The sequence below is a fragment of the Monodon monoceros genome, unplaced genomic scaffold, assembly GCF_005190385.1.
Source record: "Monodon monoceros isolate NGI ecotype Baffin Bay Population unplaced genomic scaffold, NGI_Narwhal_1 Super_Scaffold_5, whole genome shotgun sequence".
Lineage (NCBI taxonomy): Eukaryota > Metazoa > Chordata > Mammalia > Artiodactyla > Monodontidae > Monodon > Monodon monoceros.
The window spans coordinates 81534990-81679168 of record NW_021703782.1 but is presented as its reverse complement, the minus strand read 5'-3'; the positions used below and the strand labels follow the sequence as shown (position 1 = coordinate 81679168).

At 37.3% G+C, this 144179-nt stretch overlaps 2 protein-coding genes and 1 pseudogene across 5 annotated transcripts in view; 2 read left to right on the top strand and 1 right to left on the bottom strand.

The window, feature by feature from the left end:
- Window positions 1-37283, top strand: part of ERP44 (endoplasmic reticulum protein 44) — a 91405-nt gene extending 54122 nt beyond the window's left edge. Inside the window, exons 5-12 of the mRNA XM_029201846.1 lie at window positions 5247-5431; window positions 6170-6285; window positions 9232-9289; window positions 11666-11782; window positions 15470-15581; window positions 16623-16764; window positions 31973-32075; window positions 33991-37283. Of these exons, the coding sequence (XP_029057679.1) occupies window positions 5247-5431; window positions 6170-6285; window positions 9232-9289; window positions 11666-11782; window positions 15470-15581; window positions 16623-16764; window positions 31973-32075; window positions 33991-34092 (935 nt within the window). The 3' untranslated portion in view covers window positions 34093-37283. The remainder of the gene's footprint in view (window positions 1-5246; window positions 5432-6169; window positions 6286-9231; window positions 9290-11665; window positions 11783-15469; window positions 15582-16622; window positions 16765-31972; window positions 32076-33990) is intronic.
- A 4729-nt stretch (window positions 37284-42012) lies between these two features.
- On the bottom strand, window positions 42013-137655 carry STX17 (syntaxin 17). Of its 4 annotated transcripts, none has more exons than XM_029202672.1 (8): window positions 137627-137655; window positions 128622-128807; window positions 116343-116408; window positions 73241-73466; window positions 65958-66073; window positions 65829-65879; window positions 48961-49047; window positions 42013-48219 (listed from the first exon to the last, which is right to left on the bottom strand). In XM_029202672.1, the coding sequence occupies exons 2-8, from the start codon at window positions 128778-128780 to the stop codon at window positions 47980-47982; spliced, it is 945 nt and encodes a 314-aa protein (XP_029058505.1). In that variant the 5' UTR covers window positions 128781-128807; window positions 137627-137655; the 3' UTR covers window positions 42013-47979. The 4 variants fall into 4 exon arrangements, with proteins under 4 accessions (XP_029058505.1, XP_029058508.1, XP_029058509.1 ...); XM_029202675.1 differs by lacking the exon at window positions 137627-137655 and adding an exon at window positions 137516-137587; XM_029202676.1 differs by lacking the exon at window positions 137627-137655 and adding an exon at window positions 137333-137414.
- LOC114884088 lies at window positions 85245-85801 on the top strand (annotated as a pseudogene).
- Window positions 137656-144179: the final 6524 nt, after the last annotated feature.

The window sequence follows — 144179 nt, the reverse complement described above, 5'->3', positions numbered from 1 at the left end:
CTACTATATCCTGCTTGGAAGTGGAAATCTTTTCGTAGATCCTCTTTTGGGTTTTCTGTGAACGCAGTAAGATTGTCTGCAAATAATGACATTTTAATTCTTTACCAGTGTGTGTGTGTGTATTTATTTCTTTTTCTTATTACACTAAGAACTCCAGTACAGTGTTATGTAGAAGTGATGGCAAGCATTTTTATTTCTTTCTTGATATCGGCAGGATAGCTTTTAGTGTTTTACTGTCAAGTTGTTTGGTATTTGTTTATTTAGATACCCTTTATTAAATTAAGGAAGTTCCCTTCTATTCCTAGTTTGACAAAATTTTTAAGTGTGAGTAGATTTTACCAAATGTTTTTCTGTTTCTTTTGAGAAGTAGTAGAACCTTTCTCTTTCATTCTGTTAATGTCATGAATTACATTGATTGATTTTCAAGCATTAAACTGAAGTGCTAGGCTAAATCCAGCTTGATGTATTATCTTTTGTACACAGTGCTAAATTCACTTTAATACTTTCTTTTCAAGTTTTGCATCTTATGTTCTTGATTGAGATTAACATGTATTTTTCTTTTCTCATCATTTCCTTGTCAGATTTGGTAGAAAGATTATGTTGACCTCATATTTGGGAAATGTCCCCTCTTTTTGTTTTCTCTGAATGGTTGTATAAATAGCATTATTGGTTCCTTAAATTTTGGTAGAATTTGCTGGTAAAGTTTTCTAGGAATGGAGTTTTCCTTGTGAGAAGGCTTTGGATTATGGGTTCAGTTTCCTTAATTTTAGGACCAGTTATATTTCTAGTGTTGGTTTGGTGAGTTGTGGTTTTGTGAGAATTTTTGCATTTTATCAAAATCTCCATACCATCATTAAGTTATTGATAATATTCTCTTATTATCTGAGTTGCAGACTCCCGCTATATTCCTGAAATTGTGTTTTTTCTCTTTTTTTTTTTCTGGGTTAGTCTCTCCAGGGCTTTATTGATTTTATTATATTAGTCTTTGCAAAGAACCAGATTTTAGCTTTTTTGGTTTTTTGTATTGTATATTTATTTTCCACTTCATTAATTTCCACTTTTATCTTTTTCATTCACTCCTTTCTTCTTTGTTTTTGTTGTTCTTTTATGATTTTTTTTTTAGATTAATACTTTTTTGTTTTTTAGCCTTTTCCCCCTAACATATACATTTTAATGTTATAAATTTCATTCTAAGCATTGCTTTGGCTGTACGCTGCAAGTTCTGATATGTATTTTTCATTATCATTCAGTTCAAAATATTTTCCAGTTTCCCTTTGTAATTTCATCTTTGATCCATGGCATGTAGAAGTTACTTTATTCTCATTATGAGTTAAATCGTTTGAAAGTTGTTGAGACTTTTTTTGTGATTCATCATGTTTGTTTTTTATATGATATATATACCTGCAAAAAATATGTATGTTGCAGCTTTGGGATAGTGAATAATATATCTGTCAAATAATTCTGGTTTCTTAGTTGTGTTATTCAAATTCTCTATATTTTATTGATTTTATTTGTTATATCAGTTGCTATAAGAGATGTGATAATGATCTCCCACCATGATTATAGATATTCCTTGTAGTTCTGTCATTTTTTACTTTATGTATTTTTAGGTTTTTATTTGACACATAGAAATTCAAAATTGTTACATCTGCCTGGGGAATTGAACTTTTTATTAGTATGAAGGGACCTTCTTGATCTGTAGTAATGCTTTTTGCCTTAATATGTACATATTTACTATTAATATAGCTATATGAGATTTTGTTTGATTAGTTTTATATAGAATATTTTTTCCCATCCTTTTAATTTTAAAGTTTGTTATTTAATTTTAAAGTTTGTTATCCTTATGTTTAGATGTATATTTTATAAGTAGTGTATAGTTAGATTTTACTTTTGCACCTTTGTCAAAAATCACTTCTGCATATATATATGGGTCTGTTTCTGGACTCTCTTCCATTGATCTATTTGTCTATCGTCTGTCTTTATGCCATTATCACACTGTCTAGATTCCTGTAGGTTTACAGTAAGTGTTGAAGTCCACTAGTGTAGGTCCTCTAATTTTGTGTTTTGGGTATATTGGTCTGTAATTTTTTTATAATGTCTTTGTCTGGTTTTTGTATAAGGATAATGCTGGCCTCACAGAATGAGTTGGGAAGTAATTCCTTCTCTTCAATTTTCAAGAAAAATTTGTGTGGAAATGGAATTATTTCTTCCTTAAATATTTGGTAGAATTAGCCAATGAAGCTCTCAGTGGAAAGAGCTTAGAAATATGTATTTTTGAAAGAGAAAAACAGATCATGAATTTTTGCTAGTAGTTTCAATTCAAACTAAATATTACAGGGTTTTAACTTAATTCCCTCAATTTTATATTTGTATCTTTTTTCCTTATGCTGAAATCTTGATTCTTAATAGCATTAGCGTGATTACTCATGTGCTTTATCTATAATTTGTGCGTGTTTAGTTCAAAATAACAATTACAGTATTAAAATTTTTTAATCTAATTTTGTTTTACTATTAAACATTTCCTTGGTCCCAAGTCAAAACTGTAAAACCAAGGTATAGTCAGGGAGATATGAATTCCATTCCTGACTTCTCCTTCCATTCTCTTCCATTGATGTTGTTTTTTGGAGGAGGTAGCATCATAAAGATATATATATATATATATATATATATACACACACACACACACACACACGTATATATACATATATATATTCCTACTTATTTTCCAAGTTTCTTCTCCATATTTCTTTCACCTTCTCTGCACCTGGCTTTTTTCACTTAACACAGTGTATCTTGGAGATTGCTCCTTAGCAGCACAAAGAGATCTTTTTCATTCCTTTATATAACAGCCTAGTACTTCATTGTATGGGTGTACCGTACTTCATTTAACCAGTCTCCTACTGATGGATGTTTGGGGGAAATAGGAACTTCTAAAAAGACATTTTCCACATTCCAGACCACAGCATTGTAGCATTGGCTAGTATTATAGAACTATTTAACCTAATTTTAACAACATTTTTATTAAAACCTTTTTCATTTATATATCACTGCAAAAATTCATTTTACAGTATGCTAGGTTTCATTGTGTAGTGTTCTGGTGACTGAATGAGTTTTTTAGTTAGGAAGGTAAAGTTCCGTACTTCTTACTATTTCTTTGGGCTGATTTTCTACTAAGTAGTTTAAGCCTAAGCCTTTGTGGCCTTTGCCTTATAAGAGGTGCCTCTGTTTATCTTAAAAGACTTCTACTTGCTGATACAACCACTCTTACCCCTGAATTTCTGGTACCAGTTTAATCTAATTAATTCCTTGATCAGGTAATAGAACGACCATTTTTACAACAACTCAAAGACACGTTTTCTCATTAATTTATCAGGTTGAAAAAGGGCTTATGGCTGATATATCCACTAGTGTTCTGCTCCAAAAAGTATTAACTCCTAAACCAAACAGATTAATGTCTATTTAAATACTTGTATATTAAGGTATCTTAATATTATTTCAGATTTCTGTGATTTGGTGAATAAAATATTCTCCTCGATCTCATGTATGACCAGTGGTTCTGTCTCTTTGCTCATATCTGTCTTCTGTTTAAAGAATTTTAATAGTCAAGTATATTTCCCCTTTATAAATCCTCCATGGAGTTCAACAAAGTGTTATGTGATCTTAATTACATAGTCTTTTCTCCAAACCCCCTTCTGAGAGCCCATATTCCATCCTTAACTTCTAATACACCGTTTTAGTATTCTTTGATTTCTTATCTTAGGAAAAGATGCAACCTTGACTTATCGAAATAGTATAAGTATTTTTAGCTCTTCCTAGGCAGTGTGAAGACCTTAGAATACTTAGAATCATTAACCTTCTGCTTACATCCCCTCCCCCAGTTTATATGTTGTTGTTATTATGTATTTTAATTTGTGTCAAACTCCATAAGGCATAATTATTGTTGTTTTGTATAGTCAGTATTCATTTAGATTTTTTAAAATCTTTTTTGAGGTATAGCTAACCTAGAATTAACTGTAAAATGTACAAATTAAGTTTGACCTATGTATACACCTGTGAAGCTGTCAGCACACATATATATATATATATATATACCCTCTGGTACAGTTGTTTCTACCATCTAATCTCCTAGAAAATTAAGATGGTTAACAGTTTATTGCAGTTCTGTTTGTTTTGTTTTTGTTTTGTAACTACTAGGAATGGACGTAGGGCTAGAGAATTTTCATGTGTGTTTTTTTTTTTTTTTGCCACCGTTTTAGAATTCTGCCCTCATTTTAAAACTCAGTTTAAAAAATTCTTTTTTTCATCTGTTTTAAGCTACTTGTGCTCTCTCAGGTCCCCTTCACTCTAAAAATGTAGTGTATCTTTTATTCTCATACATGTGACTAGCATGACATATGAGCTTTACCAATGTCTAGAAACCATTGATTTCTCCTATTTGCTACCTCTTGGAAATAACAGAAAAATTTAAAGGCTTTTCCATTCTGATTGACTCAGTATCTTAATAATTGTGATTCCTAAAAGTGAGATCAGCATACATTTTTACTAAAGTTTCTTATTTTGAGGCTATAAATCCTAATTTTAATGATTTGTTTGAGCGTATACCCATAGGTCATAATAAAGGGATTTTTTTTTTTAGTGTATACTGCTGAGTTTTGCTCTTAATTGTATTAGCTTACACAAAATTTGCATATGTGGGATTATAAATTCTTCTACTAGCAAAGAATCTAATATTAGATTTTAGCCTTTAAGAGTGATTTTAATTTACATTTAATTCCCTTTTATTAAATACTGTAAGAGATCCTCACAACATAAAGTGATTTGAATGACTGTTTTCAAAATTGGAATTTTGTACATTCCAATTTTTTTCTAGACTGTATCTATAATAATACTGACATTTATTTAGAGTTTACTCTGTCATTCATTTGTATTGTCTCATTTAGTCCTTAAAACAACTCTATGTAGTAGAAATTATTATCCCTACAGATGAGAAACTAAGGCATGGAGAGTTGATGCACCTTACAAGTTCACACATACAGTAAATAGCTTTGGGATTTAAACCAGGTAATATATGTCTGGAGCCTGGCCTCTTAACCAGTATAAACTCTTTTTTTCTCTAATACTGGAAAAGAATTATATGAACCAAAATGTTCTCCCTAAATAACTATAAGATTTTTGACTGTTGGGCTAATGGGCCCACTCAGACTAAGTTTGAGAGTGACGTTACTTTTTTTTTTTCATTATTTTAGCTGATATAGCCCAGAGATATAGGATAAGCAAATACCCAACCCTCAAATTGTTTCGTAATGGGATGATGATGAAGAGAGAATACAGGGGTCAGCGATCAGTGAAAGCACTTGCAGATTACATCAGGCAACAAAAAAGTGACCCCATTCAAGAACTTCATGACTTAGCAGAAGTCACCACTCTTGACGTAAGTCATTAACTTTTGCTGGATCAAATGAAGTCTGCCTGATTAATGTAAACAAATTCTTATGCAATCAAAGAATCTGGCATTTTCTTATAGTTCATTGTAGTGGATTTATATATATATATATATATATATATATATATATACACACACACACACATACTTAACAAGTTGAATTTTTCTTGAATTAATTCTCAAGGGAAATGCTAATATTTTACTGAACCTTTGGATAAAATGTATATAGCAATACAGTAAAGTTGTACTAATTTGAATTAATTGAGGGTAAAGGGTAGCCTGAATTATGAAGAAATAGAAGTTAATGTCAGGCATACACAAACAAAGTTTCCATAGTTTGCTTAGTGGAGACCCTTATGTAGAAGCGTGAGAGACCCACGGTGGAGTCTCTACCAACAGTCACACGTTACGAATTGATGTATTATTTTAACACATCTTAGAATCAGTCATCTTATTTAGGAAGGACTGTCACTGATTAAACAGTTATGTATTTCTTGAAATTTTAAAATAAAATATTGGAAGGAAATTATTATATTAGATGATAGTTAAGACTGTTTTCAACCTAATGTAATCTTTAATAGTTTTGGACTAGGTGTTAAAAGCCAATTATGCATTTATAGTCATACTTCATTTGGAGATAATTGAACAGCAGCTGGGTAAATGCAATAACATTATTCTTAAAGAACTATATATGTTTATAAAGTAATTACATACTTTATTTTACAGCGCAGCAAAAGAAATATCATTGGATATTTTGAGCAGAAGGATTCAGAAAACTATAGAGTTTTTGAAAGAGTAGCAAATATTTTGCATGATGATTGTGCCTTTCTAGCTGCATTTGGGTAAGTAGCCTGAGAGTGTGTTAGTGGGTCGGGTCAGCTCAGCTGTCGTGTTAAATTCTTGTTGTGTGTGGTCGTTTTCTGAAGATGACCTCTCCAAAGATTATCTCAGTCCTCTTAAAGTCACCAACAAATTTTTACACCTATCTCTGACCTCTTTCTAAGAGTTTAAGTCTGTTAATTATTCTTTCTGTACTATATTCTATTTCAAAATGTGGGTAAGAGGAAAAGGTTGGACAGGTTAACTCTCATACTTTTGTTCAGCTCATTTACTAACACTATCCTGTGTCACAAAAAATGCTTATTAACCTGTGGGGTTTCCAAACTGAAACAACACAGTGTTTCTCATTAATGACCGTGAACTTCATCATCTTTACTCATCTCTGGCTCTCCACCACCTTTTCTTCTGCCTTCCCTGTCTCAGAGGAACAATGCTCCTTTCCACGGCTAACCTCTTTACTTGTTTCCTTGTAATTGTCCCTTCAGAATCCTCTGGGGCTTTGATCCATCAGTTGTCCTTGCTTTCTCATGCTTTCAACCTGACCCTTTTCATGAACTCCTTTCCTTTTCCAAAAACATGATTCTCTTTCCTGATCTGTCCCTTCTACCTCTTGAGCTATAATCTTATCTCTTTCTTTTCATTCTCAATTTTTTTTCAGAGATTAGTTTTGCTTGGCTACCTTGAATTTCTCATATTTTAACCAGTTAAAATACCTTAACCTCCTGGAAGCTAACTTTTACCTCCATTACCCTAAAGAAACTTCTGTCTACACAGTCACGAAGTGACTTCTTAATGAACAAATCCAGTGGCCTTTTTTCAATCTTAATCCTCTTCAATATCTCTGAAGGATGTGACCCTCAACTACCCTGTCCTTTTTCTTTTTTTTTTTGCGGCACGCGGGCCTCTCACTGTTGTGGCCTCTCCTGCCGCAGAGCACAGGCTCCAGACGCGCAGGCTGAGCGGCCATGGCTCACGGACCCAGTTGCTCCGTGGCATGTGGGATCCTCCCGGACCGGGGCACGAACCCGCGTCCCCTGCACCGGCAGGCAGATTCAACCACTGTGCCACCAGGGAAGCCCCTGCCCTGTCCTTTTTCTGCTGTGTCTACACTTTATGTTGAACTCCCTGGTTTGATCCTTACCTTTCTGACTTCTCTGGCTTTATCTTGTTTTTTTTTTTTTTTTTCTTTCTCTTTCAAAATGGAATCATTCTTATGGTTCTGTGTTTGACTCTTTCTTCTCATTGGAGGTTATCTTCCCCCATCCTTTGATATTATACAATATTATTTTTCTCTTTTCTTTGGCCTATAACTGGTAGACTCTATTGTGGTACCTATCTTGAGTAGAGCCCAGATTTCTGGCATAGTATGTCCTCTTCATTTTGTGACCTTTTTCCTTGTTTTAAATGCTTCTATAGGTTTTTTATGTGTGTTTTATTGTAAACATTATCAGTGTTTTTTGAAGATTGTTGTAGAGAGTAAATAACGAATGAACTTCTCCCCCATGCTTTTTGTAATACTGTTTCCAGCCATGCAGGCCCCCCTTGCTATTCCTCAAACACTGCAAGCCCACTTCCGCAGCAGAGCCTTTGCCCTTACTGTCTCTATCCAGAGTGCTTTGTCCAGATATCATCTCATCAGAAAGATCTTTCCTGATAGCTGTATATAAAATAGCACTATCATCATCCAGCTTGTCATTCTTTATCCACTTATTTTTCTTCATAGCACCTTTTTATGTTTGTTTTTAACCACCCAAGATAAAAATATCTAGTTGTTTGTTTTTCCCCACAAAAATGGAAGCTCCATGAGAGGAGGATGTCAGTTTTGTTCACTGCTGTGTACCAAGTGCCAAGAACATAGCTGGTACAAAGGAAGCACATAGCAAATAGTGAATGAATGAATGGAGCATGTTCTTCCTTTCTGTTCCAGTGTCATCAATCTAGCTTAGTACTGCTTGCCCCTGTCTCCTGACTACTGTAGTCAGAACCTGGAGATAAATCAGGGTTCAATTAATCCAAATATAATTTAGAGAGAGGAAAAAGTTACCCATTTTGACTTAGAATTTGTTGTAGAATTCACTCACCAAATATTTATTCACCCGTTATGTGCCTGTACCAGGCATGGGAAATAGTAAACAAATAAACAAAAAATTAGTTATTTATGGAACTGTATTCTAATGATGTATAGGTTATTTCATTTCATCTATTTTTTTTTAGAAGTTTTGGTTTTAAAAATAAAGAGAATTCATGGTTGAGTCTGACTTAACAAGCAGATAATATGTTTGTGTGACTGGTTTATGTGACTACATCAATGACCTTGATCCTCAGTTAATGGGGTCAAAAACAGCTATTTAGTGCCAAAACTGCCAATCCACAGATAAAATACTGAGTCACAAAAACAGCTAACTAAAATTTCCCTTTAAAAAAATCTGCCTCATATTAAATTTTTCCTTTAAATGTATGCTTTTGTTGGTATTGCATAATCTTTATTTATTTATTTATTTATTTATTTATTTATGGCTGTGTTGGGTCTTCGTTGTGGTGCGCGGGCTTCTCATTGAGGTGGCTTCTCTTGTGGAGCACAGGCTCTAGGCGTGCGGGCTTCAGTAGTTGTGGGGCGTGGGCTCAGTAGTTGTGGCTCGTGGGCTCTAGAGCACAGGCTCAGTAGTTGTGGTGTGCAGGCTTAGTTGCTCCGTGGCATGTGGGATCTTCCTGGACCAGGGCTTGAACCCGTGTCTCCTGCATTGTCCAGTGGATTCTTAATCATTGCGCCACCAAGGAAGCCCGGTATTGCATAATCTTATAAGTAGAAAAGAAGATGGACGAGTATATATTTCAAGTTGTTACAGTTCATATGTTGCAAAACAGCTTCATATGTTGCTATACAGCAGGTATATTGCTGCTATTAGTTTTCTCAAAAAATATTATTACTGCTTCTCTCTTTCCATTAGAGCTGTTTCAAAACCAGAAAGATACAGTGGAGACAACATAATCTACAAACCACCAGGGGTAAGTTGCTATTTCTTAATGTATAATTTTTAATATAATTTAAATACATATATAGTATAATCTGTAGTTTTGTACATGTTAATGTTCACAGAATCATAAAGTTTTAATATACAAAGGAACCTTAAGGCATCATTTTGTGCTAATCTAAACCTTTCAAAGTAAAGATGAGGACACAAGCCTAAAGTCACTCGGGCATTTAGTGGCAGAGCTGGGACTAGAGATCCCCTGATCCCCAGGCCTTTTTCACCTCTCTGTTTTGCCTTTGGCCTAGGACTCAAAAAAAAGGCTTCAGTGGTCTGTGATCATCACTCCAACTTGAGTGAGACTAGCCAAGCTCGCAAATCTCCTGGGGTATAAGTTCACCTGGTACTTGCCAGATACTAAGGAGTGCTAAGTTGTTTTTAACCCTTGGCTAAGAAGTTAGGTGTGTCTAAACTTAGAAGTAGCTGTTTAGGCCCAGGTGATGGTAGCCACAAAAAAGACAGAAATCACAGTATTGTCACCCCAAATTGACGTAACTGTCTGTCATTGCAATTTTCACACACACACACAAATAGAAATCTATGGATTTTTTTTTAATTCATAGTTTTCACTTTAATTTTTTTTTGTGGTGTTTTGACACACTGAAGTTGTTAACTTTTCTATAGTCGTATGAATGAACTTTTTGCTTAGAAAGCTCATTTCCTATTTTGAATTCATATAGGTATTTGCCTGTATTCTCTGCAATTGTATTTCTTTAATAATAGCTTACATAGTGTGACCATCTCTGGATTATCAGAATCTATGTGTCTCTCAGTGTAGCTTTCTTGTTAAGAGCACAGGCTCTGGAATGAGACTGTTTTAATGTCAAATCTGCCACCTTCCTTACCACCTCACACTGGTCAGAATAGCCATCATTAAAAAGTCTGCAAGTAACAAATGCTGGAGAGGGTGTGGAGAAAAGAGAACCCTCCTACACTGTTGGTGGGAATGTAAATTGGTGCAGCCACTATGGAAAACAATACGGAGGTTCCTTAAAAAACAAAAACTAGAGTTGCCGTATGATCCAGCACTCCCACTCCTGGGCATCTACCCAGACAAAACCATAATTCAAGAAGATACACACAGCCCTGTGTTCATAGCAGCACTATTTACAATAGCCAAGATATGGAAACAACCTAAATGTCCATCAACAGATGAATGGATAAAGATGTGGTACATATATACAATGGAATATTACTCAGCCATAAAAAAGAATAAAATAATGGCATTTGTAGCAACATGGATGGACCTAGAGATTATCATACTAAGGGAAGTTAAGTCAGAAAGAGAAGGACAAATATCATATCACTTATATGTGGAATCTAACATACAGTACAAATCAACATATCTACAAACAGACTCACAGACATAGAGAACAGACTTGTGGTTGCCAAGGGGGAGAGTGGGTAGGGGAGGGAAGGAATGGGAGTTTTGGATTAGCAGAGGCAAACTATTACTGTATATAGGATGGATAAACAAGGTCCTACTGTATAGCACAGGGAACTATATTCAATATCCATAATGGAAAAGAATATGAAAAAGAATATATATACATTCTTATACATATATATGTATAACTGAGTCGCTTTGCTCTATAGAAAAAATTAACACAACATTGTAAATCAATTATATTTCAATAAAATAAAAAAAAGAATCTGCTACCTTCCTAGGTGTATAACTCTGGGAAAGTTTATTAGCTTCTCTGCGCTTTAGTTTGTTCATTAGTAAAAACAGCCATGATAATACTGGTACCTGCTTTATGGGGATGTTTTGAGGATTAATTGAGTCAACACATACAAGGTGTTTACAGTGGTAAAACAGTGCTTGGTCACAGTAAGTTGGCTTAGGTAATGTTAGCTATTTACCATCATTTTAGGCACTTCATAGATACAATTTTGAGTGAATGTGGAAACAGATACTGCAGTTAATTAATTTTAGAGATAGCCATGCCTTAGATTTATATAGTATCATGTATTTTTCAAGGCTTTTTCACTGGAAGTCTCCAAATTTTCTTCTAACATTTTTGAAGGGAGAGATAGCTAAATTAAATCATTAGGATAATTCTTCTTTTCACAATGTCTGCCTGCTATTGATGAAGATACTGGTAAACATTTAATTGACGCAAATCCAAGGGAAAGCAGAAGGCTTACACATCACAGGTTGGATAATCAGGTCCCTGATAATCACAGAGTTATCAGCTTATTACCATCTATAGCCCTCTTTCTCAGAAGTTCCATGTTTTTTGTTTCTTTTGTATCCTGTATAGATTTTCTGGGTTCATAGATGGCTTTAATAATGCATTTTTGCTAGCGCAGGTTAGATTTGTTTACTTTTTTTTCTCTGTTTTTATAACAGCATTCTGCTCCAGATATGGTGTACTTGGGATCTATGACAAATTTTGATGGGACTTACAATTGGATTCAAGATAAATGTGTTCCTCTTGTCCGAGAAATAACATTTGAAAATGGAGAGGTACGGACTTTCTAATGTGTGTTGTTAGTTTTAATTAAGATTTCCGAAAGAGTAAGCTTCCTCCACCCATCTTACTATTTTACCACAGAACTTATCAGTTATAAAAATCATACAGTGAACATAAGTACATATAGCTATTTCCATAATACAGGCCAATGGTTCTCCACCTCTGCTATCCCAGAACCCCACTGTTATATATTTCCTGCAATAGCAGTGGTTCATGACAGCCTTGAAAATGAGTTTGAAAGTGCCTCTCAGGTGATTCTGATCCCACCCTTGGTTGAAGATCCTTGTTTAAGGGGATTGCTTTAGAAGCAATGCTCTGCAGATTTTAGTTACAATTAATTACATACAGTGAATAATCATTTGGTATAAAAAGGTTTTTCTGATTCCTGTCTATCCTAAAAGAATGAAACTGTGTTCTTTTTCCATCGTAAATAATGAAGGCAATTATCAGTTGTCATGTAACTGTCCTCAGTGATCCCATGCAGCTGAAAAAAGGCCCATCCCAAACTCTGAACAACTCCCACAAAAACAAAACACAAAAACCTAAGAAGTTGGAGGAGCAAGTACAGAGAAATGTGTCTGTGAGGTGCATCTCTCTGTTCTTTACTGTATTTGAAACATATCTTTCATTTCATTTTGTTCCTTCATTTCCAAAACCCTCAGTCTAAGAATGTAATTTTTAAAAAGCATTAAAAAAAAGTTTAAAAAAAACCTTTCTTTATGCATACTTACTTCAAAGAATTATAAGTGCATAGCTCAGGTATGGAATACACAACTCAAGAAATTATCACAGAGTAAACACACCCATATAAGCCCCACCAAGTCAGAGGTTGGCAATTCTGTAAAAAGTCAGACAGTAAATATTTTAGGCTTTGCAGTTCATATAGTCTCTGTTGCAACTACTCAACTTGGCAGTTGTGGCACAAAAGCAGCCCTAGATAGTACATAAATAAGTATGGTTGTGTTCCAGTAAAGCTTGCTTGCACGCTTATTGTCTTAGTTTCTATCAAATGAACATCCCTTCTACTTTTCTCAGTTCTCAGGGTTTCAGGTATGTTTAGCTGAATTAACTTACATTTTTATTGTATCATTTAGTCCTTAGAGGCTTGGAAAGATCTAGTAACCTGTCACGATTATTCACCTGCTTTGACAGTTCTTACAGGGATACTTTCAAAACAGAATTGAAAGTTATGGATCTGGAAAATCTTAAACAATTAAACAGGGTCTGTCCGTCCTCCCCCAGCCCTACCTCCCGCGCTACGGTAGTTGGCACCTTTATATAATCTTTAGATTTATTACATGTTGTAACCAACTACCCATAAATCCTTTAAACTATGGGGAAAGATTTGTTAACCTCTGAATCTGGTTGTCTTGCTCTCCCTCTCCTGAATCCTTTAATACCTGCTGGGTAAAGAATATGTTGGTATCGATGTGGACATGGGTACACTTGGAAGCTCTAGCAGCATAAACTACCAGCTACTATGTTAATGTATGTACTGATAAATTAGTTTAGCAAACTGATTCACATAGTTTCGAATTATTAATCTATTACTTGCCTCTTAACAGCTGTTATTTCATCCATATTTGTGTTTTTTGTTTAAACAAAAAATTTTTTGTTTACTTACAAAATTAGTAATTTTGTTTATTACTAATAAAGTAATATATTTGTTTCTACTTTTAACTTCTTAGCTCTTAAATTTTCTAAAAGGTAACTGCTGAGTCTTCTTTCCCAATTAGTATTTATTCAGCAACATTTGTGTCTTCATTTATTCAGTCATAGGTTGATTCCATATTGTGTACAAAAATCTGTGAGCAAAGGAGAAGTGAAATAAGATTCTCTGTCTTTAAGGGGTTTTCAGTCCAGTAGTTCACATGTACAGACAATATAAAGACATGCCCCATGCCCCATGAGGGGCACTGAGAAAATGTTCTGAGAGTTCAGAGGAGAGAGCTCAGTTCTACCTTTGGCAGAAATGGGATAGAATCAGGAATGGCTTTCTAAAAGAGGCATTTCAGTCCTGAAAAGGGATAAAAGAGAAAGAGAAGTACTAATGGAAATAGGGAATTAAGAGGAGGGGACAGTGCATTTATGTTGAGCATTGAAGGTACTGGAACTGGACTTGGAGATAAGGGACCAATTTGAGTTGGTGACTGAGATTGTTGACCTAGTTGAAGTTGCCAGGCTAGAGCAGAGAAGTCCAAAGACAGAACCACGGAAGAGTAGTTGCAATTAATGTGTTGGGAAAGAAAAAATGTGAGCACAAGAGATAAAAAGTGAGGAAGAAGAAATTCTAAATCAGTTTGCTAAAACATCATTGTGATGCCAGGAGCTGGGGGTAAGAGAGATGGGAAGTGACTGCTAATGACTCTGGATTTCTTTTAGGAGTGATGAAATGTTCTGGAATTAGATAGTGTTGACGCTTGCAACCTTGTGAATATAATAAAACCCACCAAATTGTACACTTCAAAATGCTGCATTTTATGGTATTTGAATTACAGTCATCTCTTGCTTTCTGCCGGGAATTGATTCCCAGACCACCACGGATATCAAAATCCTCGGATGCTCAAGTCCCTTACAGTTGGCCCTCCAGTATTTTTGGGTTCCACATCTATGGATTCAACCAAGTCGTGGATCCTGTGGATATGGAAGGCCGACTATATATCTCAATTAACAAAAAAAGGTGAACTTGATGAAAAGCTTAATCATTTATGCTATGTGTGAGTGGAACAGTCTTAAACATGGAGACAGGAACCAGAAGAAAACTCTTATCCTATAAAATAGGTTCCAGTTTCAGTTTTTTTAGGGTAAGGACATGTGTGCTTTCTCCTGAGGCAGTTCCTGAGTTATAGAGAAATAAGCAAAAGAATTGTTAATGGAAATGATTTTATTATGGGGCCCTTTCTGGACTTTTTTTATGAGTCAGAACTTAGCATTTGTCAGAGAGAATAAATGATCAAAATATGCTGTCTACTTATCACATTTCTCTTGTATTTTCCAATAACAATAATAAAAGTTTTTTAAGTAACAAAAATTTCAAGATGTTTTTGTGTATGTATACATACAAGGTATATAAGCATACACATATATAGTGGCAAGTATTTGTTAATGTTGATAAATTGTGTATTGGTTGAAAACTGGCTATGTTATGGGGTTTTTGTCTTTTGTTCTGAATCACACTTTTCAGCTTTTGGTAGGTCTCATGTAAGTGGAGTGGGTTTTGCAATAAACCTTAGAATAAGCATAAGTTTGCAAATCAGTTAGATTTATTTATTGCTGGTACACTCAGTTTTTCAGTGTTATCCGTGAAGACTGTTTATCCCCTCGTAAAATCAACATCTTGAAAAAGAATCAGCATAGTTCCTCCTTTGGTCAACTCATGTTTTAAATGTCATGGCTTCATCCAGTACTAGCTAACAGGTCAGCCCAGTGGTTACTTTAAGGCAGGTCAGCATCTACAGTACAGCAGGACATGTGAGTCCTCTGAGTGCTTGGATACTTAAGGTGGAGGGCATGCGTTCCTTCTTCCATTAAGGCATTTATTTACACCATTGGATCTCTTTCCTGGGATGTTGCAGCTGTTGCATGTTATGTGGGCTGGGTTTAAAATTGTTCCTACCTAGAAAATAGCTAGAGCTGAATGGAGAGGCCTGATAATTCTCACTGAATACTTCTCTATACAGGAATTGACAGAAGAAGGACTGCCTTTTCTCATACTCTTCCACATGAAAGAAGATACAGAGAGTTTAGAAATATTCCAGAATGAAGTAGCCCGACAATTAATAAGTGAAAAAGGTAGACAGATTAAGGTGTTTGTTTATATCCTTCCTTCCTCTATTTTTGTACCTTCTCCCTTTTCCATTACGTTAATACTCACATAAACATATTTGGGTTAAAAACTTAACAAATAATTTTAACTCTACTCAACTCCTGAATTTACGTTGAAAACATGGGGATGGGAGGTGTCAGTAGAGATAATATGAAGCAATAGCTTTAAAAAAAAAAAAAAAAAACCCTGACTCTTTTAGCTCTCTAAAATCAAACAGCATGAAAAGTGGGGTCATGGGTGGACAGTGTTAGTTTTAGGCACTTCCTTCCAGCACCTTGATACTTCTCTGGTCCTTTTCTAATAGTCCCAGAAATACTGCAGAGAGAACTTACACAGTCAGATTAACATTTACTATATTTCCAAGTGAAAGAAAGTTGAGTAGTTCTCTGCAGACTTCTCCAAAGCATCAAAAAGGAATTTGAGGTATCACCAGCTTTCCCTCTGTAGTTAGAGAAGAAAGTCAAACAAAATAAACTGAAGGCTTTGTATAGAGCCATGCCCATATTAGTCACTGTAAATATTTTTGGGGTTGAATTGGATTAAAAATCAACCAGTAGGGACTGGAAGGGCATCCTTGATGAAATGAAGATGATCCTATGAGAACAGATCATATGTCAGTTTCTGGAACTTGTTCCCCAGACCTGGGTAATCTGCAGAGCAAATGATTACCCACTTAAAGAAAATTTAAAAATTCACTATAGCATTTGAATTTGGGTTGAGTTCCTATAATTTTTAAGGAAATTATACTCTCTGCCCTAAAAATTAAGATCCTACCTTTTTAAAGTGTTGTAATATTTAGGCTTTAGTTTTTGTGGTCTACATTACTCTAAAGCATGTTGGGTTTTTTTAGTATGTCACTTTTTATGAACTTGCAAACTTATGAGAATACGCTGTGTGGGCGCTGTTATGCTAGACAGAAATGTCTTAGCTGATTGCATGTCCTCTTCCTCTTTTGATCCTCAAAAGAATATTCTAATCTACCTCTCCAAATTCTATTTCTTTTAAAGGTACCATAAACTTTTTACATGCTGACTGTGACAAATTTAGACATCCTCTTCTGCATATACAGAAGACTCCAGCAGATTGCCCTGTAATAGCTATTGACAGCTTTAGGCATATGTATGTGTTTGGAGACTTCAGGGATGTATTGTAAGTATTCATTTTGGTTTTTTAAAATTACTGATATATGTCTCAAAAATGAACTTAAAATAATTGTCTGAATATTTTAAATAACCCTATGTTGAAATACTTTGTTATTCAAAAGGAAGAGTTTTTTTTTCACTCCAGGTTATAGTATAATTGACTGTGGGGAATTCCCTGATGGTCCAGCAGTTAGGACTTGGCGCTTTCACTGGTCGGGGAACTAAGATCCTGCAAGCTGAGCAGTGTGGTTAAAAAAAAAAAAAAGAAAAGAAAATGTTAACTGACTATGAGAATTATGATATATCCCTATAGAAATGCCAGCATTAGATGATCCTAAATGCTTGGGAATTCATCTCTGAAAGAAAATTTTTGACCTATGAGAAATTCGTTTTGAATTGAGTTTGGTCTTTGTCAGCACATCGAGGAAAGTGGGTTAATCCTAGGTAGGTTAAAGGAAATGGGTAATATTGCTGCTTATTTGTGACTGTGTCTACCGAGAACATTAGTGGTGTTTAAGACCCAGAAGATGGCTGTGACAAGGCATTTGTAAGGGCATACAGCTAGGGACCTTTCCAAGAACGGATATGCTTCCTGACTCTATTCTCACCTTTCCACAGTATTAATAAACATATAAACATTGTAACTACCACAGATATTAAATTTTTATCAGCTTTCTGAGATGTTAAATACAGTGATTAAAAATGGAAATGTTTCTTCATATATGAAAAATTTAAGCAATACAGGTATTAATTCAAACTAGACCTTTTCTTTTCAAAATTCATTTAAATAACCTCTTTTTTAATGTCCAAAGATTAAATTTCACAGTTAGAGGGTGATTTGAAGTCCTATTGCAGGATGAATTACCTCACTCATTTCTAAATATTTTAATAGAGATGTGGTTGTTTGATAGAAGATTCTCAGTCCTCATATAGAGGAGGCCTACATTTGAGTCCTACCTCGGTCAAATCACTTAACTTCTCTGTTCTTGTTTCTTTACACTTAAAATATGGTTGGTGGTCCAGCCTCCCTAATGGGATTGTTACAGAAATTAACAAGATGATGGCTGTGTTATGAACCTTAAAGTACTTACAGATACTGTTTTTATTTTACCTGTACTCAAAAGAATACCACTTAGCATATTAACTCATTGAAAATTTATCCGGGTCTTCTATACGACAGTTGTATAACATAAACCAAGTCATATAAAAACTAATGGTTTAGGGCTTCCCTGGTGGTGCAGTGGTTGGGAGTCCGCCTGCCGATGCAGGGGACACGGGTTCGTGCCCCGGTCCGGGAGGATCCCGCATGCCGCGAAGCGGCTGGGCCCGTGAGCCATGGCCGCTGAGCCTGCACGTCCAGAGCCTGTGCTCTGCGGCGGGAGGGGCCGCGACAGTGAGAGGCCCGCGTACTGCAAAAAAAACCCAAAAAACAAAAAAACCCCAACGGTTTAAAGTTTACTAAGACTGGATCCCTGCCCTCAAAGAACTCACAACCAGGTAGAAAAAGAAGACAAGCTGGGTAACAGGCAGTTGTTTTATAATGTGATAAGTGCTCTGACAGAGTTCAGCAGAAGGGGCACCTGATTCAAGATTTCTGGAGATGTTAATGCCTAAGGTAGGACCTAAAGTTCTCTAGAAGTTTTTCATGGAAGTGAGAAGGAGACAGGGCTTGGAGAAAGGTGATGTTGGTAGAAACAAGTACAGAGTCTCTTGGCTGAATATGAGTGAACAGCAGGGGTGTCGCTGAGGGATGCGGTCAAGAGAAGTAAATAGGAGCTTGTTCATGAAAGCCCCTACATGCTGTGTTAAGGAAGTTTGATCCTGAAAACTGTGAAGAGCCAATGAAGGATTTTAATCAGGGGATTGTTTTTTTAAAGATCACTCTGAATGCAAACTGGAGAATAGATTAGAGGGAGTCAAAATAGGATCTAGGAGGCTGTTCAGTAATCCAGGCAAGAGTTGATGATAGATACTTAAATGAATGAATTTCCAAAATTCTGGCAGTAGCACTAAGTAAAGCTAGAGAGAAGCAGGATTCTTGAGACTTTTTTTTAGGTGGAATAGGAGGACTTGTGGGGGAGGGGCGAGGCTAGCCCTGATGGCCAGGACTCTGATTTGGACAACTAACTGGGTTGTGATGCCACTAACTGAGCTGGGAACTTAATGGAGGAGCAGCCTTGTGGTAAAGATGACGAGTTCCCTTTCTTGGCATATTGAATTTGAGGTGCTTGTGGGCTACAAAGGAGAAGAGTGTCCAGAATGGAGTTTATGGGCTCTGGGATTCAACGGTGAGATAAGGGCTGGGTCTTGAACACGTGGGGATGTAGTTGAAGTTACTGAAACAGATGAGATGACCTAGAACAGGGTTGAAAATGGAACCCTGATGAATACCAACATTTAAGGAGAGGATAGAAGAAGGAACATGTGCAGAAGACCGAAGAGGGGGAGGAATCAAAGAAGTGAAAGAAAAAACAGAAAAGAGTAATATGGTAATTGCGGGAGGAGCACTTCTTGCAGGAAGGAATGCTCAACCAGAAGATAAGGATGGAGCATCTGTTAGATTTGACCCTCAAAAGGCTGTATTGCAATGAATTGAAGAGTGTTTGGTAAGGAAATGAAGATTTGACATGAAGATTCTTGCAAGAAGCTAGCCTCTAAAGGGAAAGAAAAACAGGGAGATAGCTCCAGAGAGACACAGGGTGAAGTAAAGTTTTAGCTTTTCTTCCCCCCACCCCCCTTAGGGTAACAAGAAACTAAATATGATTAAATGCTTGTGGGACAGAATCAAATGGATTTATTGAAGAGATAGGGAAAAAAGGGGCTCACTGATAAAGCAGTCGTAAGGAGCACAGAGGGAATGAGGGGCAAAGGAAAGGAAATAACCTACCCTCCCTAGTGAGAAAGAGAAGGAAGGGTGCAGCATTTCTTTGGGTTTTTTGGGGATTATGGTGTTAGTGACAGCAGCAGAAAACTGCTGAGGATCCTGTCTGATTCTTGTCTTTAACTATGGCTAAGGAAGCAAGATCATTTGCTGAGTGAGGAGCTGGGGGATAGTTTGAGAGGGCAGGACTGTGCTGGATTTAAAAAGGAAGAGTAGTTGTTCCCAGAAATCCACCATAAAGATCCAGATCTCCCTAAAATCCGGCATTTATTTGGATAAAAATTGGAACTCATACAGTCCGCTTAGCAACTGTGTGAGCGTTGACTGTTGTGCTAGACAGAAATGTCTTAGCTGATTGCATGTTCTTTTCCTCTTACTTCATTGGCTTGCCTCCAGAGGCTGCAAGCTCAAGATAAAAGAACAAACTTTTTAGGAGAGGGGGCAGCTGTTCTAGTAGTTGAGTTCGCTGCAGGAGCTTCCAGGCAGTGACTGTGCTTGGCATTAAAATGCTGCCCTATTCATGGGTCATTTGCATGAAGTCTTATCAGGCCATTTCCCTGCCTTTGGTAGTGGATAAATCTTGGGTTGATTATTTACTTCTTCCTTTCACTGGAACTTTACAGCCCTAATTATGAAGTCTCAAATTAGCGGAAGTCAATAGGATGTTGACTCAGGTTAGGTTTACCAATCGGCAACCAAACTATGCCCAACTTTGGCTTTTATTCCTAGGAATGTTGTTACACGTGAAGGGAAACCTGTGACGAATTCCATCTTGGCTGTCTTAAGTTTTTTCCTCCAGTTCTGAAGTCGGGTTTAAAACACTCTAGCACTTCAATCCCATCTTGGTGTCTGTTTCTTAGACTATCCAAACTAAGATATTCTTTATCACATGACCCAGTCCCCCTATCCTCCAACCATAGTTCACTGGACCAAGAGATGGGCACTTGACCAAGAAAAGCTAATTTATCAGCTGGCAGCATTCTGCTTGTGCCCTGGTGCCAAAAGACACTGAGTCAATAAGATTCCCCAAAGAAATATGGAAATGAGAAATGATCCTCTCCCATCCTGCAAGTGGTTAGTCCTGTGAGCAGGGACGGAGATAAGAGAAGTGACTGTATTTGAAGCTCTGAAACAAATTACTTCTTTAATTTCTCCCTTAGGTGCCTGATTTCCCCTCCTAGGCACTATTTCCTCTAATATTTTTTTAATTGTAAAGAGGCACATGCTGTGTGAGCTACAGACTGAGCCTATGTGAACAGATAAGTGTTAAAAATCAAAACATGCAGCAAAGTGAATCAGACACATTTAATGGCTTGTGTAATTGTCATTGTGCTGCATGGTAATTAAGGCTTAGATCAACAGTTTCCATAAATTAGTGTAATTATTACTTCTGCTTAGTAGCATGGCATTTCTGGGGTTAAGTGGGGGACGTATGGTTGTGGTAAGGAGAGACAAAGCAGATTTATGCTGCAGTTTCCTCCCAAGCTAGAGGCAGGCACTGTAGCATGGTGGGGGCAGGGCGAGGTGCTAACCAGTGTTGTATTCATCTCTTCTTGCAGAGAAAATGAGGGTTAGGGAGGTAAGGTAACCAGCAAGGCCACACAACTAATTAGTGGCAGGGCTAGGAATCATGTCAGAGTATACTGAACCCCCAAATCCCAAGCTCATAACACTTGATACCAAAGCAGTTACATTTTCAGTATATATAAAAGCAGTGTAAGTGTGAATGTGAAAGATGTTTGAAGAGACAGTATTGCTAGTACCGGAAACTAAATCACAGATCTCTAAATCCTTAGTTTTTTTCTATAGATTGACCAGATTGGTTTCTTGCCAAATGTAAAGGAAAAACTTTTATATGGAGATGGGAATGGGGGGAAGTTTTGAAGCCCAAGAACACATGAGGGTAGGTCTAGGAAATGTTCTCCAGTCCCGAGAGAAGAGAATAAATGATGGGGTCTGGTATAAGACTGTGGAAGGGCTTTCTAGAGAATCTTATCTTCTAAAAAACTGTGGCCTGCAAATACCCTACCATCTGTTCCTTTGCTTAAGGGTTCTTATGTAAGCTGCCACTGGAGCCCCAGTGATGGGAAAAAGCAGCAGGACAGACTTCAGGTCACTCCTAGGAAAATTAACAGGCTACTCTAATGCTAATGAGTTCCCCAACTCTGGGCTCTAGGTCATTTCTTCCAAATCACTAAATCACTGAGAATTATGATCGTAATTCCTTGAAGTACTCAGGTGAGGGTGGTTGTGGTGAGCTGAGACGAGACTGAAACTACAGGGGTGGGCTATCTCCCTAATTCAGCAATTTGCTTGTCTGCCACGATGAACTCTAGCCTGTCTCATTGAACTTAGAGGGAACCAACCAGGAACTGAATGAAATGGTAAAGAACTTGGAGGGACAGGTAAGAGAAATGTTTAAAATCAGGTCACCATTAAGTTCCCCTTTAACCCTGAGAATCTGGTTTTGTTCTTCATTGTCTAGGGGGTTCTTTTTTTTTTACCCAAATCAGGCTTTTCTTGATTGAAAAAAAAATGGTGCCGAGAAATCTTTTTTTTTATTATGTTCTTTTTTTAAATTTTATTTTTTATACAGCAGGTCCTTATTAGTCATCAGTTTTATACACATCAGTGTACACATGTCAATCCCAATCGCCCAATTCATCACACCACCACCACCACCCCCGCCGCTTTCCCCCCTTGGTGTCCATACGTTTGTTCTCTACATCTGTGTCTCAACTTCTGCCCTGCAAACGAGTTCATGAGAAATCTTTTTAAAAGGCAAACCTTATTTAGCTTTTATTATCTCTTGCTATACTAACTGCTTTGTAATGGCATTAGTAGATGTTCATCCAGTGCTTTGCTTTTAGTTTCATCTGCTTATTACAAGATTAAGAGTTTGACTACTTTGAATGTATATATCTGGAATATATCCTAATATTTATCAACTACCCATCTGCCCTCCCTATTCCCCACCTCTCCTATTTATCTGTATACTTTTGATTCTCTGAATGTGTCTCTCCTCTCAACCACTGGGCAATATACACAGTGGTCCAGGTCCCTAAACACCATTTTTATTTTCATATACCGTACTTATCATACAACTGATATTGATACGTAGTATTTATAAGTACTTTTTATTTTACAAATCATTCTAGTATATTTTACCTTATTTGGTCCTGCCAGCAAAATAGACATCAAACACTGACAGAGCCAGGCACTGTACCAGCCTTACTTTATACTTTTGTATGTGTTTTCAGTTAATCTGTAACAAGCTTAGAAGATAGGTATTATTTCCACTTTTACAATAAAGAAGTTAAGCTCTGAGAGATTTATAAACTTTACTGAAGTGGAGTCACTATAGAGGCGATATAGCATAGTGGTTAGGTGCACAAGACTCTAGATCCAGACTGCTTAGATTTAAATCCCAGTCTGTTACCTATTAGTTATATCATCCTGGGCAATTTCTTACCACCTCTATGCCTCTGTTTCCTCATCGGTAAAATAGGAATAATAATAGCATCTACTTAATAGGGTTGTTGTGAGCATTAAATGAATGTATATATCTATGGCTCTTAGAACAGTGATACATGGTCACTGCTATTAGAAGGCTAGCTATGATTATTATAGGCAATAATATATTTGGATTCAAATCCAAGTCTGTTAGACTATAAAAACAATAGTTAAATAAAGCAGTTATTCTCGTTTTACATATCAGAAAGCTGAAGCTCAAAGACGTTAAGTAACTTAAATGGCAAGATACAGTGTTTTTACACTGTAATACATTGAATGAGTTCAAACTACATTATTGTATGAGTCAAAAAGTAGAAATCAATATTAGGAAATTGAATCCAGCAGTGTATGAAAGAATAATATATCACAACCAAGTGGGCTTTATCCCAAGTGTGCAGGGCTTATTCAGCCTTCAAAAATCAATGAGAGTTATTCAGCAATACTGATTACATCAACATATGCAAGAAGCATTTGACAAAACTCAATATCCGTCATGACAAAGGTGCTTAACAAACTAGGAATATGTGGAAACTTCCTCAATCTGATAAAGGACATTTACAAAGAACCTACTGCTAATATCATATTTAATGGTGAAAGACTGAATGCTTTCCCCTTAAGATCAGGAACCAGGCAAAGATGTCTACTCTCTTTGTATGTGTGTGTTAAGTATATCATTTGTTCCTTATTTCTGATTATAAAAATTTTATCTTCTTTGTGGCTAATTCTTAAAGTTGATAAAATGCCAAAGAATAAATTAAAAATCACCCATAAATCCACAAGAGATCTATACATGTGTTATAAAATTAGAGCTATGCTATTTTATGAATTTTCTTTTTCTCCACATAAACATCTTCCCATGTCATTAATATTTTTCTGTTATTTCTGATGGTCAGATAGCTTGCCTTTGAATGGATTGTTTCATGATTTGTCTAAATAACCCCTGTTGTTTGAAATCCAGGTTTTTCCCATGAAAAAATAAATAACACTGCTAGTAATGGGACTTTACCTGATTCATCCTCATTAACACTCTTATAGTTTTGGGTGCTGTGGAACACTTTGAGTTCTGTGACACCATCATGATTTTCCCTTGTTTTCCCGTTGTTTGGTGCGTTCATTGTCTTTTACTGATTGTGCTTGTCTTTCACCCTTTGTTATAATGATCATAGTGCTGTGCTGTCTAATATGATAGTTACTAGCCCTATATGAATACTTAAGTTTACATTAATTAAAATGATATAAATTAAAAGTCAGTTTCTCAGGCACTCTAAACCCAATTTGAGGTGCTCAGTGGCGACATGCGGGTAGTGGTTCCTGTATTTGACAGCATAGATATACAATATTTTTCCATCTTCACACAAGTGCTCCATCCTTCTCTCAGGATAGCAGCTTCTTCTGCTGCTGTGCTATAACTTCTGCATGGATGTGTTTGTTTGTTTTTTTTTTTTAATTTATTTATTTAGTTTTGGCTGCATTGGGTCTTCGTTGCTGTGCGTGGCCTTTCTTTTTAGTTGCAGTGAGCGGGAGCTACTTTTCATTGCTGTGCACGGGCCTCATTGCAGTGGCCTCTCTCGTCTTGGAGCACTGGCTCTAGGCGCGCGGGCTCTAGAGCGCAGGCTCAGTAGTTGTGGTGCATGGGCCTAGTTGCTCTGCAGCATGTGGGATCTTCCTGGACCAGGGCTCGAACCCATGTCCCCTGCATTGGCAGGCGGATTCCTAACCACTGTGCCACCAGGGAGGCCCCATGGCTGTGGTTCTGATTTATCATGACAGGACTTAGCATGAACTCTATATGATTTTATAACTCTTTGACTTTGTAACTCTATATGACTTTGTAACTCTAATCAAATCATCTGTGTTCCTTGTATCTCTTAGTTCACATCCTCCAGGATCTGATTGGCTCAACACACATAGATTGGTTCCCTCTCCACTCCAAATTATATGTCCCCCCACTTTTTTTTCCGGCTTTATTGAGGTATAACTGACAAAATTGCATATATTTAAGATATATTTTGATATATGTATACATTGTGAAATAATTACCACAGTCAAGTTCATTAACCTATCACCTCCCGTAGTTACGTTTTTGTTTTTTTTTTTTGGTGAAAACAATTAAGGTCTATTCTCTTAGCACATTTCAAATATACAATGCAATATTAGTACTGTAGTCACCATGCTGTACATTAGATCTCCAGAACTTACTCATCTTGCATAACTGAAACTTTGTATCCTTTGACCAACACTTTTCCATGTCTCCCACCCACTCAGTCCTTGGTGCCCACCAGTCTGTCCTCTGCTCCTGTGAGTTGTTTTTTCATATTTCACTTAGCATAATGTCATTCAGGTTCATCCATGTTGTCGAAAATGACAGGATTTCCTTCTTTGTTAAAGCTGAATAACATTGCATTGTGTGTGTGTGTGTGTATATAAACCTTACCCATATTTTCCTTATCCATTCATTGATTGATGGTCACTAGGTTATTTCTCTATCTTGGATGTTGTGAATAATGTTGAACTGAACATGAGAGTGCAGATATCTCAAGATACTGATTTCATTTCCTTTGCGTATACACACAGAAGTGGGATTGTTGGGTCATATGGTAGTTATATTTTTATTTTTTGAGGAACCTCCATACTGTTTGCCATAATGGCCTTACCAGTTTACATTACCATGAACAGCATACAACGGCTCTCTCTTCTCCATATTCTTGCCAACACTTACTATCTTTTGTCTTTTTGATAATAACCATTCTAACAGGTGTGAGTTTTGTAAAATCATTGTGCATTTTGCAAATCATTGTGGTTTTTGATTTGCATTTCCCTGATGCCTAGTGATTTTGAATACCTTTTCACGTACCTATTAGCCCTTCATATATTGTCTTTTGAGAAATGTCTCTTCATGTCCTCTGCCCATTTTTAAATTAGGCTTTTGTTTTCTTGCTATTGAGTTGTGTTAGTTCCTTATGTTTTTGGATATTAAACCCTTACCATGTGTATGATTTGCATATATTTTCTCTCATTCTGTAGGTTGTCTTTTCACTCTGTTGTTTCCTTTGCTGTGCAGAAGCTTTTTTGTTTGATACAATTGCATTGTCTTTGCTTTTTTTTTTTTTTTTTTTTTTTTGGGTTCACGGGGCTCTCCCTGTTTTTGCCTCTTTCGTTTCGGGGCGCAGGCTCAGCGGCCATGGCTCACAGGCCCAGCTGTTCCACGGCATGTGGGATCTTCCCGGACTGGGGCACGAACCTGTGTCCTCTGCATCGGCAGGCGGACTCTCAACCACTGCGCCACCAGGGAAGCCCTATCTTTGCTTTTATTGCCTGTGCTTTTTGGGGTCATATCCAAAAAGTCATTGCCCAGACCAATGTCAAGAAACTTTATGCCTATGTTTTCTTCTAGGAGTTTTACAGTTTCAGGTCTCACATTTAAGTCCTTAATCCATTTTGAATTGATTTTGTATATGGTGTGAGAGAGATACACAAAATAAAATTGGGTAGGGGTCCAGTTTTATTCCTCTTCATGTGATTCCCAGCACCATTTATTTAAAAAACTACTCTTTCTTGGGCTTCCCTGGTGGCACGGTGGTTAAGAATCCACCTGCCAGGCTTCCCTGGTGGCGTAGTGGTTGAGAGTCCGCCTGCCGATGCAGGGGACACGGGTTCATGCCCTGGTCTGGGAGGATCCCACGTGCCGCGGAGCGGCTGGGCCCATGGGCCATGGCCGCTGGGCCTGTGTGTACGGAGCCTGTGCTCCGCAACGGGAGAGGCCACAGCAGTGAGAGGCCCGCGTACCGCAAAAAAAAAAAAAAAAAAAAAAGAATCCACCTGCCAATGCAGGGGACACGGGTTCAAGCCCTGGTCCGGGAAGATCCCACATGCCTTGGAGCAACTAAGCCCTTATACCACAACTACAGAGTCTGTGCTCTAGAGCCCGTGAGCCACAACTACTGAAGCCTGCACGCCTAGAGCCTGTGCTCCGCAACAAGAGAAGCCACCACAATGAGAAGCCTGCGCACTGCAACGAAGAGTAGCCCCCACTCGCCACAACCAGAAAAAAGCCTGCATGCAGCAATGAAGACCCAACACAGCCAAAAATTAATTAATTAATTAAAATTAAAACTACCCTTTCCTCATCGTGTATTCTTGGTACCTTTGTGGAAGATCAGTTGACTATGAATGTCTGGATTTACTTCTGGGCTCTCTATTCTGTTCCAATGATCTATGTGTCTGTTTTTATAACAGTACCATATTGTTTTGATTACTACAGCTTTGTAGTATATGCTGAAATCAGGTAGTGTGATGTTTCCATCTTTGTTGTTCTTGCTCAAGATTGATTTGGCTATTCAGGGTCTTTTGTGGTTACATATGAATTTCAGGATTGTTTTTTCTATTTCTGTGAAAAATACCATTGGGATTTGATAGGGATTGTGTTGAATCTCTACATTGCTTTAGGTAGTATGGACATTTTAACAATATTAATTCTTCCAGTTCATGAACACAGGGTATCTTTCCATTTATTTATGTCATTTTTCATCAGTGTTTTATAGTTTTGAGTGTACAGATATTTTACCTCCTTGGCTAAATTTCTTCCTAAGTATTTTCTTGTTTTTGATAAATATGCCTACTCCCACTAGTTCTATTTAATGTCATACTGGAAGTCCTAGCAAGTACAATAAGAAAATAAATAAAAGGTGTTCAGACTGGAAAGAACCTATCTTTCTTTGTAGATGACATGATTATGTATGTAAAAACTCCCAATGAATTCACAAAACAGCTTCTAGAACTGATAAGTGCTTTTAGCAGAATACAAGGTCAACTTTTTAAAAATCACTTTTATTTCTATACACTAACAGAGAACAGTTGGAAACCATTAAACTTTTGAAGTATCATTTATAATAGCTCCAAAGGAAAAAATTTTTACAGGACTATTTAGGTATAAGTCTAACACAATATGTACAGGATCTATATGCTGAAAACTACAAAAAGCTGATGAAAGAAATCAAAGATGACCAAAAGAAATGAAGAAACATACTGTGTGCATGGACTGGAAGACTCAGTACTGTTAAGATATCAATTTTCCCCAAACTGACCTATAGATTTAATGCAGTCTAAATCAAAATCTCAGCTAGATTTATTGTAGATACAGAAAAGCTGATTCTAAAATTTGTATGGCAAGGTAAAACTGGAATAACAAAAGCACTATTGAAAAAGAAACAAAGTTGGAAGACTCATACTACCCAATTTTAAGATACACTGTAAGCTAAAATAATCACGGCAGTGTAATATCAGTGAAAAAGTAGTACATAGAGCTGTGGGACAGAAAAGAGAATCTAGAAATAGACACACAAATATAGTAATTGATTTGTTTTTAAAGGTGCAAAGACAATTCAGTGGAGAAGGATAATCTTTTCAATAAATGGTGCTGGACCACCAGAACACGTTCATACCAAAAAAGAAATTAAGTCAGAATTGATCACAGACCAAAACTGAAAGGTAAAACTCTTACAAGTAAATGTAGGAGAAACTCTTCATGACCTGGTGTTAGACAACGAGTTCTTAGATAGAACACCATCCATAAAAGAAAACAATTGATGAACTGGCCTTCATGGTGTTAAGAACTTTTGCTCCACAAAAGATACTGTTAGAATATAAAGAAGATATATGAATGACAAATAAGCACATGAAAAATTGCTCAACATCATTATTCATTATAGAAATGCAAATTAAAACCAGAATGAGATCCCATTATACATCTTTCAGAATGGCTAAATTAAAATACCGATGATACTAGGTGTTCATGAGGATATGGAGCAAATGGAACTCTCATACATTGCTGGTGGGACTGCAAAATGATTCAGCCACTCTGGAAGACAATTTGTCAGTTTCTTAAAAAGTCAAACATACACCACCCATGTAATCCAGTATTTTTCCTATAGAAATAAACTTACGTTCACACAAAAACCTGTGCACAAATGTTTGTGGTAGCATTGTTCACAATCACCAAAATCTAGAAAGAACCCAAAGTCCTTCAGTGGGTGAATGGATAAACTAGTTGTGGTATATCCACTCAGTGGAATTCTATTCAATAAATAAAAGAACAAACATTTTTATGCATGCAGCAAAATGGATAAATCTCAAATGTATGTTAAGTGAAAGAAGCCAGTCTCGTGATTATATGCTGTATGATTCCATGTCCGTGACATTCTGGAAAAGGCAAATTATGGGAACAGAGAACAGATCAGCAGGAGTTAAGGGGAAGAGGAAGATATGAGTTAAAAAAAAAAAAGGGTGTTGGTTCTGTATCCTATTTGTGGAGGTGGTAACAAGATGCTATAAGCCTATGTTAAAACTCATACAACTTAAGCCCCCCAAATGAATTCTACTCTATGTAAATTTTTTAAAATAATAAAAACTTCTCACCTTGTATGCATTTGTCAAAGCTCGTTTAAATGAAACACTTAACATGTTTTGTGCATTTCACTGTATAAATTTTGCATCACCTAAAAATAAATACTGTAAACAAAAAAGTAAGTGGAGGATGGGAGAGAAACACTTAGGTGTTCTGATTAGAAAAAGTATACCTTAAAGTGTGAAAGTATAATTGAATTTATTACAGCAAGGGTCCATTTATTCTCCTTTTTTAGCGGATAACCATGTTGTCTGTTTTCTTGACAATATATTGTTTATTCACTGATTGTTATCTAATAATGATGGATAATTTCTAGCCACAAGCTAGATAAGAGTTCTTTTGTAATCTTTTCTACCACATCAATTCAGATTCATCCTATCTCTCGTCTTTGCTTTTTGCTCACAATTCTCTCATATGTTGACAAGGGGAAAAAACTCAAGCTGGGGAAAAATCTGTTTTGAGTGTACTCTATGAATTTGTTACACTTAAGATCTAATTATAAATCACTGCTCGACTAGCAGAAGCAATTCACACTGTATTGGTTGTGATCATCTTTGAACGTTGTAAAATAACAGATTAGCAGGGGCTTTATCTTAAACATTATAGATTCTTTGCAGTTCTTTGAATTGAATGGATATATTTTAGCACTTTCCTGTGGGTGACAGTAGATGATGTCAGATTAAATTTAAATTGATATCCTCTCAATGTTTATCTCTAGTGCATATGCAATTTCTTCTGTACCAGAGAACCTTTCAGAGGCATTCTGTCAATACAGCTACCTGACAGTCATTTGTATTTGTAAACTGTGCATTTGGCACCTGCTGGCCTCTGTTGCACTGGAGCTAGTGGGGAGCCAAAATGGGTGTACAATGAAGTTATTGGCTGTTACATCTCAGTGGGAGTTATTGAAGAGAAGAAACAGCACTTGCAGGACCTCAGGAGAGGATAAAAAGAAAAAGAAACTGGTAATATTAACCCAAGCCAGGTATGCTACCAAAAAAGTAGTGATTTAAAAAGTCAGTTCTATTGAAGGAATTAAAGTGTTCGTGGACGTGCATTTTAATTCTTGTAATGGATATGGAAAACAAAGTGTTTCTATTTAAAAATATAATGAATTTTAATTGATCTCGGTAGAGGACAATTCATATGAGCAGAAATATAAATTAAAACAATGGAAAAAATGCTTAATTTCTGAAGAGATGGAAATTAAAATGCTGGTGTCTTTTACTTATCAAATTAGTGAAACAAATTTTAATAAAGACAGATGTGCTGACTTCAGAGAACAAACAGGTAGACAAGTAGCAGTAGATATCGATGTTTTGTGCCTATAATTTGCCCACACTTTGTTTAAAGTTCTTATTCTTTAACTTTATCAGATACAACTCGAGGAAACAATTATGAAGAAAAAACAGCTGATATATAAATCTGCTTAGCTTTATATTGGTCTGTTTTGCTACAGTGCATGTTTCTTTACTGCAGATTTGCTCATTACAATGATTGGGAATTATGGGAATGATGTCAAGTGTATAGTGAGTTGTGTTGGTTCATGTTATATTCCTCAGAATAGTATGAAGCCACCAAAGAAACCTTTTTCACCATAAAAGACAATGCCTTAGTGGTATATGAAGACATTAAAAAAAAAAAAGGCCACTTTCATGGCCTTGAGAAGTGCTTTGCTTTTCACAGTGTTAAGCTGTGAACACTGTGAAACCGTCTGTGTGGTTGAAGAAGTTGTGAAGAAATTTCCTCCTCTGTTTAAGAAAAACATGAAAAAGCTACACCCTGGTTTAGATTATTTTGATAAAATTGGTTGTGCTGGCAGTGAATGCCCTCAAGGACCTACATACATCTCAGAAGAGGACTGCTAAGCTCCAGGTTAAGGTTACATAGGGTCACCTGGCTGACACAGGGCTCAAATGCTGGAGGAGGCTGAAGGGTGCCAATATTTTTGCTCTACGCTCTTAGTAGTACTCTGGTTACAAAGCTACATAGTTTTAAGTGGTTAGTCCCTAACACTATTTTTCCCTTGAGCCCCTATTATTTTTAGTGTAATTCTGCAGAACATAAAGTTTTGCAGTTATATATATTAAGGAAAATATATTAATGCCCAACAGTAAGGGAGTAAGTCTTAGGACAGCATCTTGATAGACTCTGATGCATCTGTTACAATAAGCATAGAAAAATGTCTATAAAACAAATGCAAGCATTAGAAGACAAAATTGAGTATCTACATACCATGATTACAGCTGTGTCAAAATGTTTGACATGTACCTGGCCTGTTTGTTAATAGTTATGGTAGGATGGTGGAATTGTAGGTAAGTTTTTTTAAAAATTGTTTTTAATGTTGTGAAGTTGGTAAAAGAGATATAAGTCCATTTAAATAATTTAAGCTAAATTTTTATTTTACTTTGGTTTTAGAATTCCTGGAAAACTCAAGCAGTTCGTATTTGACTTACATTCTGGAAAACTACACAGAGAATTCCATCATGGTCCTGACCCAACTGATACAGCCCCAGGACAGGTAGGACTCTTGTTTGTTTTTCAGTGGGAACTCTTTTTCTTTTTCAATTAGTCTTGAGGAGACTCTGAAGCTCTTGCATAGGCTTGAGTTTCTGCCCCGAATGTCTTTGTAAAGTAATTCTGAACAAACTCTGGATAATATACAAATTATGTTCCTTTAAAAAATTTTAAACCTTCAGAGAAGTTGCAAGAATATTACAATATAGTTTCTTGATCATATAAATGAAGATTGTCTGAGTAAGTCCTTTGTGGAAAATGGCTATGAGAGGGTTAAATACAGTTGGCTTCATACAGAAGTAGGAGGTAGGGATTAGAAGCAGGTAATTAGTGAAGAATCAGTGGATTCCATTAATTGTTCAAGCCTTCCTGTGTGGCTGAGAGATTGACCATAGTATAAAGAAAATAATGATTTGATATCCTAAGAGCCCTCATCACTACAGTGTTCATAATGCTCAAAACTTACAGTTTAATGCAGCTTTTCCATTTGAGATTTAGAATGCTGGACAACTATTTATCAGCACAACTTTATATTTGCTTGATATATAGATATATATTTTTTAACCTGAGAATTTGTTACAAGTAACTTTCTAAACTTCTGTATAAGTTTTGCTTAAATATTCCTAAATTTGCATTTTGATGCATTATTGATTTATATCACGTCTATTACCGTTATACTGAGAGGGAAGATGATATATACCAAAACTCTTATTGCCTATGCCCAGAACTTCAATCCACTATTTTGTCCAAAGAACCACCACATGTAAAAGAAAAATAAAAACTAAGTGAATTTTTCTTCAAGAGTCAAATTAAGTTCAGCGTTAAGAGTTCCTTTTAGGAATCTGATGACATGCTTTTTCCTTGAAATCTGAGGTCAGATTTTCTTTGATAATTAAGCAACTACAGATGCAGGGAAACTTTGTTGGCAGTATCCCAAAGTAGGCCTGCTTAGTATTTTATCAGATAAAGAAAAGATGTAGCTTGCTATTATTATATTATCCTGATTTGTTTCAGCGTCTCCATTAGACACTGAACTCGTTGTATTTATTCATCTTTGCATACTAATACATAGTTGGCACCAAATACATGTTCGTTTCATAGTAATATAGCTTCAGCTTAAACAAAACATCTCAGCAAAAAAATAATATATTGGGGAAGGGGAACATGACTAATAAGGGAAGTTTGTGGACACACTGCTTCCGATTATAATGGGAATGTGCTTTTTATACACACACACACACACATATATATATATATCATGTACTATTATATGTACTATGTGCCTATATAAACTACAGGAAATACTAAAACAATAATAATCATGTTTGTTCTTGAGGAGCTCATGGTGTAGAGATAGGCTACACTGTCTTTTCTCTGAAATTATTGGAAGTCACTCATATTTCCACTGTATATTTTTATGTACTGTTGGTGTACAAGTAAAATACTACAGAAATTAATTTCTTGCAGTATTGAAGTGTTTTTCTTCCTTACGTCAACTGAGTTTTGATAATTGCTGGCATCCAGGTCTCTATCTTCAGAGTAGATGCCTTTAATAATCTTAGCAGTCATTTGTAAGAGGGAAGGGTTCTGGCTAACTTACGGTTATGCTGCCTCTACAGAATATTCTAGGAAAGCAACCAGGCGTCAGGTATTTTGTTTCTCCACCACACCTCAGAACTGTCATCAGGTTCATGGTTAATGGCTCTGTGGCAGCCCTGCCTTGGAGAATCTGAGTTAAGGGCATCTGAAACGGGGAAAGCAAGATTTCAAACTTAACTCTTGTCCTTGGTATATAGTAGCTATATTTTATTGATTATTAAGCAAATAATTAAAGGGCAATTACTATTCATCTAATACTCTTAAAATATTATAACTATAAAATATACTGATGTAAAAATGTTTTATTCTTTCCCTTGTAGGAAGTCCAAGATGTAGCAAGCAGTCCACCTGAGAGCTCCTTCCAGAAACTAGCACCCAGTGAATATAGGTATACTTTATTGAGGGATCGAGATGAGCTTTAAAAACTTGGAAAAACAATTTGCAAGCCTTTCAAACAGCAGCATCAACTTACATGGTGGAAATAGTAAACCTATATTTTCATAATTCTATGTGTATTTTTATTTTGAATAAACTGAAAGAAGTTTTGGGCTTTTAATTTTTTTTTCTCCCTGACTCAAAATGTATTGTCATTTAATACAGCCTCTTTTAAAAAATCTGCTAGGGTTAAAAAATAAAAATCAGAGGCCTATCTTTACTTTAAATCTGAGGTCTATCTTTGCTTTACATCTGTCTTGTAAAATTTTTATAAATCAAGTGAAAGGTGACATTGCCAGAAATATACCATTAACTTGCACTACTAGGTTGGGGAGGACTTAGAGATGTTTCTTGTGTAGTATGTGCTTTTCTTTCTCTTCTTTATATATGATTACCTCTGTTGGTTATTTTAGTTATCACATTTCTCAAAGCTAAGGGGGTACGTATTCTGGATACTTGGGGGGGGGAATAAATTAAAATTTTCACACTGTGTACTGTGTTTTACTGATTGGTTGGATGTTGCTTATGAAAATTCCATAGTGGGTTTTTTTGGATTCTTAATGTGTAACTTAAACATACTATGAAGAGGAGGAGAGCCATAAGCCAGAACATTTGGCAGGAATTGTCCTTATGAATTAAGAAAAAGAAAATGAAAAGTGTTATTAAATTTCTATGTGTTTGTCTAACAAAGTGTCATATGGATGGCATTTAAAACTTTGAATTATACCTAAATCTGGGAAAAGGAGATACTAGTGGAACAGATTACCAATATTGAACTAGATGACTTTTAAGGCTCCTCCTATCACGATACTTAAATTTCCAAAGAGAAAAACCAGCAGAGAAAATGTATTTCAGTAATTCTAACCTTCTTCTATCTTGTAGTCTCGTTCTAGTTGTATAGACCAAAAATGAAGACAATAAGGCACATAGGTTGTTTTGTTTTGCTTTTTCCATTGTAAAATTGTTAGAGGACCCTACGCCCTATAGATTCCCTGATCTCCTAGGCCTGCGGTGTAGTCAAATGGGTCCCTGTGCCAGGCCTCAATACTGCCAGGGAACAAAACCAGAGGGAGAGGACCCTCAAGTGTCATATCAGGAAGCCCAATGCCAGAGGACAGGTTCAAAATTGGCTTTCCTCTGGGCCTGGGTTGGTGCTATAGGCCAAGAGTCATTTTATACTTGGAGTCTAAGTCAATCCCAGTTTGGGGAAAGATTATTTTTAAGCTTAAAAGCCTGACATGTGCCATTATATGTAGTATGTAATATATGTAACATCTTCCAATTCTTTTAAAATAAATATTTATAATAAATATTTAATGATTGTTATTTTTAAAAATCAGCCTAAAATTCTTAGTTATGCATGACTTACCCATCATTTCATTTAGAATAATAAATGTTGTTAACAAGGTAGTAAGGGGCATGTTTAGTAGAAGATGCTAGAAAAGCAGGACAGAGCTTCCTAAAGGTTGGGCCTTAGTTCTGTTCTCTTCATTGCTTTTAATCATTAACTTTGAAATCAGAGCTACAGTCTTCAGGTCAGAAGATGGACCAAATGTGAGGTGGTCAGAATGAAAATTTACAAACATTAAACTAGCACACAAAACCAAAAGCACCTGCAGTTGACTGGAATAAATTTGTAATCCTGTAATTGGCTTTTAAAAAATAGTAAACAAAAGATAACACTTAAGAATTGTGTTGCACAGAATTGGTTTTAGAGTAGTTATTATGATAAAGGCCTCAAGGAGCACATGTTCAATGTGATCTAAGATAACTGAGTGCCTGTTAAAAAAGTGAGTGGATCTGAGACTTTATTTAGCATTCATGCATATGGGGACTTAAGCTCTAGCCCTGCCACTATCATCACTGTCTTCTCTAGAGTGTGAAGCCACTGAGGACAAGGATACTGAATTGTATGCCTACGTCTCCAGTGCCTAGTATTTCTGGACACTTAGTAGTCATCATCATATGTTTATTGAATGAATGAGATATGCAGTGACCTTGGGTAATTTTGTATCCCTGAAAGGCTCAGCACTCATGAGGACTTGGTGCCCAATTTCATAAAAAGTTAACAAGCTCAAGTGCGAAACAGCAAAATGCACTAGATAAAATAAGTTCTTGCCACAGGGCTAGTGCAGGGTCGGGGTGGGGAGAAGGCCTGTGGCTAGGGCAGTGAGAAAGAAAGTTGGAGCTGATTGTGCAGGGCCTTGTATGCCAAGCTAAGGAAGGGGTTTTTACTGTATCATAGCCAGTAGAGATCCAGCAACAAATTTAAGCAGGCAAGTATGTTCATATTTAAGTTTGAGAAAGAACACTGTAGCAGCAAGTCTAGGTTATGATTAAACTGAGTCCAGTAGAGGAGGGATAATGGCCAGAACTAAGACAGTAACAGCAGAGATGGAGAGGAACAAATACAAGAGATTCCATAGGGATTTGTCATCAGTTGGATGTAAAGAGAGAACTTCCAGGAATCTAGAACTCACAATTTAGACTTCTTCCCCTCTGAACCATGCACGAATCAGAGAATATTACAGGTGGAAGTCTTCTAATTTTATCCAATCTACTCCAGGCCTCAGGCTCCTTAGCTGTGAAGAGAAGGGATGCTAGACTAGACTGAAGAACATAGTCGAGTTGCAAAACCAAAATTAGACTGCTTGTCAGCCCACTACCTTTTCCCAGTTTTTCAAAAAGTGTTATAGTAGTGAGGGGGACCATAAAAGGATGAAAACTTACTTTAGATGAAATTCTGAACCTTTTTTAAGTTAAATGGACCTAGAGAGGAAGACAGACAATGGGCATCTAAAGCATCTCATGGAGAGCTCTTTGATGAAGTCAATTTGTCAAGATCACATATAAAAGAAGGAAAAACTGGCATGATAAAGCCCAAAAAGAGCAAAGTGAAATATAAAAATCAGTGTTTGAAATGTTAAAGCTCAGAATGAGCTTAAATTAAAAAAAAAATTCAGCAGAAAATGCTGAAGTTGCCAAGAAAGAATTAAAAACCTGAATCGGCAAAAAGAATAGAAAAGGAGTATATTGGATTAACAATCTAGAAAAGCAGAATAATTCAGTGTTTTGTTTTTTCTCTGACAAGGAGGTCTAGTCTGCGTGGACAAAAATAAAATGACATAAGCAAAACTGCAAAAATGAGAAGTAAAAATCATCACCTTGAATAGTTTTAGGATTCTTAGGCCCAAAATTCAGTATCGCAGAGAGCTGCAAATGCTCTGTTAGCAACTGTTGGGAATTTCTGAGACACCATGGAGATTATAAAGTAACAGAAGACTAGAAATGGACAAATAGTATTCCAGTTTTCAAAATCATTAGTTAAAGGGTTTTGCTATTTTCTAAATAAAATATGAACCAAACTGAAATGTTAGTAGTCTATATTTGGGGGAATGATTTAAATAACTGTAAAGAATAATCAGTTTTTAAGCCCAATATTTAAAGACCCTGAAGACAATAAGTTGTTTTAGGACTTAAATTGTTTTATGCTGATTATAACTGTTTTATGTGTTCATTAAAACAGGTTGGATAGGACTGCTGCTTGGCAACTGTTTTTTAGCTGTGTTTGAATTTTTGTATGTATTTCCAAGTAATAAAACTATATTTATAAATTATTTCTATATTTGAGACTTTTTACTAATTCAATTTGTCATAAAGATGAACATTTTATTCAGAATCCAGATGACCAGAGTTGCAAGATTTTCCAGTTTTAAAGTTATTTTTTAGATTATTTAATAGTACATGACTCAGAATGGGAAGCTATATGAATCCATGTGCAGATAACTCAAACCTAGCCTTTAGCTGAAGCGTCAAAGGTCCCTCTTGCACAGCACACTGGGGAAGGGCTGGCCTGCCCTTAGAGAATAGGTTTTGGAGTCACTGGAAGAGGAAAAGTGCAGCTTACAAATTGCTTCTCTAAAATGCTCCCTTTATTCCCTCTCCCCTACCTTGCCTAGTAAATTCCTTCTGTCCATCCTTCAACGCCCAGGATGAATTATCACCACTTGTGGTCCCACAGCCCTTTATTTATATGTTTTAGAATACCCAGTCTAATAGAAAATTGGAAGTATATGTATCCCTTTTCCTTATCACCATGTGAATGCTCTGGACGCAGGAACTGCTCCATCTTTGTATTTCCAGCAACCTAGAGCACTGTGAGTGATAAATAAGTCTCTGATGGAAAAAAAAAAAAAAAGCCAAATTACATAATAAATGAACAAATGAATAAGGGACAAGAAAGCATCACCATAACTGGAATGGACTCGGTCATCTGTGAATCCCAATTATCTGATATCTAGTCACATTTAATCCTATACCCTAAATTGATTATGGGGTCTTAAGAGTTTTAGTCTAGAATAGATTAAAATCTTACACCAACCCAGAGATGCGTAACTTTCAGAATGATATTGGAGTGCTCTTTTGGGCAGTGCAGCGTCCTGCAGAAGTGCTGGAAACTTTCCCATGAACACTACACATTTTCTATGAGGCAGGTTTGACCCCTAGCTTAGTCACTCAGCCTCGTGGAAGGACAGACTACAGTGAGTTGACAGAATACCACATGTGGTTTACAAAACACCATACATTTACCATTCGGCAAGCATTAATCTACTGTTACCAGGCTAAGGATACAACAGTGAACAAGACTGCCCCTACTGTCAGAGAGCTCAAAGTTGAGCGAAGGAGCAAAATAGATGGGTAAAAAGATGATTATAATAGAATGTTGTAGGTGCCATGCTGTGAGTTAACCACAGGAGCCTGGAGGTGTGTGTGCAGCTGGGGGGTCAAGGGAGCCTTCCCACAAGAAGTGGTTTTCTTGCATAGGAATAGAAAGAGCTATACTTTCCTAAATTTCTCCCCTCCAGGAGAATTACATTAATAGAGGCTATTTTTATTCTCTATTAGTATCTTACTTTAATAGCAAAGTATTGCTAGGCCTTGCTGTCCTGTTGTTTCTTTCCCAACTCAGCCACTCAGCTAAAAGATCACATACTTGCCCATCTGTGCTGTCTCTCATGTGTTTTACTTACTGGGATGAATGCCAGGGAGGAAGCTGTATGCCCACTCTCATGATGCCGTGTGTAAACTTGCCTAGGGAAGATCAGATCAGTCTTGGAAGCCTGATACTATGATTGTTTTCTTGCCCTAACCATTGCCCAAGCAGAGGAATAGAGCAGGGCATCCCTGGCTGTGCACATAGGGAAAAAAACAAGGCCTCTCTTCTGATTTATCAGTTTGCATAATTCTTCGCCTTCATAATGAGCATGGCTTTCTGATTTAAAATATTGTTGAATAGTCCACTTAAAAATTTCCTAGGATTAGAAGGTGAAGTCCCTGCTCTCTGGCTTCTGGAATGCAACTTTATTCCTTAAATTTTAGACTTTTGCCCAAGCTCAGTGTTCTGGCACCTTCTGTTTCCTGGTTCCTCGAAGATTGCTGGTAGTACTTCAGGATCACATCTACAAGTTCCCACGAACCTTAGGATGTTTTTTTTTTTCTCTGAGCCTAGAAACTATAAATTATTTTAAAACATAGATGCTTTTTTTTTTGGTAACCCCACACTTATTTCCACTGCCTGTGTAACTAGGGTGACCGTGTAATTTTTTTCATCCAAACCAGGACATCTGAGAGTGAAAGGGAGCATTAAGTAATAATTTGACCAGGACAAGAGATGTAAATCAAGACTGTCCCAGACAAGATGGGATGTATCATCACCCTGTTCCTAACCAGATCTTATACATTTTTATGTTTGGGTAGCATTCTTAATAGAGATAAAAAAGATTTACTTTCCACCAAGCATCTGTCACCATTATACCACCATCTTAATAACTAAGCCTATTAAAAAATTTAAGAATACTTGCTATTTTTTTTATCAAGTCTCCACTCATTTTAGGTGTCTCCCTAACACTATTCCTGTAGGTACATAATTTTTCATTAATGTGCCTTTTGTTTAAACTTTGGGGAAAAATAATAGTAATAGTTACAACAGTAACAGCAGCAACTAACATTTGTACAGTTACTATGAGCCAGGCTCCATTTAGGCACTTAACATGTATAACTTTTTAAATCTTCATGACTACCCCGTAAGATGGGTAAGGTACCAATGGGGAGGGGGATGCAAGGAGGGGAACACTAAGGAAGCCCTGAGTTGTTGGCCCCCATCCTCACCCAGATAAGAGGCAGCAATCTGTTATGAAAAATAAAACCTAGAGAGGAAAGAAAGGGAAATAACACCTATGGACTAATTCTATGGAGAATTAGTAAGTGACAAGCACTTCATTCCTTTTCATTCCTATTAACTCACTGAGAGGCTGTTTGGTGGAATAAGTACATGAATCTGAGTATTAGAAAACTTGGTTCAAATCCTGTCAAATGCCTACCTCTTAACTTGAACCTTGCCCTTGCCTAATTCCAATCTATTTGCCTGAGAAACCATTTAAATTCCTGCCACTATTCTGTTTCAATACTAGACCATCAGATTACAAAGCCTTCTTGGGTCCCTAATATTCTGAGCCCACTAATCTTATGGTAAGACAGAAAATAACACAATTTTCCCACATCATTTCTTCAGTGATTCATATCCTCTCTCTTCCAAGTCATGACTTTTAATTGGAAAAAGAGATTGAAATATCTTTACCTCCAAATTCTGAAATTTTCAGTTCATGACTTCCAAGTCTTAGAGATGTTATCCAGATTTCTTCTTTTGCTTCATTCATTCCTATGTTAATATACAAAAGTGAGGACTGAGCAAAGGTTTGATACGTCTTAGAAAGCTTTTTAACATTTCAGTACGTATCCCTGAAAACAGCAGAACACACGTGCCATGACCGTCTCACTCACCATCAGGGAGTCGCTAACGGGTGCAGCTTCTTTTCCCCTTCTCTTCACTGTACTTAGTGTTATCAGATACGCTAAGCAGATGATAGGCCCCTGCCCTGCAAGAAGCTTACATTCTAGTTATGGAGATCACACTACACAAATGAAAGAATTTTATACCTGTGAAGTTGTAAGACATTGCAGAATTAGCCCCAAGTGAAAATGGAAGCCACTGAATTGCAGTTGTCAAGAAATATTCATAGAGAGATGGAAAACTGGACCATGAAGGTCTTGGACACTAAAAGGCAAAAGTAAATTTCATGACTATTTTCTCAGTGGGTTTTCAATAAATATTTATGGAATGAATAACAGGATAGGAAGAAAGCAGGCATTCAATGTCAAGCAGGGGATCTTACAGCAGAGGCAAGAAAGCACAAATCATTTCTTACATGTGGGAAAGAAAAGCAAATATGCCAAATATACCAAGAGTCCAGGCAAATGTGAGGTTTATTACTAACTTCCCTGGCAACGAAGGCAAAAGGAAGAACTCAGAGGCTTATTACAGACTTATTTGACACAAAGCAATACATTAATCCCTTTAAACAAAGAATTATTATATACAAAAATATATACATATTAAATATACACATACACGTATGAAAACTACCATAGCCTGTATTTTCATCTAACCAGCTTCATCACTCCCATTCCTTTGTTTTCTCTAAGCACACTAAAACATGAATATTCGTTCATGTTTTGAACCCTTTGTACGAGCAATTCCTCTACCACTTGAAAGCTCACAAACCTGGTCTTCAGTCAGGCAGATTCTTCTTTATAGAGTACTGTTCAAATACCACCTGTTTCACAAAGCCTTCCCGTCTTTTCCAGGCAGAAAGAGTCACTCCATTCTCTGTGTCCTCATATTACTTTGCTCTTCTTTTAGGGTACTTACCATGTTTTTACTGTGATTTACTTGCTTTGAGTATCTGAATTCATTAGCCTGAATGGTTTACATGGGTAGATCCTACAGGTCTAATATTTTTCTACGTATGGCACTGACACTCAACATAAAACAGGCATTCAGTTAAACGTTTGTTGAATGAATTTATTGCATGTTTCCTCATATAAGCACCACTCAGCAACATAAAAAGCGAATTCAGTAAGCTTTACATAATTTGTAGAAATTCTCACCATTGGGCCTTTTTTGGTGCTGAACCTTGCTAACACCAAGGGTTTTAACAATAAAATGGAAAACATCTTTAGGGGGTTAATTAAAGAAACCTTGGTAAACATCTTTTTTAGTGATTAACCTTAATAAAAGACAATCTCAAGTACTTGAGAAATGTATGGATAACATGTATGTATGTACTCGAGTAATTTCCTCAAATATTTATTAGTCAAGTTTCTCACAGGAGCTGGACAATGGTCCATTCAAGTCTGGAGTATCTATGCTGCTAAATTAAAATCTTCATGCTTTGGCTATCCAATGTACAGGTGACAAGACTGACATTGTTTTGGAGGTTAAGAAATTGAATGTAATTTCCTCTGAGGGTACAAGATTTCTTCTCCTTAGGAAACAACTTCTAGATTTGTTCAAGAGCTTAAACAAAACTCAGTTGACTAGTTTTGTAAAATGTAGTATTACAGAAATTGCTTTAGTCTGGAAAAAAACGTAAACATAGTTTATTATTTGTACCTTCACCACAGAAAAAGCTTAAAATCAGTCTTATGGAATGTCTGATTTTCAGTGGCATTGTCAGATGGTTGAGTAGTGAATATGAAGAGGCCAGTGAATATGAAGCTGGGGCCAGTATACGGAAGGCTGAACTTTATCAGGTATTCAACAGGATCTGCTGAAAATATTTCAGCAGAAAAATGAAAGACAGTTCTTGTGGCAATGATGTGAGGAATGGCCTAAAGTTGGGGAAGATGAGGTAGGGGATGTGAGGTAAAAAAGTCTTTTACTAGAGTGATGGTTATGAATATATTTAAGAAATGAACGCAACTAATATTCAAACAATTAACAAGACCCAGTAAGAGGCTAGATATAAAGAATGGAGAATCCCTGGCTAGAATGGGAGAAAGGAGCCACGCTTGAGTAAAAGTGACAAAGCCAAAACTCTGATCTCCTGATTCCCCATCCAATTCTCTTTCCACTATAGCTGTTGACTGATTTGGAATGTTAAAGCTGGTCTGAAAGACCACAGGCTTCAGCGGGCAACCTGATATGGTGTAACAAACTCAGTTAAATTACTTTGTGGATTTTTTTTTTCTTAGACCATGGCTATAATTCTAGCTTTTGTGCTAACTAGCTTTAATCTTGGGCAAATCATTTGCCTTTGACACCTTTTACATTTCTATATGAATTTATTTCTTTTGTTAATATTGCACAGACGTTTTTCTTGTCTCTCACAATAAATAATTCCTTTGAGGGCAGTAATATGGACTATATGTGGATCTTTTACCATTGATTGTTTACAATACCCAAGAAGTGTCTCTGTAAAATGGTGTCAAATTAATGAATATAAATAGTTGAGAACATCTTGTTAGAAACAACATGAAATGTTAATAAAAACACAAACAGAACCTGAACTGTTCACATTAATTTAGGCTAGGGGGAAGCCTCCCCACTTTTTATTAGGCCTCTGATTACTTAAAAAGAGTTTCTAGCACTCTTAAGTACCTGATAGCCACCGCCATGTTATACTTTATTATGAGAAGAAAATGTCCCATTTCACAGGAGAACCATTTCCCCATGCTTTTCTTCATCCTTCCTCCCAAAGATTTCATGTGGAAGCAACGAAGGGCAAGGGGGGCCCTGAAAATGACTTCTCTGTTTTTAAGTTAACACAAAGAATGGCTTGGTTTGGCTTCTGTGACTTTCACTGGAGAAAAATGTTGTACATTTCATGTACAGCTTCTTGTGATTGATAGACAACGCCAGTATTCAGTCCTTACTCCTGTGCAAACTACTTTAGGGCACTTACGGGCAGGCAGGCAGCCCACAGAGGAAGGTTTTTGGATTCACAGAACTCTCCCTATACAGCACTCGGCTTCAGTATAACCTGAAAGTTCTTGCTCCAGGAACTCTGGCCAGCACACCCCTTTTCTGGGGCTTCTTAGGTTATTGGCTCCAGCTTAGGTGGGTAGGAGAGCTAAATCAGCAGAAGAAAAGCAAAACTGAGGAAGGAAGAGAGAAGAGGTCATAAGGACAAGGGAGCATAGTCTGTGACTGATAAACACTGAGATGGCTTTTTTTATGTGATTTGTAAAATGTCTTTAGAGGCAATTCCAAAAGAAGAGTTTCAAAAATATTCTAAGTAATACTAGCATCACTACAGTAAGTGCATGGCCTCCCAAGGGTACCATTTTAAAGGATAATCACTTGATTCTATGAGTTATGATTGTTTTAAAAAATATTAAAGTTTATTTTAAAATTCAATATAAAAAGCACTGCTTAAGTGATGGCTATGACTCACAAATATAAGGAAATCTGTAGGATGGGATGGAAACACTATTAATTTTATAGTCTAAGGACCAAATTCAGCACTACGTACTTCTGCGTTGGCCACCATTAAAAACTTCGAGGCTGCTGGCCATTTGGTGAGGAAACAGAAGATTTTAAGAAAAGTGCAAATGAATGGCATGTGTAATTTCAAAGCAAGCCTGCCTTACAGAATATATGGGTGTTTGGGTGAAGCAGAGTGAATAGCCCGTCTCAATTTTAATATACAGAAGCAACACAGTATGAGAGTAACAGAAGTTTTTGTAGCTCAACAGACCTAGTTTACATCCTGGCTTCACCCTTTTGTAGTTGAATAACCCTCTGCAAATTATTTAGCTTCTCTGAGACCCAGTTTCCTTACCTGTAAAATGCCTAGTGAAGTGCCTGGCAAACAGAAAATACTCCATAAGTATCAGTTCCTCTATAAGGGTGTTTTTTTTTTTTTTTTTCAAACTAAGGGTCAAAAAACCCTTTGGTAGATTATGAAATCAATTTAGTAGGTTACAACTAGAATATTTAAAAAACTGAAACAATAAAAAACGTCAGAGTACACTATACATAATGGCAAGTATTGTTCCATAATGCACATGCTGAGTTTTGATATAAATGCAGTTTTTACTGTGGATTACAACCAAAAAGTTTCAAAGTCTCTGCTCTACAGAGAAATTCTCAGATTATTATATTAAAAAGGCTTTAGGAATGCTGCCTTTATCCAAATGAGACCCTGTAAATTTTAAGAACTTAAAGTGTTCCTTACCTTCTGACTTGTTGCAATAAAAATAAGACATGAATCATAGAGAAGATAAATTTAATCTGATACTGTAGGACGTTAAATTCTATTTTAAGATTGGTTTCTGTGTTATATTGACTAATTTATACTTCTAAACACTTTATAGTTTATAGGTATATCATTTATAGTTGTTTAAGCACATCTAGAATTTCTACAAAAAGTTGGCTATTAGGTTCTATTATGGGGAAATTAGATACAATTTCTAAATAATTTTAAATTATAAAACTTTTTAAAAGGATTGTAACTTGCCTAAGCATGAAGACTGTTAGAGTAATATTCAAATCCTGATGAGTAGTAAAAATCAAAGGCCTATATGAGCATATACCACAGTGATGTCCCACACTGGCTCAGTAAAAAGGAGAGCTCCCAAAACAAGCTGTGAGGGTCAATAACAGGCCTCTTTTCTCCTTCACGTCTTGAGGTAAAACCAGCCTGACAGTATAATGAGTCCCTACTGCTGTTAAGATGGTGAGCTAGTCAACTTTAGGTTGGCAGAATAAGAATTTTAGGTTGGCTGAAGGGTAGAATATTAGAAATTACAGAATTCAACAATACAGCTGAATCTTGATATAACTGTATCTTAAATTTATAATTTTAGCTGACCAGGCCAGATTGGCTATTATTAGAACCCATGGGACTGAAGTTTAGGAATTTTGTTTTAAATTAGCACCCTGGGCAATTCCGATCCTCATTCTGGTTTGAACGCCCTGTGTTAAAGGGACAGCAAGGATCAGAAAATATAGAAAGAAGGAGTCCAAAAGTATTTATCCCAACCTTACAGGTTGGGATAAAGATCACATATCAAATACTGGATCAGAATCTGACACTTACTCAAAGTACTTGCCTTCTTGGTATTATATTTAAGATATGAGTCAGCAGGTAGCAATACTTGATGTTTTCCAGTTATTTAAGAACAATGAGAAATGGTGGGTTGCCTCATTGGAATTCACTGGTGAGAAGCAAAAAGTATGAAAGAGAAAGGTCTCTTTAGATTAGATACAGAAGTAAAAGGTAGCAATCAATAAAAGTTATTAAGAGTAAACTCAGCAAGAGAGAAGTGATAAACCATTCAACTACTCGATGAATCCATTTGGCTCCTGAGCAGAGAGTTCACATCTTCTGTGGTGTAGGTGCCCTTTCCTCTGTCCTCAGAAAATAAAGAATAAGGCAAAAGGTGGTTCCTTCCTATTTCAAATCAGTTGAGGGTACAGGATGAGGCTGCCTATATAATCTTAAGTTCTTTTTTCCTAAATTTAAAACTTTTCTGCTATTTGAGATAGACAGTGGGTTGGGCTGAGCCATGCTTGCTGTCAATGTCAAGTGTTGAGATTAGCACCACAAATCATCCACCAGGACTGAGTTTTGGCATCAGGCTTTGTCCATCATCAACCTTGAATGTGAGAAAAGGCAAGCATGAATGCCATTCTTGGGAAGAAACAGCAGCTGTGCAAAGTGAAGGAATCACAGGAGATAGCAAAGCCTGGGGAAAAGGATGGTAGCAACAGAAGTGAGGTAGAAAGCTAGTTCTTAGCTCCTCCAAGTGCCAGCTTAAGAGACTTAGGGTCAAACACTCCCTGCACGGCAAGTACATGAGCCCCCTGAAATTGTAGGATGCCCCAAGAAATGATCTGGTGTTCCCCCCTTGCTTATTTTTTTAGCTCAAAGTCTAACAGCGGTGGAAGTATTTGGAAATCGACACCTCCTCTTTCTCTCACTTTCTCTTTTACCTAGAGGTTACAGTAGAGGATGAACAAAGATGGCAGCCAATACCAAAAAAAAAAAAACACAACAAAAAACAACAACAAAAAAACCCAAACATTTGTTATAAAGCAGAAACTGACACATCATTGTAAAGCAATTATACTCTAATAAAGATGTTAAAAAAAAAAAACCAAAACAGATTATGAGAGAAGTCTGCATTACACATGGGTAGAATTCACCCCATAAGTCAAAGAACTTTTCAAAATTACAAGGGAGGGAAGGCAGAGGGGACTAGATATTTGAGGTGTTAAGAGACAGGCTGACAGAGCAAGCTTAGTGACTGGCTTTGTAAGTCTACCACTTGAGACTCTGTGTTCTTTATTTACAGAGAGGCAGAAAAAAGAGTTCAGAGCAGAAGCCAGGGTCATAAATTAAGATATATGAAAGAGAAGTTGGGCCTCTCTTTCCACTTTCTTACACTATTTGTTTCCTTCACTTGAAAATATTGTTAGACCAAATTGCAATAGGGCTCACCAAACGGACTCCGTTATGCAGTTTACTCATGCACCTTGCTAGGTCCTGATTTCCCTATTTGATATGAAAAGCTGCTGAACTTCTTTTCTCTGCTAAAATGCCTAAAAAAACTATATTTAGGAGATAAAGAAGCATATTTACAATATGCTTAGCCTTGGAGTCTCCAAGTCAGGGTTATGGAAGAAACTATTCTGAAAACTATCCTTCCATAACCCAACATGTTCACACATCACAAATCCTTATCAAAGTTATGGTTGGGTTTTCACATTTCCAGGTAAAAAATCTGCTCCCTGGCAGTCCTTAAACTTTACCTGACAAACACTGTACACCCTCAGTCCAGGCTCCTCAATCTCTAACATCCCCATTAACACCCCAGTAAACAACAAAATATATCCACTTATCACAGTTCAATCCCACTTGAGCATCTGTAGCCACTATTTTGATATAATCATGTTCCAAAAGCTGACTGAGTGTCCAACAGCAGCAAAGGATAGACATGTTGGTGCCAGTAATACTGAAGTTTGGTTTTTAACTGCATTTTTTGTCAGTTTGGCTGGGAAGATTTGGACAGCTGGAAGTGAGCTTCTCCATCATTTTCTGTTTCTTTCTTTGTAACAATTTTCCACCTGTGAAGCCCAACACCCCACCACCAAGTGCAGCTGCAATTCCTGCCACTTTGAAGCCTGCAAGGAGGCCAATCGGACCCCCCACCACTCCTCCGATGAGTGCACCTGCCACAGGCAGAGCTGCCAGCTTGTATTTTGCAGCCTGTAAAAAAAAAAAAAAAAATTCAATTTAGAAATTGAGTTGAGAATATCTCCCTGTGGTGATGTGCATTTTCCTCTCATTACTCCTGGCAATGCCTCTTTAACTCGTGGTACATAATTAACCTTAGAGATCATTCTGGGGTCAGGGGAGGGGAGAAAATATTCCACAGGTACTACAATTGATCCAGATCTCAGAACTTAAGAGAAATGAGCTACAAAGAGTAGACTGCTATAAATTGATTTTACTTGCAAAACAATCAATCCACTAACTATCTAGCTGGCTTATTTAAACAGTTTCAGCAGCCACAGATACTCCCAAAGCTTTTAAATTGCAGAGATTATTTCGTGTGAATGCCTGGGGTTAAAAGCAACATTCTATGGGAAACAAATGGACCCACTCCATGTGTGCTGTCATGTCCTTACAATTTTGCCCCTATTGGATTCTGGAAACCCTCTCTATGCCTCTCCCTGAACTCCTGCAAATATCCCCTTGTAACACCAAATGCCTTAAAGTAGGGCTTCAGTTTATTCTCTTTGAAAAAATTTCTCTCCCAACAGAATGAATCTTAGAGCAGAATATTACAAGAGCCATTGATTTCTCGCACTACCTATGTGTCATTTCTTCCTTATTTTCTTAATTGCTGGTTCCCTCAACATTAAAGAGAGCAAATCAATTGGGTTAATACTAGGGATTCCTGAGAGCCAGAGTACCATTGATTTGTCAGCAGGAGCAGAATCTTACCTTCCCCAAGTTTTTGGTTCCCTCTTCAACGTTCACAGCAGCACTGTTGACATGGTCTTCAACGCTGTCAATCTTCTCCTGCTGAGACTAGATGCAAAGGAATTATGAGTGAGCGTCCCTGCTGGGCAGCAGCAGTCAGCCAATACACACTATTTTAATTCCTGTAATCAGAGCCCTGGGTACTACAGCCTTGCAGTCTTAATAGCATCTGATAAACGATGTCGAAAGTAAAATTCACTCATATGAAAAAAGGAGGGTAACTTAATTATTAGATGAGGGTGGCACCTTTATAGGAAAAAGCATCTCACACTAAAATTCAATCAAACATACAAACATATTATTCTCCAAATGAATCTACTTTCCAGGAGGAAAAATATCTAAATAAGCATTTACGTGTCATGTTGGGTTTTACAGAAAAAAACAAAAACAAAATCAAACCAAAAAGCCTTTTCTAACTTACCTTCTTTGAAGATTCAGTTTAAAACAGGCAAACTTCCCTAGGAGTTAAATGCCCTTGATCCAATAAACACAAATTATTATATTTTAGGAATAAGAATATAATATGGCTTGATCTGCCATGAAATTGTTCCACCTGTGATATGCACTAGGGAGTAGTAAATGAATTTACTGTCCCATGTTTTATTTTTGGCCCATGTTTTACACCTGTACACTTTAATACATTTTAAAATCGTGACAAGTTAAAATGTTTCAGATCCAACATATTAATAAAGCATTCTACATAAAAAGGCAACACCTGTGCTGACACAACAGAAACTCATGGAATCTCTGGGTAGAAGAAATGTTTAGGTCATTGAGTGCAATTTTCCCCTCAGCTGTGTGAAGCCTCACTACACTTCTGACAAGTGGCTACCGAATCTCTGCTCAAACACCTCCAGTGACAGGAACTCACTACTTGACACAGGAACACACTTTTATTTATTAAAATTTTTTAAAAATTTTATTTATTTACTTTTGGCTGTTTTGGGTCTTTGCTGCTGTGCGCGGGCTTTCTCCAGTTGCGGTGACGGGGGGCTACTCTTCGTTGTGGTGCAAGGGCTTCTCATCGCAGTGGCTTTTCTTGTTGTGGAGCATGGGCTCTAGGCAAACGGGCTTCAGTAGTTGTGGCACACGGGCTCAGTAGTTGTGGCTCACGGGCTCTAGAGCACAGGCTCAGTAGCTGTGGTGCACGGGCTTAGTTGCTCCGTGGCACGTGGGATCTTCCTGGACCAGGGCTCGAACCTGTGTCCCCTGCATTGGCAGGTGGATTCTTAACCACTGTGCCACAGGGAAGTCCCACACTCCCATTTTTAAATCAACTTATTCATACGGAATTTACATATGATAATACGCGGCCAATTTTTAGGGCATATACTTTGATTAGTTCTGACAAATGTATAAACCCACGTAACCACGATCACATCAACATATACACTATTTACTTTTTGTTTTTTTTAATTCACAGAAAAAAGAAGAGAATCCCTCTTTGATCCCAGTTAAACTTCAACTTCTACAATGACTGTGAAATAATTCAACTTTAATCCTGAAGTATTTGATTGCCCTTATGTAACTGACCTCTTCATTTATACTGAAGCAATTATAACTAACACACTGTTCTAATTCCAATCATTTCATTTGAGAACATGAAACCCAAACAACACATCTAATTTTTCTCCACAGTTGCTTCCTACCAGTATCAATGACATTCTTTCCCTTCTCATATCCTTTTCACTACTGGAGCTTTACATGGTATCCCTTCATTCCCGTATTCTCCACTACTATCTTGACATCTCTAACACAATCCCTAAAAAAGTTCTTTATCAGTTTTCCTTCCAACATCTCTGTCAGAGCAAATACAACAGTGGTTCTCATGCATGAGTGTGCACCAGAATCACCTGGAGGACTTCTCAAAACACAGGTTGCTGGGCCCCATCCCCAGAGTTTGATTTAGCAGGCTTGGGATAAGGCCTGAGAATTTGCATTTCTAATGAGTTCCCAGGTGACGCTGATGGTGCAACTCCATGATTCTCATACTTTAAAAACCACTAGTATCTATACACCATAGGATTAAGGGCACAACCTTTGGTCAGATGTCCTGTGTTCAAATCCCAGCACTATCACTGTGCACCCTTGGACAAATTACTCAAGCTCTCTAGGTGTCAGTATTCTCATCTGCCAACTGAGGATAATGATCCTTACACCTCACACAGCTGAACTGAGGATAAAATGAGACAGTGTCTGTAGAGTATGAGGGTAAAAATTTGAAAAGTCATTGTCTTCCCAAGAAAGCTTAACTCCCATCTTTTCTATCAAAAAATATATCAAACTTTTTCCTGTGATGCTTGAAAATTTCTGGGGCACTACAACATTGAATCTCTCCTAGCATTCACTCATTCATTCATTCAATTTGTATTTTCCTCAGACAATAAAACTTCTTTTATGTTGGCTTTCTTTTTCCAACCCACAGAGGCATCGAGTGCCAGTGCTTGTAACATTCAGCTTGTCTTGATTTCTGTCGTTATTTCTATTTGGGACACCCCCAACATTTTCAGTTCTTGCCGGAAAGTTTATGCTAGCAGATCAATCACAGGTATAAAATATCAACCATCATATCTTGACTAGTTGAGGAGTAGAGGGAAAAGGCAACATGTCTCCTTTCTCTCAGCCCCAAAATAATTCTGCCACGATGGTACAGGCTGCCAGGATTATTGCCATTTCTATACTCCAAGAGTGATTTCAAGGCCTCAGGAGAAAAAATATTTTTAATGATTTTTTCTAAAAAGGTTGGATACTGAAGCTCTATGACCTTTTTTCAATAAAGTGAAATTTTAAAAAGTTTTTAATATTTTTTTCCAAGGGCATGGAGTCAAGATGGCAGCACGGGAGGACGCGGAGTTCGCATCTTCCCACAACTAGGGCACCTGCCGGACGCTGGTGGGGGACCTTGAAGCCCAAGGAGATGGGAGGAGGAACCCCCAAGTGACTGGGTAGGATGTGGGGGGGGAGTGAGGGGGCAGGAGAAGTGGAGGCTGGACAGGACCGGTGCCCATGAGGGGTGGCTGGGTGAGGGGAGGGGTTCCCATGCCTGGAGGAACCCTCAGGGGCTAGGAAGACCAGGGGAGGCGCGCTGGGCGTTTCCCCTGCTCACTTGGGCCCCGGGAAGCCTGCTGGGCTCCTGAGCCTGGTCCTCTGCCCTCTGGTGCCCCCTCCGGCCGCATGGGTGCTAGGGGTGTGGGAGGGATGGAGTGGGGAGAAGAGGAGGAGAGGTGGACAGTGGACAGGGAACCCTCTGGGACCAGAGGATCAGGGGAAGCGCTGCAGGCATTTCCCCTGCCCACTCGGCCCTGGGAAGCCTGTTGAACTTCCACATCTGGTCCCCTGCCTTCTGGGGCCACCCTCTGGCCACATGGGTCCTAGGGGCATAGGAGTGGGGGGGAAGAAGAGAGGCTAACAGGGAGGGAAGCTCTGGGATCGGAGGATGGGGGAACACACCTAGCATATCCCCGACCCGCTCGGGCCCAGGGATCCTGCTGGGGTCCTGGACCTGGTCCTCTGCCCTCCAAAGCCAGAGGCACTCCTGGGCCCCTCCTTTTCCAGCCCTGTGGGCCCTAAACATAGGTCCCGCCCATCACCTAAACCCTGCCCCTGCCTAAGCCCCATGCCCCACAGCCAAGGCCTTTTCTGGCTTTTTTTTTTTCCTCCTCTTTTTTGCTATTGTGGTTGTTTTACATTCTGGTTGTTGTTTCATCTATATATTTTTTTTTGATAAATTTATTTATTTTATTATTTTTGGCTGCATTGGGTCTTTGTTGCTGCACGTGGGCTTTCTCTAGCTGTGGCGAGCAGGGGCTACTCTTCGTTGCAGTGCGCGTGGTTCTCATTGTAGTGGCTTTTCTTGTTGTGGAGCAGGGGCTCTAGGCACACTGGCTTCAGTAGTTGTGGTACATGGGCTCAGCAGTTGTGCCTCGTAGGCTTTAGAGCACAGGCTCAGTAGTTGTGGCACATGGGCTTAGTTGCTCCGTGGCATGTGGGATCTTCCCGGGCCAGGGCTTGAACCTGTGTCCCTTGCACTGGCGGGTAGATTCCTAACCACTGCACCACCAGGGAACACCCTCATCTATATTTTAATTTTTTTCTAACATATCTGTTAGTTTTCTAATTTATTTTATTTTTTACTCTTTCTTACTGTTCTGCTCCTTTTTTTGTGCCATCCTGCACGGCTTGTGGGATCTAGGTTCACAAGCCAGGGGTCAGGCCTGAGCTCCTGCGGTGGGAGCGCTGAGTCCGAACCACTCAACTAACAGAGAACCTCAGACCCCAGGGAATATTCAACAGACTGAGGTATCCTGGAGGTCCTCATCTTGGCACCAAGACCCAGCTCTACCCAACAGCCTACAAACTCCAGTGCTGGAAGCCTCAGGCCAAACAACCAGTAAGACAGGAACACAATCCCACCCGTCCAAAAAAAAAAAAAAAAGAGATGACAAAATATATGGCACAGATGAAGGAACAAGGTAAAAACCTACAAGACCAAATAAATGAAGAGGAAATAGGCAACCTACCTGAAAAAGAATTCAGAGTAATGATAGTAAAGATGATCCAGAATCTCTGAAATAGAATGGAGGCATGGATCGAGAAAATACAAGAAATGTTTAACAAAGATCTAGAAGAACTAAAGAACAAACCATCAGAGATTAACAACAAAATAACTGAAATGAAGAATACACTAGAAGGAATCAATAACAGAATAACTGAGGCAGAAGAACGAATAAGTGAGCTGGAAGACAGAATGGTAGAAATAACTGCTGAGGAGAAGAATAAAGAAAAAAGAATGAAAAGAATTGAAGACAATCTCAGAGACCTCTGGGACAGCACTAAACACACCAACATTTGAATTATAGGGGAGCCAGAAGAAGAAGAGAAAAAGAAAGGGTCTGAGAAAATATTCAAAGAGATTATAGTGGAAAATTTCCCTAACATGGGAAAGGAAATAGTCACCCAAGCCAGGAAGCACAGAGAGTCCCATACAAGATAAATCCAAGGAGAAACACACCAAGACACATATTAAACAAACAAACAAAGATTAAATTCAAAGAAAAAATATTAAAAGCAGCAAGGGAAAAGCAAAAAATAACATACAAAGGAATCCCCCTAAGGTTACCAGCTGATTTTTCTGCAGGCCAGAAGGGAGTGGCAGGATATTCTTAAAGTGATGAAAGAGAAAAACGTACAACCAAGATTACTCTACCCAGCAAGGATCTCATTCAGATTTGATGGAGAAATCAAAAGCTTTACAGAGAAGCAAAAGCTAAGTGAATTCAGCACCACGAACCCTGCTTTACAAATGCTAAAGGAACTTCTCTAGGCAGGAAACACAAGAGAAGAAAAAGACCCACAAAAATAACCCCAAAACAATTAAGAAAGTGGTAATAGGAACATACATTCAATAATAACCTTGAATGTAAATGGACTAAATGCTCCCACCAAAAGACACAGACTGGCTGAATGGACACAAAAACAAGACCCATATATATGCTGTCTACAAGAGACCCGCTTCAGACCTAGGGACACATACAGACTGAAAGTGAAGGGTTGGAAAAAGATATTCTATGCAAATGGAAATCAAAGGAAAGCAGGAGGAGCAATACTTGTATCAGATAAAATAGACTTTAAAATAAAGACTGTTACAAGAGATAAGGAAGGACAATACATAATGATCGAGGGATCAATCCAAGAAGAAGATATAACAATTATAAATATTTATGCACCCAACACAGGAGCACCTACCTCAATACATGAGGCAAACGCTAACAACCATAAAAGGGGAAATTCACAGTAACACAATAAGAGAAGGGGAATTCAACACCCCACTTACACCAATGGACAGATCATCCAGACAGAAAATAAATAAGGAAACACAAGCTTTAAATGACACAATAGACCAGATAGATTTAATTGATATTTATAGGGCATTCCACCTGAAAGTGGCAGAATACACTTTCTTCTCAAGTGCACATGGAACATTCTCCAGGACAGACCACATCTTGGGCCACAAATCAAGCCTTGGAAAATTTAAGAAAACTGAAATCGTACCAAGCATCTTTTCTGACCACAATACTATGGATTAGAAATTAGTTACAGGAAAAATTAGTTACAGGAAAAAAACTCCACAAATACATGGAGGCTAAACAGTGCACTACTGAATAACCAAGAGATCACTGAAGAAATCAAAGAGGAAATAAAAAAAATACATAGAAACAAATGACAATGAAAACACAACGACCCAAAACCTACGGGACTCAACAAAAGCAGTTCTAAGAAGCAAGTTTACAGCAATTCAATCTCACCTCAAGAAACAAGAAAAATCTCAAATAAACAATCTAAACTTACACCTAAAGCAACTAGAGAAAAAAGAACAAAGAAAACCCAAAGTCAGTAGAAGGAAAGAAATCATAAAGGTCAGAGCAGAAATAAATGAAACAGAAACAAAGAGAACAACAGCAAAGATCAATAAAACTAAAAGTTGGTTCTTCGAGAAGATCAACAAAATTGATAAACCTTTAGCCAGACTCATCAAGAAAAAAAGGGAGAGGACGCAAATCAATAAAATTATAAATGAAAAAGGAGAAATCACAGACAATGCAGAAATACAAAGGATTATAAGAGACTACTACAAACAACTATATGCCAATAAAAATGGACAACCTTGAAGAAATGGACAAATTCTTGAAAAGGTACAATTTTCTAACACTGAACCAGGAAGAATTAGAAAATATAAACAGACCAATCACAAGTAATGAAATTGAAACTGTTATTAAATCTTCCAACAAACAAAGCCCAGGACCAGATGGCTTCACAGGTGAATTCTATCAAACATTTAGAGAAGAGCTAACACCCATCCTTCTCAAACTCTTCCAAAAAATTGCAGAGGGAGGAACACTCCCAAACTCGTTCTATGAGGCCACCATCACCCTGATACCAAAACCAGACAAAGATATCCCCGAAAAAGAAAATTACAGACCACTGATGAACACAGATGCAAAAATCCTCAACAAAATACTAGCAAACAGAATCCAACAACACATTAAAAGAATCATACACCATGATCAAGTGGGGTTTATCCCAGGAATGCAAGGATTTTTCAATATATGCAAATCAATCAATGTGATACACCATATTAACAAATTAAGGAAAAAGAAACGTGATCATCTCAATAGATGCAGAAAAAGCTTTTGACAAAACTCAACACTGATTTATGTTAAAAACTCTCCACAAAATGGGCATAGAGGTAACCTACCTCAACATAATATAGGCCATGTATGACAAACACACAGCAAACACCATTCTCAATCGTGAAAAACTGAAAGCATTTCCACTAAGCTCAGGAACAAGACAAGGATGTCACTCTCGCCACACTTATTCAACATAGTTTTCGAAGTCCTAGCCAAGGCACTCAGAGAAGAAAAAGAAATAAAAGGAATACCAATTGGAAAAGAAGAAGTAAAACTGTCACTGTTTGCAGATGACATGATACTATACATAGAAAATCCTAAAGATGCCACCAGAAAACTACCAGAACTAATCAATGAATTTGGTAAGGTTGCAGGATACAAAATTAATGCACAGAAATCTCTTGCATTCCTATACACCAACAATGAAAAATCAGAAAGAGAAATTAAGGAAATAATCCAATTTACCACTGCAATAAAAAAATAAAATACCTAGGAACAAACCTACCTAAGGAGGCAAAAGACCTGTACTCAGAAAACTATAAAACACTGATGAGGGGCTTCCCTGGTGGCGCAGTGGTTGAGAGTCTGCCTGCCGATGCAGGGGACACAGGTTCGTGCCCCGGTCCGGAAAGATCCCACATGCTGCGGAGCGGCTGGGTCCGTGAGCCATGGCCGCTGAGCCTGCGCGTCCAGGGCCTGTGCTCCACAACGGGAGAGGCCACAACAGTGAGAGGCCCGTGTACCGCAAAAAAAACACACAAAAAACACTGATGAAAGAAATCAAAGATGACATAAACAGATGAAGAAATATACCATGTTCTTGTATTGGAAGAATCAATATCATGAAAATGACTATACTACCCAAAGCAATCTACATACTCAATGCAATCCCTATCAAATTACCAATGTCATTCTTGAGAATGCCAAATAGCCAAAGCAATCTTGAGAAAGAAAAACGGAGCTGGAGGAATTAGGCTCCCTGACTTCAAACTATACTATGAAGCAGCAATAATCAAGACAGTATGGTACTGTCACAGCAATAATCAAGACAGTATGGTACTGTCACAAAAACAGAAATACAGGTCAATGGAACAGGATAGAAAGCCCAGAGAGAAACCCACACACATATGGGCACCTAATTTATGACAAAGGAGACAAGAACATAAAATGGAGAAAAGACAGCCTCTTCCATAAGTGGTGTTGGGAAAACTGGACAGATACATGTAAAAGAATGAAATTAGAACACTACCTAACACCATACACAAAAATAAACTCAAAATGGATTAAAGACCTAAATATAAGACTGGACACTATAAAACTCTTAGAAGAAAACATAGGAAACACTCTGACAAAAACCACAACAAGATCTTTTTTGACCCACCTCTTAGAGTAATGAAAATAAAAACAAAAATAAACAAATGGGACCTAATGAAACTTCAAAGCTTTTGCACAGCAAAGGAAACCATAAACAAGACAAAAAGACAACCCTCAGAATGGGAGAAAATATTTGCAAACGAAGCAACTGACAAAGGATTAATCTCCAAAATATACAAACAGCTCATGGAGCTCAATATCAAAAAAACAAACAACCCAATTAAAAAATGGGCAGAAGACCTAAACGGACTTTTCACCAAAGAAGATATACAGATGCTCAACATCACTAATTATTAGAGAAATTCAAATCAAAACTACAATGAAGTATCACCTCACAGCAGTCAGAATGGCCATCATCAAAAGATCTACAAACAATAAATGCTGGAGAGGGTGTGGAGAAAAGGAAACCCTTTTGCACTGTTGGTGGGAATGTAAATTGATACAGCCACTATGGAGAACAGTATGGAGGTTCCTTAAAAAACTAAAAATAGAACTACCATATGACCCAGCAATCCCACTACTGGGCATACAACCTAAGAGAACCATAATTCAAAAGGACACATGTGCCCCAGTGTTCATTGTAGCACTATTTACAATAGCCAGAACATGGAAACAACCTAAATGTCCAATGACAGATGAATGGATAAAGAAGATATGGTACACATATACAATGGAATATTACTCAGCCATAAAAAGGAACGAAATTGGGTCATTTGTAGAGATGTGAATGGACCTAGAGTCTGTCATACAGAGTGAAGTAAGCCAAAAAAACAAATATCGTATATTAACGCATATATGTGAAAGCTAGAAAAATGGTATACAGATGAACCTATATGCAAGGCAGGAATAGAGATGCAGACACAGAGAATGGACACATGGACACATGGACACAGGCGGGGAAGGAGAGGGTGGGACGAATTGGGAGATTAGGATTGACATATATACATTACTATGCATAAAGTAGATAGCTAATGGGAACATGCTATAATGCACAGGAAGCTCAGCTTGGTGCTCTGTGACGACCTAGACGTGTGGGATGGTGGGGGGGTGAGGGTGGGTTGGAGGGAGGTCCAAGAGGAAGGGAATATAGGTACACATATAGCTGATTCACTTCATTGTACAGCAGAAACTAGCACAACATTGTAAAGCAATTATACTCCAATTAAAAAAAAATTTTTTTTCACAAAACTCCTTTGGAAAAATTGGAGAAAGGACCACAAAACAAAATGAAGCCTGAGATCACTGATTATTTGAACTGTAATATTCCCCATCACCGCAATCACCAGTACTTGATAAAGCCTATCTCACCCTGGACAGTAGTCCACACCTGTAAAGACATATTTACTGATATCAGGAAGCTTGCTTAAATAATGGCATGGAGGTAAAGCAAAGCACAGACCAGCCCCTCTCCTGGGATCAACAAACAGTTGGCCCTCTTTCTTTTTATACTTTCTTCTTCCCCTATTTTGCTTGATTTGAATCTCAAATTTTGCCCATATCTTCAAATTCTATTCCTTGAGTAAGGAGGACTCAGTGATATAGTTAGACAATTATAGCTAGGCAGCAAATTGGTGTCAGAGTTGTCTATCACTGTCCATAGAATGCCAAACTAGACTCCATTCAGAGCTGAATCTGGTCACCACTTGTCCACTATGACCTTGGCTCTTTATGCTGGGCCAAACAATACATACATAACTTTATCCTGGTACAGCACACCAAGGTCCTAACAACAGTGGCAGCTCAGAAGCCTACACACCACTATCTACCAGCCGTCCCTTTTTGCTTCTGATTTGCTTGTTTGCTTTCATCTCCTAGGCCTCCCAAATCTGACAACCATTAAACTTCCTTTTTAACATTTGGCACCTCATATATGCTCTCAACATCCCTTTAACAATGAGTTAAAACCATTTATGAGGGACACTGTAGCTTTCTTAAACTAGAGTAATGTACAGACTTTTCCCTTTTTAAAGGAAAACAATTCTCGAAATACTCTAAGAATATGTCTATGGATTTTAAGAAACACTGAATTAGGTTTCCTTGTCTGCCTGAAAAAAATAACAGAATCTTAATAAGTAGTTATAGGAGCACCTAAGAGTCTGAAAAAATGTGATTTATTAATATTTGTCAAGTAGAATGCAATTTAGGCATTTGAAGTCAAAACTAATGAAGAATTGTTTTTCCCTTGCTGGTAGTTGTACAGTTTAATCAGTGTGCTTGGAAAGCTACAGGTTTAAGAAGCTAATGCCAAAATTCCAGGTATGCTCCTTTATTCTTCACTCTCTAAATTCCAGCCAGCTTTCAAGGCCAGCTTTAGTCTTAGATCCCAACCAAGTGAGCTATCTTGGTTCTGAACTCCAAAGATACATAATCTATATGCCTTAATTAACATGCAATCATATACAGAGAAAAGCCCAGAAACAAACACTATGATATACAGGCAGAGTATACTGTCCTACAGTAGGCAATAAACAGAGTAGGTAAGTATGGTGTTGACATTAGGAGATTTTAGTAATAGAAAAGGGACTATAGGAACCATAGCTCTAAAATGTCTAAAGGTATTAGTGGTGGCAAAGCAGAATACCAAGCAAAGAGGGAATCTAATAAGGGAGGGACAAAAGAAAGAATGCAGTGGGTCAGTGTGGTAGGGAAGGGAGTGGGAAATAATAGAAAATATCTCATGGAGTCTTCCCACCAATTTACAAAGCTAGTGTTGTTAACATCCTCAAGGTCGCATTGGTAATAAATGGAGGAATCTGATCTAATCTATTACAACCCAGTTTTTACGCATTGGGACTAAAACTTGATTATAAAAGCCATAAGGAATAAGACAAAAGGTAGAGACAAAACTGGACTAGTAGCAGTGGTGATGTGCTGTTGAGCGAATGGCCCAGAGTTCTTCTAATTCCCCTTGACTAGAAATAGGGTTGGTTCCACAGTTATAGGAATAGAAGAGGACACTTGAGCAATAAGGTTGAAGAAAAAAGCAGGGTGCCTAGTAGATATTAATTTATTAACATTTATTGGACCACATGTGGATCTCTCAATGGCTTTGCAAGTACTTTTTTATTGTGGTAAAAATATATATAAAATTAACAATTTTTAAGTGTACAATTCAGTGGCATTAAGTACATTCACAATGTTGTGTAACTATCTTGACTAAACTATAGGTTCTTTTTTTATACTATTCTCTATTCTTCATTGAGTTTGGCACAGTGTTATGCACATAGAAAGCACTCCATAAATACATGGTTAATTAGCCTAGATACTATCATGACCATGTGATGATAATGAGAGGATGTGGTCACTCTTGTTACGTTCCCAAATCATATGGTGTCTAAATGGAGTTTCTGTTGAGTGCTTGACAATGTGGTCATGAGAACTCACTCACCCTGGGAACAGTAATCAGGGGTTCTCCCTTGAGCTTTTGCCTAATAGCATTCTGTCTCATGTCCTTACACAGACTATTATAAATAGGACATTTGTTTACAGCCATGGCTATACCCAAAGTTTTCCTGCACAAATCTTCCTCAGATTAGGGGCTAGGAGCTGCTTACATAATGTAATCAGAAATACAACTTGTTAAATGGCTACAAACCCTTAATTTCCCTTTCATGTGCCTATTCCATTGGAAGAGAAATGTATTCCTTTTGAATGAGAAGAACTTTGTACATGTTTAGTTTGTTTTTTATATCAACTTTGAGGTATAATTTACATACATTGTAACTTATCCATGCTATCATGTACATATCGATGACTTTTGGCAAATGTAAATATTTGTGTAACCATACAGATTTTACAAACTATGTACAGATTTTACAAACTGCATTAGATCGGATTATGAGTTACAATTATTGAATAAATCTTGATTGTAAAAACAATAAATATTTTGGGATTTATATTGTATTATTCCCTTTTATATGCAAATATATTAACACACTATACAGATACCTAATTCAGAAATTTCAAACATTTTGCTGCTTCTGATTTAGAAGCATTTAAAAAAGGAAAATGCTTTTAACAATTTACTGTACTCAATTTTAGGCATTACATTCCAAGAAAAAAAATCCACAAACTAGAGAACAAGCAGAGTAAGTCGCTAGTACTGAAAAGCTGAGAAATCATGTTCTAGAAAGAACACATTAGAGAATCAAGAGTTCTTAAGAGAAGAAAATATGCTGAGGTGTGGTAGGGTTAGGAAGGATAATGTTGATCTCAAAGAAGTGAAAAACTTTTTGGTTTTTTTCCCTCTCCATTATGGTTTATTACAGGATATTGAACATAGTTCCCTGTGCTATACAGGGAACTATATTCAACAGGACCTTGTTGTTTATCCCTTCTATATATAATAATTTGCATCTGCTAATTCCGAATTCCCAATCCATCCCTCCCTAGCCCCACTTCCGCCTTGGCAACCACAAGTCTGTTCTCTATGTCTGTGAGTCTGTTTCTGTTTCGTAAATAAGTTCATTTGTGTCATATTTTAGATTCCACATATAAGTGATATCATATGGTATCTTTCTCTTTCTGACTTACTTCACTTAGTATGATAATCTCTAGGTTCATTCATGTTGCGGCAAATGGCATTATTTCATTATTTTTTATGGCTGAGTAGTATAGAGAAAACCGTAATGACTCCATAAAAAAACTACTAGAAATGATAAATGAATTCACCAAGGTAGCAGGATACAAGATTAGCATACAGAAATCTGTTGCATTTCTTTACACTAACAATGAAATATCAGAAAGAGAAAGTAAAAAAACAATCCCTTTTAAAATCACATCAAAAAAAAAAACAAAACTTAGGAATAAACCTGACCAAGGAGGTGAAAGAACTGTAAGCTGAGAACTATAAAACACTGATAAAGGAAACTGAAGATGATGCAAAGAAATGTAAAGATATCCCATGTTCTTCAATTGGAGAAATTCATATTGTTAAAATGGCCATATACCCAAGGCAATCTACAGATTTAATACTATCCTTATCAAATTACCCATGACATTTTTCACAGACCTACAACGAATAATCCTGAAATTTATATGGAATCATAAAAGACCCAGAATTGCCAAAGCAATCCTGAAGAAAAAGAACAAAGCAGGAGGCATAACCTTCCCAGACTTCAGACAATACTACAAAGCTACAGTAATCAAAACAGTGTGGTACTGGCACACACACACACACAAAAAGACATATGGATCAATGCAACAGAAAAGAGAGCCCTGAAATAAACCCACACACCTACAGTCAAATCTTCGACAAAGGAGGCAAGAATATACAATGGGAAAAAGACAGTTTCTTCAGCAAGTGGTGCTGGGAAAGTTGGGCAGCTGCATGTAAATCAATGAAGTTAGAACACATCCTCTCACCATACACAAAAATAAACTCAAAATGGCTTAAAGACTTAAATGCAAGACTGACCCCCGAAAACTCCTAGAAGAGAACACAGACAAAATATTCTCTGACATAAATTGTGGCAAAGTTTTCTTTCTAGGTCAGTATCCTAAGGCAATTGAAATAAAAGCAAAAATAAACAAACAAGACCTAATCAAACTTATAAGCTTTTGCACAGCAAAGGAAACCATAAATAAAAATGAAAATACAACCTATGGATTGGGAGAAAATATTTGCAAACAATGCAACAAGGGATTAATTTCCAAAATATAAAACAGCTCATACAACTCAATAACAAAAAAACAAACAATCCAATCCAAAAATGGGCAGATGACCTAAACACATTTCTCCAAAGAAGACATGCAGATGGCCAATAGGCACAAGAAAAGATGCTCAATATCGCTATTAGAGAAATGCAAATCAAAACTACAATGGGGTACCACCTAACACCGGTCAGAATGACCATCATTAAAAGGTCTACAAATATCAAATACTGTAGAGGGTGTAGAAAAGGGAACCCTCCTATACTGCTGGTGGGAATGTAAATTGGTACAGCCACTCTAGAAAACAGCATGGAAGTTCCTCAAAAAACTGAAAACAGTTGCCATATGATCCAGCAATCCCACACCTCTGCATATATCTGAAGAAAACTGTAATGTGAAAAGATACATTCGCCCCAATGTTCATAGCAGCACTATTTACAATAGCCAAGACATGGAAGCAACCTAAATGCCCATCGACATAATATCATGTCATCTGCATACACTGACAATTTTACCTCTTCTCTTCCAATTTGGATATGTTTTATTTTTGTCTTGTCTGATTCCTGTGGCTGGGCCTTCCAATGCTATGTTGATTAGAAGTGGTGAGAGTGGGCATCCTTGTCTTATTCCAGATTTTAGTGGGAAGGCTTTCAGCTTTTCACCGCTGAGTATTATGTTGGCTGTGGTGAAAAACTTTTATATGGTAAAAAGACCAAACTTTTTCAGGATATGGCTCCAGAGGGCAAAAGTACTAGAGGGAAGTTATTAAGGGTAGAGTTTACTTTACATAAGAAAAAACTTCTAAGTGTTAAGAGACTCCAGATGGAATGGTTGTGTCCCTGCACTGTTATTGTTCAAAAAGAGGCAAAAGATCATCTATTTGAGAAGTTGGTGCAAGAGTAGAAGGATTAGATTAGTAGGCCTCCTAAGTCCTTTCCAAAAGGACAATTCTGAGATTGTGTGATCTAGGAACTTCTTCTAATTTAAAGCCAGATGTCAGGGAAACCATAACTCAAAGACGTACAACCCCTAAATCATGGTTTGATCAAGAACAATGAACTAAACCCAGACAGAAGCATACGCAGAAACAGACTTGCACCTGTATATACATACGTATACACACACACACACACACACACACACACACACACACACACACACACACACACACACACACCCCTTCCCACAATTCCTGGGAAGGAAAAATAAGAATAACTTATAAAAATAATGACAAAATCTGTTCTATCTTTCCCACCAAATCTACTTTATGTTCCCTAGTCTATGTTAATAGTATCACTGGCTACCCGGTTACACAGAATAAAGCCTTAATGTTTATTTTCTTTGACTCTTCCATCTTCCTCCAATTCCTACTAAGTCTACCCCAGAAATACCTCTCAGCTGTCTTTTATCTTTATACTTGTATTGCCATGCTTTCAGTTAAACTCCTGCAATTGATTCCTAAGGTCCTTCCACCTATAATCTCCTCCTCCCTAGGGCTATTATTCACACTGCTAACAGTGATCTTTCTGAAGCACAGGCTATCACATCACTCTAATCTGCTCAGAAATCTACTGGCTCCTTGATACGTACAAAGTAAAGTTCAAATTCTTTGGTATGGCCTTCAATGGCATCTCAATCTCCTTGCTTAGTTTGCCCATGGTATCTTATGCTTTGGTTACACTGTAGTTCTTGTCATTCCTGAAAGGCTATACCCTTCTTTACTCCATGTTTTTGTTTAGATGTCTTCAAATGCACCCCCTCATTCCCTCCTGTGGAAATTTTACTCATTTTCCAAGGCTCAAGCAAATGCTACCTATCTTGTGACACTATCCTTAATGCTTCTATGTCACAACCCCTGGCTCCCTCCCTTGGAATTAAACAATTCTCCTTGGAGCCAATAATACTTCTTTTCACACCTTATTTTTGCATTTAACAATAATGCTTGAAATTTCAGTTTTGGGTGAGTCCAAGCTTATGGCCACCCACTGTAAATCCTTAAAGGCAGACAGTAGGCTTCATTTATTTCTATATCCAACTTTGTCAGAACCCCAATACTAAGTACCTTTTGTGTAAAAAGTGCTTAATAAATTTTTTTTTTAATTGAACTGGGATTTGACGACAGTTAGACTTCTGTCCATGGCTCAATACCAGTCTTAAAAATTGTAAATTCGGGACTTCCCTGGTGGCACAGTGGTTAAGAATCTGCCAATGCAGGGGACATGGGTTCGACCCCTGGTCCGGGAAGATCCCACATGCTGCAGAGCAACTAAGCCCATGCACCACAACTACTGAGCCTACGTGCCACAACTGCCGAAGCCCACGTGCCTAGAGTCCGTGGTCTGCAACAAGAGAAGCCACTGCAATGAGAAACTTGCGCACCGCAATGAAGAGTAGCCCCCGGTCGCTGCAACTAGAGAAAGCCTGTGCGCAGCAACGAAGACCCAACGCAGCCAAAAATAAAAAATTAATTAATTTTTTAAAAAAGAATAAAGAGCCTTAATTTTTAAAAAATTGTAAATTCTATTAAAATTCTGATCAGAAGCCTAGTGATTGATAAAAGTCTCTTATCCTATTAATCTAACATCTCTGAGCCAAAAACAGTTATATACTTACATTCACTAGGAGAGAGAAATCAGTGACCAGTTGGCTAAGTTCAATTAAGTCCTTAAAAAGAAAGAGAAAGAGGAAGTTACTTACTTTCATGCCTCACAGCTACCAAAAGGAAAATCATTTTTAACATACCGCTTCTAAGGTTTCCCATGATTCTGCAGCATTTTGATCTCGAGGAATTTCAGGCAACACATATATCTGAGTCATACTCTGAGGATCAGCTTCATCTTCAGTAGTGTGAAATGTTCCTGGATGAACACAGCCTCATGTTTAGAGTTTATCTGCTTTGTTAGAAAGATGGTAGAATGAATCAATTCCGTAAAACAACTACCATGTGAAATGCTAACTAACAGAATTCAGGCTAAAAGTAAATTGATTATATATCTATGGGCAAGTTAGTTAACAAATATTTTTTCTTTAATTATTCTACAAAGTCATCTAAAAAAATTGCTACAAATACAACTTACCCAATCTGAATAACTAGGGCTAGATGTGGAAGTAGCACAAAGTAGAACTATTCTATTTGGCCAATGTTCTATGAAGAGATACCCAGGAGATATGTTTAACACTTTTCATTGCTAAATCATTAACATTTCTTTGGCTATTTTAGTAATAAACATCAGATTCACAAGATTTTAAAAGTAGGGAAGTGATGTATTTTTAGCAATGAAAATCATTTTTGGTAACAATAAATTTGTCATCAAACTAACATCTCTTACCATATGTATCTTTTTGTACATATTGCCATCCTTCTCCTCAGAGTAATTTTTCTGGCCCATGCCTCCACTGCTTCTATGTCATTTCTGGATTTTAAAAAGTCATCAACCCATTAAGGCTTTCCTCATTAAACACTGCTATAAAGATGAATTAATTTATACTCCAAACTCCACTTTCAAGTCTTTCTTATTTCCTTCTATTGGTTTTACCAATCCATTCATTAAACTGATATTTATAAAATGCCTACTATATGCCAATCAGTGTGCTAAGGTAAATCACAAAACAGTTCCAAGTCATAGTGGTTAGGGGTATGGGCCTAGTCAGAACGATCTGGGTTAGAATCCTAGTTTGGCTATTTACTAGCTCTTTGACTTGGGAAGGTATTTCACCTCTTTGACTGATTTTCCTCATTTGTAAAATGAGGTGGTATTTATTTTGCACTGTGGCTGGCTTATCTATTAAGAACAAGTGGTTAATAGTTACTATTACTGTCACTGCTACTGCCACTATTGTTAATGGAACTTACTATATAATGTGTGATATAGACATGTTAACAGGCAAGTTCACTATAGTCTGATAAGAACTATGATATGGGTAAGCATGGAATGCTATGTGAGCACCAAAGAAAGGTATTTAACCTAGACTTGTGGAGGAAGAGTGGTCTGAGAAGGTTCTGAAGCTGAAGCCTGAGGATGAACAGAAATTATATAGCTGAACTGGGGCAAGGGTAGAGGGGGAAGGAGAAAGTATTCAGGCTAGGGAGAATAATATTTGCATAAGTTTGGGAACTGAAAGGAGTCAGTATAACTGAAGCATAGACTATGACAAGAGAAAGCAAAGGTTGAGGCTGGAAATCTAAGATGACATCATTTATGGCATTGTAAACTATACTAAAGAGTTTTGTCTTTCTCTTAAGATCAATATGGAACTTTTAAAAGGAGTGGGAGACTATTGGGAAGCTGAGGGTGCCATAATCAGATTTCAGATTTAGAAAGGTAACCACAGCTGTAGTGTGAACAACAGATTAAGGATGGAGTTGAAAGGTGAAAACTTAAAGAGTGAAAAACCAGTTGGGAGGCTTTTCAATGTGTCTGGTGCAAAATGATGATGGTGTGCTCTACGATAGTGGCAGTGGAAATGGAAAGAAGAGATCTGAAGGTCTACTTCCCTTTGTCTTCCTTACTGCAAGCTCAAAACACCTACCACTTTAATATTTTCTGAGCACCCATTATGTATTGTGTTGAGTACCAGGGATAAAAAAAGTGTATACAAAGTATCTGCTCTCAAGGAACTTATATTCTAGCAGAGAAGACATACAAAGAGACAATCCTAAAACAATAAGAGAGTGCACTGATATCTAGCTAAATATAGATACATATAGTATTTATGGGAGTTTCAAGCTGGGGGTGGCATCTGACCTAGTTTGGCGTGGTGTGCACCAAACTAAAAAAGGTGATCTTTTCTACTAGCCTAAGAAGATAGGAATATAAATTCTAGGTGGAGAGACCAGCATGAAAAGGGTCCTCAAAAAAAAAACAACAACCAATATAGCTTAATATAAAATCAGCAGTCTGGTCTTGCCAAAGCATAAAGTAAAAGACATACAATATAAAAGCGGTATTATATAAAACTGCATTACTATTTTACTTTCAAAATTTGAGAATGTTTTACCTCTTGAGGAAAAAAACCCATCTGAATTGTTTAGGAAGGTCACAGTCAGTTGATTAAAAGTTAATATGTAGGCTTATTAGAATTGACAGTGTTCTTTTAATTTTGAATCTTCACTGAAATGAGTACATTTCCCTACCTTAAAGGAAGAGCAAAAACTTCAAATACAAAATATGTTTTACATTACAACATATAGCAAATATCCAACATTTTAAAAGCTCTGATTTTTACAAATGCTTAAAAGAGTTATTTACCCTGTCTTAAGTTATCACATAAAAATACTTCTCAAAGTAATTAATTACTCTAAGATCTTTCTTCTACTTAATATTGCTTTTGTAATAAGAGCTCCCAACTTCTTTAATAGGATGATGAATAATGATAACTGTTATCATTAACAGATCAAATGTAAAGCAGAACTTTATAAACATAACACCACTCAAAAGATTTTTTTTTAGCCATAATCTTCGTTCTGTTAGAGAAGATTCCAATGAAATATGCCAGGACGTATAACAAAATAATTATTATTATCTTGATTACATAAATTCTTGACCTAAAAAATGAAGGGATGGGAAATGTTTGACATTTGAAGCAAACACAAAAGATTTCCCTCAGTGAAAAAATAAAAAATGTTTAAGTCATTTATGTTTCACTTGAAACCAAACTGCGTATGCATCTTAGTTCAAATGGAGTCTTAGAACAAAGAAATCTGTTCTCTTCCATGGAAAATCCTGCTGTAAACTTACAACTCGGAACATCACTAATCAATTCGAGGCGTGACTAACAATTGAGAAAGGAATCTTTTAATTTCTACAACTTCCGTAATTCATTTATTCCAGCTTGTATTAAAAATCACTATATCTCAGTGATCATCCATTGACTTTGAACTTTTACAAGTTGCTACAGACATGATGAGGCAAAACACAGAGATAGATTATAGCTGCAGGAAAGATGGCTAAAGAGTTCTTATCCTGTCCACAGAAGTCAAAATTGCTATTGTTTTATAGGACATAACAATCTCAGTTCCATCCACTTGCAAACAACTGCAAGTGTAAAGGGCACGTGGACTATACGTATCACTCACCAGTATTTTTCAAATTCTATTTATAAAACATTATTGACTATAAACTCAAATAAACATTAAGATATTTTTAATTCATGTGAAAAATAAGCTTAATAACATGGACATAAGACTCCTCCTTTCTCTCTATGTGTCTAAACATATTCTCTCTCTGCCCCCCCACCTTTCTCCATACATCACGAAGGGCAATGATTCTAGTAAGAATTACAACACATATTTAAGGAATTTCTACTAAATTTTACTACATTAGAAAAAGTTCCATTATAAATCTGTTAATTCAAAAGCATTTCCTGAATTCTTTCATGTTCTAACAGCTTTAACAGTGACATTATTTTACTGATCATCTACATAAACCTACCCATTGAAATAAGATGACTTCTAAGTCATGGCTTAACTAAGCTGCAGAGGAGAATTTTTAAGAATATTAAAACCAATACAAAACACACCTTCTGAATAATATACAAAAGTATCTACATGATTTACAAAACTGTTCAATACAAGTGTATATATATACCTGTGATAATATCTAATATTTCATTAAATTCAATATGCTGGTCTGAAGTTCCCAGCAGTTTTAAGGTTGGATTCTTTCCTTTTGTGAATATTTGTTTAAAATGTAATAAGATTCTGTTTCTATTGCACTGATGAAGTGTGTGTGCTGGATGGGGAGTAAGAAAGAAAGAGAGAAGCACTGGTTTGCTCTGTATGCCTTGATACACCTTTCTAAATACAAAACAAATGTGTAGGCTCATCACTTCTCTTGGTGGGAGGCAGTATGCTAAAAATGAACTAGACACACAGGAGAGAAAGAAGGGAGTTTCTCAGATCAGGCAAGATCGGCAGAGAAGATTTGCTTTAGGAACTCTCAGAATCTGGACAAAAGAAACAGCAAAATCATCACAGCTTCCCCCTAAACTTAATAAGCTTCTTTCATTCTCCAGAGAACATAAAACATTCTATTCTACTTGTTATTTCTATCTGTAAATGAAAAACTATTTTTGTATTTTGATCTCAGTCATGGAAATGTGGCAACATTGCTCCTGAATCTTGATGTTTCCAACCAATTTATTTATAATCAGATTGAATTTTTAAAGGAAAAAGTATTTTAAGGCACTTAATTTCTGTGTAAATCAAACATATATTTTCTGTATAGGCTGTCATTACTATTATGAGTACCTAAAGCAAAAATAAGAAAAAAACAGAGAGCACAGTATAAAAACATGTAGAATGACAGCAAAGAGTCTACAGCTAGAAGAAGACCACACATGGAGCAAACCCAGTTCTTACCCCACTATTAAAGTCTTATGTATTAGTTGCTCTCTTTTCGTTATTCTTCTTTCCCACCCTCTCAATTACTTGTTAATAATATTTATGGATTTAACACAACCTAGTAGAAACTTCACATTTGGTGAAATACTCAGGCATTGGGTGAGACAGTTAATTTTAACTGCTAATGTTGGCAATGGATTCAAAGTCAAAGCACAATCTGACCAGCAGACAGTTCAGAATTTGAAACTATACACACTGTTTTAGGTATAATTTAGGTATCTGATTTTATAAATAGAATGACTGTTTCAATTAAATCAGCACTAGATGCAGAGAGTTAATTTTGTAGTTTCTCTCAGTGGCAAGTGATTAGTTCTTTAGCTAATTTGGTATTCCATGAATTGAGAAGTTTGAGAACCAACAGAGTTTCTTCTTAATTTCTACTCCCTTATCCTCTGGCTCTGCCCCAATCTTCTTCACTTCCTCTGTACACATGCTTCCTCAAATTTTGCCAACATTTTTTTTTTAACACCAGTCAGCTCCCTACAGAGAAAATTAATTGCCAGCAAACTGGGTAAACTACCTTTTTCTAATAATCACCCAATTCCTCTGATGACATATAAACCCAAACTTGTTGAGCCCAAACAATCCTACTGGTAGAAACACGAACAATGCAATACTAAAATGCAAATTAAAGCTAGAATACTTAAATAGAACTCAAAAGTTTTGTTTGCTAAGGAATTGCTGGTGACAGCGATTCAAAACTAAATAGCAGGGCTTCCCTGGTGGCGCAGTAGTTGAGAGTCCGACTGCCGATGCAGGGGACGCGGATTCGTGCCCCGGTCCGGGAAGATCCCACATGCCGCAGAGCGGCTAGACCCGTGAGCCATGGCCGCTGAGCCTGCGCGTCCAGAGCCTGTGCTCCACAACGGGAGAGGCCACAACAGTGAGAGGCCCGCGTACCGCAAAAAAACCCCCAAAAACAAAACAACAAAAAACCTAAATAGCAGAAGAGACTGATGCCAGTGACTCTTACAAGAAAATCCAACATTATCAGTGTTATTACTGTCATCACAACTGTCACAATGTCTGGTAGATAAGATGACTCCTTAATCTCATGGAACTTATAAGGCCCAGTTTCTCTATACACAAACAAAGTATAGGTTTGCACTACATGGTAAGAACAGCATTCAGCTGCATCATTATGGAGGTGATAATTACATATGAACAAGATGATGTAAACAGTAACTACAAACTATCAAAAAGCATTCTTCCCAAACACTCTTCGACCAAGGTTGAGTGCTAACATTTCCTTCTCCCCAGAACAACACTTTAGGCAGTGTTGCTAGGTTGTGGTTATCGACAGAGTGAAGTGATTAGAGCACATCTGAAATTATAAAATTGTCTCTAAAAAGATGTTTATTCATTCATATTTCTAAAACATATATTAATAATCCACTATGTGCCAAGTACTATGTATTATGTGCTTAGGTACTAAGGAGGCAATAAAAGCAAGATTACCCAGAAACTCTGGATGATGGCCTAAATGTTTCTTCTATTTTAAAAAAAAATTTCCCTGTAAAACTGGATCATTAGCACTGAAAATACAGCGTTAAAAATAATCTGGTTTTGGAGACAGGGAGTGATACAGGAACCTCCTAACTCCTAGGTAAATAAAAAGAGGAAAACGGGTCAGCTGTAACATCTCTCAGATTGTATTCTAATTTGTAATTTATTTATACCGCATCCTTTCCATAAAGTTTTAAGGTGGCTTAGAACATATATAAACTGTAATAAGATGGCATAAATTAAAAAGAGAAACTCTAAAACAAAAATGGAAATACAAGGACAGCAATTATAAAACAAAGCCAGGAAAGTTCAAAATTTGGGCTTTTGCAAATTAAAAAATGTAGATTTAAGTATTCCAGTAAACAATTCAAGTAGAGAAATCTTATTAGTGATGCCATTCAATACCCAGAAGAATAAAAAAGATTAATTGGGGCTTCCCTGGTGGCACAGTGGTTGGGAGTCCACCTGCCGATGCAGGGGACACGGGTTCATTTCCCGGTCCGGGAAGATCCCACATGCCGCAGAGCGGCTGGGCCCGTGAGCCATGGCCGCTGAGCCTGCGCGTCCGGAGCCTGTGCTCTGCAACGGGAGAGGCCACAATGCAATCAACAATTATCAATTACATCCTTAGAAGAGTTATCATGACAAGTTTCATTGGCCTCTTTCTTAGAGTATCACTTCATAAAAGTTAATGGCATGACCCCCAATGCAGACTTTTCTGGGAGACAGATCTAACATGCCCTCTGAAAACCAGAATGCCTAAGAAAGAAGCATGCCTGCCTAGGCCACCCCCGCACCTGGAGATGAGGGAGGAGTACTCTGCAGACAAGGATGACATTCTCCTTAGGAAATATTTTAAAATTTATTTTTAATATATGCACAAATAGGTACTTGAAGCCTTTAAGTTCCTCACTATACAGCATAGCCTCAATTTTTTTACCCTGTAAAACTTTTAGGATATGCAATTCCAAGCACACTCAGGGTCCAAGAATTCAGCATACTGGACTAGGAGGTGATCCCTGGAGATTTATATATAATCTGCAATATCAATACAAGGACGTAAACTTAATTAACTGCATTACTATACTATGATCAAGAATAAGACTTAGTACATTACCACCAACAGTCATGGATCTGGTCAAAGAAGGCTGTAATAAAGTTTCTTCATCATTATATTGTTTCTTAAGTTCTTCTACAGATTCCAGATGGAGCTGAAGAAATTCTGCTGTTGCTGCTGATGCTTCTTCTTTAACAGGATCTATCATTCTCTTCAGAAGTCCAAGGTCATCCTTTTGGACTTTCAAACAAAGCTTCTCCATTTCTAGGATATTGGAGCGGAGTTGCTGTAAAAGAAAAAAAAATCTTTAAAGCCACCATCTCTTAATATAAAATATCTTTATTTTCAGAGGTAATTTGTGATAATGGCTTTCAATGGAAATCAGAAGTATTCTTTACAACAGACAGTATGTATTAATACTTTTCTATTTTTTCATGTCTCTGGCCAAATCCAGCTTCTTTAGAACTCACATCCTCATACTCTGAATTTATTTAGCATTTTTTCCTTCATTAAATGTGATTATTACAAAGGTAACAAATGCTCTTCATAACAAATGAAACACTGCAGAAACACATCAAGAAAAACTTAATGACTTTTTTTTTTATATTGGAGTATAGCTGATTAACAATGTTGTGTTAGTTTTCTCCACTTCACCAATCCTACCACTTCTCTTAACTCAGTCCTTTCACATACTTATTGCTCATACAAACATTAGCATATACAGCTTTTCTTTTTATAAAAAACAAATTACATTATGCACAATAATCTACAATTGACAAACTTCCACACCCCAACTTAACAATATCATAATGGATATCCCTCCTGGTCAATGACTGTACCATATTCCATAGTACTGATGTAATATAATTTATTCGATCACTCCTCCAGTGATTAAAGTCATTCATGTTGTTTCCAGTTTTTAGTTATTACAAACTATGAAACAAATATACTAGACTGTAAACCCTAATGTATGGTAACAGTATATATTAGTGTTCTAGCATATACTATTATACTACATTTTGTAGGAATGATTCCCCAAAGTTAGACTACTCACTCAAAGGATAATATGTATCTTTATTTCAGTAGCTATTATCAGTTCTTCCTCAAAAGGCTTAACAACTCACACTACCACTAAAGTGTGAGTTCCCATTTCCCCATATACTGCCAGTACTACATGTTATCTCACTGTTGTTTTACTTTGAATTGCTCTCTGAAGTTGCTAGATTTTTATGAAATGATCTTCTCTGCTGTTAAAAATCACCTATTGCCATAATTTATAAATTTTTCTCTAATGTTGATATAATAAATTATGGGCAAATTTCATGGTATAGGGCCATTTTAATATTTCTGAGATAGACCCTCCTTGGTCAATATATACAATTTTTTAATATACTGTGGTATTCAATTTGCTAATATTTTATTTGGAATTTTAGTACATCTGTATAAGTATGTGAATGTGTGTGTGTGTGCATGGATGCACACATGAACAGTGTGTGTGTCTATACTATCTTCACTAGGTTTAAACTTATTCTAACAGGTTTAAGTTTGTGCTAGCTTCATAAAATAAACTGAGGAGCTTTTCATCTTTTTCAGTGGTCTAGACTTTGAAAAACATAAAAACCAATTCTTCTTTTACAATTAAACAAAACTTGTAAGAATGATCTATATATGATGCTTATTTAAAATTATAGATCTCTAGTCATATAATATTTTAAATTCTTTTCCCCTAATGTACTTTCACAGACACTAATGCAAATCCTGTACAGGAGACAGAACAAAAAGTACTGATTTCTTAAATTTTTCAAGTGCCTACTTTGAGTGAGGTGATGTAGTCCATATTATTACATTCCACATTATTACACATAGAGAAATCAAAACAAAATTTGTTCAGGATTTACTTAATTATCTAGCAGCAAAACTCAGGTTAAAACCCAGGTATTCTTACAAGTCCAGCAACCTTTCTATTAAACTATAACCATAATTCCTAGCTATACGGTACCTTAATACAATCTAAAGGATCTATTGTATTCTACTAAAATTGAAGCTAACTCTGGAAAAAAAATAGTTTAGCTACCACCTAGAGCATCTTGTAAGATATTGTGGGTGAATCAAAAAGTTGTACCTCTATCCTATCATGACTCCATGCTTCATTTAACTTTCTGTCCACTCTTATCATCCCCATGTGAGTTGGAAAACCTAAAGATAATTGGACTGTGGATTAAAAATATGTGATACATAAGCATTTTAGATGTAAAATTCATGGAACCCTAAGGGGCTTATGTGATCATTCAATTCAACTTCACAATTTTACAATATGGAAACTAGAGTCCAGCTGAACACAGTGGCAGAATTAGGACTAGAGTCCAGTTCTCAAGTCCTGGAAAAATATTGTCTCCTACACACCTCTTGGCTGTGTGATTCCTTTCTGGACTACAGTTATAACTTGGTTATGTACTTGCTACATAGTTCATAGAGGTATTTTAGGCGATGTTACTTTGGAGAAGCATTAAGAAGTTTCTGCAGCTAATGAGCATTTGCCTCTGACATATTCTTCCCCTCTTATAGAATCTGTACATATGTTACATCCCCAGTCAAATTACGGTGTCTAGCTTTAAAGAACCCTTTATTACTATGGGTGAAGGGAAAAATGTTAAGGGAGAGAAAGGAAATACCCATTTAACTATGAAATCTGATACTATAATAACAAAAACACAAATAATGGCTAAATTTGTATCAACACTATTGTAAGTTGTCCATTATGCTAAGTGCTTTACCTTCTTTATCTTGTTTTACCTTCACAATTTATTTTTGAAATAGATATTACTGTTATTCTCATTCTACAGAAGAGAAAATTAAAAGCAAATTAAGAAAATATCCCAGGATTACACTTCTAGTAAAAAGTAAAGCCAGGAATCAAATTCAGGCTATAGAGCATGTGCTCTCAACAACTTTACTATATAGCTATTCTATCCAAAAGAAATACAATACAAACCATAAATGCAAGCCATACACTATGTAATTTTAAATTTTCTAACAGTCACATTAAAAAAGTAAAAAGAGATGAATTAGTTTTAATATATTTTATTTAACCCAATGCATCCAAAACATTATCATTTCAACATGTAATCAATATAAAAATTATTAATGAAATATTTTACATGATTTTATTTGTAGCCAGTCTTAGAAATTTGGCATATATATTACATTCACAGCACATCTCAATTCAAACTAGCCACATTTTAAGTGCTCAACAATTATATGTGGCTAAGGGCTACTATATTGGACAGCTACTATATAGCTACAGAGTCTCTCTAAAGTTAATATGTGAAGAATATAAAGTAGGCTATAGCAGGCTGGATAATTAAAATAACCCTCCCATCAATGACGACTTAAAAAGATGAAAGCAACATAAATCACAAAACAAACCAAAAGAAAAATAAATTCAAAAGCATCAAAAAAGCAAACAAGGGCTTCCCTGGTGGCGCAGTGGCTGAGAGTCTGCCTGCCAATGCAGGGGACACGGGTTCGAGCCCTGGTCTGGGAAGATCCCACATGCCGTGGAGCAACTGGGCCCGTGAGCCACAATTACTGAGCCTGCGCGTCTGGAGCCTGTGCTCCGCAACAAGAGAGGCCGCGATAGTGAGTGGCCCCCGCTTGCCACAACTAGAGAAAGCCCTCGCACGGAAACGAAGACCCAATACAGCCATAAATAAATAAATAAAGCAAACTGTCAACAAGTAAAAATAAATAAACACTTATTAAAAAAAAAAAAGCAAACAAGATAGCGAGAAATTTGTAGGCCAAGAATTGGGCAAAGATGGAAATCCAGAGACGTGAGTCCTGAATTTAGGTCACATTTGCTTGAGGGTATCTGATTACCAGAGTCCTTGACAGCCTCACAAATCTCAGGGTAAAATATCCAATGCCAGGACCTGCTACGGATAAGCACTATGGTACCTTGGGTTGGAATCTTAAAAGAACTGCACCCTAGGAGCACAGGTGATCCTGAAATAAATCAGCCCTTGCATGAACTGCAGTTTGGCTTCCTGTCTTTTGTGTAGCTAACATAAATCTTTATCTCTGAAATAGTATAAAGATAATCTTGGAAGTTAGTACCCCAGAGGCTTAGAAGAAGCAAATGAACATCCTCTCTGGAGGAAAATAACGTCACACCTAGCTATCAATAACTTCCATAAATAATTTTTCAAGTATAATGTCCACCAATCAAAGACAATCAAGCACATGAGGACATACACAACATAATGAAGAAACAGCAGAAACAACAGACAATTGAAACATCCAAAGGGACATCTAATAGGGGAATTAGCAAATGTAACTTATAAAACTATGGTTATTTTGTTCCAAGATATAAGTATCAAGCTTGAAAATTCAGGAGATAACCGGAAACCATAAAAGGCAAAATACAGATTGTAGAAAAGAATGAATATCATTTAAAAATACAGTACACAATCTTTGTACACTGTTGGTGGTAGTGTAATTTGGTACAGTCACTGTGAAAAACAGTATGGAGGTTTCTTAAAAAAATAAAAATAGAACTACCATATGACCCAGCAATTCCACTCCTGGATATATATCCAAAAAAATCGAAAAACATTAATTTGGAAAGATACATGCGAAGATTGCTGGGGAAGATGGCGGAAGAGTAAGACGCGGAGATCACCTTCCTCTCCACAGATACACCAAAAATACATCTACACGTGGAACAACTCCTACAGAACACCTACTGAATGCTGCCAGAAGACCTCAGACCTCCCAAAAGGCAAGAACCCCCCCGCCACGTACCTGGGTAGGGCAAAAGAAAAAGGAATAAACAGAGACAAAAGGAAAGGGAAGGGACCTGCACCAGTGGGAGGGAGCTGCTAAGGAGGAAAGGTTTCCACACACTAGGAAGCCTCTTTGTGGGCGGAGACTGCAGATGGCGGAGGGGGAAGCTTCGGAGCCGCGAAGGAGAGCACAGCAACTGGGGTACGGAGGGCAAAGTGGAGAGTTTCCCGCACAGAGGATCGGTGCCGACCGGCACTCACCAGCCCGAGAGGTTTGTCTGCTCACCCGCCGGGGTGGGCGGGGCTGGGAGTTGAGGCTCGGCTTCGGTCGGAGCGCCGGGAGAGGACTGGGGTTGGCGGCGTGAGCACAGCCTGCAGGGGGTTGGTGCGCCGCGGCTAGCCGGGAGGGAGTCCGGAGAAAGGTCTGCATCTGCCAAAGAGGCAAGAGACTTTTTCTTCCCTCTTTTGTTTCCTGGTGCACGAGGAGAGAGGATTAAGAGTGCTGCTTAAAGGAGCTCCAGAGACGGGCACAAGCCGCGGCTAAAAGCACGGATCCCAATGATGGGCATGGGACGCTAAGGCTGCTGCTGCCGCCACCAAGAAGCCTGTGTGCGAGCACAGGTCACTATCCACAACCCGCTTCCGGGGAGCCTGTGCAGCCCGCCGCTGCCAGGGTCCTGGGATCCAGGGACAACTCCCCCAGAAGAACGCACGGTGGGCCTCAGGCTGGTGCAATGTCACGCCTGACTGCCACCGCAGGCTCGCCCCGCACTCCATGCCCCTCCCTCCCCCCCGGCCTGAGTGAGCCAGAGCCCCTGAATCAGTGGCTCCTTTAACCCTGCCCTGTCTGAGCGAAGAACAGACGCCCTCCGGCCGACCTACACGCACAGGCAGGGTCAAATCCAAAGCTGAGCCCCTGGGAGCTGTGAGAACAAAGAAGAGAAAGGGAAATCTCTCCCAGCAGCCTCAGAAGCAGCGGATTAAAGCTCCACAATCAACTTGATGTACCCTGCATCTGTAGAATACATGAATAGACAACGAATCATCCCAAATTAAGGAGGTGGACTCTGAAAGGAAGATTTATGATTTTTTTCCCCATTTCCTCTTTTTGTGAGTGTGTATGTGTATGCTTCTGTGTGAGATTTTGTCTTTATAGCTTTGCTTCCACCATTTATCCTAGGGTTCTATCCATCCGGTTTTTTTTTGTTTGCTTGTTTTAAATTATTTTCTTAATAATTATTTTTTATTTTAATAACTTCTATTTTATTTTACTTTTCTTTCTTTCTTTCTTTCCCTCGTTCCCTCCTTTAGACAACGAATCATCCCAAATTGAGGAGGTGGACTTTGAGAGCAAGATTTATGATTTTTTCCCCTTTTCCTCTTTTTGTGTGTATGTGTATGCTTCTATGTGAGATTTTGTCTGTAGAGCTTTGCTTCCACCATTTATCCTAGGGTTCTACCCGTCCGTTGTTTTTTTTTTTAACTTTTTTTTCCTTTTTCTTCTCTTAAAAATTATTTTATTTTAAAAACTTTATTATACTTTATCTTACTTTATTTTATTTCACTTTATCTTCTTTTTATCCTTCCCTCCTTCCTTCCTTCCTTCCTCCCTCCCTTTTCTCTTTCTTTCTTTCTTCTACTAATTCTTTCTTTCTACTTTATCTCCCTTTTATTCTGAGCCATGTGAATGAAAGGCTCTTGGTGCTGCAGCCAGGAGTCAGTGCTGTGCCTCTGAGGTGGGAGAGCCAACAGGACACTGATCCACAAGAGAACTCCCAGCTCCACATAATATCAAACGGTGAAAATCTCCCAGAGAACTCCATCTCAACACCAGCACCCAGCTTCACTCAACGACCAGCAAGCTACAGTGCTGGACATCCTATGGCAAACAACGAGCAAGACAGGAACACAACCACACCCATTAGCAGAAAGGCTGCCTAAAGTCATAATAAGTCCACAGACACCCCAAAACACACCACCTGACGTGGACCTGCCCACCAGAAAGACAAGATCCAGCCTCATCCACCAGAACACAGGCACTAGTCCCCTCCACCAGGAAGCCTACACAACCCACTGAATCAACTTTAGCCAATGGGGACAGACACCAAAAACACCGGGAACTACGAACCTGCAGCCTGCAAAAAGGAGACCCCAAACACAGTAAGATAAGCAAAATGAGAAGACAGAAAAACAAACAGGAGATGAAGGAGCAAGATAAAAACCCACCAGACCTAACAAATGAAGAGGAAATAGGCAGTTTACCTGAAAAAGAATTCAGAATAATGATAGTAAAGATGATCCAGAATCTTGGAAATAGAATAGACAAAATGCAAGAAACATTTAACAAGGTCCTAGAAGAACTAAAGATGAAACAAACAACGATGAACAACACAATAAATGACATTAAAAATACTCTAGATGGGATCAATAGCAGAATAACTGAGGCAGAAGAACGGATAAGTGACCTGGAAGATAAAATAGTGGAAATAACTACTGCAGAGCAGAATAAGGAAAAAAGAATGAAAAGAACTGAGGACAGTCTCAGAGACCTCTGGGACAACATTAAACGCACCAACGTTTGACTTACAGGGGTTCCAGAAGAAGAGAAAAAGAAAGCGACTGAGAAAATATTTGAAGAGATTATAGTTGAAAACTTCCCCAATATGGGAAAGGAAATAGTTAATCAAGTCCAGAGAGCACAGAGAGTCCCATACAGGATAAACCCAAGGAGAAATACGCCAAGACACATATTAATCAAACTGTCAAAAACTAAATACAAAGAAAACATACTAAAAGCAGCAAGGGAAAAACAACAAATAACACACAAGGGAATCCCCAGAAGGTTAACAGCTGACCTTTCAGCAGAAACTCTGCAAGCCAGAAGGGACTGGCAGGACATATTTAAAGTGATGAAGGAGAAAAACCTGCAACCAAGATTACTCTACCCAGCAAGGATCTCAAATTTGATGGAGAAGTTAAAACTTTATAGACAAACAAAAGCTGAGAGAGTTCAGCACCACCAAACCAGCTTTACAGCAACTGCTAAAGGAACTTCTCTAGGCAAGAAACACAAGGGAAGGAAAAGACCTACAATAACAAACCCAAAACAATTAAGAAAATGGGAATAGGAATATACATATCGATAATTACCTTAAATGTAAATGGACTAAATGCTCCCACCAAAAGACACAGATTGGCTGAATGGATACAAAAACAAGACCCATATATATGCTGTCTACAAGAGACCCACTTCAGACCTAGAGATACATACAGACTGAAAGTAAGGGGATGGAAAAAGATATTTCATGCAAATGGAAACCAAAAGAAAGCTGGAGTAGCAATTCTCATACGAGACAAAATAGACTTTAAAATAAAGACTATTAGAAGAGACAAAGAAGGACACTACATAATGATCAAGGGATCGATCCAAGAAGAAGATATAACAATTGTAAATATTTATGCACCCAACATAGGAGCACCTCAATACATAAGGCAAATACTAACAGCCATAAAAGGGGAAATCGACAGTAACACATACATAGTAGGGGACTTTAACACCCCTCTTTCACCAATGGACAGATCATCCAAAATGAAAGTAAATAAGTAAACACAAGCTTTCAATGATACATTAAACAAGATGGACTTAATTGATATTTATAGGACATTCCATCCAAAAACAACAGAATATACATTTTTCTCAAGTGCTCATGGAACATTCTCCAGGATAGATCATATCTGGGGTCAAAAATCAAGCCTTGGTAAATTTAAGAAAATTGCAATTGTATCAAGTATCTTTTCCGAGCACAACGCTATGAGACTAGATATCAATTACAGGAAAAGACCTGTAAAAAATACAAACACATGGAGGCTAAACAATACACTACTTAATAACGAAGTGATCACTGAAGAAATCAAAGAGGAAATAAAAAAATACCTAGAAACAAATGACAATGGAGACACGACGACTCAAAATCTATGGGATGCAGCAAAAGCAGTTCTAAGAGAGAAGTATATAGCAATACAATCCTACCTTAAGAAACAGGAAACATCTAGAATAAACAACCTAACCTTGCACCTAAAGCAATTAGAGAAAGAAGAACAAAAAAAACCCCCAAAGTTAGCAGAAGGAAAGAAATCATAAAAATCAGATCAGAAATAAATGAAAAAGAAATGAAGGAAACTATAGCAAAGATCAATAAAACTAAAAGCTGGTTCTTTGAGAAGATAAACAAAATTCATAAACCATTAGCCAGACTCATCAAGAAAAAAAGGGAGAAGACTCAAATCAATAGAATTAGAAATCAAAAAGGAGAAGTAACAACTGTCACTGCAGAAATACAAAAGATCATGAGAGATTACTACAAGCAACTCTATGCCAATAAAATGGACAACCTGGAAGAAATGGACAGAATCTTAGAAATGCACAATCTGCCAAAACTGAATCAGGTAGAAATAGAAAATATGAACAGACCAATCACAAGCACTGAAATTGAAACTGTGATTAAAAATCTTCCAACAAACAAAAGCCCAGGACCAGATGGATTCACAGGTGAATTCTATCAAACATTTAGAGAAGAGCTAACACCTATCCTTCTCAAACTCTTCCAGAATATAGCAGAGGGAGGAACACTTCCAAACTCTTTCTACGAGGCCACCATCACCCTGATACCAAAATCAACAAGGATGTCACAAAGAAAGAAAACTACAGGCCAATATCACTGATGAACATAGATGCAAAAACACTCAACAAAATACTAGCAGACAGAATCCAACAGCACATTAAAAGGATCGTACATCATGATCAAGTGGGGTTTATTCCAGGAATGCAAGGATTCTTCAATATACGCAAATCTATCAATGTGATAAACCATATTAACAAACTGAAGGAGAAAAACCATATGATCATCTCAACAGATGCAGAGAAAGCTTTCGACAAAATTCAACACCCATTTATGATAAAAACCCTGCAGAAAGTAGGCATAGAGGGAACTTTCCTCAACATAATAAAGGCTATATGTGACAAACCCACAGCCAACATCGTCCTCAATGGTGAAAAACTGAAAGCATTTCCACTAAGATCAGGAACAAGACAAGATTGCCCACTCTCACCACTCTTATTCAACATAGTTTTGGAAGTATAAGCCACAGCAATCAGAGAAGAAAAGGAAATAAAAGGAATCCAAATCAGAAAAGAAGTAAAGCTGTCACTGTTTGCAGATGACATGATACTATACATAGAGAATCCTAAAGCTGCTACCACAAAACTACTAGTACTAATAGGTGAATTTGGTAAAGTAGAAGGATACAAAATTAATGCACAGAAATCTCCGGCATTCCTATACGCTAAGGATGAAAAATCTGAAAGTGAAATCAAGAAAACACTCCCATTTACCATTGCAACAAAAAATCTAGGAATAAACCTACCTAAGGAGACAAAAGACCTATATGCAGAAAATTATAAGAAACTGATGAAAGAAATTAAAGATTATACAAACAGATAGAGAGATATACCATGTTCTTGGATTGGAAGAATCAACATTGTGAAAATGACTATACTACCCAAAGCAATCTACAGGTTCAATGCAATCCCTATCAAACTACCACTGGCATTTTTCACAAACTACAACAAAAAAATTCACAACTTGTATGGAAACACAAAAGACCCTGAATAGCCAAAGCAATCTTGAGAAAGAAGAACACAGCTGGAGGAATCAGGCTCCCTGACTTCAGACTATACTACAAAGCTACAGTAATCAAGACAGTATGGTACTGGCACAAAAACAGAAATATAGATCAATGTAACAGGATAGAAAGCCCAGAGATAAACCCACACACATATGGTCACCTTATCTTTGATAAACGAGGCAAGAATACACAATGGAGAAAAGACAGCCTCTTCAATAAGTGGTGCTGGGGAAACTGGACAGCTACATGTAAAAGAATGAAATTAGAACACTCCCTAACGCCATACACAAATATAAACTCAAAATGGATTAAACACCTAAATGTAAGGCCAGACACTATAAAACACTCAGAGGAAAAGACAGGCAGAACACTCTATGACATAAATCACAGCAAGATCCTTTTTGACCCACCTCCTAGAGAAATGGAAATAAAAACAAAAATAAACAAATGGGACCTAATGAAACGTAAAAGCTTTTGCACAGCAAAGGAAACTATAAACAAGACGAAAAGACAACCCTCAGAATGGGAGAAAATATTTGCAAACGAAGCAACAGACAAAGGATTAATCTCCAAAATAAACAAGCAGCTCATGCAGCTCAATATCAAAAAAACAAACAACCCAATCCAAAAATGGGCAGAAGACCCAAATAGACATTTCTCCAAAGAAGATATACAGGCTGCCAACAGACACATGAAAGGATGCTCAACATCACCAAATGTTAGAGCAATGCAAATCAAAACTATAATGAGGTATCACCCCACACCGGTCAGAATGGTCACCATCAAAAAGTCTACAAACAATAAATGCTAGAGAGGGTGTGGAGAAAAGGCAATGTTGGTGGAAATGTAAATTGATACAGCCACTATGGAGAACAGTATGGAGGTTCCTTTAAAAACTAAAAATAGAGCTACCATATGACCCTGCAATCCCACTCCTGGGCATATATCCAGAGAAAAACATGATCTGAAAGGATACATGCACCGCAATGTTCATTGCAGCACTGTGTACAATAGCCAAGACCTGGAAGCAACCTAAATATCCATCAACAGAGGAGTGGATAAAGAAGATGTGGTACATATATACAATGGAATATTACTCAGCCATAAAAAGAATGAAATAATGCCATTTGCAGCAACATGGATGGACCTAGAGATTGTCATAATGAGTGAAGTAAGCTGGACAAAGACAAATATCATATGATATCATTTATATGTGGAATCTGAAACAAAAATAAGATACAAATGAACTTCTTTATATAACAGAAATAAACCCACAGACATAGAAAACAAACTTATGGTTACCAAAGGGGAAGGGCGGGGGGCAGGGGGATAAATTAGGAGGATGGGATTAACATACACACACTACTATATGTAACTAGACAACCAACAAGGACATACTGTATAGCACAGGGAACTATACGCTATGATTTGTAATAACCTATAAGTGAAAAGAATCTGCAAAAGAATATGTATGTGTGTGTGTGTATAACTGAATCACTGTGCTGTACACCTGAAATGAACAGGACACTGTAAATCAACTATAATAAAAAAAAAAATTGACTTTTCCGGTAAGTGGTCTGAGGTGACCTCTAAAAATGGTTCGCTATCCACTTGACCCAGAAAAAAACCCACAAAATCATGCAAGTCAAGAGGCTGAAATCTTCATGTTCACTTTAAGAACACTCGTTAAACTGCCCAGGCCATTAAGGGTATGCATATCCGAAAAGCCACCAAGTATCTGAAGGATGTCACGTTAAAGAAGCAATGTGTGCCATTCTGTCGTTACAATGGCGGAGTTGGTAGGTGTGTCCAGGTCAAACAGTTGGGCTGGACGCAGGGTCAGTGGCCCAAGAAGAGTGCTGAACTTTTACAGCACATGCTCAGAAGTGCAGAGAGTAATGCTGAAGGGCTTAGATGTAGATTCTCTGGTCATTAACCACATCTAGGTGAACAAAGCCCCCAAGATGTGGCACAGGACTTACAGAGCTCATGGTCAGATCAACCCATACGTGAGCTCTCCCTGCTACATTGAGATGATCCTTACTGAAAATGAACAGATTATTCCTAAACCAGAAGAGGAGGTTGCCCAGAAGAAAAAGATATCCCATCCCAGAAGAAACTGACGAAACAAAAACTTACGGCCCGGGAGTAAATGTCGCAAAAAATAAATGCAAATAAAAGTAAGAAAAAAAAAAGGGACATCATTCAAGACCATGTACTCTGATCATAATAAAATTAAACTTGAAACCGTTAACAAAAATATACCCATAAACACTACATGTCCGGAAACAAATAAAAACCCTTATACATAATCCACAAAGCAAAGAAGAGATCACAATGGAAATTATTATTATTTTTTTAAATAAATTTATTTATTTCATTTTTGGCTGTGTTGGGTCTTCATTGCTGTGCGTGGGCTTTCTCTGATTGTGGCGAGCAGGGGCTACTCTTTATTGCAGTGTGCAGGCTTCTCATTGCAGTGGCTTATCTTGTTGCAGAGCACAGGGCTCTAGGCACGCGGGCTCAGTAGTTGCGGCACGCGGGACCCAGAGCTTGTGGGCTTCAGTAGTTGACTTGCGGCGCGCAGGCTCTAAAGTGCAGGCTCAGTAGTTGTTGCACATGGGCTTAGTTGCTCCGCGGCATGTGGGGCCTTCCCGGACCAGGGATCAAACCCGTGTCCCCTGCATTGGCAGGTGGATTCTTAACTGTGCCACCAGGGGTGTCCCCACAATGGAAATTACAATGCTCTGAACTGCATTAGAAAAATAACGCACACTAAAACTTATAGGCAGATGAAGCAGTAGTTAGAAATTTATAACTCTAAATGCATATATATTAGAAAAGAAGAAAGGCTGAAAATTAATAAACTAAACATCCATCTCAGGAACTTAGAAATGCAAAGAAAGTAGAAAATAATAAATATGTGAACATAAATTTCATTAAATAGAAAAAGCAAGCATACAATAGGTTAAAAAAGCCAAATTTTCAGTTTTAGACGACTAATAAAGTTGGTAAAATTCACTCAGAAGTAGTTAAAAAAAATAAAGACGGTTCAAATAACCAAAATCAGAAATGAAAAAAAGGGGACATTGCTACTGATCTTTCAGATATTAAAAAGATAAGAAGAGGGGATGGCACACTGGTTAAGAATCTGCCTGCCAGTGCAGGCAACACGGGTTCAAACCCTGGTCCAGGAAGATCCCACATGCTGTGGAGCAACTGGGCCCATGTGCCACAATTACTGAAGCCCGCGTGCCTAGAGCCTGTGCTCCACAACAAAAGGAGCCACCGCAATGAGAAGCCGACGCACCGCAATGAAGAGTAGACCCCGCTCGCCACAACTAGAGAAAGCCCGTGTGTAGCAACGAAGACCCAATGCAGCCAAAAATAAAATTAAATTAAAAAAAAAGGTAACGAGAGGATATTATGAATACATTCATGTCAATAAACTAGAAAAGTTAGATGAAATGGATAAAGTACTAGAAAACTGTAACTTACCAAAACTGACAAGAAAAATATCTGACTAGTCATAGCTATTAAAAAATTAAATGTGCATTCTGAAACTCCCCCACCTCCCTGTACACATAAACAAAACCAAAACCAAACAAACACCAGCACAGGTGGCTTCACTGGCCAATCTTCCAAAGAGTTAAAGGAAATTACACTAATTATTCAAGAGAAAGAGAGAACATTCTCTAACTCATTTTATTTTTAAATTTTTTTTTTTGCGGTACGCGGGCCTCTCACTGTTGGGGCCTCTCCCGTTGCGGAGCACAGGCTCCGGACGTGCAGGCTCAGCGGCCATGGCTCACGGGCCCAGCCGCTCTGCGGCATGTGGGATCCTCCCGGACCGGGGCACGAACCCGTGTCCCCTGCATCGGCAGGCGGACTCCCAACCACTGCGCCACCAGGGAAGCCCTAAACTATAGTCTTAATTATGTATTTTGGTGGTAAAACCATACAGAAGAACTAAGTAGCAGTTACCATACAAATCAAGACGGTGATTACTTTTGCAGGGAGACATGTGTTTATAAGTGGGAAGAGGCTATGAGGGGATTCTAGGATGCTGGTAATTGTCTATTTCTTGATCTGAGTAGTGGTTACATGAGTATTCACAGTACAATAACTTGTTCAAGTTTATATTTATGCTTAATGAATTTTTATAGCATGTATATTATATCTCATAATAGAAAGTTACAATAATAGTTTTAGAAATTTTTGTTATAATATTTTCCACAAAGTAGCAAAGTGGTGGTCCAACAACAGGGATCTCCAACTATCAAGAAACCAGCTAGAACTTGCCAAGGAAAGCATAATGTAAGTCACTAGCATATGAAACATTTCATCTTCCATTAGTTGGAAGAAATAATGAAAGGAACTACTTTTGGGGAATTAATTCTGACACAGAAGCATAAAATAGTAAAGTGGAAATGAAAACCATGAGAAAGCAACCTTGCCATCTTGGTGTTCATAATAGTTACAAAAAGGAATACTGGAAACAGTGATACTTTAGGCAAGTGAGTCAAGTTTAGAGAAAATACTTGTATGATGCCATAGCAGAGATTATATTGTAATAGGAAAACCTTTTTTAAAAGAGAGTTTCTAAAAAGTAAAAATTCTGACACTATAAAAAAAAGTTAAAAGTTAATCGGATAAGGAAGGAAAGTGACATCTTAAAAAAATCCAATATGATTGGGTAAGGTGTGGTATAAGTTCAGAATTTTAAGATACTTGTTTTTTAAAAAAAAAAAGGAATGAAAAGAAAGGTAAGTAAACAAGGATGAATACAAAAGAGTGATGTGAAACGAGGAGAACCATGTAAGTAAGAGCCCAGAATGAGCAGAGGCTGGCGAAAAATGTTAAGAACAATAAAAAAGATTTTTAAAAATGCATGTAGGGCAAGAGGAACAAGAAAGAAGGTACAGGCCTACTGCTTGGGGCAGATGGTATAATGTTAGCAGACAATACAGAGAAAGCAGAACTACTTAACCCCTATTTTGCTTTTCCATTAAGAAGAAATATTCAAAATTGAAAGGGGCATAAGAAACATGCTCAAAGGAAACTTGAAACATCTTACTGTAAGGATCTACACGGACTTCATGAAGGAGGTGAGATTTGAGCCACTCCTGATGAATAATATTGAAAAAATAGAACTTACTAATTAGAAAGAATAAATCAGGAAAAGACAGAGCTGGAGTAGAAAGGTAGAAGACTTCTAAATACGGTATTTCATCAATCTGAGGACACAACATCTTTCCCACATTTTAACATCTCTGAAATTGGAATGTATCTTAAAACAGATGGTTAAAAAAAAGCACTGTGCTATACTTAACTGGTAGCACTTTTCTCTCTGAGGTACACAAAATACTGGTGTATCTTACAAGTGATGGTACCTTAGATTTAATTTTCTCCCTGAGGTTCTATAGTTCCAATCAGAGTAAAGGCATAGGTACTATAGGTATACTCTGCCAATCAGAGTAGAGGCATAGGTACTATACCTATTTAAAAAAAAGGGGGGGCGGGATCCTAAATCCTGATTAATCGGCTCACAAATATTTCAAGGCAAAATTTAAGTTTAAATTCCTCTAAAGTCATAATAACCTAAAACAATTCACCTCCTAACAGCATTCATTTTGGAATCTACTCTTCTATCTTCTCTTCTGTTCTCTACCTGGCCTTGCTTCTCTCTAATCTTTTCTTCTTTTTTCCTAACTTTTGTCTACTATCCTCACTTCCTCTCTCCTCCTTGTTCCCTCTCTTTTCTATTGCTTCTCCCTTTAAAATTTTCTTTTAAAAAATTTAAAAGTAGCTCAAGTATTCTATATTTCTCCTAGTAAAATCATGAAAGTCACATTTTACTTCTACCAGTTCCATGTCTGACTTTCTTTGTATTTACACTACCTATGGAACTAGGATAGACTCTGTAGAGCAGTATCTTTCCAAATGTGGTCTGACATCTACTGAATCAGAATCTTTAAGGAAGTCCCAGAAATCTGTGTTCTCAGCAAGCTCTGCATCACCACTGCTACAGAGGCTAGGCTGACCAAGTTCCTATAAAAGCCAAGTTAATGTTCTTCATTCAATTATTACAGTAGTCACAATTTCAACTTTTTCACTGTTTCAAAATGTGATCACAAAATCTTTCTTATTCCTAATGATTTCTTATCTCAGAGAATAAAACTGTTAAACCTATTCTACTTGCAGTTTCAAAATGTAATAACAGATAGACTTCTGCTTCTGCAGAGTTTGTAGAACAGAGTACTGGAGAGGAGAGAGCTGTACAGAAAGAGAATGCTGGAGATACACAGAAGGGTAACTCTCAAGTATTTGGCAAAGAGCTGATCAGAACATGTATGTGAAGAAACTACCCAAGGCTGGAGAAAAAATCATCCCAAAAGATTAGAGGGAACAGTGCCCATCACTCATTCAAAGCTGGAAAGAGTGTCTGTTCTCTGCAGCTAAACTGGAAAAACTCTTAATTCATAGGGCATTAGATAGAGCACTCAGAAAGGTTTTTACTTCAGTAGTGGGGAAATAATTAGCCCTAGACAAGCATTGCTCCAATCAAGCTTAATAAATCATAAAAGTGAGGCCCAAAAGGATCAAACTGTTTCCAAGTAACTTAACTATATTCCAGAACAAAGCTCAAGAAGATTTATAGGAATATGAAAATATCTAGCATCCAGCCATGGAAAGGTAACCCAAGCAAAGACCACCAGACATACAGAGAGAGAGGAAAATATGGCTTATAATGAAGACAATAATCAATCAATTGAAACTGACCCAGAATTGACATTGACGTTAGAATTAGCAGAGCATATTAAAACTATTATAATTGTATTCCATATGTTCAAAAAGTTAAGTAGAGACATGGAAGATATTAAAATAAACCCAAATCAAAATTCTAGAGTTGAAAATTACAATATGAGATGAAAAATACACTGAATGGAATAACAGATTAGACACGGCTGCTGCTAAGACTAGTGAGCATGAAGGCATAGAAAAAGAAACTATAGAAAATGAAACACACAGAGAAAACAGAATCCAAAAGAATTTAAAAGAGCATCAGTGAGCTGTGAGATAACTTCAAGTAGCATAGCATATGTGTAATTAGAGTCCCTGAAGGAGAATAGAGAGTGGAGGGGACAGAAAAATATTTGAAGAAATAATGGCCCAAAATTTTCCAAATTTGATGCAAACTATAAAACAAGAGATCCAAGAAGCTCAATAAATTCAAAGCACAAGAAACATGAAGAAAACTCCACCAAGGCCCATAATAATCAAAGTGCTCAAAACCAGTTATAAAGGGAAAATGTAGAAGTACGCAGAGGAAAAAGACATATTACATACGGAGGAATAAAAATAAGAATAAAACAGATTTCTCATCGGAAATAATGCAACTGAAAAGACAGCTGAACAACATCTGTAAAGTACTGAAAGAAAAAACTCAATATAAAATTCTATATACAGAAAAATTCCTTTTGAAAACAGAGGCCAGATGAAGCCTTTTTAGATAGATACACAAAGGAATTTATCAACAGCAGAACTGCACTCTAAGAAATGTTAAAGGAAGTCTTTCAGGCAAAAGGAAAATTACACCACATGGAAATATGGGCTTACACAAAGGCATTAAGCACACCAAAAATGGAAATGACAGAAGTAAATAGGTAAGATTTTCCCCCTTTAATATCTAAATCACTTGAAAAAGACAACTGACTGTTTAAACATTATTAAGTATATAACACACGTATAAGTAAAATATATGACAACAACGGCATAAAGACTGGGAGGGGAGAAGTATACTGTAAATTTCTTAAACATATGTGAAATAGTAGAATCTCACATGAAGATAAACTATAATAAGAGGTATACTATAAACCCTAAAATAACCACTAAAAAAACAAAGAGTTAAAGCCAGCAAGACAAGAAAGAAGACAAAATGGAATAAAAAATACTGAATTAATTCAATATGAATCAGAAACATCATTAGTCAAATGAAAATTAAAATGACAATGAGATTCCACTACAGACCTATTAAAATGGCTATAATTAAAAAGGCTAACCATATTAAGTGTTGGCAAGGATATGAAGGAGCTGGTGGGAATATAAAATGGTACAATTATTTTGGAAAACAGCTTGGCAGTTCTTAGAAAGGTGAAGAATATGACCCAGTCATTCCATTCATAAGTATTTATCCAAGAGAAATGAAATCCTTTTTCCATACAAAGTCTTGTATTCAAATGTTCATAGTAGCCTTATTTGTAGTAGCCCAAAACTGGAAATACCCAAATGTTCATCAACAGACGAATGGATAAACAAACTGTGGTATATACATACAACAGAGTATCTACTCAACAATAAAAAGCCATGAAATACTGATACACATTACAACATGGATGAACCTCAAAATATACATGCAGAGTGAAAGAAACCAGACAAAAAAGAAGTATGTATTGTATGATTCTATTTATATAAAATTCTAGAAAATTCAAACTAATGTATAGTGACAGAAAGCGGGTCAATGGTTGCTTGAGTAGTGAGGGTGTATGTGCATGTGGGAGGATGTGGGAGGGAGAAGCCAGAAGGAAGGTTACAAATGGGTATAAGGAAACTTTTTGGGGCAATGGATATATTCATTATCTTAACTGGGTTCACTGGTGATGGGTTCACATTATCTTGATTGTGGTGATGGTGTCATGGTGTATACATATGTCAAAACTTATCGAATTGTATAGTTTATTATATGTCAATTACACCTCAAGAAAGCTGTTTGGAAAAAAGCAGAAAGAAAACTGCAAAACAATATCATATATTATTTATATATAGTTATGTGCACAAAAATGATAAATACTTAAAACAGGGGAAAAGATTTCCTTCAGATGCAGACAGGAACAAAGTAAATGGAATCAAGAAAGGGTACACAAGGGACTTCAGTGGTATTTTTAAAGTTTTCTTCCAAAAAAGGGGATGAAACTGTGGCAAAATGTTAAGAGTTGACAAAGTTGGGTGATGAGTGTTATATTATTTTTATTATTTCCTACATATTTGTACATTTGAAATGTGTGTATGTGTGTGTGTGTGTGTGTGTGTGTGTGTAATTTTTGAAAAAGGTACTTCAATGTTAAGGTTGTTGTCAGGGTAGTTCCTTATTCCTCTCTCAAGCATTTAAGTTCAGAACCATTTCCTAGGGCTACAGAGAGTAGGTAAAAATATAACATACTAGGCCCCTGACATTCTACACAAAATTGTCTGTACATTGGTGTTTCTGCATTTTTCTAAAAAGTAGACCCACAGTATCCTGATTATTATATTAGCCACCTACCTGGTATTCTTGCTTCAATCCTTGCTCCCTTAGAATCTATCCTTTTCATAATAGTCAAGGTGATCTTTTAAATCATATCAGGTTATCATCTGCTCAGAACCTTCCAAAGGTTTTCTATCCAACTTTGTTATGATATTCTGCAAGGCCTTCCGTAATCAGGCCCAGCTGATCTCTCTGACCTCCTCTCCCGTGCTCACAATCAGCCACACTGACCTCCTTATTACTCCCTGAATATGCCACGCATCCTCTCACCTCAGAGTCTTCGCACTTGATTTCCCTTCTACCTGGAGAAGTCTATTCCCGATGGTTTATGCCTTCACTTCCTTCAGGTCTTTGCTCAAATGGCATCAGAAACCTTCCATAACCACCCTATATAAAAGAACACTCATCACTTTCTGTGATTCTCTGTTCTTTTTAACCTGCTTTTGCTTTTATTTCAAGGTACTTATAGCCATCTAAATATTACATATTTATTTATTTAAAAAATGTCTCTGTTTTCTTCACTCCCGCCCGCAGAATATAAGTTCAATGAGAAAAGAATTTTCTTCTGTTTTGCTCACAGCTATATTTCCAGTGTCTAGAATAGTATCTAGGATGTAGTAAATATTCAAATGTTTCTGTTCTTCTAATAATCAGGTCAGAAAGGAAGATAATATGCCAAGTTCTGAAAATCTGCAAAAATATCAAGTTTGATACATGGTATATAACCAAGGAAGTTTAAAAAAAAAAAGAAAGTATACCAACTCAGTAATTAAAAAGCTTTGCAGTATGCAAGCAGTAAACAGCAAACTATGGCCAAACCTTCAGTAAAGGTGACATCTCTCTCTTTTTAGTTTTGAAACTAAATTTAATAACTAGTTACGGCTTTTTCCCTTCTTCCAGAAATATCCTGAAATTTCTGTCTAAAGATTAAAAAGATATGTTTAAATGAATACTTATCCATACTGATAATTGTAAAAAGTAATTATTCTGAGTTAATTAAAATTCTGAAAAATGTCCAATTATGTATTTAATGATTAAAAGAAGAGAGGCTATATATATATTTGCCTTTGTTAAATATTGATTTAAGGATTTCTAATATGTTTTTACAACATGTAATTTTAAGAGCAAATGTACACAGCAGAAAACATTTGGTATCAATAATTAATCTAATTTCTTTACAAACACAGAGCACAAGTCCACTGGTAAACATTTAAACAACCTAGAGTAAACACATTCTAGATGTCATATAATTTATCATTAAGGACTCCAGAGTCATAACTATTTAATTAAAATAAATCTGGACTTCTCCTTGCTTGTATTACCTAACTACTATCCTAAGGTATTAATAGTAATGAGTTCACACTTACTTCAAAATCAGAAGGCACCAAAAAGAATACATATAGCTTAAAAAATATTAAATGAACCACCAAAAGGAATGAAAACCAAAGGAGAAAAGGGCCTCCATTCATTTACTCAACAAATATCTAATGAAGACCTACAATATAGGTATTAAGCACAGTATTCCTGAGAATATTCCTGGATTGTCTATCCATCTGAGTTAATAGTAAAAATAATTCCAAACTGGATCCCTGCCCTTCCACTTATGAAGGCCTTGTGCTTTAGACAAACACCAAAGTTTCTCTGTTCTTCAGCCTTCTTTTATCTGAAAAATAAGGATAACACTGCCCTTATCTAGCATCCAGATAGCTGGCACTCTTTCACTTACTGGTCTCTATAAAATATTTGACAATTAGTCATATACTGACTTATACTAACATTTTACTAAAGCTTTAAATTATTATTTAAATATTTAACATTTCATGAATTCTCATCTAGGTAAGTTTCTTCAAAGCAGAAACCATGACACATTTTTCAGAATCCTCTATTATCAACTAGTATTATTACCATATGTTAACTGTTTGGGGAGAGGGACAGGGAGAGCTGAGTTTTAAAGAATATGTTTTGTACTTTTCTATGACAAGCCAAAAAAATGGTAAAAAGTGATGCAATTATAATATGTTTTAAATTAAACTAACAAAAAGCCAGGAATCTTTTTAGCTTGATCTAGCAGTTAAAAATGCAAGTATCAAATCAAACTTACTCCAATTCCCCTGAGAGGAGCCGTGTAAGCACTTTGCACACATGGTCAACAATCCTTACAATGGTCAACAATCCTTACAACAATCCTGTCATACAGAATGAAATTTTACTTTCAGAAAAAATATATATAAATAGCAGTAAGAGGTTTTTTGCAGAGGGAGCTGTTATCATTTATAAATGTTATCATTTATAAGCTGTTATCATTTATCATTTTTAAAAGATAAATTTGGGGCTTTCCTGGTGGCACAGTGGTTAAGAATCTGCTTGCCAACGCAAGGGACATGGGTTCGAGCCCTGGTCTGGGAAGATCCCACATGCCACGGAGCAACTAAGCCTGTATGCCCAACTACTGAGCCTGTGCTCTAGCACCCACGAGCCACAACAATTAAGCCCACGCACCACAACTACTGAAGCCCACACACCTATAGCCCATGATCCACAAGAGAAGCCACCGCAATAAGAAGCTCGTGCACCTCAACGAACAGTAGCCTCCACTCGCTACAACTAGAGAAAGCCCAAGCACAGTAATGAAGACCCAACGCAGCCAAAAATAAATTAAAAAAAAAAAAACTCCTTAAAAGATAAATTTGAACAAGTTGCTTTATTAACTGTTTCTTTCAATAACCAGTGAGCCAGATTGAAAAAAACCCATGAAGAATTGAAACAAGAAAAGAAAAATGGGTGATATTGTAAGAGAAGAAAAATATCACCCTCCCCCCAAAAACCCTATTAATAGAAAGTGCAAAGGGATTTAGACCAATTATTAGAAATAATAAGTTTAAAGATAACTGGCCATAAGATCTATATATGAAAACTAACTATATTTCTATATACACCACCAAAAGTTAGAAAACATAATTTAAAAGGACATGTTTAACACCTCCCCAGAACACACACACACACACACACACACACACACACCCTAAAACAATGAAGTACTTAAGAACAGATTAATGAAATAGACTGAAATAGAGAAACAAAGTTAAGTGTAAGCCCTGTATTCCAGTCATCTGTTGCTGCATAACAAATTCCTCCAAAACTTAAAGGCCTAAAACCGCCACTTAATTCTGCTAATGATTTTGCGGATCAGACATTTAGGAAGTCAGCTGAGGAGTTCTCACTTGGGGTCTCTCATGCGGTTGAGTCAGATGTTGGCTGAAGCCACAGTCATCTGAAGGCTCAACTGCACTGATGTCCAAGATGGCTCACTCATGTGCTGGCACCTGAGGCTGGAAATTTCTGAGCTCAGCTGTGGCTGTGGCTATCTCCCATGTGGGAGTCTTCAGATATTTGGACATTTCACATGATGGCTAAGTTCCCCCAGTGCAAGCATCCTCAGAGAACCAGTGGGAGCTATCTGGCCTTTTCTGATCTAGCCTCAGAAGTCTGGTGGCATTACTTCTGCCTCAGCTCAGATTCAAAGGAAGGAGAATTAGACGCCACTGTTGCTACTGTTTGTGGGTGAGTAGCAACGTCATACTGTAGAAGATGATGTAGGATGCAAGATACTTTGCAGGTATCTTTAAAATGTACAATCTGTATGCAGAAAATGCACCACAATCTGTATGCAGAAAACCATTAAGATACACAAATAATAAAGAATACATAACCAAATATAAGACTATCCCATATTCACAGGCAGTAAAACTGGACATTGTAAATATGTAATTTGTCTCTAAATAGATGGATAAATCTAATGCAATTCCCAAATTTCCAACAAGACTGTGTATGAACTTTGAAAAGCAGATTCCAAATTTTATATGGAAGGCTAAATGGCCAAGAATTGCCAAAACACACTTGAAAAGGTAGAATAAGGTAATCATATTATCCAACTAGATATCAAGCTTTATCACAAGACTGTCTTAATTAACATAGTGTGGACCCTGGTGGAGAAATAGACAAATTGACCAGTGGAACAGAGAAGAAAGAATGGAGACACACTTATGCATATATGGAATTGTGATATGTAAATAACACTGCAGAAATCAGTTAATAATGAGAGATAACTGGTTTTCCAAAAGAAATAAAACAAATTTTATTTATATCTATCTCATACCATCAATATCAGATGGATTAACAACTTAACTGTTAAAAGCAAAACATTTAAAACATTCAATAGAAAATATAGGGAAATTATCTTCTTGATCTTAGGATACAGAACATTCCTTGAACAAGATACCAACAGCATGAACCATAAGAGAAAACACTGATAAATTAGATAAAGACTGACACATTTAAATTAAGAACCCCTTTTCAACAAAGACGCTATACCAAAAATAAAAAGATACTTACTCCTTACTATACAAATCGAATAATGATAAATCTAGAAAATTTATAGTAACCGTTCATGAAATTGTCTAAAAATAAGTTTTACACAAACTAGCAAAGAACAAGCCTATACAAAAAATTCAAGGAAGATATGAATAAAACTAAGCAAATACCCACATCTAACAACAGTTTCGATCTCATTATTTTAATGGCACACACGAAGCTTTTATGCCAGAAGGAGATCAATAATGTAAATACATATATATTTTTTAAATCAGTAAACAAACAATTTGACCATACCACTGTCTCAAGAAAATCATAAGTGATTTTTAATGACATGTTAAACAGTGAAGATGGTAAGAAATGAAAGTCATAATAATCTCATTGACATTAACATGTAGAGTACCACTCAATAAACTCTGCATCTTGCTGAGCACCTGGTACTGTGACATACACAATTAGTGGAGACACAGTCCCTGATCTTTAGGGCTATAATCTAGGTGGCAAGAAATAAAATACACATATAGAGAGGCAAGTCAAATTTCCACCTAAATCTCAAATCAATCTTTTTTTCTCTATCTTCACCATCTCGGTAACCACTCCTAAATGATCTTTTGCATTCATTTCATTCTATCCCAGTCTATTCACTATACTGCAGCTATAATAACCTTTTTGAAATGTTAAGACGACCAGAGATGCATTTTTCGGTGAAAAAGACTATAGATTCACAAACACGAGAGAGGACCTTCAAGATGGCAGAGAGGAGTAAAACGTGGAGATCACCTTCCTCCCCAAAAATACATCAAAAATACATCTATATATGGAACAACTCCTACAGAACAGCTACTGAACACTGGCAGAAGACCTCAGATTTCCCAAAAGGCAAGAAACTCCCCAGGTACCTGGCCATGTGGCTGACAGGTCTTGGTGATCTGGCCGGGTGTCAGGCCTGAGGCTCTGAGGTGGGAGAGCCGAGTTCAGGACACTGGACCACCAGAGACCTCCCAACCCCATGTAATATCAAACGGCGAGAGCTCTCCCAGAGATCTCCATCTTAATGCTAAGACCCAGCTCCACTCAACGACCTGCAAGCTCCAGTGCTGGACACCCCATGCCAAACAATTAGCAAGGCAGGAACACAACCCCACCCAATAGCAGAGAGGCTGCCTAAAATCATAATAAGTTCACAGACACCCCAAAACACACCACCAGACATGGTCCTGCCCACCAGAAAGACAAGATCCAGCCTCATCCACCAGAACACAAGCACCAGGCCCCTCCACCAGGAAGCCTACACAACCCACTGAACCAACCTTACCCACTGGAGGCAGACACTAAAAACAACAGGAAGTATGAACCTGCAGCCTGCGAAAAGGAGACCCAAACACAGCAAGTAAACCAAAACGAGAAGACAGAGAAATAAGCAACAGATGAAGAAGCAAAGTAAAAACCCACCACACCAAACAAATGAAGAGAAAATAGGTAGTCTGCTTGAAAAGTATTTCAGAATAATGAGAGTAAAGCTGATCCAAAATCGTGGAAGTAGAAAATACGAGAAACGTTTAAAAGGCCCTAGAAGAGCTAAACAGCAAACAAACAATGACAAACAACACAGTAAATGAAATTAAAAATTCACCAGAAGGAATCAATAGCAGAATAACTGAGGCAGAAGAATGGATAAGTGACCTGGAAGATAAAACAGTGGAAATAACTACCACAGAGCAGAAAAAAGAATGAAAAGAATTGAGGAGAGTCTCAGAGACCTCTGGGACAACAATTAAACACACCAACATTCGAATTACAGGGGTCCCAAAAGAAGAAGAGAAAAATAAAGGGACTGAGAAAATATTTCAAGAGATTATACTTGAAAACCGCCCTAATATGGGAAAGGGAATAGTCAATCAAGTCCAGGAAGCACAGAGAGTCCCATACAGGATAAATCCAAGGAGAAACACACCAAGACACATATTAGTCAAACTATCAAAAATTAAATACAAATAAAAAATATTAAAAGCAGCAACAAAAAGCAACAAATAACATACAAGGCAATCCCCATAAGGTTAACAGCTGATCTTTCAGCAGAAACTCTGCAAGCCAAAAGGGACTGGCAAGACATATTTAAAGTAATGAAAGGGAAAAAGCTACAACCAAGATTACTCTACCAAGCAAGGATCTCATTCAGATTCGACAGAGAAATTAAAACGTTAACAGACAAGCAAAAGCTAAGAGAATTCAGCAGCACCAGACCAGCTCTACAACAAATGCTAAAGGAACTTCTCTAGGCAGGAAACACAGGAGAAGGAAAAGACCTACAATAACAAACCCAAAACAATTAAGAAAATGGTAATAGGAACATACATATCAATAATTACCTTAAATGTAAATGGATTAAATGCTCCAACCAAAAGACACACACTGGCTGAAAGGATACAAAAACAGGACCCATATATATGCTGTCTAAAAGAGACCCACTTCAGACCTAGGGACACATACAGACTGAAAGTGAGGTGATGGAAAAGATATTCCATGCAAATGGAAATCAAAACAAAGCTGAAGTAGCAATTCTCGTATCAGACAAAATAGACTTTAAAATAAAGACTATTAAAAGAGACAAAGAAGGACACTACAGAATGATCAAGGGACCAATCCAAGAAGATATAACAATGGTAAATATTTATGCACCCAACATAGGAGCACCTCAATACATAAGGCGAATGCTAACAGCCATAAAAGGGGAAATCGACAGTAACACAGTAAAAATAGGGGACTTTAACATCCCACTTTCACCAATGGACAGATCATCCAAAATGAAAATTAATAAGGAAACACAAGCTTTAAATGATACATTAAACACGATGGACTTAATTGATATTTACAGGACATTCTCAAGTGCTCATGGAACACTCCCCAGGATAGATCATATCTTGGGTCACAAATCAAGCCTTGGTAAATTTAAGAAAATTGAAATCATATCAAGTATCTTTTCTGCCCACAACGCTATGAGACTAGATAGCAATTACAGGAAAAAAAACTGTAAAAAGTACAAACACATGGAGGCTAAACAATACACTACTAAATAACCAAGAGATCACTGAAGAAATCAAGGAGGAAATCAAAAAATACCTAGAGGGGCTTCCCTGGTGGCACACTGGCTACGAATCTGCCTGCCACTGCAGGGGACACGGGTTCGAGGCCTGGTCCGGGAAGATTTCCACATGCTGCAGAGCAACTAAGCCCATGCACCACAACTACTGAGCCTATGCTCTAGAGCCCGCAACGCACAACTACTGAAGCCCATGCACCTAGAGCCTGTGCTCTGCAACAAGAGAAGCCACCGCAATGAGAAGCCTGCACACTGCAACGACGAGTAGCCCCCACTCACCGCAACTTGAGAAAGCCCGCGCGCAGCAACAAAGACCCAACACAGCCAAAAAAAAAAAAAAAAAAACCCTAGAAACAAATGACAATGAAAACACGACAACAAATGCAGCAAAAGCAGTTCTAAGAGGGAAGTTTAGAGCATTACAATCTTACCTCAAGAAACATCTCAAATAAATAAACTAACCTAAAGCAATTAGAGAAAGAAGAATTTAAAAAAACACCAAAGTTAGCAGAAGGAAACAAATCATAAAGATCAGATCAGGAATAAATGAAAAAGAAACGGAAGAAACATTAGCAAAAATCAATAAAACTAAAAGCTGGTTCTTTGAGAAGATAAACAAAACTGATAAACCATTCATTGTCCAGACTCATCAAGAAAAAAAGGGAGAAGACAAATCAACAGAATTAGAAGGGAAAAACGAAAAGTAACAACTGACACTGCCGAAATACAAAAGATCATGAGAGATTACTACAAGCAACTCTATGCCAGACAACCTGGAAGAAATAGACAAATTCTTAGAAAAGCACAACCTTCTGAGACTGAACCAGGAACAAATAGAAAATATAAACAGACCAATCACAAGCACTGGAATTGAAACTGTGATTAAAAATCTTCCAACAAACAAAAGCCCAGGACCAGATGGATTCACAGGCAAATTCTAGCAAACATTTAGAGAAGAGCTAACACCTATCCTTCCCAAACTCTTCCAAAATATATCAGAGGGAGGAACACTTCCAAACTCATTCTATGAGGGCATCATCACCCTGATACCAAAACCAGACAAAGATGTCACAAAAAAAGAAAACTACAGGCCAATATCACTGATGAATATAGATGCAAAAATCCTCAACAAAATACTAGGAAACAGAATCCATCAGCACATTAAAAGGATCATACAACATGATCAAGTGCGGTTTATCCCAGGAATGCAAGGATTCTTCAATATACGCAAATCAATCAGTGTGATACACCACATTAACAAACTGAACGATAAAAACCATATGATCATCTCAACAGATTCAGGAAAGGCTTTCAATAAAATTCAACACCCATTTGTGATAAAAACCCTCCAGAAAGTAGGCATAGAGGGAACTTACCTCAACATAATAAAGGCCATATATGACAACCCACAGCCAACATTCTTCTCAGTGGTGAAAAACTGAAACCATTTCCACCAAAATCAGGAACAAGACAAGGTTGCCCACTCTCACCACTACTATTCAACATAGTTTTGGAAGTATTAGCCACAGCAATTAGAGAAGAAAAAGAAATAAAAGGAATCCAAATCAGAAAAGAAGAAGTAAAACTGTCACTGTTTGATGATGACGTGATACTACACATAGAGAATCCTAAGGATGCTACCAGAAAACTACTAGAGCTAATCAATGAATTTGGTAAAGTAGCAGGATACAAAATTAATGCACAGAAATCTCTGGCATTCCTATACACTAATGATGAGAAATCTGAAAGAGAAATTAAGGAAACACTCCCATTTACCACTGCAAGAAAAAGAATAAAATACCTAGGAATAAACGTACCTAAGGAGACAAAAGACCTGTATGCAGAAAACTATAAGACACTGATGAAAGAAACTAAAGATGATACAAACAGAGAGATATACCATGTTCTTGGATTGGAAGAATCAACATTGTGAAAATGACTCTACTACCCAAAGCAATCTACAGATTCAATGCAATCCCTATCAAACTACCAATGGCATTTTTCACAGAACTAGAACAAAAAAATTCACAACTTGTATGGAAACACAAAAGACCCTGAATAGCCAAAGCAATCTTGAGAAAGAAAAACGGAGCTGGAGGAATCAGGGTCCCTGACTTCAGACTATACTACAAAGCTACAGTAATCAAGACAGTATGGTACTGGCACAAAAAAAGATCAATGTAACAGGATAGAAAGCCCAGAGATAAACCCTCGCACCTATGGTCAACTAATCTATGACAAAGGAGGCAAGGATATACAATGGAGAAAAGACAGCCTCTTCAATAAGTGGTGCTGGGGAAACTGGACAGCTACATGTAAAAGAATGAAATTAGAACACTCCCTAACACAATACACAAAAATAAACTCAAAATGGATTAAAGACCTAAATGTAAGGCCAGACACTATAAAACTCTTAGAGGAAAACATAGGCAGAACACTCTGTGACATAAATCACAGCAAGATCCTTTTTGACCCACCTCCTAGAGAAATGGAAATATAAACAAAAATAAACAAATGGGACCTAACGAAACTTAAAAGCTTTTGCACAGCCAAGGAAACTATAAACAAGATGAAAAGACAACCCTCAGAATGGGAGAAAATATTTGCAAATGAAGCAACTGACAAAGGATTAATCTCCAAAATATACAAGCAGCTCATGCAGCTCAATATCAGAAAAACAAACTACCCAATCCAAAACTGGGCAGAAGACCTAAATAGACATTTCTTCAAAGAAGATATACAGATTGCCAAGAAACATATGAAAGGATGCTCAGCATCACTAATCATTAGAGAAATGCAAATCAAAACCACAATGAGGTATATTTATACAATCCAGTTGTAATCCTCACACCAGTCAGAATGGCCATCATCAAAAAATCTACAAACAATAAATGCTGGAGAGGGTGTGGAGAAAAGGGAACCCTCCTGCACTGTTGGTGGGAATGTAAAGTGATAGACTCACTATGGAGGTTCCTTAAAAAACTAAAAATAGAACTACCATACGAGCCAGCAATCCCACTACTGGGCATATACCCTGAGAAAACCATAATTCAAAAAGAGTCATGTACTACAATGTTCATTGCAGCACTATTTACAATAGCCAGGTCATGGAAGCAACCTAAGTGTCCATCAACAGATGCATGGATAAAGAAGATGTGGCACATATATACAATGGAATATTACTCAGCCATAAAAAGAAACGAAATTGAGTTATTTGTAGTGAGGTGGACGGACCCAGAGTCTGTCACACAGAGTGAAGTAAGTCAGAAAGAGAAAGACAAATACCGTATGCTAACACATATATATGGAATATATATGGAATCTAACACATATATGATAACACATATAAATGGTTCTGAAGAACCTAGGGGCAGGACAGGAATAAAGACACAGACATAGAGAATGGACTTGCAGACACGGAGAGGGAAGGGTAAGCTTGGCCAAAGTGAGAGAGTGGCATTGACATGTATACACTACCAAATGTAAAAGAGATAGCTAGTGGGAAGTAGCCACATAGCACAGGGAGATCAGCTCCATGCTTTGTGGGGCACAGGCAGGGTGGGATGGAGATGCAAGAGGGAGGGGATTTGGTGATATATGTATACATATAGCTGATTCACTTTGTTATACAGCAGAAACTAACACAACATTGTAGAGCAACTATACTCCAATAAAGATGTATTTAAAAAAAAGAAAAAGAAACACTAGGCACAGGACTGAAAAATGGAATTCATATGAAAGACTGTACTGAACAATGAATGCACAGGAGCCTTCATCTAAGCTGCTTCTATAATTAGGAAATAAGTGCCTACTTACTCTGGGGGAAAATGAGTATTCTTCTTTGGAAAAGTAAACCAGAACAACCTCTAGATTCTGACACTTGGAGGTTGCTCCAAGGAAAATGACAGCCTACCAAAGCACCTTTAGGTGAAGTCCACCAAGAGACAAGCAATCAACTTTTTAGTGTCTCAGAAAAGCAGGAAAAATTTTTATGTCCAAAGATAAAGTGCTACGAAAAATAAGAAGAAAAGAAAAAGCTCTTGGAAAATAAATATTGTAATAGAAATAAAGAATTCAGTAGAAGAACTGAAAATAAAGCTGAGGAAATCTCTCAGAAAACAGAACAGAAAATTAGACAAGCAATCCAAGAGTCTTCTATCCAACAGAATAGGGATCAGCAAACTTTTTCTTCAAAGGGCCAGACAGTAGATAGTTTAGGCTTTGCAGGCCATATGGTCTCTTGCTGCAACCAAACAACTCTGCTATTGTACTATGAAAGCAGCCAAAGACAGTACATAAACAAATGGGGCAGACAGCAGGCAAGATCTGGCCTGTGAGCTATAGTTTGCTGACCCTTGCAATATAAAGCCATGAGTTTTTAGATTGAAAGAGTCCAACACAAAGCACATCATATTATCAAAATTCAGAACACCAGGATAAACAGATCACAAAAGTTCCCAAAGACAGAATAAAATTGGTCTTATACAAAAAGGAAACTAGATGATATCTGCTTTTTTAAGAGCAACACTAAACTAGAAAGCCTAGAAAGCCTTCAATATTGAAAGAGAATTCTATACCTAATCAAAGTAGCAATCACATATGATGGGAGAATAAAGGTATTTATCAGACACATAATAAATTTAAAAATTACCTCTAAGGTACCCTTATTTGAAAGCTACTGAAAGATGTATTCCAACAAAATAATAGAGTAAGCCCAAAATAAGGAAGACACGATAGCCAGAAAAAACAGGAACCCCACACAGGAGGAGCTGAGGGAAGTCCTAGAACAACAGCTGTGCAACAAGCCTAGAAAGTCAGTCCAGATTGGAATTGGAGGAAGAAGGGCTTCAGGAGGAAGTCTTTAGGATCAAGAATGGAAGTGATTTATTTGAACATATGAAAAATATTGACAGCATGTGGCAGAGATGTGGAGCACTTTAAAAAAATTAACTAAAAATACACAAAAACCCAGGCAATATAAAAAAGTGAGAAAAGTATTAACTCCAAAGAAGCAAAAGGACAGCTAACATCATACTTAACACTAAAAAGAGGAAACCATTTCCTCTAAGGTCAGGAACAAGACAAGGATGTCCACTCTTGGCACTTTTATTCAACATAGTACTGGAAGTCCTAGCCACAGCAATCAGACAAGGAAAAGAAATAAAAGGAATCCAAACTGAAAGGGAAAAAGTACAACTGTCACTATTTGCAGGTGACATGGTATTATACACAGAAAATCCTAAACACACCACCAGCAAACTACTAGAGCTCAATGAATTTGGTAAAGTTTCAGGATGCAAAATTAGTATACAGAAATCTGTTGCATTTCTATATACTAACAACAAACTATCAGAAAGAGAAATTAAGGAAACAATTCCACTCACCACTGCATCGAAAAGAATAAAACACCTAGGGATAAATCTACCTAAGGTGGTAAAAGATCTGTACTCGGAAAACTGTAAGATACTAATGAAAGAAACTGAAGATGATACAAACAGATGGAAAGATATACCACGTACATGGACTGGAAGAGTTAATATTGTTAAAATGACCATACTAGCCAAGGCAATCTACAGACTCAGTGCAATCCTTATCAAGATACCAAGGGCATTTTTTGCAGTACTAGACCAAATAATTTTAAAATTTGTATGGAAACAGAGAAGACCCCAAATAGCCAAAACAATCCTGAGAAAGAACAGAGCTGGAGGAATCATGCTCCCTGACTTCGGGGTATACTCCAATGCTACAGTAATCAAAACAGTAGGGTACTGGCACAAAAACAGACATTTAGATCAACGGAACAGAGAGACCAGAAATAAACCCACACACTTGTGGTCAATGAATCTACAACAATGGAGGCAAGAATATACAACAGAGAAAAACAGCCTCTTCAATAAATGGTGCTGGGAAAACTGGAACTACATGTAAAAGAAGGCCATCAAAACAGTCTCTAACACCATATACAGAAATAAACTTAAAATGGATTAAAGACCTAAATGTAAGACCAGAAACCATAAAACTCCTAGAAAAAAACATAGGCAGAACACTCTGACATAAATTGTAGCAATATTTTTTTTGGATGTGTCCCCTAAAGAAAAGGAAATAAAAGCAAAAATTTTAAAGTGGGACCTAATTAAACTTAAAAGCTTTTGCACAGCAAAAGAAACCACTGGCAAAACGAAAAGACAACCTACTGAATGGGAGAAAATATTTGCTAATGATATGACCAATAAGGAGTTTATATCGAAAATATGATAAACAGCTCATACAATTCAACATCAAAAACCCCACAAAGGGCTTCCCTGGTGGCGCAGTGGTTAGGAGTCCGCCTGCTGATGCAGGGGACACGGGTTCATGCCCCGGTCTGGGAAGATCCCACATGCCGCAGAGCGGCTGGGCCTGTGAGCCATGGCCGCTGAGCCTGCACGTCCGGAGCCTGTGCTCCACAACGGGAGAGGCCACAACAGTGAGAGGCCCACGTACCAAAAAAAAAAAAAAAAAAAAACCCCCAAACACCTCAATTAAGAAATGGGTGGAAGACCTAAATAGACATTTTTCCAAAGAAGACATACCGATGCCCAACAGGCACATGAAAAGATGCTAAACACTGTTAATCATCAGAGAAATGCAAATTAAAACTACAATGAGATATCATCTCACATCTGCCAGATGGCTATCATCAAAAAGACCACAAATAAATGCTGGTAAGGATGTAGGGAAAAGGGAACCCTCGTACACTATTAGTGGGAATGTAAACTAGCATGGTCACTGTGGAAAACTGTACAGCAGTTTCTCAAAAATCTAAAAATAAAACTACCATATTACCCAGCAATTCCACTCCTGGGTATATGTCCAAAAAAATCCAAAAACACTAATTCAGAAAGATACATGCACCCCAATGTTCATATCAGCATTATTTACAATAGCCAAGATATGGAAGCAACCTAAGTGTCCATCAACTGATGAATGGATAAAGAAGATGTGGTGTATACACAAACACACACACACACACACACACTGGAATACTACTCAGCCATAAAAAAGAATGAAATTTTGCCATTTGCAACAACACGGATAGACGTAGAGGGTATAAGTGAAATAAGTCAAAAGACAGAGAAAGACAAATACTGTATGATGTCACTTATACGTACAAACTAAAAAATAAAACAAACTAGTGAATATAACAAAAAGGAAACAGATTCACAGATATAGAGAACAAACTGATGGTTACCAGTGGAGAGAGGGAAAGGTGGTGGAGCAAGATAGGGGTAGGGGACTAAGAGGTACAAACTGTTATGTATAAAATAAATAAGCTACAAGGATAAATATATCCTTGTACAACACGAAATATAGCCAATATTTTATAATAACTATAAATGGAGTATAACATTTAAAAATTGGGAATCACTATGTTGCACACCTATAACTCATATAGTATTGTACATCAACTATATCTCAGTTAAAAACAAAAAACACTAAACATATTTAAAAAGTCATTAGAGTGAAAGTGACATTTGAAAGGAAAAAAAGCAAAAGGCTGTAGTGTATGTCACTATTTGGCGTAGCAAGAAACAATACCTTTATAATCAAAATAATGAGATATTGATCACTAATTTAACCAGAAATTATAATATATATAATTATATATAATATAATTATAATATATATTAAATATAATATAATTATATATATTATAAATTATAATATAGATAGGGGGGAAGGAATTAGGAGAGTAGGGTGGAAAGCTAGATCTGTGTCTCCTATAGCAAGAAGTGAAGAGACTATGCCTAAACCTGATTAATGAAGAAATACCAGTCTACACATGGTATTTAGGAATAAAGAGCTAAATACCAGGGCAAATGGCCAAAAGGATTAAAAGTAGTTTCCTAAAAGTAGGACTTAAAGATGGAGAAGGACAGGGTTCTATAAGGCTTTTAATTTTACTTGGATGTTAACTACGTAAATATATGACTTTCGAAAATTAACTTAAAATAATTAAAATTTATTACAAAGCCAAAAGCTAGCAAAAAATATTTGCACTGTATTACTGAAACAATCTTATAAACAGAAGACCAATATCTTAAAATTATAAGGAACTCTGACAAAAGACAACAACATAATATATGCAAGGGACATGAAAAGGCAATTAACACAAAAAACATTACTATCGGAAGACGAGGGGAAGATGGCGGAAGAGTAAGGTGCAGAGATCACCATCGTCCCCACAGATACACCAGAAATACATCTACACGTGGAATAATTCCTACAGAACACTTACTGAAAACTGGCAGAAGACCTCAGACCTCCCATAAGGCAAGAAAGTACCCACGTACCTGGGTAGGGCAAAAGAAAAAAGAATAAACAGAGACAAAAGGATAGGGACGGGACCTGCACCAGTGGGAGGGAGCTGTGAAGGAGGAAAGGTTTCCACACACTAGAAGCCCCTTCGCGGGCAGAGACTGCGGTTGGGGGAGGGGGAAAACTTCTTCGGAGCTGTGGAGGAGAGCACAGCAACAGGGGTGCGGAGGGCAAGATGGAGAGTTTCCCGCACGGAGGATCGGTGCCGACTGGCACTCACCAGCCTGAGGGGCTTGTCTGCTCACCCGCCGGGGCGGGCGGGGCTGGGAGCTGACGCTCGGCCTTCGGTCGGAGCGCAGGGAGAAGACTGCGGTTCGCGGCGTGAACACAGCCTGCAGGGGGTTAGTGCACCAGGCAGCTGGGAGGGAGTCCGGGGAAAAGTCTGGAGCTGCCGAAGAGGCAAGAGACTTTTTCTTCCCTCTTTGTTTCCTGGTGAGCGAGGAGAGGGGATTAAGAGCACTGCTTAGAGGAGCTCCAGAGACGGGCACGAGCCGCGGCTAAAAGCGCGGACCCCAGAGACAGGCATGAGACGCTAAGGCTGCTGCTGCCGCCACCAAGAAGCCTGTGTGCGAGCACAGGTCACTATCCACACCCCCCTTCCAGGGAGCCTGTGCAGCCCGCCACTGCCAGGGTCCCGGGATCCAGGGACAACTTCCCCGGGGAGAACGCATGGCGCGCCTCAGGCTGGTGCAACGTCATGCTGGCCTCTGCCGCCGCAGGCTCGCGCCGCACTTGGTACCCCTCCCTCCCCCGGGCCTGAGTGAGCCAGAGTCCCCGAAGCAGCTGCTCCTTTAACCCCGTCCTGTCTGAGCGAAGAACAGGCGGCCTCCGGCGACCTACACGCAGAGGCCGGGCCAAATCCAAAGCTGAGCCCCAGAAGCTGTTAGAACAAAGGAGAGAAAGGGAAATCCCTCCCAGCAGCCTCAGAAGCAGCGGATTAAACCTCCACGATCAACTTGATGTACCCTGCATCTGTGCAATACATGAATAGACAACGAATCATCCCAAATTGAGGAGGTGGACTTTGAGAGCAAGATTTATGATTTTTTTCCCCTTTTCCTCTTTTTGTGACTGTGTATGTGTATACTTCTGTGTGAGATTTTGTCTGTATAGCTTTGCTTCCACCATTTGTCGTAGAGTTCTATCCGTCTGTTGTGTTTTTTCTTTTTTTAAAAAACAATTTTCTTAACAGTTATTTTTTATTTTAATAACTTTATTTTATTTTATCTTATTTTATCTTCTTTCTCTCTTTCTTTCCTTCCTTCCCTCCTTCCTTCCGCCTTTTTTTCTTCCTTTCTTCCTTCCTTTCTTTTTCTCCCTTTTATTCTGAGCCATGTGGATGAAAGGCTCTTGGTGCTGCAGCCAGGAGTCAGTGCTGTGCCTCTGAGGTGGGAGAGCCAACTTCAGGACACTGATCCACAAGAGACCTCCCAGCTCCACATAATATCAAACGGCGAATATCTTCCAGAGATCTCCATCTCAACACCAGCAACCAGCTTCACTCAACAACCAGCAAGCTACAGTGCTGGACATCCTATGCCAAACAACTAGCAAGACAGGAACACAACCACACCCATTAGCAGAGAGGCTGCCTAAAATCATAATAAGTTCACAGACACCCAAAAACACACCACCAGACGTGGACCTGCCCACCAGAAAGACAACATCCAGCCTCATTCACGAGAACACAGGCACTAGTCTCCTCCACCAGAAAGCCTACACAACCCACTGAACCAACTTTAGCCACTGGGGACAGACACCAAAAACAACGGGAACTAAAAACCTGCAGCCTGCAAAAAGGAGACCCCAAACACAGTAAGATAAGCAAAATGAGAAGACAGAAAAACAAACAGGAGATGAAGGAGCAAGATAAAAACCCACCAGACCTAACAAATGAAGAGGAAATTGGCAGTCTACCTGAAAAAGAATTCAGAATGATATTAAAGATGATCCAAAATCTTGGAAATAGAATAGACAAAATGCAAGAAACATTTAACAAGGACCTAGAAGAACTAAAGATGAAACAAACAACGATGAACAACACAATAAATGAAATTAAAAATACTCTAGATGGGATCAATAGCAGAATAACTGAGGCAGAAGAACGGATAAGTGACCTGGAAGATAAAATAGTGGAAATAACTACTGCAGAGCAGAATAAAGAAAAAAGGATGAAAAGAACGGAGGACAGTCTCAGAGACCTCTGGGACAACATTAAACGCACCAACGTTTGACTTACAGGGGTTCCAGAAGAAGAGAAAAAGAAAGCGACTGAGAAAATATTTGAAGAGATTATAGTTGAAAACTTCCCTAATATAGGAAAGGAAATAGTTAATCAAGTCCAGGAAGCACAGAGAGTCCCATACAGGATAAATCCAAGGAGAAACATGCCAAGACACATATTAATCAAACTATCAAAAATTAAACACAAAGAAAACATAGTAAAGCAGCAAGCGAAAAACAACAAATAACACACAAGGGAATCCCCAGAAGGTTAACAGCTGATCTTTCAGCAGAAACTCTGCAAGCCAGAAGGGACTGGCAGGACATATTTAAAGTGATGAAGGAGAAAAACCTGCAACCAAGATTACTCTACCCAGCAAGGATCTCATTCAGATTTGATGGAGAAATTAAAACCTTTACAGACAAGCAAAAGCTGAGAGAGTTCAGCACCACCAAACCAGCTTTACAGCAACTGCTAAAGGAACTTCTCTAGGCAAAAAACACAAGAGAAGGAAAAGACATACAATAACAAACCCAAAACAATTAAGAAAATGGGAATAGGAATATACATATCGATAATTACCTTAAATGTAAATGGACTAAATGCTCCCACCAAAAGACACAGATTGGCTGAATGGATACAAAAACAAGACCCATATATATGCTGTCTACAAGAACCCACTTCAGACCTAGAGACACATACAGACTGAAAGTAAGGGGATGGAAAAACATATTCCATGCAAATGGAAACCAAAAGAAAGCTGGAGTAGCAATTCTCATATGAGACAAAATAGACTTTAAAATAAAGACTATTAGAAGAGACAAAGAAGGACACTACATAATGATCAAGGGATTGATCCAAGAAGAAGATATAACAATTGTAAATATTTATGCACCCAACATAGGAGCACCTCAATACATAAGGCAAATACTAACAGCCATAAAAGGGGAAATCGACAGTAACACATTCATAGTAGGGGACTTTAACACCCCACTTTCACCAATGGACAGATCATCCAAAATGAAAATAAATAAGTAAACACAAGCTTTCAATGATACATTAAACAAGATGGACTTAATTGATATTTATAGGACATTCCATCCAAAAACAACAGAATACACATTTTTCTCAAGTGCTCAAGGAACATTCTCCAGGATAGATCATATCTTGGGTCACAAAGCAAGCCTTGGTAAATTTAAGAAAATTGGAATTGTATCAAGTATCTTTTCCGAGCACAACACTATGAGACTAGATATCAATTACAGGAAAAGACCTGTAAAAAATACAAACACATGGAGGCTAAACAATACACTACTTAATAACGAAGTGATCACTGAAGAAATCAAAGAGGAAATAAAAAAATACCTAGAAACAAATGACATGGAGACACGACGACCCAAAACCTATGTGATGCAGCAAAAGCAGTTCTAAGAGGTAGTTTATAGCAATACAATCCTACCTTAAGAAACAGGAAACATCTAGAATAAACAACCTAACCTTGCACCTAAAGCAATTAGAGAAAGAAGAACAAAAAAACCCCCAAAGTTAGCAGAAGGAAAGAAATCATAAAAATCAGATCAGAAATAAATGAAAAAGAAATGAAGGAAACTATAGCAAAGATCAATAAAACTAAAAGCTGGTTCTTTGAGAAGATAAACAAAATTCATAAACCATTAGCCAGACTCATCAAGAAAAACAGGGAGAAGACTCAAATCAATAGAATTAGAAATCAAAAAGGAGAAGTAACAACTGACACTGCAGAAATACAAAAGATCATGAGAGATTACTACAAGCAACTCTATGCCAATAAAATGGACAACCTGGAAGAAATAGACAAATTCTTAGAAATGCACAACCTGCCAAGATTGAAACAGGAAGAAATAGAAAATATGAACAGACCAATCACAAGCACTGAAACTGTGATTAAAAATCTTCCAACAAACAAAAGCCAGGACCAGATGGATTCACAGGCGAATTCTATCAAACATTTAGAGAAGAGCTAACACCTATCCTTCTCAAACTCTTCCAAAATATAGCAGAGGGAGGAACACTTCCAAACTCTTTCTACGAGGCCACCATCACCCTGATACCAAAATCAACAAGGATGTCACAAAGAAAGAAAACTACAGGCCAATATTACTGATGAACATAGATGCAAAAATCCTCAACAGAATACTAGCAAACAGAATCCAACAGCACCTTAAAAGGATCATACACCATGATCAAGTGGGGTTTATTCCAGGAATGCAAGGATTCTTCAATATACGCAAATCTATCAATGTGATAAACCATATTAACAAATTGAAGGAGAAAAACCATATTATCATCTCAATAGATGCAGAGAAAGCTTTCGACAAAATTCAACACCCATTTATGATAAAAACCCTGCAGAAAGTAGGCATAGAGGGAACTTTCCTCAACATAATGAAGGCCATATATGACAAACCCACAGCCAACATCGTCCTCAATGGTGAAAAACTGAAAGCATTTCCACTAACATCAGGAACAAGACAAGGTTGCCCACTCTCACCACTCTTATTCAACATAGTTTTGGAAGTATTAGCCACAGCAATTAGAGAAGAAAAGGAAATAAAAGGAATCCAAATCGGAAAAGAAGAAGTAAAGCTGTCACTGTTTGCAGATGACATGATACTATACATAGAGAATCCTAAGGATGCTACCAGAAAACTACTAGAGCTAATCAATGAATTTGGTAGAGTAGCAGGATACAAAATTAATGCACAGAAATCTCTGGCATTCCTATACACTAATGATGAAAAATCTGAAAGTGAAATCAAGAAAACACTCCCATTTACCATTGCAACAAAAAGAATAAAATATCTAGGAATAAACCTACCTAAGGAGACAAGAGACCTGTATGCAGAAAACTATAAGACACTGATGAAAGAAATTAAAGATGATACAAATAGAGAGATATACCATGTTCTTGGATTGGAAGAATCAACATTGTGAAAATGACTCTACTACCCAAAGCAATCTACAGATTCAATGCAATCCCTATCAAACTGCCACTGGCATTTCTTACAGAACTAGAACAAAAAATTTCACAATTTGTATGGTAACACAAAAGGCCCCGAACAGCCAAAGCAATCTTGAGAACGAAAAATGGAGCTGGAGGAATAAGGCTCCCTGACTTCAGACTATACTACAAAGCTACAGTAATCAAGACAGTATGGTACTGGCACAAAAACAGAAATATACATCAATGGAACTGGATAGGAAGCCCAGAGATAAACCCACGCACATATGGTCACCTTATCTTAGATAAAGGAGGCAGGAATGTACAGTGGAGAAAGGACAGCCTCTTCAATAAGTGGTATTGGGAAAACTGGACAGCTACATGTAAAAGTATGAGATTAGATCAGTCCCTAACACCATACACAAAAATAAGCTCAAAATGGATTAAAGACCTAAAGGTAAGGCCAGAAAGTATCAAACTCTTAGAGAAAAACATAGGCAGAACACTCTATGACATAAATCAGAGCAAGATCCTTTTTGATCCACCTCCTAGAGAAATGGAAATAAAAACAAAAATAAACAAATGGGACCTAATGAAACTTAAAAGCTTTTGCACAGCAAAGGAAACCATAAACAAGACAAAAAGGCAACCCTCAGAATGGGAGAAAATATTTGCAAATGAAGCAACTGACAAAGGATTAATCTCCAAAATTTATAAGCAGCTTATGCAGCTCAATATCAAAAAACCAAACAACCCCATCCAAAAATGGGCAGAAGACCTAAATAGACATTTCTCCAAAAATGATATACAGACTGCCAACAAACACATGAAAGAATCCTCAACGTCATTAAACGTTAGAGAAATGCAAATCAAAACTACAATGAGATATCATCTCACACTAGTCAGAATGACCATCATCAAAAAATCTAGAAACAATAAATGCTGGAGTGGGTGTGGAGAAAAGCGAACCCTCTTGCACTGTTGGTGGGAATGTGAATTGGTACAGCCACTATGGAGAACAGTATGGAGGTTCCTTAAAAAACTACAAATAGGGGCTTCCCTGGTGGCACAGTTGTTCAGAGTCCGCCTGCCACTGCAGAGGACGCGTGTTCGGGCTCCAGTCCCGGAAGATCCCACATGCCGTGGAGCAGCTGGGCCCGTGAGCCATGACCGCTGAGCCTGCACGTCCGGAGCCTGTGCTCCGCAACGGGAGAGGCCACAGCAGTGAGAGGCCCGCATACCGCAAAAACAACAACAACAACAACAAAAAAAACTACTAATAGAACTACCATATGACCCAGCAATCCCACTACTGGGCATATACCCTGAGAAAAGCATAATTCAAAAAGAGTCATGTACCAAAATATTCATTGCAGCTCTATTTACAATAGCCCGGAGATGGAAACAACCTAAGTGTCCATCATCAGATGAATGGATAAAGAAGATGTGGCACATACATACAATGGAATATTACTTAGCCATAAAAAGAAACGAAATTGAGCTATTTGTAATGAGGTGGATAGACCTAGAGTCTGTCATACAGAGTGAAGTAAGTCACAAAGAGAAAGACAAATACCTTATGATAACAGATATATATGGAATTTAAGAAAAAAAATGTCATGAAGAACTTAGGGGTAAGATAGGAATAAAGACACAGACCTACTAGAGAATGGACTTGAGGATATGGGGAGGGGGAAGGGTAAGCTGTGACAAAGCCAGAGAGTGGCATATATACACTACCAAATGTAAAATAGATAGCTAGTGGGAAGCAGCCGCATAGCACAGGGAGATCAGCTTGGTGCTTTGTGACCACCTAGAGGGGTGGGATAGGGAGGGTGGGAGCAAGGGAGACATAAGAGGGAAGAGATATGGGAACATATGTATATGTATAACTGATTCAGCTTGTTATAAAGCAGAAACGAACACACCATTGTAAAGCAATTATACTCCAATAAAGAATTTAAAAAAAAACCATTACTATCCAAGGTACATATAAAAAGCTTCCACCCTTCAAAGCAATAAAAGAAAAAATCCAGATTAAAACGACAAAGCAGTGTTATTTTAACCTACTAAGTAGCAAAAATTTGAGGAATGAGTAATACTAGTGTTGTAAAATGCATTCATTGTGAAAGTGTAAGTTGATGTATCATTTCTGGAGAAAATTTTGGTGATATGAATCAAAATCTTAAAAATATGTATGACATCTGATTCAATAATTCTTGCTAAAAATGTATCCTTAAGGAAATAGTTACAAATACATATAAAAGGATTCAGCTACAAGGGTATATATTTCAGCAAAATTTTCTTAAGACTGTCTTTTCATACCGTTTTACCTGAAACAATAAAATAGCCTTACCTGAACTGTACGTCCTGCATTGATATGCTCTTCATGCAACTTGTCCCAGATTCTGCACCTCTGATACTATATGAAAGAAAGGTGAAAGGTACTGAATTTTTTTTTATCACTAAGTGATTATTCCCAATTTACCTCAAAAATCCCCACTCACCCACCCAAAGTTAAACATACCAGCTAAAAAATTTACTGACTTAGTAGTGGAAATTAACTGTCCAAAGTCCATACAATAGGAAGTTTTCAAAAACATTACACACAAAATTCTGGTAAATGGTAAAAACAAACAAAACCCACTAAATACTCTTTATTTTACTGAAAAAGAGTATGTATTTTGTCTATAATGCACACTGTTTGGAGGTGAAAAAAATGAGAATGTAAAAGAGTGTGAAAAATGAAAAGATTAACAGCATTCATCAGATATTGTTACTATATATGAAGACTTTGAAATGTCTGTTAATTATAGAGTCAAGTATTGAAAACTAAAATCTGATTTGAGAAAAAGTAACATGGATACTGCAGACTAGAAAGTATATAAAAATGAGAATGAACATTTAATATATATGTCTTAATTTTTACCAAGGTAATGTTTAGTTTCCAGAGTTCATCCAAGAAACTTAACGAGCGTGATAATGGAAAATTTTTCATTTGACAGGAAAATGTGATAACATTATGACGGAATACTTGTATAAAATATAAACAACACCAAATGTCACACATTATTTTTGGTTGAAATAAAAAACCCAAATAATTAAGATGTTGGCAGATGTGAATAATGACATTAAACACATTTTTGGTATAACCCACACACACACACTACTCTGAAAGCACAGTAACATGAAAATGCCCCATATACACATAGAAGGAAAAATAGATTATAAAAGTAGAGCACTAAAATTTTTTCTAGGGTATTTTTATATTCCCTATTCTGCATATTTTTTAAATTTGGTAGTGAATAATGCAGCAAAAAACTCTTTTGATACTCCTGAATTTTTGTTTTTTATATCATCTAAGAACTAAACAATAGCCATTAAGCTTAAAAATAACTAGACTATGGAGAACAATATGGAGGTTCCTTAAAAAACTAAAAATAGAACTACCATATGACTGAGCAATCCCACTACTGGGCATATACCCTGAGAAAACCATAGTTCAGAAAGACACATGCACCCCAATGTTCACTGCAGCACTATTTACAATAGCCAGGACATGGAAGCAACCTAAATGTCCATCAACAGATGAATGGATAAAGAAGATGTGGTACATATATACAATGGAATATTACTCAGCCATAAAAAGGAATGAAATTGGGTCATTTGTAGAGATGTAGATGGACCGAGAGACTACATCTACAGAGTGAAATAAGTCAGAAAGAGAAAAACAAATATTGTATATTAATGCATATATGTGGAATCTAGAAAAATGGTATAGATGATCTTATTTGCAAAGCCGAAATAGACACACAGATGTACAGGACAAGCACATGGACACCAAGGGGGAAGGAGGGTGGGATGAATTAGAAGATTGGAATTGACATATATACGCTATTGAAACTATGTATAAAACAGATAACTAGTGAAAACCTATTGTATAGCACAAGGAACTCTACTCAGTGCTCTGTGTGGTGACCTAAACGGGAAGGAAATCAAAAAAGAGCAGATATATGTGTACGTATAGCTGATTCACTTTGCTGTACAGTAGAAACTGACACAACATTGTAAAGCAACTATACCCCAATAAAAATTTAAAAATAGACTATATTGAGAATATATTTACCAAACATAAACTTAAAACCACTACGCAATCAAATAAATTTAAAACCACTATCAATCTACTTTTGCTTCTAAGAAAAATTTAATTGATGCCATCAGACCCAGTATAAATGCTCCTTTAATGTTATGATATTAACAAAAAGAATGTAAGCCAAAGATACATGTCTGAAAATAAGCTACTTTAAAATTTATTACTTAATACTAATCTGTCATGTTATTTTAAGAAAAATAATGTTAAGGAAACAGTTGAAAATCCAGAGAGGTCAGGGTTGCAAGAATCGTGGAGCAGAGTATCAGAGAGGAAAAAGCTGCATGTGAGGAGATAACCGAAATGAGAGCACTATACTGAGACAGAGTTCCAGAGATCTGCAGGGTTTTCCTTTTGAGTCTTCAGCTGAGTACAGATCAGTACATGCACATAAGCAAACTACCTGAAGTCAGAAAAAGAACCACTGGAAAAGAGCAGGTAGACTAATCCTCCAAAATCACACAAGGCCAGAAACAGTTCATGTGACCACAAGTCAGACTGGAAAAATCTCTCAACACACTAGACATCAGGTGGAGTACTCCAAAGCACTGTCCTACATGGGGAAAAATTAGGCCTGGAATAAAGGCTATTCTGATCCTATGCAAGTTTAAAAGAGCCTCAAAAGGATCAAACTGTTCCCAAATAACTTAAATGTGTCTCAGAATAAATAAAGCTCAAAAGTACTCAAAGTAATGTAAAAATATTCAGTATCCAACAAGTTCAGAATGTCTGGCATCCAATAAACAATTACCATGCATGCAAAAAAGCAGGAAAATATGATCTGCAATGAGAAAAACTAATCAATAGAAACAGATTCAGATACGATAGAGATAATGGAATTAATAGACAAGGATATTAAAAATTATTATGATATATTCCATGTTGTTAAGAAAGAAAAAAACATGAGCATATTGAGATATGGAAGATATTTTTAAAAATTCAATTCCTAGGGGCTTCCCTGGTGGCGCAGTGGTTGAGAGTCCGCCTGCCGATGCAGGGGACACGGGTTCGTGCCCTGGTCCAGGAGGATCCCACATGCTGCGGAGCGGCTGGGCCCGTGAGCCATGGCCACTGAGCCTGCGCGTCCGGAGCCTGTGCTCTGCAACGGGAGAGACCACAACAGTGACAGGCCCACGTACCGCAAAAAAAAAAAAAAAAAAAAAAAATTCAATTCCTAAATTTAAAAAAGGTATCTGAAATGAAAAATGTAATGGATGAGTTTAATTGAAGGTAAGACAATGCAAAGAAAAGAATAGTAAATTTAAAGATATAAAGTAGAATCAATCCAAAATGAAACACAGAGAGAGAAAAAAAGATGGACAATAAATGAATAGAGTATCAGTGAGTCGCAGGCCAATTGAAAGCAACATTTTATGTATGCAATTGGGCTCCTTGAAGGAGAGAAAAAAATTCTGAAAAACTAATGAGACAATGACTGAGATGGTGGAGGAGGAAGACCCTGAGCTCACCTCTTCCCATAGGTGCACCAAAATTACAACTAATTTCAGAGCAATTATGGATGAGAATGACTTAATGACTAGCAGAAGAGATTTTCCACAGCTAAAGATATAAAGGAACCATACAGTTTATGGTCAAAAGGTGCAAACTTCCAGTCATAAGATAAATAAGTACTAGGGATGTAATGTATGCCATGATTAATATATATAATTAACACTGCTGTATGTTATATATGAAACTTGTTAAGAAAGTAAATCCTAATTTAAATCTCATGACAAAAGAAAAAAATGTTTTTCTTTTATTTTGTATCTATATGAGATGATGGACCTTCACTATTTATTGTGATCATCATTTCATGATGTATGTAAGTCAAATCATTATACTGTACACCTTAAACTTACACAGTGCTGTTTGTCAGTTATATCCCAGTAAGCGAGAAAAAAAAAGAAAAATGAGTGGCCAAAGTTTTTCCAAATCTGGTAAAAATTATAAACCCACAGATCCAAGAAACTCAAGGAATACCATAAATAAGAAAAATGAACAAAACTAAACTAATGCACATCATAATAAAATTACTTACAATAAGTGATAGAAAAATATTAAAAACAGCAAGAGGAAAAAAAGATATGTGAAGTACAGAGCAACACAGATAAGAATGACAGAAGACTTCTTGTGAGAAACAATGCAAGCCAGAAAACACCAGAGCAACATCTTGAAAGTACTGAAACAATCTAAAACTCAACCTAGAATTCTATACACAGGGAAAATATTTTTTAAAAGTGAAGGCAAAATAAACATTTTTTTTTTCAAACACAAAAATGCAAGCAGAATTCAATACCAGCAAACCTGTACTACAAGAATGTTAAAGGAAGTCCTTCAGGTTGATGGGAAAATGATACCAGACAGAAACCTGGTTCTACAAAAAAGTGACAGCACTGAAAAATGGTAAATATATAGATAAATATAAGATATACTTTTTATTATTTTAAAAATCTCTTTGAAAGATAACACTGTTTAAAACAAAAATTACATTACATAGAAGTAAAATATATTACAATAATGCTACAAAGACCCTGAGAGAGGAAATTGAAGTGTACTGTTATAAGGCTATTTATTTATTTATGACTGCGTTAGGTCTTTGTTGCTGCATGCGAGCTTTCTCTAGTTGAGGTGAGTGGGGGCTACTCTTCTTTGCAGTGCACAGGCTTCTCAATGCGGTGGCTTCTCTTGTTGCAGAGCGTGGGCTCCAGGCGTGTGGGCTTTGGTAGTTGTGGCGCGTGGGCTCCGTAGTTGTGGCTCATGGGCTCTAAAGCATAGACTCAGTAGTTGTGGCACATGGGCTTAGCTGCTCCGCGGCATGTGGGATCTTCCCGGACCAGGGCTCAAACCCGTGTCCCCTGCATTGGCAGGCGGATTCTTAACCACTGAGCCAGCAGGGAAGTCCAAGATTCTTATAATATACGTGAAGTGATATATATATATATGTATATATGAAAACACATTACTTGAAGGTAGACTGTCATAAGTTAAAGATGAATACTCTGAACTGTAAACCATTAAAAATAAAAATACAAAGAGGTATAATTAATAAGCCAACAAAAGAAAAAATGGAATCTTAAAAAATATGCAATTAATCCAAAAGGGAGTAAAAGATGAGAAAAGGGGACAAAGAATAGATGGGACAAACAGACAAAAAGAGCAAGATGGTAGATTTAAAGACAACCATTCGATAAACATCTGTTCATTATAAAAATTCTCAGCAAACTTAAAAAAGAAGTTAACATTAGAGGCATCTACAAAAACCCTACAGTCAACATCATGCTTAGTGGTGAAAGACCATTCCCTAATACTGGGAACAAGGTAAGGATGTCTGATCTTGCCATTCCTATTCAGTATTGCACTGGAGGCCCTAGTCAGCACAATAAGTTAAGAAAGGAAGTGAGGGAAGAAAGGAAAGGAGGGAAGGAGGGAAGGAAAGGAGGGAGGAGGGGAAGGGAAAGAGAAGAAACAAAAGAAAGAGAGGAAAGAAAGAAAGTAAGGAGAGGAAGGAAGGAAGGAAGTGGGCAGACAGGCAAAGACTGGAAAGGAATAAATAAAACAGTCTGTCTTCACATGATTGTCTACAAAGAAAATAACAAAGAGTAGATTCAAAGAGACTGAAAAGCAATGATGGGGAGATTATCTGTCAAGAGATTGGGTAAAACAGCTCGTCTTTGCCAAGGGCTTCTCCTTCGGGCTTCTCTCTACAGGGTTTTTAAAGGTAATGGCAGCTTTGCAAGGAAATATTTTCTAGATGATGTTGGATTTATACTTTTCTTTTATCTTCACAGAGTAGGCAGAAGGATTTGTCTCAGCACTACTTGCTCTTGAGTGGCTTCCAGGCCATTAAGCTCTGCCCCAACATTTCAAGGTAGGTGGAACTCAGAATGACATCCCCAAAGTGCATTGGATTCTGCTCTTTCCTCCACTGGATGCTGAAACTTCTGATAAATACCTTTAATTGCTATGAATAAACAGGATCAAGAAAGAGGAAAAACAACTACAGAAAAAATTCATAGATACTGTTTTTCAGTCATTTCAGAAAGACGTATTGTCTCACTACATGCATTCATGTTGTTCTTCATTGACATGTTATGGCCCCATGGTCTACCAGTGGCGCCATGGTTTTCCTCTGGCACAGGCATAAGCAGAGAATCCAACATTCACAGAAACAGCCTTTCCCCTATACTTTCCCATGAGACAAAAGCACATCCTTATCCTGGTGAGACAAAAGCCATGTTCACCATTCTCATCCTGGTGAATACGTTGTCTCCTTTTACCCACTCTTCTATTTTATCTTTTTGGATAACCCTGATTATAAACCCACACCATGGTGTGATGAACACCTCTGCACAGGTGTTTTCAGGCTTCCAACATTCATCCCTTTGTGCTCTTTGGCAGTGACACCCAGGTCTCAGTTTTGCTTTGCCTGCTGGGCAAAGAGAACAAATATTTCGAGAGCGGTTCCTGGACTAAAAGCTCTCTCTAGAACACCCCACCATTTATTTAATCAACTTTATATACTTGTAGCCTCACATTTTATGTCATTTCATCTTCCAGAATATTTTGATTCAAAATTGAATAATAATAATTCTGCTTCATATTGCTTAGAGTATACAAACATGAAAGCTACTCATAATTATTAAAAATAATTTTCTAAAATTATATAATGTTATTCACTAGAGGTTCAGGGAAGTTGATGATGATATAACATAGAGAACATTCAGAATTTAGGAGTTTAAGGTATAAAAGCACTTTAATTTAAACTTTATGCTGACACTTAAAAGATTTATTTGAATTTACAAAGCATAGTAGGGAAAAAAGAGGTTTCAATTGGAGAGAAAAAGACCTGGGAATACTCTGAGGTGTAAAGTCACATGTGGAATCCAAAGGACTGAAGTAAGATCAATGTGTTTGTGGTATAATGTATGATGGGAAGAGTGATGAGAAAAGAAGCAGAAAAAGTAGATGAAGGCTTCTTTTGCCAAGTATCAGAGGATATCTCAGTGATCAGAATGAACAGAACTTTTCGTAAGGAAGATGATGGTTTTGTGGGGGATTAATTAGGTGGGATAATAATCAGTATTGTAGATGATAAAAAGTGTAAGTATTCAATTCAAATAAATTTATTTTATTAAACTCAACAAAAGAGAAATATCAAAGACTCTAAAAGTAAAGCTACATAATATTAATAGATGGCCCAATGATTATAAGCCATAAATTTAGGATTACTCATGTAATGAAGATAAATAATAATACCTACCTTATAGTGTAGCTAATGTAAGGCAACTTACTGTGCCTACCATGTGTAAAAAGTATAAAACCCAAAACAAACGCAAAGGGTCTCAGGAATGCTGTGAATCTCCTAATGATTACAAACAATTAACTGACAGCACCAATGTTGACTGCCCGGGAATGATAACTTACTTATAAGTAACTCATTTCCAAGTATCAACCTTGCATTCAAGGGTTCTTAACATAATATCTCAATCCTCAGAATAACTCTATGAGAAAGATTTTAATGTTACCTTTACAACTCTCTAAAGATCAATCACGGGGTGGTGAACCTTAAGGTCTACTGCAGAGTGCTGTGTGAGGATGGTGCATTTATATCTGACCCAGGATGGAATCAACCAGGGCATGTTCCATAGAACATTACTAAGTTGGGATCTGAACAAAAAAACAAAGTTTGAAAGGTGAACAAATGGAGTGGATGTTGCTAATAGATGTAGGAAAGCCAAAGTATTCAACTCTATTTTTTTTTTTACATCTTCCTTCTTCATTGAGGAAAATCATCATAAAATAGAACTGTCCGCAACAAACATGACTAAGAGGAAAATGAAAACCAAGAAAGAGTAAGAACAAACTTAGAACACACTATGTTTCAAGCACAACATTAGAAGATTAATATATTTAGCAGCATAGTGATCTCAAGAAAGTAATTTAACCACTCCAAGTCTGCTTCCCCACCTAAAAAAGGAAGACAAAAATAAGGGTAACCTATAGGGATGTTCTGAGGATTAAATGATATGATATATATAAAAACCTTACAGAGCACTCAACAAATAAACACAACAGCTACTATCTTTACTATTATTATTATTTGCTCACTTGTCAAGTAAGTTGTAGAAGAGATTAGTGTCTTGGATGAAGATTGAATAGATGATCTTATGTCTTAAAATAATAAAATTCTAAGAAAAATAAGGAATAAAATAGGTCAGACTTTCTATGCTTGCTACACAATGTTAAACCTAAATTAGGTTACATTATTAAAGGCTATTATTCCAAACAGTTGGAGAGGAGTTCACCACCTGTGCTGAGGCTTTCCTATCCTATAACACAGGAGAAAGCAAACTGAATCAGGAGTCTATCAGAAAAAAATAATGAGGGGGAAAATGTGATTGTAAGATTGAAATAAACATTGTCAGACTAAAAAGAGAAATGGGAAAGGTTTTTGCTGTAACCACAAGTTAAGAAAACAAATAAATGAAACCAAATCAATACATAACAAATCAATAAGACTGCTTATATCTGATTTTGTACCACACAGTTCAGGCTTCATGCTGCCTGAACAGTCCTGAACACTCATTTTCACACCTAATTATATGTTGCCCCATCATATCCTAGCTTATTTCCTTAACTGGACTGTAAACTTCTTGCAGATTAGAAAGCTAATTTTTTACATAATTTTCAATGTTAACAATATAAGAGACAGCAAACACCAACACTTATGAAACGCTAACATATATTTATATCCTGTAATAATTTCCCTTCTCATTAAACCTGGCAGACTGAACACATTCATCTCTGTTCTTTTCCCAAACTCAACTAAAATGACAGTAAAGAACTTTAAAAGGTATAAATTCACAATAATAATGAGAATACAACAGAAGGTATCAATGGACAAGAAATTTTAACAAAATTTTGGAAGCTGGAAAGACTATGGACGTGTTGCAGCTGAACTTAGCAGATCAGAGAAAGCTGAAACGTAGGGCTGCAGAAGGGGTGGATGGTGGGGGAGAAAGGCAGTGAGAAGCAAACCAATGAATGCATAGCACTACTCCAGAAAGATTCAGTAACCAGAGGTACCAGCTACCAGGTAACCAGGAGGATGTGTATGGTGGGGCTAAAAACAGAAGGATTAGTTGAAAGTTTATGTAAGGAATAGGTAGTCTATCAGATGTCCTCTCCATGGGCCCAAGCAACTGGACTGCCTCTATCATCACAGAAGACAACACTCCAGGAGAGTATCTGGTGGTTCCCCATCAAAATAGATCCTCCTCTGTTCACCTCTCCAGGTAATAAGGCCCCTACTACTGCCCTGCTACCCATTCTCCCTCTCTCTCTCTCTCTCTCTTTCTCTCTCTGCTACCCTCTCTCTCTCTCTCTCTCTCTCTCTCTCACTCACACACACACACACACACACACACCCCTTCCAATTAGCACTCTTAAATATCGACAGCTAGCCAAGGAAAGCCTAAAATACTGTAGACTGACACAAAGAAAGGAAGGAAGGAAGGAGAGGAAGAAAGGGAGGGAGGAGGGAGGAAGAAAAGGAGAGAGAGAAAGAGAGAGAAGAATACATTTAAGAAAAGAAAAGGGAAAAAGAGAAAAGAAGGAAGGAGGAAAGAAGGAAGGAAGAGAGGAAGAGAGGGAGGGAGGGAGGAAGGAAGGAAGGGGGAAGGAAGGAAGGGGGAAAAAGGAAGGGGGGAGGAAGGAAGGAAACACAGAAAAGGAAGAAGAAAACTTTAAAAAATATAATAATAATACCACCATAGAGAGACTATATGATACTGCATCCATAAAACAAGAACAGGAGGATTTTCTTTAAAAGAAAAAAGAGAGAGAATTGAGAGAAAAAAGAACATATTCAGAAAAAATAGGATTCTGGTTCTTTCATCTTAGTTGGAATGTGGATGTGATAGCTAGAGCTGGAGCTGCTGTTTTACATGTAAGACAGAAACAAGTTGAGAATTGGAAAGAAAGATAAAAACAGCCTGAGTCTTTAATGACTGTTGAGCTGCCACTGGAGCCCCAGACCACCTCCAAAACTATGAGAGATTAAAAATAAAAGCAAAACCAAAAAACCTCCATCTCATATAATAAGCTATTTTTAGGTTTTCTGCCACTTGCATTTTAACCATATACTAACTAATACAGTACATGTTACACAGTAAGTTTTCCCCCAAACCCCTATAAAATGAAACAAAGAAAATTATGTTCCAAGCTTATGATATTGTTCCTATTAACTATGCTTAAGTCTATTTTATATTAGCCAAGAAAGCTGAATGCTAACACTTCAAATTTCAGGATTACATTCTAATCAAGTCTATCATGTGTAATAAAACGTAATGCTGAAGGACCTATGGAATATAGTCCCAGGTGTCCACAGCACACTACTCTCATTGTTTTCAGATGTTGCAGAATCACTCCACTAAGGCTTACTTTCAATTTCCCTTCAGTCTGACTTTCTTCTTTTAAATTCATATTGGATGACTGATGGCTAACATAATAAATATTTTATCTTTCTACACCCTTCCCCCAGGAAAAACATGCCTTTTTGAAAATGAGGCACTGTTAGACACCTGGAGTCTAAACTTAGTTCTTAACTCTTTTGTCCACAGTGAACACTGTGGCTTTTAAATGTTTTTACATTGCCATAAACTATCTATTAAAATATGCTATTCAATCTTACATAGATAAAAAAATTACTTTCATAACTAAACTAGAAAACCTAGAGACAGAATGATCAAGATTATGGAATAAAACATAGCTCAGTATGAGTTTAACTGCTTAGCTTCAAACTGCATCACCTATATTGTAAATTATAATTATTCTGATATTGTCTAAAAATTTCTTAGTAAGTAAAAATTATAGAAAACGGTAAAGGAAAAATGTTCCAGCAGAAAAAGATCTATATAACTCTGGAATAATTTTCTTCTGAATTCTGACGCAGCTAATTAAATCAGTAATAGACCTGTTTCTGTCCCCACAACTTTCTCCCAGGGTTCTGGCCTTTCCATTGATGACTGGGTGGTACATGTGGCTAGGATCTGAAGGTAATGACAGCAAGCACATTCGTATAGAATAAATACAAGGAAAGGGAAATTTGCCAAAGGGAAAATGCCAAAGGGAAAATAGGACAATAAAAGAAAGAGTCTTAATAGACCACAGTCCACCTATTTATTCCTTTCAGAATCAATTCACTTGCCAAATTCTTACCATCTTTGTAACTGAGCACTTCAACATAAGCTCAGGACTTTGACACACACGTTATCAAACACAGATATGATCAATCAGAAGTAAGCAACTCCATTTCTATATTGTTACAGTGCCCTCCTTATTAATCAAAGCATGGAACACTTTGTTTCTGCTCATGACAAGAATAACCAGTTTAGCGGACAACTCCTCCATCCTTAAAAGTCATCACACTTATTGCTTATGGATAAAGAAGAAAGACGTTAAGAGATGACTAAATATTAATCTTTAATTCTATTCATATTTGCATTGAAATTTTCATCTTATTTTTCTTGGCACTTATTTTCTATACTTTAACAAAAGACTTAAGTACTAGGAAGACAGCTGGTATCTATGAGAGAAAAAGTTGACACTCTTCTTACTTGTATAAGGTATGTAGTTGAGGGTGATAAATATTATTTATACTGAAAGGCTTAATGACCACTTCCACCCTCCCCCCGCCCCCCAAGAAAAATTAATGGAGGGCCACACAGCTTAAAATTTATACTGGGGGAGGTTCTTCTGAAGGATCAAATACCACTGACCTGTCCCACAGCAAATAAGACAAGGTAACCTGCCAAATCAATGCTCAGTATTCAGTAAACTTGACGTTCCCATAAATGCCACAACCACTCCATCAGATCCTAGCCAGACCAGGTTCTATGAAACCACCACAGTCCCTGAGACTGGTTCTTCCTTCTACCTATTTCTTAAACTGACCTCTAGCTGATACTTCTCAACTTTGGGCTTTCCTCAAAGGGAAGCAAGCAGTGAAGTTGGGAAATTCCCTCATATCAAATGGTGATTTTACCTCTTAAATCTACATGCACCTGAAAAGGACAGGAACACACACTCACAGTTCAGAAAACTTGCCATGGGGTGGATGAAATTAAGGGAAGCCCTTTAGCCAAAGTCCACCACCTTCACATTATAGTCAACTATCAAACAGTTTGTATTTTAATTATTAACTGCTCAATTCATCACTGTGTATAACTAAAAAGGCATTGATTCTATTCTTATATCCCTTCCTAAAAAAGGAATAATGTGAGAGGGGTATTTGTAGAACAGAAAAACCAGATGAAAAAATGAATAATGTTGTTAAATCAACAGGAGCTAGATGTTTTAGCAAAGACTCTTACCTAATATTCTCAATGTAGGTGAAATGCACAACATATAAATCAGAATATGTAACTGTTTCTTGTGGTAAAAAAAGAAAAAAATGGAAAAAAAGAAAGAAAGAAAAAAACTCACCTTCTCAATATTTATCTGGTGCTTTCTTAACCTCTCCAGGTCTGTTGGGATTACTATCTTAGTAAATTTCTGAATAGCTGGTTCAAGACGGCGTAATTTCACTTTTTCTTCATCCTCAGACATCCTAAAAAAATGTTGTATCTCTTCTACTTGCAACATCTACCTTCTCCACTCATGTAGAAAAACCTAAAAGGGAAATATTTATTTAAGAATTTTAAAAATCAATTTCCATTATTTTTAAAAGCCAACAATTAGGTAATTTTATAATATATTCTAAACACATACTCAACTTAATGCTGAACTTCAGTGACTGGTTTTTTAACAAAACTTTTATTTTAAAATCTTTTTCTCTCTACAAAGGTAATGTATATTCAATTTAGAATGATTAGAAAATAGGAAAAAGAGAATAAAATAAAATCAACAATCATCTCCTCACCTATAGTTAACTACTCTTTCCATTTTCCCCCTCCCACCCCCGTACTTCCATTTTGATGTATGTCTTTCCAGGGCTTTTTAATATAAGTATATATATATGTATGCATATAATTAACTAACTTTTTTCAAAAAACCAGAAGTATACTGTTCAAGTCTTTATCTCCCAATGTATCCTGGACAGTGAATAATGTTTTCTAAAAAAGTGTCAAATGGCAAAATTGGAAGAAAAAATTTCATTCTTAATATTTCTGCTGTAAAAACTCCATTTCTAATATAACATATGTAATTATATACTTCAAATATATTATAAAATGCAACTTTTCTCATTGATGTCCTTTAAATTGCATCTTCCCTTTCTTACAAAGTGATTAGCATTGTCTACAATCAGTACACATAACCAGTGACAGAGCTGGAATAAGAACCCAGTATTCCTGAGAGTTCAATCAAATGCTCTTTCTAATTCACCAGTAGTTTTTTTTTTTGAGCAGTGCTCCAGAGAGTCCAGGGTTATGTCTTTGGGGTCAGGGTAGGTGATGGTAACGGTTATCAAGTGGACAGGCTCCAGGACCCCACACCTGCTTCAGTTGGAGAAAATTTACTTATATCTATTTCATAAATTTGAACTTATTCGATTTTCTGTAAATAAAGGGTTCCACTGCTTAAGCAAGCTTGAAAACCACTGTTGTACATGTTTTCATGCCATCTAATTAGCCATAACCTCTCCCATATTAAAAATAAGTTGACTATGTTAATTCCATTGGGTTATGGTATCTTAGACTTGGGTCCATAGAGATAGGGGGTTGGGACTTGAGAGTTCCTGAATGTTTGTTTACAAAAAATTATGAATATATTTTTGAATTATTTCAGAAGACAGAGTCCTTTGCTTTCAAGAAATTATCAAAAAGCTCTATCACTCCAGAATCATTAAGAACTATTATTCTAAATAATGTTGTTTCTCTCTTTCACAGTTGAAAATCTTGAAGTGTTGGTTATACAGATTATCTCATCTACCAGTAACTTGGTCTTTACAGTTAATCTAAGCTTGAAAGCAAAAAAGGAAAATCTCCAGACACCAAAAATAAAGAGTCTAACAGCTACAGTAGTTAGTGGGAATTAGAGATGATGGGGAAGTTCACCGCCAAAAGATTGGTCCACAGACCCAACAAAATGGGAAAATTTACAGCTAAGGGACTAGAGATAATAAAGTAACCTAAAAATAAAATTAAAATAGTTACATTTCAAAATAAAGATATAAAGAAAGAAACAGAATCTTAAAAAAAATTAGATAATATTATGAAACAGTAACAGGTCAATCTGAAAATAAACCAAGTAAAAATTCTACAAATAAAAACCTCCAAAGATGGGTTAAACAGTAAATTTTGTAGCTGAAAAGACAATTATTGATTGGAAGCTATCAGTATGAACACAGAGGAATAAGGACACATAAAAAGAAGATAAGCAACATTAAGGATAAAATGACAAGCTCAATAACAAGTAGGAGTCCCATAAGGAAAGAATAAATAAAATGGCAAAAAGGCACTATTCAAAGAGAATATGCTGAGAATTAAGATGTAAAGCCTCAAACTGAAAATGCACATAAACACTAAGTAGCATAAATAAAAAACAAATTTACCTAAACACATGGAAGGGAAATTTCAGAACATTAGGGACAAAGAAAAAATATCTTAAAAAGCAAACCGGAGATAAAAGACAGATAAACTAAAACAACAAAAGCAGTAAACTTTTCATCAAAGCAACAAATCAAAAGATAGGAATATCTTCAAAGTGCTGAGTTGGTATATACCCAGGTTAATTATTATTCAGAAGTGAAGGTAAAATAATCATTTTCAGACATACAAAGACTGAGTTTATTACCAAGTCCTTCATTAAAAGAACTACTAAAAGGCATGCTTTAACAATAAAGAAAATAAACCCAAAAGAAAGGAATGGCAAGGAGCAAAAAAATATAATAAAGTATACTGTTACTGGGTGAATAAAGGAAGCAATGAAGAACAAATAAAAGATTTATTGTGAATAACCTGATCAAATATAATAAAAATGTTTCCATGTAAATTATTATTTTTCTATAATGTATTTTTATAGCAGCATGGTATCACATTGTACAGATGTTCGATAATTTAATCATCTAATGTTGGCCACTCAGGATGTTTCCAATTTTCCACTATTATAAACTAAACCACAGTGTAATTACTCTTCTTTCACACAAATCCATACTACCATCTATGATTATTTATTTAAAGTAAATACCTGGAAATAGAATTAATAGGTACATACATTTTTTAAGGCTTCTGATTCTAAATGTCCCAAAAAAGGCTGTGCCTATTTACATTCCCACTAGCAACATATCAAAATGTCCACTTATCTGGATTAAAGACTTAAATGTGAGACCCGAAGCCATAAAACTCCTAGAAGAAAACATAGGCAGTATACTCTTTGACACTGGTCTTAACAATATGTTTTTGGATCTGTCTCCTTAGGCAAGGGCAACAAAAGCAAACAAAGAAATAGGACTACATCAAAATAAAAAGCTTTCTCAGTGAAGGAACCCATCAACAAAACAAAAAGGTAACCTATTAAATGAGAAAAGATATTTGGAAATGATATATCTGATAAGGCATTAATATTCAAAATATACAAAGAATTCACACAACTCAATATCAAAAAAATAAACAATCCAATCAAAAACTGGGTAGAGGATCTGAACATTTTTCCAGGAAAGACAGACAGATGGGAAACAGACACATGAAAAGATGATCAACATCTCTAATCATCAGGAAAATGCAAATCAAAACCACAATGAGCTATCACCTCACACCTGTCAGAATGGCTATCATCAAAAAGACAAGAAATTTCAAGTGTTGGTTGCTGGCAAGGATGTGGAGAAAAGGGAACCCACATGCATGTGGTGGGAATGTAAACTGGTGCAACCACTATGAAAAACAGTACGGAGGTTCCTCAAAAAATTAAAAACAGAACTATCATATGATCCACCAATTCCAATTCTGGTATTTATCTGAAGAAAATGAAAACACTAACTGAAAAGATATATACACCCCTATGTTCATAGAGCATTATTCACATTAGCAAGATATGGAAGCAACCTTTAAGTGCTCAAAGATAGATGAATGGTTAAAGAAGATGTGATACATATACATACATACATAAACACACACACACACACACACACACACACACACACAATGGACTATTACTCAGCCATAAAAAAGAATGAAATCTTGCCATTTGCAACAACATGGATGGACCTAGAGGGTATTATGCTAAGTGAAATAAGCCAAAGAAAGACAAATGCCGTATGATTTCATGTACACGTGGAATTTAAAAAACAAAACAGAACAGAAACAGATCCACAGATACAGAGAATAATCTGGTATTATGCTAAGTGAAATAAGCCAAAGAAAGACAAATGCCGTATGATTTCATGTACACATGGAATTTAAAAAACAAAACAGAACAGAAACAGATCCACAGATACAGAGAATAATCTGGTATTATGCTAAGTGAAATAAGCCAAAGAAAGACAAATGCCGTATGATTTCATGTACACATGGAATTTAAAAAACAAAACAGAACAGAAACAGATCCACAGATACAGAGAATAATCTGGTGGTCACCAGAAGGGAGGCGGCATGGTGAGTGAAATGCGTGAAGGGGTGTAAGGGGTGCACATTTCCAGTTATAAAATAAACAACTCACAGAGATGTAAGGTACAGCATACGGAATATAGTTGATAATATTGTAATGACTTTGTAGGATGATAGATGGTTACTAGATATCATGGTGATAAATTCATAATGTATAAAAATGTCAAATCATTATGTTGTATACTGGAGATAAATACAGTATTGTATGTCAACTATACTTCAATTTAAAAAACTTTAAAATGTCCATTTATCCATACTCCAACCAATACCTGATATTATCATTCTTCTTAAGACATTCAACTGGTGACAAAAATGGTATCTCATTATTGTTTTATTTTGCATTCTTTATATTACTAATGAGATTGACTTATTCTCTATTTGCATTTCTTCTTTCATCAATTGCCTGCTCGTGCTACAGGGACTGTCTTTCTCTTATTATATTAACATATAATAGTCTCATAAATTATCAATATTTCCCTAACACTAATGTTCCCAGTTTGTCACATTGCCTCTTGTGTTTTCTTCCACTATGCAGATTATATAAGAAGCTATCTTTATATCTATTACTATTCCTATCAAAATGTTTTTTAACATACCTGGTATTCAACAAATGCTAATGGAACTAAAACATTTCTTCACATGTCTCTTCTACACTATTTCTAATCCTATCACTCTAGTCAAACAGCACAATATGCATAGCACATTACAAGTGTCTTATTTGGCCTGTGTTTAGACTCTTTCCCCTCTCCAATTTTTCCCCATAGATTACCACCAAAGAATATATCTAAAACACCAAAGGCAACATGCTCCTCCTCTGAATAAAAACTTCTAAGGTTCCCTATTATCTGAACAAGAAAATAAAATGTTCATAAGTAATCCACCCAACCTACTGAAATATCATCACCCAATCTCTGCTTTTGGCTTGCAAGATGCTCCCTCTGTCTAGATGCTCTTTTATATCCCATCTGCCTCTCAACTTTGTGTATCATTTGAGATACAACTCAAATGATTCTGCCTTCTCTTCCACTAATCAGTTTATGGTGTACTTGACAAACCCCAATTATTGACTATTTGGCTTGTTTTCACTGCTCCCCTATGCTATGATGATAGCTCTCTTTTTTGAATTCAAAAAGTAATATTTCCAGGTCAGAGTGCATGACTCTGCCCCCCAGCTTTTTGTGCTCAAGGAATAACCTGCTGCCTCACAAGGGCCATCTCTCGGGGAAGACATTCTGGCCTAAGACCCTCCCAAGACTCTCCCAACTCTTGGTCTACTTCTAGAGAGTATTTTTTTTTCTCTCCACCATTTCCATTTCTATAAAATCATAATAAATTACCCATATAAAACTAAGATGGGAACACAGCATTCGAATAGTTGCATTAAAGTATGATGTTACTGAAACAAAGTCATCCAACAGTGCCTCTGATCATAAAATAGCTCAAATAACGTTTATAAGCTATTAAGGGAAGGTCGTAATTCAATATAGAAATTGTGGTTTAAAAGTGTGATTAAATAATCAGTTGAAAATGTATTTCAGCATTTCTTGATTTTTAAGACAGAAAACTGGGAATTATTTCTGATATAATTCAAACATAGGATTAAAAAATACATTTACATTAACATCACAGGTATTTAAAATATGTCTATGAAAAAACAAGAGAAAACACACAAAAATGCCTAATTTCTCAAACTTCTGTAAAGTTGTTGTATTACTTTTAACTTTATTTTTCTAGTGTAATGGAACATTTGGGGCGACAGAATTGTTTGTATCATGAGAATGGTGGTGGATAAACAATTATATGCATTTATCAAAATTCACAGAACTGTACACCACAAAAGGTGCATTTTTGTATATTAAAAAACAAAAACAACGAGATGTGGGGGAACCCAAAATGAAATACAAACTATAAAAAAAAAAATTAACTGTATTACAAATGAACAACATAACCACAATGAAAGAAGTAGGGGAAGAAAATAACTAATCTAGGTAACTTTGGAAAACAGATGCTGGATACTCGATACTAGTGTCTAGATATGGGATCCTAGATACTAAACTGGATACTATAAGGCTAAAGACAAAAAGAATTACACACAACTATACTGTACTCTAGTTAGTAAATTTATTTCTCATAGGACTATGGGTTAGAAATCCTGAAATTACTTTATGTGTATACTAGGACTGAACAAATAAGGAAATATTTTGTAGAACACAAAAGCCAGATTTCTCACTGTTGAAGAAAGAAGTTACAAGTAAGAGGCAAGACTAGAATGAACCCTGTGGTACTGTATTAGAAACAGAAGTATCAGGATAAACTTTAGTTTAGAAAAAAAAAAAAAATATATATATATGTATACAGACATATATCTAAAATACATGTGTGTATATATATATATATATACAGATAAACACAAAAATAAATATAAATCTTTGCAGATGCATGAATATACACATGTGTGCCTGTATCTCCATGAAATATATGGATTTACAGTTGACCCTTGAACAATATGGATTTGAACTGAGAGGGTCCACTTACAGTGAATTTTTTTCAATAAATACTACATGATCCACAGTGAGTTGAATCCGTGGATATGCAACCGCAGATACAAAGGGCCAACTATGGGACCTAAGTGGCTTCGGGTTTTGCTATCCACTGCAGGTCCTAGAACCATTCTCTGTGGATACCAAGGGACAACTGTATACACAGCTAGAAATATATACATACACTCACACACACACACACGCTTCTAAGGTGTCTTCTGCCAGGCACTGGAAGTAATGATAACCCAGCAGCAATGAGCACACCTAGCGCCCAGATCCTTGGTGTTTAAATACTACTCTCCAAACAAAGAAGGCAGGGGTCTTTGGAGAAATGGTGGATTCCAGGGCAGGGAAAATGCAAGAGAAGCTTGGAGCATCCAAAAAGCAAGGAAGTTCTCAAAAAAGGATGAGAGCCTATAAAAAGGGCACAGGAAGCAACCTGAAAAAACTTGAAATGGACGAAGCTGGAACAATTTGAGACATAAAACAAATAACGAAAGTGTAGGAAAATAACCAATAGAAAAATAAATGAGTCCATACAGATACAAAAAATTAACAATAAATAAATAAATGGGATGAAGATGCAGCTCTTCCTTACAGAAAAACTCCAATTAGTAAATTACGAAGGAATGAGGGAAACAGAAAACCACCATTAGAACATTACAGTAATAATTACTGAAGGCAAGATCATCAATGGATGCTAAAATCAACAAATTAAAGTTTGAGGAGAAACAGGAATATTTGCATTGTTTAAAAGTAGTTCTCCCCCAAGATACTGATTAATTACAAAGGGAAAAATAGTTACTTTACATTAGAGAATCCCAGCCGACACCACCTTAACCAAGTGATCAAGAGCAATATCAAATGCAGTGTGTCATATAATGTACCCCTCATATGATGAACTACTGAGAAGGGCATATACACTTCTGTGGTATCAACAAAAGTACACAACCTTACTCTAATCTTGAGAAAACATCAGACAAAACCCAATTGAAGGACACTACAAAATAACTAACCAGGACTCTTCCAAAGTGTAACGGTCATGAAAGACAGGAAAAGACTTAGAAGTTGTCACAGACTGGAGAAGATTAAGGAGCCATACCAACTAAATGCAACGTGGGATCTTAGATTGAATCGTGGAACAGAAAAAGGACTTTAGTATAAAAAACGATGAAATCTGAAGAAAGTTGGTGATTTAGTTAACAGCGTTGTGCTGAAGTTAATTTCTTACTTTTGATAATTGCATTATAGTTATGTAAGATGTTAACATTAAAGGAAATTGTAGAGAACTCTGTATTACTTTTGTAACTTTTCTGTAATTGTAAAATATTTCAAAATAAAAAGTCTCTTAAAATAATGTGTAAACTGATGTTTCCCATAAGACAGGACAAATATTTTGAGGTCAAAGAATTGCAATCACATTCACTGCACTAACACTTGGGGTGGGCGGGGCGGGTGCCAGGTGCTTTACAAACTACCTTTAGTGCTTACAACTATTACCAGCTGAGTACCATACTACTCACGTTTCCAATAAGGAAAAAGTACTGGGAGGTTAACCAAATTACTTAAGGTTATTTATAAGTGAACAGCCCCATTTCTCATGAAAAGTCCAATACCGCTGGCAACGCCCCCTTCCAAAAATGTTATGAACACCTTTCCACATTTCCCCACACCTGGGGCACCGAATTCCCTCAGGCACGTCGCCCCGTGTTTCTCACTGGGGCAAGGGGTACTGAATTTGGAAAGAAAAGTCAAGACCCTCGGACCTACCTACCGTACGGTCTGCTCTCTGAGCCTCCGATTCCGAATTGTAAAGAAAGGGGAGACAGACGTGGGGCCTTCTGCGAACCACCCTCCCTGGTATGGCTGACAGGAGGCTCCCCCCTCGCGCCCCAGGACCTCCGCTAAACACCCTCGAGCCTCGCGTCATCCCTCGCAGCGTCACCCACCGCGCACCTGGGCCACATAAACCAAACGCCACCTCCCCCAACCCCCGCCCCCGAACGGGTGCGCGGGACCCTCTCCAGACCGAGACGCCGGCGACCCTGATGACCTAAGACCCACGGTGCGTCACACGCAGGGCAGACGAAGTAAACTTTTCCACCCTGAGACCCCGGGAGGCCGTCAAGCTCGCCCGGTCGGCCGCCTCCCTATACCCGCTTCGAAAGCACCTCCAAAACCGAAACCACCACTTCTTCAAGCCGAGAAGAACTCCCACAGCGTTCGCACTTACAACCTGATGCCCTGCTTCCTGCGGGGCGCCCCTCCCGCGCGCGGGGCTGGCACCCGGCCCACGACGCCAGCCAGGGCCTTACGCCCCCGTGGGGGCCTATCGCGATCCCCTTACCTCCCGCCGGGACGTTCGAGGCCGGTGGGTACGCACGGCGCAGGCGCAGGCGCGGGCGCGACGGGACGGGGCGTCGCGATAGGCGGGCTGGGCTGCGCCACGCCCCCTCCCGCCCAGTTCCGGCCTCGAGGGGTGTGGCTGGCGCCTCTGTGTGTACAGACGCGGTCGCCGCTCTGGACCGTCTTACTAAGTGGTATTGATTTATGTTGTGGGGTTGTAACAAGGGAGCTAAGAGGAAGGAGACGCACAAATGCCCTTTAAGTCTGTCAGTTCGTTGAGTTTTAAGTGTGAGACAATTCACATCTGTATAGCCCACTACATTTTGCAACTTTTTTGTCCATTTTCCTCTGTTCTTCTAGGAATTTTATTGGTGGGCTGGCCGGGTGTTCTTACCTCTTTACACCTGTAGAAACTGAAGCTCACAGAGGTTGTGCCTTCTCCATTTACACCCCCCTCTGAGGTAGACGGCACAAGTCTTAATTGTAACAGGCACAGAAACTGAAACTCAGACAAGTTGGGCTTTTTCCCAAAAACGGGTTGAACCAGTGTCAACCCAGTGCCAGTATCCTTATCCCAATTTTATAGATAATGATGCTAAGACTCAACAAAGAGTTCTAGTGACTCACTAGCAGTTCAGCCACGTAGTGACACAGTTGGAACTTCAACTGGGTTTCCTAATTCCCTTTTCAAGTTCTTCCAGCTGATACCAATGAACAAGCAGTTGGTTGGCTTTGAAGCCCTGTCCAGGTCACAAGTCCTCCTCCCTGGATGGCCTGACTTCCAGATCCAGCCTTTTTAGTATGTGTTTGTGAATATTCAGATGACTTGCTCAGAACGTATCCACTGATGGTACTATCCTTAGAAGTCATAAGGATATTCAAGCCATAGCTAAGGAAACTCAGCTCTTAGGGTCTTCCAGTGGAGTGCGAGTAGGGGTAGAAATTGTGGGCCAATGAATATTAGGGGTCTGTAAGAATTGCCTTGAAAGCTAATTTCTAAAATAAAGCATAAAATCTGCTAAGCGTTTTGGATTTTCTTTGTGAGTATAATGAGTGCTGATTTCTTTTACTCTAGGAATGAGGTGTTTATAAGATTTTAATTCTAAGGAGAAAAATTAAAGTATTAGCCAATACCATGGGAAAAAATTTTTTATGCAAGACAAGGGCTTACTGTTGTGGCCTCTCCCGTTGCGGAGCACAGGCTCTGGACGCGCAGGCTCAGCGGCCATGGCTCACGGGCCCATGCCGCGGGGGCACGAACCCGTGCCCCCTGCATCGGCAGGCGGACTCTCAACCACTGCACCACCAGGGAAGCCCCAAAACAAGAGCTTTTGAAGTAAAGGTCATTCAAGTTAAGCTCTGAAAAAATCTACCTCAAGTACACTAGGGAGATGTGACACTCAAGGATTCTAAACTTGAACCTAGCCTTCTAGGTTATTATACATATGTTTGCTATAAGTTAGGTGTGTTCAAGGTAGCTAAATAGAACGTTTTAATCTAACAGTTTGTTAGCTTTATAATCTTTAAATATTTAGATATATGGTGTGTGGACCTCTTTTTGTCCTCTTGCCTGGGCACTGAAATTGTTAGGAGCAGGCCTGCTGCTACTAGCCAACATTTTCCTGAGGTCCTAACTGAACCAGGAAGGCCAAACAAAACAAACAGTAATAAATAAATAAATGGAGAAAAAGAAAAATATTCTTTTTGGATATTATGATTGCTTACTTGGAAAACCCAAGGAATGAATTGAAACACGTTCAGTAAAATGGCTAGAGAAATAGCTTTCCTAAACAGCGATCACCTATTTAAAATTGTAATGGGAGAAAAGATCACTTTCAAATAGCAGAATCTAATTTGTGTCTGTAAGGAATTGTGGGAGCTATCTGAAGAATTAAGAATAATAGCTAAATGGAGTAGGGGTAAAGGGAGGGATTTCCAAGAGGCACGAGGAAACTCGGGATAATGGATATGTTCATTATCTTGCTTGTGGTACTGGTTGCATGGGTGTATATATATGTTAAAACTTACCAAATTATACACTTTAAATATGGATATTGTTTATGGTATATCAGTTATACCTGAATAAGGCTCTTTCTTGAGGAAAGGTGTATATTATCATTTGCTTAGAAAGTAGCACATTCTTGGAACAGGCTAAGGAAACAATATATATTCACTCTATGAATTAAGACATAATTTTCCAGTATTATAGAGCAAGTATATGGAGAACCTGAGAATCAAATTCAGATTTGGTGCAATAATATAGACCTCCTAGGTTGTCTTCCTGGTCCATTCCTCTTCTGGGAACTGCTTCTCCCCACCGGATCTGCAGGCTATCAGTTATGAGCCTCTGGCAGCCATTTTATACAGGCATGAACCCATGCTCCTGACCATAGTGAATTGGTCCAGGAGCAGACCCCTGACCCAAGCTGGAACAATAAGATACCTGTTCCAGGAATCTGAGATTGGGACTAGGATTCTAGCTTTAATATGGCTTGTTTCTTGAATGGAGAAGATGCTCACAGCAGAGCTCCTGGTGGCTGTGTTTTTGACTCCATAGACCCTTGAATCAGAGGAAGCCATGCTGCTCATGATCCCACTTGAAATTGTGGAGAGATGATTGTATGTATATCCTAGGCCATGTTGTTAAAAAATATGGGGTTTTGTTTTTTGTTTTTTGTTTTTTTTACTGTAGGTCATGTTCAAAAAATATGTAAAGCCACTACCTTCACTAAGTTCTTTCTCTAGCATATGAACTATTGAAATATCTACTGCAGTTCTGAATGCATTCTATCTTTGTGCATTCTAACATTCCAACAATCTTGTGAACTGAGATGAAGAAAGGTTAAAAATAAAGTGATAATAGTGGTTACCTTTAATGTGGGATTAACTGGGAGAGAGCATAAGTAGCTTTCCGGGGTGCTGGAAAGTTTCTGTGTATTGAACCGTTGTGATTACATATGTGAAAATTCATCGAGCTGTACACCTAAGATTTGTGTATATACTTTGTGTGAGTTACACCATAATAAAAAAGGAAAATAAAGAGCTAGTAATTCTTGATTTAAAACAAATAAAACCTCTTAGTAGACAAGGAATATATACTTCCTTTAATAGCATTTCTCTCTACTACCTGTCTCTGAAATAGTGGTGAAATAGCAGCAGTAATCCCTACCCTTATTAGAGACCTTCAACCTTTAGAATATAAAATGAAAAGCCATGATAGAAAGAGAGGTAGGTGAGAATGATTAGATGCACAAAAAAGAAACAGAGTTTGCAGCACATTCAAATTCCTGGTTCCAGCTCATTCCTGAGGCTTAGCTTAACCCTAGAGTGGCTTAGCATTAACCACTTAGGTCTGGTTAAACCCCAAAGCCTCCTAATCCCCCACCCTACCCCAGCTCTCACCCTGCATTTTCTTTAATTGCTTAAACTAGCTCAAGTGAACTTCTACTTTCAATCAAGAGAGTTCTGTTATCAACACAAAATTCCATTTGTTTCTATTATCTTATGATATCATTTTAAACTTACACATAGTGTTCCCTGGCTTTAGTACTTAAACCTTTCCACTTTCTGCTTTAGTGGCTCCTGCCACCACACACATACACCATTACCAAACAATCTGTTCATATATATTAAGATTATAGAGACCTTACATCAAACCAAAAGGAGTGAACTCTGCAGGCAAACAGTAACACTAGAATTCTCTGCTTATCAACCATTCACTACTTAGGAATTTGATAACCATTTAACACGTAGAATAGCTTAAATGCCCAGACATCTCTCTAAAGACTCCTTCCCCACCTTTTTGTTCTTTTAATTATCTAAATAATTCTCAGAACTTAGTGCTCCCAACAGTTATTGCACAAGGTAGTATTTATAAAACCATGCTTAAAAGACTTTATGGGTGGGCTTCCCTGGTGGTGCAGTGGTTGCGAGTCCGCCTACCGATGCAGGGGACACGGGTTCGTGCCCCGGTCTGGGAAGATCCCACATGCCGCGGAGCGGCTGGGCCCGTGAGCCATGGCCGCTGAGCCTGCGCGTCCGGAGCCTGTGCTCCGCAACGGGAGAGGCCACAACAGTGAGAGGCCCGCGTACCGCAAAAAAAAAAAACAAAAAAAAAACCTTATGGGCAATTTAAGCAATTTTCAAGAGTACTTTTAACATGGTAATTTTTGCTTTATCAATGACTTTAATTCATACCCACACCCCTTACCATCCAACTCACTTTCAACAAAAGATGCAACTTCATACTATGCTTGCAACTAAAATACAGTTAACTTACTTAGCATTAGAATCTTACTAAATATTGTTTAAACTTTGGCAATTTACAAGGCACCTTGAATTTTGTAGTACCTTAGAATTGTCATGAATATCAATTAATATCACATGATAAATATACAAATGTGCAAGTTGATATATTCCACATGCACCCAACCTTTCTTTCTGACTTTAGCTCCCATTATGCCTCTTCACTCATCCTCTGCTCTAACCCAATTGAACTCAGTATTCTTCATCCCAACCCTATTCCCAATCCTACCTGTGCCTTACACCTGGAATATTCTCCATCATTGCCCCTCCCTCTCTGCACATTCAAATCCTACTCATCTTCCCATGTTCACTCCAAATGTGACCTCTTGTAATTTTTCTAGAATTTCTAGATTTAAGGCCTCCCTCCTCTATAAACACCCACCTTAATAATCCGATCTTTTTTTGATGCATCACTGTCTGCATTTTATTATAGTAATTTGGTGTGTGTTTTGTTGCCACCTCCAGTGTTTTTCACCCTTTTCCTTGTCATGACACAAATAGAAAATGATATTTGTAAAGCACTGAGAGAGAAAGCTGTTCTGAGCCTCTGCCACTGGCTCAGTTACACTGGGAGCTGGGACACACCTATGACACAGTCAAGCACAGGGGTTGAGAAGCTGTCTTGTACCATCCCACGTTAGAATATAAGCTTCCTGAGGACCGGCTCCATGTTTGCTTATCTCAGTATCCACCTGTAGATTCTAGTTCAATACCTTGTACCTGTAATAAATGAATAATTGGATAAATGACAAAGCACTATTTAAATTTGTTTTTACGGAGTTCTGAGGGCTTCCAGTTTCAGCTCTGACTTGTAAAGAACTTGAAGTTCATCACCCCCATCCGTACAACAAGAAAAAAGATCAACAAACTTAAAGTAAATTACCTTTCTTTGACTCATAAAAGAATTGAGGTTCAGGGCAAACTGCCCCTCTCCCCGAAATCTGGAGAGACCGGCAAATACAAAGAATCGCAACTAACATTAGCTTATCTGAAACAGAAGTCCCTGGAGCCTTAAGCTGGTGGAAACATTTACGTGATAACTTTGACAAATCCTTGGAGGTGGAGTGTGGACTAGTGTGAGAGTGAGAAACTCTTGGGGCCTGCAGTCTTAGGGGGGGAACTGCATACATTCATGAGCTTTACCTCCAGGAAGCTCACCAGGTTCTCATGGTGAAGAGCCAAGAAAAAAAAACTCATGTTTCTGGCAGAGGAGGAGAACATAAACTATGTTGAAATATATGGAGCCTTCTCTATAACAAAGGCCTACATAGCCAGAGATGAATGGTGGGGGGGGGCGGGGAGTGGAGGTGCTGAGAGAGGGTTGCATTACCCAACTCCAGCCCCTTCTAGACTTCCTGTCTCTCCTAAGGCAGCGAAGTGGCTGAGAAACACTTGTGAAGGTCAAAGCCCAAAGACACAAGACCACTGAAAGACTGAAAATTAATCATAGGTAAATCATAATTATTGAATGCTTCTGCTCCCCCTACACCTTAGCACAATATCTACAGGTCTTCAGAATAATCACAGCGGATTAGAACTGAAAGAACTGCAAGGTGCAGTCTCTATGTAAGGAGTTTTTAGGAGAATCCAGACAACAAGGATGCTAGAGGAAATTGAAGCCTCTTATACCTACTGCAAACATTAAACACAGCCCAGCTCCTAGCCAGATTAATGTAAAACCTCACACCAAAAGCCTGTTCACCTCAGTTCCCACTACCTGATACAACATGTTTGGCTTTCAACAAAAAATTACAAGGCCTATTAACAGACAAGAAGAGGCACTGTCTAAAGAAACAAAGCATGGATCAGACTCAGATATGACATAGATTTTTGTAATTATTAGACAGGGAATTTAAAATAACTGTGATTAATATGGTAAGGAGTCTAATGGAAAAAATTGACAACATAAAAGAACAGATGGGTAATGGAAGGAGAGAGATGGAAACTCTAAGAAAGAATCAAAAGGAAATGCCGAGAATGAGAAACACTCTAATGAAGATGAAGAACACCTTTGATGGGCTTTTCAGTAGACTGGACATGGTCCCAAGGAAAGAATGAGTGTGTGTGAAGATATAGCAATAGAAACTGCCCAAACTAAAATGCAAAGGAAAAAAAAAAAGAACAGAACACCTAAGAACTGTGGGACAATTTCAAAAGATGTAATGTATACATAATTGGCATACTAGAAGGAGAGGAGAAAGAAAATGGAACAGAAGAAATATTTGAAGTAAAAATGAATGAGAATTTTC

Bases quoted from the DNA above. Each gene is read 5' to 3' on its own strand.
- STX17 (XM_029202672.1), bottom strand. From the start codon at position 128,780: ATGTTGCAAGTAGAAGAGATACAACATTTTTTTAGGATGTCTGAGGAT. The intron at 116,409-128,621 runs GTGAGTTTTTTT...TCTTTCATATAG, and splicing joins ACCAGATAAATATTGAGAAG to TATCAGAGGTGCAGAATCTG. The intron at 65,880-65,957 runs GTATGTTAAAAA...TTTCTTTTTAAG, and splicing joins CATGGGAAACCTTAGAAGCG to GACTTAATTGAACTTAGCCA.